Source organism: Helianthus annuus, chromosome 12 (genome assembly GCF_002127325.2).
Source record: "Helianthus annuus cultivar XRQ/B chromosome 12, HanXRQr2.0-SUNRISE, whole genome shotgun sequence".
Lineage (NCBI taxonomy): Eukaryota > Viridiplantae > Streptophyta > Magnoliopsida > Asterales > Asteraceae > Helianthus > Helianthus annuus.
In genome coordinates, this window is record NC_035444.2 from 159,958,864 (window position 1) to 160,099,497 (window position 140,634).

At 38.7% G+C, this 140,634-nt stretch overlaps 7 protein-coding genes, 3 long non-coding RNA genes and 2 pseudogenes across 15 annotated transcripts; 7 read left to right on the forward strand and 5 right to left on the reverse strand.

Annotated features, from left to right (window-relative positions):
* The first annotated feature begins 7,919 nt into the window (after positions 1-7,919).
* LOC118484694 lies at positions 7,920-10,940 on the forward strand. Of its 2 annotated transcripts, XR_004874037.1 has the most exons (4): positions 7,920-8,194; positions 8,290-8,338; positions 8,517-8,631; positions 8,755-10,940. It is a non-coding gene; the product is annotated as an uncharacterized LOC118484694 (long non-coding RNA). The 2 variants fall into 2 exon arrangements; XR_004874036.1 differs by having other exon boundaries at positions 7,921-8,194; positions 8,517-10,940.
* A 7,914-nt stretch (positions 10,941-18,854) lies between these two features.
* Positions 18,855-20,098, forward strand: LOC110897195. Of its 2 annotated transcripts, XR_002568522.2 has the most exons (3): positions 18,858-18,935; positions 19,390-19,470; positions 19,954-20,098. It is a non-coding gene; the product is annotated as an uncharacterized LOC110897195 (long non-coding RNA). The 2 variants fall into 2 exon arrangements; XR_004874038.1 differs by lacking the exon at positions 19,390-19,470 and having other exon boundaries at positions 18,855-18,939.
* A 39,486-nt stretch (positions 20,099-59,584) lies between these two features.
* Positions 59,585-67,646, forward strand: LOC110896168 (annotated as a pseudogene).
* LOC110896170 lies at positions 60,229-60,959 on the reverse strand. 2 transcript variants are annotated; one of them, XR_002567722.2, is made up of 4 exons: positions 60,838-60,931; positions 60,666-60,754; positions 60,446-60,516; positions 60,229-60,282 (listed from the first exon to the last, which is right to left on the reverse strand). It is a non-coding gene; the product is annotated as an uncharacterized LOC110896170 (long non-coding RNA). The 2 variants fall into 2 exon arrangements; XR_004874039.1 differs by having other exon boundaries at positions 60,677-60,959.
* On the reverse strand, positions 61,501-62,744 carry LOC110896166. The gene is made up of 2 exons (XM_022143624.2): positions 62,205-62,744; positions 61,501-62,090 (listed from the first exon to the last, which is right to left on the reverse strand). The coding sequence occupies exons 1-2, from the start codon at positions 62,247-62,249 to the stop codon at positions 61,518-61,520; spliced, it is 618 nt and encodes a 205-aa protein (XP_021999316.1). The 5' UTR covers positions 62,250-62,744; the 3' UTR covers positions 61,501-61,517.
* Positions 64,771-67,176, forward strand: LOC110893651 (probable glutathione S-transferase DHAR2, chloroplastic). The gene is made up of 7 exons (XM_022140733.1): positions 64,771-64,861; positions 65,268-65,358; positions 65,446-65,604; positions 65,681-65,798; positions 65,899-66,039; positions 66,235-66,302; positions 67,065-67,176. Exons 1-7 carry the CDS (start codon positions 64,771-64,773, stop codon positions 67,174-67,176), a joined length of 780 nt encoding a protein of 259 aa, XP_021996425.1.
* LOC110896169 lies at positions 67,514-69,311 on the reverse strand (annotated as a pseudogene).
* Positions 69,312-69,998: 687 nt separating this feature from the next.
* LOC110896165 (ATP-dependent DNA helicase Q-like 5) lies at positions 69,999-78,635 on the forward strand. Of its 3 annotated transcripts, none has more exons than XR_002567719.2 (21): positions 69,999-71,298; positions 71,379-71,432; positions 71,513-71,625; positions 71,714-71,926; positions 72,034-72,112; positions 72,271-72,324; positions 72,432-72,506; positions 72,599-72,652; positions 72,742-72,786; positions 74,531-74,625; positions 75,223-75,352; positions 75,445-75,543; positions 75,646-75,701; positions 76,101-76,203; positions 76,275-76,403; positions 76,516-76,685; positions 77,019-77,043; positions 77,134-77,249; positions 77,475-77,601; positions 77,948-78,028; positions 78,208-78,635. XR_002567719.2 is itself a non-coding variant. In XM_022143623.2 (20 exons), exons 1-19 carry the CDS (start codon positions 70,033-70,035, stop codon positions 77,560-77,562), a joined length of 2,964 nt encoding a protein of 987 aa, XP_021999315.1. In that variant the 5' UTR covers positions 69,999-70,032; the 3' UTR covers positions 77,563-77,601; positions 78,208-78,635. The 3 variants fall into 3 exon arrangements, 1 of the variants encoding a protein (XP_021999315.1); XR_002567720.2 differs by having other exon boundaries at positions 77,952-78,028; XM_022143623.2 differs by lacking the exon at positions 77,948-78,028.
* Positions 78,636-84,100: 5,465 nt separating this feature from the next.
* Positions 84,101-86,355, forward strand: LOC110896171 (uncharacterized membrane protein YuiD). The gene is made up of 5 exons (XM_022143625.2): positions 84,101-84,406; positions 85,221-85,377; positions 85,453-85,503; positions 85,598-85,690; positions 86,063-86,355. The coding sequence occupies exons 1-5, from the start codon at positions 84,243-84,245 to the stop codon at positions 86,138-86,140; spliced, it is 543 nt and encodes a 180-aa protein (XP_021999317.1). The 5' UTR covers positions 84,101-84,242; the 3' UTR covers positions 86,141-86,355.
* An 18,327-nt stretch (positions 86,356-104,682) lies between these two features.
* LOC110896172 (remorin 1.4) lies at positions 104,683-106,674 on the forward strand. The gene is made up of 3 exons (XM_022143627.2): positions 104,683-105,825; positions 105,946-106,027; positions 106,282-106,674. The coding sequence occupies exons 1-3, from the start codon at positions 105,200-105,202 to the stop codon at positions 106,489-106,491; spliced, it is 918 nt and encodes a 305-aa protein (XP_021999319.1). The 5' UTR covers positions 104,683-105,199; the 3' UTR covers positions 106,492-106,674.
* Positions 106,675-107,314: 640 nt separating this feature from the next.
* Positions 107,315-109,884, reverse strand: LOC110896173. The gene is made up of 4 exons (XM_022143628.2): positions 109,299-109,884; positions 108,321-108,752; positions 107,931-108,231; positions 107,315-107,798 (listed from the first exon to the last, which is right to left on the reverse strand). The coding sequence occupies exons 1-4, from the start codon at positions 109,722-109,724 to the stop codon at positions 107,653-107,655; spliced, it is 1,305 nt and encodes a 434-aa protein (XP_021999320.1). The 5' UTR covers positions 109,725-109,884; the 3' UTR covers positions 107,315-107,652.
* A 415-nt stretch (positions 109,885-110,299) lies between these two features.
* LOC110893652 (ATP-dependent DNA helicase RRM3-like) lies at positions 110,300-113,772 on the reverse strand. The gene is made up of 3 exons (XM_022140734.1): positions 113,376-113,772; positions 112,057-113,274; positions 110,300-111,960 (listed from the first exon to the last, which is right to left on the reverse strand). Exons 1-3 carry the CDS (start codon positions 113,770-113,772, stop codon positions 110,300-110,302), a joined length of 3,276 nt encoding a protein of 1,091 aa, XP_021996426.1.
* Between the last annotated feature and the right edge of the window lie 26,862 nt (positions 113,773-140,634).

Consider the following 140,634-nt stretch of genomic DNA (forward strand, 5'->3'; position numbering starts at 1 on the left):
TTTTCGAAAAAACCATTAACCGACCCACTGGTTTTTGATTTGGTTCGGTTTTTTCGGTTCGGTTTTGTCGGTTAATTCGGTTATGGTTCGGTTAATTCAGTTTTTGACACACCCCTAAATGTATTAAATTAATATGGGAAATTGTTATATTAATTTACACATTTTTTATTTACATATTGTTATAATAACATAAAATTATTATTCATGTTTAAAAAATAAAAATGATCTAACGATTAAAATAGTGTGGACAGTGAAAACTCAAATGGAAATTACCATGATGTAATGTGACAATATTTCTTTTCGTTCCACAGATGACAGATGTATAAGGTTTCCATTCACATGTGTTTCAATTACGCTGTGTTTCCAAGTTAAGTTAAGGGGAAAAAAGAAATGATTCTCTCATTTTCTTTTCTCTTCTCTCCGTTTCTTTCCAAATTGGAAAGATTAAATTTAGGCAAAAAAACTTTCATTTTCTCTTCTCTTCTCTCCTTTAATGAAACTCTGGAACATAACTAAAAATTATTTCCTTTCAAATCTTTTCTTTTCTCTCATTTAATGAAACTCGGGAATACAGTGTTAATGCCGAACGGTTTATACTTTACCTCATCTACAGGGAAGTGAAGCCCAGCGTCCAACAATACTTTTTTTGAAAGGCAAAGATTACATATGTTATTATTATTTCTAAACTACATAAATTTTTATCCTGCCACTAATTGAACATTGGTCTCTCTAGAAGAGACACAAAACCTCTATTACCCATCAAAATGGTGAACCTTATCTCTCGAACAATACTTCTTCAACTTTCAAGTAACATTTCTAATGGCAATAAATTCTAAAGAGTTAATTGCTCGGATAGTCCCTGTGGTTTATCATTTTTTCACCTTTAGTTCCAAACTTTTTAAAATTACATGTATGCTCCCTGTGGTTCAATTGTTTGTTTCTGGGATAGTCCCCGCATTGGATGACTGTTAGTTTTTCCAGTTAAGTCAATATAAAATGACAAAGTTACCCTTCCTATAAAAAAACAATAATTAAACCTCAAAATAAAGTTAGTTAATACTTAAAATTTTAGTGGGGCCCACCTTTTTAACTCCCAGCTGGCCATCCCTTCCCTCTCTATCTTCTCCGGCTACACCCAAATTCCGGTCATTTCCCACATCATAATATCTCTGGTTCCTTTCACCAAATCAACGTCTCCATGAATTAGAGCATAATTAATACAACCTCCCATATCTTTAATGTGGGTCAAAATTGAAGTTTTACTCCAGATCTCATCATCTACAAGTTCACCATGACCCATCGATTCAGTGGCTTCCTAAGCCTTTTCTCTTCCATATGCTTAACAAATCAACATTTCGAGCGAATTTTGCAAGGATAATGGCAGTCGAAGGTGACGATGACGATGAGGAAGAGGGGCAGGGGTAGCAGTCTATGTTTAAAGCCGAAAACCAAGTGCAGAGTAACAATGACCACAATGAGGAAAATGACCCTGATTTCGTTCTATATAATTGGCCGAATATGGAGAGAGTCGAGATGGGTAGTTTGGGGATTCCTGATTCTCGATTGGTGTATATAACGCATTTCGTGAATGTTGTGTATATTTGGGTGGGGCGTGAATTCGGGGATGATCAAATCGGGTGGCAATCGGTTGGCCATGATTTTCTTGTCAAGAAAGGGTTGAATACAAGCTCTAATATTCAGGTAATATGTTTAACAATGAAAACTTATAAATTAGGAAAATTGGTATTTAATAAACCAACCTTTGCCCAGTTGGTAAATAATAATCCAACCTACAGAATTGGTATATAATAATCCTACCTATCAATATGTTGGTACTCAATGAACCTCCGTTAGTTTTTTTTAACTGAAGTTAGTTTTTAAGTTTTATTTATTACACAAACAGTCCCTGTAGTTGTAATTTACTAGTTTTAACTATGAGTTAATAGCCAAAATGGTCCCTGAGGTTAATAGCCACAGCACCGCCACCGCCACCGCCACCGCCACCACCACCGCCACCACCGCCACCACCACCGCCACAGCACCGCCACCACCACCATCACCACCACCACCACAGCCACCACCACCACCGCATCGCCACCACCACCACCACCATCGCCACCACCACCACCACCATCATCGCCACAGCATCGCCACCACCGTACCGCCACCACCACCACCACCGCACCGCCACCACCACCATCTCTGTCTTTGATCATCGCCACCACCGTACCGCCACCACCACCACCGCACCGCCACCACCACCACCTCAGGGACCATTTTGGCTATTAACTCATAGTTAAAACTAGTAAATTACAACTACAGGGATTGTTTGTGTAATAAATAAAACTTAAAAACTAACTTCAGTTAAAAAAAACTAACGGAGGTTCATTGAGAACCAACATATTGATAGGTAGGATTATTATATACCAATTTTGTAGGTTGGATTATTATTTACCAACTGGGCAAAGGTTGGTTTATTAAATACCAATTTTCCTATAAATTATAACAGTGTTTTTGACTTTTTGAAATATGTTACTAAATGTGGTTTTTTATATAATTAAACAAATAGTTAGAGAAGGGGAAGAACCAGATAAACTATGGAAACATCTGTATTGTTTCTTCTTCTAGAACACAACAGAGAATCAAGACAAAGGAGGAAGATAGAGCATTTTTGTTTTTGTTATATGGGTGGGGCCCACCCACATTTTAATTAAATTTCTTTTTTATTGTTTTAATTTTTGCTTTTAATAAAAGGGCATTTTGTAATTTTACACACAATTAACTGAATAAGTTAATACCCATCCAATGCAGGGACTATCCGAGAAACAAACGATTAAACCACAGGGAGCATACATGTAATTTTAAAAAGTTAGGGACTAAAGGTGAAAAAATAGTAAACCACAGGGACTATTCGAGCAATTAACTCAATTCTAAAACGACAATTCTTTAATAACTTGTACCTTAAGTAGCAAAAGTAGGACTATAATAACTCACTCTTTTATAACAATATTGTTATTCTAACTAGTATCTCCCAAGCTCTCACAATAACTAATCAAGTGCAACAAAACTTGTCTATCCATAAAATTAGAGTAAACTGCAATTTTACTCCCTAAGGTTATATGTGATTGGCACTCTGACCCCCTCTTAGGGAAATTTCGCACTCTGACCCTCCAACTAATGAGAAACCATGCAATATTACCCCATGTTGTTAAAAACTGTTTAAAGTCAAGCTAACTTATAAATGGTCAAAGGGTATTATTGTCATTTCCACTTGGTTTTGATAGCTTACTCAATAAAACACCCTATATAATAAGTTAATTAAACATCTTACCCCCTAAGCATTCCCCCCATTCCCAAAACCTTCCACCACCACCGGCGATCAGACTATAGCTCAGCTCAGGCGACCTTCCTTCCAACCGGCGGTGATCAGACTACAGCTCAAACAAAATGCCGATCACGTCCACGATCATAGAAGTGTTGTCGCACATGTCAGGTAAAATCGAACAACTGAACAAGGGTTATTGAAAACAGGGGAAAGGTGAATCACTGTGTATGTAACGCGGGGGTTTAATCGAACAACTGAACAAGGGTTATTGAAACGGGGGTTTAATCGAACAAGGGTTTTATGTAACAGGGGGGTTTAATGGATCAGAGGGTTTTATTACAGTTGATTTTTTTTTGTAATCTGTGTTTGCAGTGGACATGAGGATGAGTGTAACACTACGAACGATTGTGTTCTCGATGGTGGTGAAAATGTGAGGCCGCCCTTTTCTGCACTTCCAGTTTCCCCCTCAGCAGGAAATGGTTGCCTAGTTATCATAACTTTATGAACTCTAATATATAATATATTTATGTAGGCTGACTGTAGGATTTTTTGGTATAATGTGTATGATAACTGTATATATGGTTGCCGTAGGTTAATGGTATAATGGTATGATAACTCTAATATTCATGTCTGTATCAATTTGCATGTTTGGTATAATGGTATAATGTGTGTTTGATAACTAATAACTGCATGTTTGGTATAATGGTAATGTGTATGATAACTGATAATACAGAACTGGTAATGTTTGCAGCCTACATAAATTGGATAATTGGATCATTTGCAGCCTACATAAATTCGATAATTGGATCATTTGCATGTTTGGTATAATGGTATAATGTGTATCAATTTGCAGCCTACGGAACTGATAACTGCATGTTTGGTATAATGGTATAATGTGTATCAATTTGCAGCCTACAATAATTGGATAATTGAATCATTTGCAACATGTTTCGATAATTGGATTATTGCATCAATTTGCAGCAGGTTAGTATAATTGGATTATTGCATCAATTTGCAGCAGGTAAGTATAATTGGATTATTACATCAATTTGCAGCAGGTTAGCTTGTATTGTAGCATGTTTGGATAATTGGATTATTGCAACAATTTGCAGTAGGTTACTTTGTATTGTAGCATTTTGCTTATTTTGCTTATTTGCATGTACCATTTTGCTTATTTCTAAGGTCAAAATGACCATTTTGGTCATTTTGCATCAAGGTGTTTAGATGATCACACTTGCTCCTTGTTCCATGTGTTTTGATATATGTGTTTTGCAGCAGGTTTTTAGGCGAAAAAGTTTTTTTTCCTGCAGGGGGTAATGTTTGCAAGAAATATTTAACACTGGGGGGGGGGTAATATTGCAGAGTACAGAAAACCGTAAGGGGTAATAAGAAAGGGTAATATAGTCATTTTGCACTGGGGTAATATTGCAAAGTAGAACAAAGCATAGGGGGTAATAAGAAAGGGTAATATAGTCATTTAACATACCATTTAACAGAACTGTTAAGTTCTTTGACGGCAGGGGGTAATATTGCATGGTTACTCATTAGTTAGGGGGTCAGAGTGCGAAATTTCCCTGGGAGAGGGTCAGAGTACCAATCACATATAACCCCAGGGGGTAAAATTGCAGTTTACTCATAAAATTAAATCTATACACCTTTGGTAATTTCTCCATGGGGCAAATCTACCGCAACAATGCTATACAAAGTTGTACATTTATGCATTCACAAATGTGTGTTGTTAAAATGTACTTTGTGAATTTGATACAATACATTAATCCAACATGCATTGGGTACCCAATTTATAAATTAGTGAATAAATTATTGTACCGGGTATATATAATAATAGGTTAGTTTCAGTGGCGGATCCAAAAATTTTTCATGTGGGTGCGGAATATTTTTAAAGATTTTAGGCCCCTAGGTATATAAATAAAAAAAATTGGTTCGTATCGGGTCGGGTCATGTAAAATAAAAGAACATCAAACTAAAATTTATATAATCATCAAAAAACGCATCAAACGTTGTTTTAAACGTATTTAAAATGTCGCCCTACAGGTTTTCATTTTTTGAAATCTATCCAAAACATCATCTATAGATACTTTCTTAAGCAAGTCTTTCTCTATATAACATATACAACTATCACTTAAATTCTCATCGCCAATCCGATTACGCAAGTCGGTCCACGTTCGTCATTGCCGGAAAACATCTTTCAACGGTTGCGGTTGCGACGGGTAATACGAGAACAACCTTCAATAAACGATATACCAATGTAAAATTTACGTGAATATTTGTTGAAACCATTAAATCAATGTAGTTTCCGAGTTGAATCGAGGATTAGGTTTTGTTTCACTTTTTAAAGGTTGACAGATAGTATAGTAGTATTCTTGTATGAGGTGTTAGTCTTATCCTTGTACATACATATAAACAAGATGCCCGTTGTTGATTGTTGAAATGCGATTTCATATTCTTTTTAATATTATTTAGCTCAAACATATAAATATTTTTATTTAAACCAATTATATCAAATAGTTATCACTTAGGATCAACTTTGTTCCAATTGCGTTATACATGTAGCGTCGATTGACCATCTTTTAGTAACATGTTTGTCGATGAGATTCATTTGGTGGACTGTTTAGTTTGGTTGAAGCTCCTGACCTCGATTTCGTTTAGTTGAGTCGTTTGTGGGATCAAAGGAATGGAAGAAAGTGGTAGGTGTGGTCTCTTTTACAACATTTTGGCAAATATAGAAATCAAGGAATGAAAACAAGTTCAATGGGAATTACATTTCGGGAACTAGAACGGTGAAAGACATAAAAGCAAACTCATTTTTATGGCTCAAAGATAGATCAAAATATCAAACCTACATTGGTTAGAAAAAGGTGGTCCGAGTTCAACAATAGAAATGTAATCATATAAAATGTAATCAATAGAAATGTTTATAATTTTTAAAGCATTTACCTGCCATTTTTTGGGTATATCTGCCATTTTTTGTGTATACCCACAACATTTACCTAAACTCATTAATGTAGGCTAAATACAAAACATGGAAAGATCTTGTACAAATAGCCTTATCATACAAAACGTACGAAAGACATAAAAAGCTAACAAAAATGTGGTGGCATTTTCGTGATTATTTTACTCGTAATTACCCTACTGGATCAAAATTACCCTACAAGATCATTTGTAGAGTAATTATGTTACTCTACAAAATTATCATACATGTTCAAAATTACCCTATAAACTCATTTGTAGACTAATTAGGATGCTCTACAAAATTACCCTACAAGACCAAAATTACCCTATAAAATCATTTGTAGACTAATTAGGATACTCTACAAAATTACCCTACAAGACCAAAATTACCCTATAAAATCATTTGTAGACTAATTAGGATACTCTACAAAATTACCCTACAAGACACCATTTGTAGAGTAATTATAATACTCTACAAAATTACCATACAATGTCATTTTACAAAATTACCCTACAAGATCAAAATTATCCTACAATTGATTTTGTAGGGTAATTGTGATAATTACTTTACGAGTAAACAATTATGAAAATACCACCGCGTTTTTTTACATTTTCATACCTTTTGTACGTTTTGTATGTCATAGGGGTGAACAGAAAACCGAAATAACCGAACCGTAATCGAAATAACCGAGGAAACCGAACCGAAAAACTGAACCGAAACAAAAACCAACAGTTCGGTTTGTGGATTTTTAATAACTGAAAATTTTGGTTCAGTTTTCTAAAAACCATTTTCAATAACCGAAAAAAAAAAATAAACCGATAAATTACAACCCATATATTTTTTTATTTTAAGTTAAAATTTTTTAAGTGTTTAATCTAATGGTATTAGAAATTATTAATTTTATTCTTGAATGTTAAATGCTTATAATAAAAAAGATTACATGTCTATTTATAATTCTAATGATTTATTTACTACCTACTAGATATAACAAAATTTAATATAAAAATTAAATGATCTTCAAATTATTATTGTAAAAAAAAATATGTTAATCTATATCTATCTATCTATAATACTATATAATAGATCTCTTATGTACAAAAAAGTAATTTTCTTTAAAATTATATATATATATATATATATATATATATATATATGGAACCCATTAAGTGTAATCGCTTTCTAAATCGATATCCACCGTTAGATCATGCTAAGATTAAATCTCAACCCTTTAAACTCCAAAAAATAACCGTTTCCATGGCAGTTTAGAGCGGTTGTTTGCGGTTCCTCAAGCAGGTGGTTACCTCCACCTTTTCCTGGCCATTATCTCCACAACTTTGGTGGTTATCTCCAAAAGTTCCCACCCATTATTATTATTATTATTATTATTATTATTATTATTATTATTATTATTATTATTATTATTATACTATTGTTCACAGCGAGTTAACTGTCTATTTTTAGGAAAATAACCGCTTTTGTAATGATCTTAGCCGTTCAAATTTGAGGTTTATTTCTGAGATTAAATCCTGACCTTATGTAGGTGGTTATTACAAAAATTTAGAGGTTATTTTTTATGCTGAGCAGTTTGCAAGTTTTGAAAGGTTATTAGAGGTTTCCAACCCACTCCCCATTCTCCTAACGGTTCTCGTCAACCTCTCTCTCCACCCATTATAAATTTCCATCTCACACGTCCGCTTTCTCCTCCCCAACCACCTAAGCCACCCATTATAAACCCTCCACCCCACCATTGCCAAGTTCGCTTTCTCCTCCGTACACAAATTCGAATTTGGATGAATCACCTCACTAGATCCAATCATCAGCTTTCATAATCGATTTGGGTTCTAAATTATGTTCTCATGAAGGAACTTCTCAGTTCTTGCTGTATTCAAGCTTTTCAGGTACCAACTCGATTCTTTTCGTGATATTAGGAGTTTCTAATCATGTTTTACTCATTCTGCTCTGATTATTTTCTGCCCTAATTCTGTTAATTTAGTCGATTTCCAGTTTCAGAATCCAATCCGTGTTGTGTCACGAGAATCATGGTAAGTTTTCTTTATACCCATTCAACACACACATACTAATTGCTCATGTTCATCTTATATTTTCTCTATCATGAAGTTAAATTCTTTCAAAGACTCCATTAACTATGTTGCAAGCTTATGGGTTTTGTATTGGTATCCATCGTTTGGAGTTTTTAGTTTTCTTTACCTTGCCCACCAGGTGTTTGATAAATTCCCTCAGTGAGAGTTCTGTTGATGTCTACCTTTTAAGTAATGGCAGGAGTTTCATGTTGTAAGATGACGAAGTATTACAATTCGAGGCTAGATGCATAGAGGTATATTCGTTATTCATTGCTCTTTATAAAGATGCCCATGTGGCTTTATTCTAAAGATCTACAATAGTATTGATCTCTAACGTGTAGCACTCATTATTAAATTTTATCTCTTATTGTTGGTAGGAACGACTAAAAGAACAAAATTTTAAGGAAATAATGATGAAGATGTATAGAAATATGGATGAGATAAGATATGAGTTAGCGGGATTGCTTGAAGAAGAATAAAAAATCGTGCATGAATAGAACAAAGAGCCTAACAAATAATAACCAAGTTGGAGTCTCACGTATTAATATAATTAGTTTAAATCCTTATTTTTAACATATTTAGCCTATAGTTGTCATTACCAAAATCAGTGATATAATTTAGGCTCATGATATTTTTTTTAACAGGTAGTTCAATTTGGATCAAACATATGAAAAAAATGGATAAATAAAAACAATAAATTTGCAGAGTGTTAATCAATTTGATTTTAAACTCAAAGCTTGGTTCCAATAGTAAGCATAATCTCTAAGCAATCAATGTATGTGTCTATGTATATGTATGTGTGTGCACACGCTTGATTTGGTTTGCTTTCAAGCTCAAAACTAAGATCCAAATTAAGATTTTTTTACTGACAGTTATTGGATTAATTTTGTTTGTGATAAAAGGAAACCTGGAGCAAAAATTACCACCAAGAAGCAGTGTTTCCGAATGGTACAACTAATGACTTTTTCAATTTTCTAAAGATTTTTGGCATATTCTAGGAGATTAAGAAGAAAGATGAATTAAATGAGTTTTTGGTGTATGGGATACCATCTGTTTAATATTTTCCGTGTACAATATTGTTTAGTTTTGGTATATATTTATAGGAAACAATTGTTCGTTATTTTTCTATTATAGGAAACTGTGTTTATGTTGGTTAAGTTATCTTATAATTATTTTTCTATTATTGTGGTCTAGATTACATGTTTGGTGAATAGGAAACTATTGTTCATTATTTGTCTTCTCATTTATTGATTATAACCATGTATTCTTGAGCAGACTATGCAGTGTGAAGCATCATAGGTATGACTTTATGTATCTCATTTATTATTCGATACAAAAAATTTAAAGTGAGATATTTTATAAGTTTGTAATGGGAGTAGTTTTTAATATGTGTGTTATTTTGGTAACTGGTCTAATGGATAAACGGGTACGGGTCATGGTGATTCATTTAAACAACATAATAACGTTTCACACGAATCGCTTTACAAGTTGTTTAAGTCTTTAAGGTGGGTTGCAAATATAACTTTATTGAAACTGACAGGAAATTGACCTACAAAAGTAGTACAGCCCGTATAACCATTATATTTCCGGTATGATATGTGGCGGTGGTGTACGAATACCAGCACCCTTTTATAGTACAACAAAGATCATGTCATGTACAATGTAATATGTTTTGACTACGTTGTTAGGTTGTCTATTTGAATCTTGTGGAAGTTTAGTTTCTTATTTCAACTAAAAAGTCATGATCTTTTGTTTTGCTCTGTTAGGTGAACAGGTTACCTTTGTAGTTTTGTTCCTCCGGCTCCATTTCATTCACACATTTATAGCAATGGTCAGATTTGTTTCTTTACTCCTTTGTTAGTTATTCAGTTTATACCTAAATTACACGTTGTTTAGTTACCTTGAAATTTTTTAACATATATTAATATTTACTATGATGTTCTGCATCGACAATTGCATTATATATACGAAGTTATTTTACTATTTATTTTTATAAATACCCGGATTCAAGATTAATCCTTTTTATATAAATTGTTGTGATTCGCTCTCAGACTCGTGTGATTCGCTCTCAGACTTGTGTTATTGTCGAGGGAAAGAACCTGGAGATTAATCCTTTTTATATAAATTTGTTGTATGTATGCATGTAATAATATTCACTCATCGCTTTGGATAAAAGTGCAGGTAAAGAAACATATAAGGCAAGGTCATGAAGTTGGGATCTTTATACTAAAGCCCCTCTTCATGTCTCAAATGTTTAAATTCTTGACCCAGTTACCGGGTATATTCGGTACCGGTACCAGTTCCCATTTTCCCCGTTTTTTGATACCGGTACGGTACCGGTATTTACGGGTAAAACACCGAGGTAAATACCGGTACCGTACGGTACCGGTATTTATGGTGTGATTGGTTTGAAATACGGCTCACCAAATTTATCACTTGGGGCCACACTTATGCCATATTCTTCATTTGTCAATTTCCCATGTCTTCAGAAGATTATCGTTTTGTGGTTGTAAAGTGTTGACGTGCGTTTTCCTTTCATAAATTAAAGAATGATGTTTTTGTTTGTCACGTATTTAATTTAATTTTGTGTACACTTTATATAGATGAGTTTTGTGTTCATAGGTTCATTCATGTTGTTACTATAATACATCAACATCACCCGTCCACCGGACGGGTATTAAACTAGTTATATATATATATATATATATATGGTTCCCATTAAGTCTAACCGCTTTGCAAATCAATATTGACCGCTAGATATGGCTGAGATTAAATCTCAGCCACTTAAACTCACAAAAGTAACCGCTGTAATGGCGGTTCATGGCGGTTATTTATGGTTTTCTCAGCTGGTGGTTTGTTCCACCTTTTTCTGCCCATCATCTCCACATCTCTGGAAGTTATTTCCTGATGATCCTAGCAAGTGTAACTTCCTTTCAAATCAAATCGATGTCATCCATTAGATCATAGTGAGATTAAATCTTGGTCGATTACACTCACCATTTCAACTGCTATTGTGTCTGTTATCGCCAGTTAATAAGGTCGCGTAATTTGCTAACCAACCTCCCTCACTCCTTGAAACTGATGTTTCTGTCTCATATTTAAGCTACGATTCAAAGCAATATTTAGGGTTTCGTTAGTTCGTTCAAAGTAGAGCCAATACATGAGGTATTGAGGTCGTTCGAACTACAAACGATACAGCCTGATCTCTGTAATCCAAGGTTCTGAAGACGGGGAGACTAAGTAAATTATACATACCTCGAATCAATTTCATTCCATAATCTTTAATCACTTTGTAGTTCTTTCTTGCAGTTCGGTCCCTCTACTTTTTGTTGAAATTTCTAATTTTCAACTTAAAAGTGCTCAACAGATTGAAGCTTTTCAGTTAATGCTTATCAACTCTTATCACAAGCCTTTTTCATCTTCATCTTTAACATCACATCTTTTTCATTGGATGAATGATTTGGGGATGAATGATTGCAAATTCTTATTACTAAATCAAATTTTATATGTGCATACCTCATGCTCGATGAAATGCCTGTTAGAGAATTTGAGGTGCTTTTGGTACTTCGTTTAGTTCTTGTATGTTTGTTTATATGTAACACCTCGAAAATTCATGTCTAATATTATATCGACACGTGTCATGGACTTTAAACGTGTAAAGGACTGAATTAGAAGGGCTAAAGTTGACAAACAAGGAAACTGCGTGAATATAAGGATCCAGAATGTCAACAATGGATAAATATATTTTAAAATATCCCTACAAGATGTTTATACCTTCAAACGAATAAGTCATGGATCATACGAAGCTAATTGTGAAAGAAAGTGAGGAATTACAAACTACATGGGCTAAATGTGTCAACATGTTTAAAGTATACCTATGAGTGATCTTTTAGCAGACCCGAAGCTTTGTAATGATAAATTATACTCACAAGAATGTGTGATAAAAATTTCACAAGGTTTCGATAAAGTATGAGAAAGTTATGACAATATTCGTATACGAGGGGTTAAAAGCGTCAACGTTGAAATTCAAGGCTTTTCGGTGAACGTTTGAATTACCGGGGACCAAACAAAGTTGGTTTATGACTTGGGGTCCTTAAAAGTCAAGTTTGGGGGTTTATAGTGCAAGAAACCATGTAAAAAACAAGTTTGGAAGGACCAGGGACTGAAATTGCAATTATTGAAACTTTGTAACCGGATCAGAGTGGCCATGCGGGGCGCGTAAGATCCTTATGGATCCTTACGCGGGCCGCCTAAGGTCCCCAGATACAGAAAATGTGCACAGCTTCCTGTTCCAGCCGGTTTAACCGACTTAGAAGCCTGGTTTTCAATACTTGGAGCTTGTTTGATGGTTTTAAGGCACCTAGGGACACTTGGAATGATCCCATAACATCCATAGACTTGTGTGGCATGATCAAATTGATCCAAGAAACCTATAAAAGGGGCATGAAGTTCATTGTTCAAGTGCTCATTCACTTACAACTTCACAACTTGGTTTCTGGAGCTACCTGGCTTTAGGAGAAGACTTGGAAGTGTAGAAAAGATAGCAAGGACCTTAAGTAAGAGTTCTAATCCTTGTTTAGTCATTTTAATTAGCTTATATTCCTAAAAGTCAAACCGTCGTAATTAAGATTTGACTTCGTCATTAATCTTAATTGCTCCAGTCAATTTCCATTATGAAAGTACCTATGAGTTGGTAATTATGTGGGCATTGAATCCTTAAAAGGGCACCCTCTGATTCCCACTCTAACTAGGTCAATTGTCGAGTCAAACTTAGTTACAAAAAGTCAACAGGAAGCTCTTTTGTAAATAAACACATAATTATTAGTGTGTAAGCTATGAAACCTGTTTTGACACTCACATAACTTGGTAATCAATATAAGATCATGTCTAAACATGTTCAACTCGACAACTTTCAGTTTAAGCTCGGTTCGGGACCGAAAGTCGCATAGTTTGACTTATGCTTTGACTTTCATTTCTGACCCGTTTTAGCATGAATTAGGAATTCCTTAGAGCTTTAATAGGACCAAGTTACCTATAAGTATAACCATCTGTGATTATACAACTTGGTTCATTGGTTATCCAATTCATATGCATGATTCCTTTAAATGCTTAAATGTTGACTATTATGCCCTTATCACCTTAAAATGTGATTTTTGAAAAAGTGAAAGGATAGAAACCTTCACTACTGATTTATAAACTTGTCCCTAGAATTTGGCATCAGTTTGAGGTCTAGATTAAGAGTTATGCTCATTAGCGTAATTAAGAAACCTTTAAGTAAATAAACCGCATAATTAGCATATAGCCTATCTAAACCCAATTTTTAATACCAAACTTATTACCCACTGATGTAATATAATATTTTGGGATTTTTGAAGATTTTTATTTATTTTTAGGCTGAGCATAACTTAGGATTCTAAGCTTGATTCGGTAATTGCCGGTTTTGCCCTTTTAGGCTATAAAATGAGTTTTACAAATCCTTTTGACCCCAAAGCTTTTTCTACTGATCTAATATGATAAATAAAGTATTTTGAGCCTTCTGGAATAATAAAATTATCAATTTTCCTTTGAAAACCCGGAAATGGCTCCAAATCGCCTTTTTAAGCGTTTTTAACGCATTGTATGTATTAAAACCATTTTATAAATATAAGATTTGATACCTACTGATGTTTTAAGTAAATTTCCATACTTTAGCAGTAAGCAAAAGTTTTAAACTCAGAATTCCAGTTTTGACCTTTTAAGCCTATGTGAAATTACCAAAATGCCCTTAAGATGCATAGTTTGGTTATAAGTGATAAATTTCACATATAAGTTATACCCTACTGATATAACTTAGTAAATTGAGTATTTTTTTACTGATTACATCAGACCCGAAACTCAGAAACGTATTTAAACCCTTTTATAAACTTTTAAATGACCAAAATACCCTTACGTGGCGTAATTTGAGTTTAAAATCATTTTGGGCATAATAGAAGACATCCTACTGATGTCACAACATATTTAAAGCATATTAACTTGTGGAACATGTTCATGACTCTTATGGTTACCCGTTACGCATGTTTCGCGTTCGGATCGGTCTATGTAACTAGTTTACATATATTAGCCGAAATGGGTTAAATCATATTGTTTTTGTCTCAAAATTCAGAATGTGTTTAAGTTACCCATATTAAGCAAGTATACAAGCTTGTCGGGTCAAAACCACATTCTAAGTCGGTCTTCGCTTTATCATGCGTTTGAACCGTGCCTTCCTTTGAAAACTAACCGGTCTAAAGCTTAGGCTAAATTAAAGACCCGTTAGGATTCTAATAGGTCATTAAAACCTTCGTTCCATATTAGGAGTCCAGTAAAAGCTACGTGCACTTGCTGTATTTGAATTATACTATTGCTCAGGTAAATACCCTTAACTTATTTTCCCTATACGGGCTTGGGATACGGTACTATAAGAGTACCGCTTGGTCGGGTGTATGTAGTCATTTAAATCGGATTGTGATTAATGTAATTACATGACCCGTTTGATATGTATTATTTGGTATATGGCCTTTGGGGGTTAAATGACCATGTCCCGGATATCCTTGGCATCATTCATGAAATGGCCACGACCTAAGCACGGGGTGTAGGCGTACACCTGACAGTTGCATTATGTAAAAACTGGTATCCCACTATAAGGAATCAACCTTGTGGGCATTATACCTATGGCGTGTCAGTTAACTTAAGTCCGGCCCTACAAACCGGCCCTAATGGACGACAAATGAGTAAAACTGTATACACTATTATTTTGAATAATTGTCCCAAGTTATAAAATATTTTTGCCGAAGTGCATTTAAATCAATTTTCAAACTCTTTTCGAAATGAGTCAGTTAAGTTGTATTTACCAGTGTAAACTGACGTATTTTCCAAAAAGGCTAAGTGCAGGTACTAATCGAAATAGGCTGGCTACTCTAGGCATCATTACTCAAGTCTCGCAAGCTTTAGATGTCAAAGTCTGTTGAACAATTTTCCTTTTTATTTGATCCGCCTGTGGATCTGTTTCGACTGTTTTGTAATACTTAAACATTACAATTTATTCAGTTGAAATGAATCTTTATCTTTTGCTTCCGCTGTGCATTTATATGTTGTGTTGTTTGACTATGATGGTATCAATTACGTCACGATACTCCCCACCGGGCCCACCGGTGACACGTGGAAAATAGGGGTGTGACAGGTTGGTATCAGAGCCAACACTGAGTGAATTAAACACTAGCCTTTTGTGTTTAATCTCAGTTACACAATTGCACATTCTTGAGTCTAGACAAGAATTTGGGATTAATCCTAATTTGTTTTGGTTTAATTTGTTTTCTTTCTTATTTTCCTGATTTGCCCTTGCATGGGTAAATCATTTCGGTTAGAAGTCCCGTTCAGGGCAACCATGTACTTGTTTAAAATTTTAAAGGAATGGTTAGATTTAAAAACTTTCCTATTGCAAGATCTACCATTGTGATAAAATGGCAAAATCTAAAAAGGACAAGACCTAGCTCGTGTGTCATTTGAAGACAGGGCCAAGATGGTAGTGCCTCAATTAGATTCAGATCATTGTTAACCTCTCAATTTAGGATTGCTCTGCGTTTAATATATAAAGAATCTTAAAGGTAAAACCTAGCCTAATTGTCACTGCAGACATGGCCAAGATGGTAAAACCTAGCCTAATTGTCACTACAGACATGGCCAAGATGGTACAACCTATCTAAAAGATTCCAATCCTTGTTAACATCTGTAAGTATGTTAACATTTGGCAAAGTGTGAACCGTTAAAGTCACATAGGCCATCTTTAAAAAGGGTTAATCTAAATTCCCTTATTTAAAATAATCATCCCTTAAGGATGAAATGCCTACGGGCCATAATTAACGTCCTCTGGGACTAAAAGACAGTGGTAGCCTACAACTCCCTGTCTAGAAAAGGGAATGAACTTTGATTCAGACCTTAAATACCTCGATTCTGTAAAATCCTGGTTATAAATAAACTTGTCTACGTGACTAGGCCTTTATGTGCCATTATTAACTTATAACTTAGGATTATGATAAAATCCTGAATAATTAAATGGGTATTATAAACCATGATTAATAAATCGTTTAAAACGATAAAACTATATAAGCTTCCGTATAAACCTTGTCCTTGTTTAATTTTATGTAGCAATTAAGGCTACATGGCTAGGTCGGAGGAAGTGAACAGTCATTCTCTGGAAAACCACGATGATAATGATAGGGTTAATATAACCAAAGGAGAGCTCGGTGCCCTGATTGATACAACTGTATCTAAAGCTGTAGCGGAGCAATTCAAGGAGTTTAGTGGAACTCATAGTAGAGCTTCTTCGGTACCCCACTCTAAGTCTGTTCCTAAGACTCATTCAGAAGCTCATAGTAAACCACCCTCTAAGAAAGATGAACCTAAGAAAGAGGATGTCGAACATTCCTCAAACCAACACAGTATTCCATCCAAGAGGATAGTGTTCAATGATGAACCGCGTACCAAGTCTTGTACCTATAAGTACTTTGTTTCCTGCAAACCCCGAGATTTCACTGGGGAGAAAGGAGCAATAGATTGTATGACTTGGTTGGATGAAATGGACACTGTTGTTGATATCAGCGGTTGTGCTGAAAGGGATATAGTGAAGTATGTATCCCAATCGTTCAAGGGAGAAGCATTAGCTTGGTGGAAGTCTCTCATTCAAGCTGCTGGGAAGATCCCACTCGACAATATGTCATGGGAGCGGTTTGTTGTTCTCATTAAGGAGAATTATTGTCCACAACATGAAGTGGAAAGGATTGAGTTAGATTTCTTGTCTCTGGTAATGAGGAACCTAGATTGCCAAGCTTATCTTACAAGCTTCAACACCATGTCTAGACTGGTTCCCTACCTTGTGACACCAGAACCCAAGAGGATTGCTCGCTTCATTGGAGGTTTAGCCCCAGAAATCAAAGCCAGTGTTAAGGCTTCAAGACCTGCTACTTTTAGATCAGCAGCTGATCTATCTCTATCCCTCACCTTAGATGCGGTCAGGTTAAGATCGCTCAAGAACTCTGAAGAGAGTAAGAGGAAGCGTGAGGAGGATACCTCACGAAGGTCTGAGAAGAAGCACAAGGGTAATACGGACCACAAGAAGGAATCTGGGTCCAACAAAGGTAACCAGCAAACTGAGGAAAAGCCAAAGTGCACAACTTGCCAAAAATGCCACTTTGGAAAGTGCAGGCTTGAGACCAAGTCTCAATCAGGACCACCTGCATATGGGTTGTGCAAGTCTAAAGAGCACAAGACTATTGACTGTAAGAAAATCAAAGATGCTACCTGTTTCAATTGCAATGAAAAAGGGCACATTAAGACTAACTGCCCTAAATACACCAAGAAGTCTGAGGAAACAAAGAAGACTAATGCCAGAGTCTTCCGGATGGATGCACGGGAAGTCGTTCAGGACGACAATGTGATCACAGGTACTTTCCTCATAAATGATGTATATGCTAGAGTACTGTTTGATTCTGGCGCTGATAAGTCATTCATAGATAATAAGTTCTGTGAATTGTTGAAGTTACCGGTTAAAACCTTAAGTGTGAAGTACCGTTTTAAAATTCGGATCCTAACCTTGAAATTCGAAAGCTTCGCAAAAATAATTAACCGTCGAAAGAATTATCCTTTAATTTAATCCATTTATCGATTGTCAATTTATTTATTTACTTCTTTAAAAATTAATTTAATTAAAATATCAAAGATAATATAGTCAGTTTGTTAGGTTTTTTTTTGTTAAAATGAGTTTTTAGACTAATTCAAGTTCTATAACCAAGTTGACTAAATATTCAAGTTGATGGACCTTATTTGAAAGTACGAAACTTCCTCTGATTAATAGCAATAATTCTACACTAAAACCTTGAGGACTGGTATGTAGTCTTTCCAAAACTTTCAAAAACTACATAGTGTTGCTCATCGATGGAATTGGTTCCTTTAAAAAAAATTAATAATATAAAATAAAAAAAAAACCTTACAAATTGCCCCAGCCATTCACAGCAACGAAACAGTTCAACTTCCCATTTTTCTTGCTCCCTGATTGTTCGAAATTAATATCATTTAGGCGTTTCTTTTTCGTTTCAATCATGAACTTAGACTTGTTCACAACCCGCATACGGGTCATGTGAAGACTATATAAATGAGACCTCCATCACGGTTTTAACCCACTCCTTCACCGGAGTTCGTAACCTGTCGGAGACTCGAGACGTCGCCGGAGAACTTGTAACGTGATCGGAGGCGCCGCTAGAGACGTCGGAGTGCTCGATGGGAATCGACACATCCGGTTATTCGGTATACCTTCGGTCCATTTATTCGCTTCTTTTTTCGAGTTATTTCAGATGTGGTTCATGTTCTTGTTCGACACCTCTAACAGTGGATGTGTTGTTTCTTTTTATGGTTCATGTTCTTGTTCGACACCTCTCACACAATCCAACCTTTTCGCTATCTTTCGTTACGAGCATCGCTGGAAAGAACCATAACTCAACGGAGAAGACGACCGAAGTCCGACGGAACTCACGACATCCTTTACTGTGTCAGTATATAATTCTTGACCCTTGTGTTTCGTTCAAGTCACCATCTATTTCCAATGTTCAAACAACCAAAATCATGCATTTCATAAAGTAACTGTTATGCATGCTCTCTTTTTTTTAGATGAAGAAGATGACACTTAGCATAAGTTTAAATGGTTTTAAAAATCAAAACCCTATCAAATGTTGTTGTTGTTGATTTAGACACAAAGGTCTAGGGTTCGACCCCACCAGACCTTGTTTCTTTTTCTTTTGTGGTTTAATCTTTTTTTTATAATAAATATACTAACAACATAAATAAGTATCGCTTTCATGATAAAGACCTGTAACTTAAATAAATTGTCATTTTTTTTACATTAAAAGTTTATAATGAGATAAATTATAAGCAAGTTGTAAATAATAAATATTAAGATTACTATTTAATCTACAACTTTTAACGAGTTCGTTATAAATCTCTAGGATAACCATTACATTCGTTCTCTTGGATTATTCTCCATTTCTTACTCGTACGTTCTTACAAGAAAGCGCAACGCAATCAATGTGAGTATACATGACCCATTTTCTATTTATCACATTTTGGGTGTTGTATGCATTTCTATATCAAACACACTATGTTAAACATTTTTGCACCCTCAATCCACCTTTCATGTGAATCTATTTGACTCATGTTAATCACGTTATGCTACTGTTAAACATTTATGACTGTGTGTTCATTAACTTTGCCAGCCTCCCCTAACAATGGCAGCGCTGTAGGTTGAGAAACGCCCCTCCCATAATATTATGGGTATTGTTAGGTTTATTCTATGTTACTCATTTACCACCCTTCTAGGGTTAGGCTATGTTAATTGCGTTAAACTTTGGTTTGAACAAATAGATTTCATCGTTACGAGTATAACTGTTAATATGAAATCATATAGTCACGTGGATTTGAGCATGTTAATCTATTTCAAACATATTATACTATTATCAAACTTGTATACTCGCCAACATGTTTTGTTGATTATATTTTAATGCATACTGCAGGATGAGGATTAAGAGTTGAAGAATTGATTAGGATGGCTTAGAAACCCACATTACAATAAACTATGTTTGATGTTTGTTATTTCCCTTTTATGACATTTTGTATGAAACTTAGCAATTTTAATAAATGAAATTAATTATATTGTCACATTTAGTGTTATGTTGTTTTGAGCAATTCGTTCGTCTCATCCCGATGTTTCCGCCATCGGTTGGGGTATGACAAGTACGAGGTGGAATTAGCTGATGGTACCTTAGAAACAGCCTCGATCATGTTAGATGGATGTGTCATATCCATTAGAAACCACTCTTTTCCTCTGTCCTTGCTTCCTTTGAAGTTAGCCGGATTTGATATAGTATTGGGCATGGATTGGTTATCGTATAACCAAGCCCAGATCATCTGCAACAAGAAGCAAGTAATGATTAAGACTCCGTCTGGTGAGTCACTCACCATTCAAGGAGATACCCAGTATGGATTGCCTGAGCAAGTGGCTATACTCAAGGCATCTAGATGTATGAAGAAGGGTTGTGTTATTTATATGGCACAAGTAATGGTCGACAAGCAGAAGCCTAAGGTCGAAGATATTCCAGTCATTTCTGAATACCCTGAAGTCTTTCCTGAAGAACTACCTGGTTTACCACCAGATAGGCAAGTGGAATTCAGGATTGACATCATCCCCGGGGTAGCACCTGTTGCTAGAGCGCCTTATAGGTTGGCACCAACAGAGATGAAGGAATTAAGGACACAGCTAGATCATTTGCTAGCCAAGGGTTTTATTAGACCTAGTTCGTCTCCTTGGGGAGCGCCAATCCTATTTGTTAAGAAGAAGGATGGTTCGATGCGTCTGTGCATCGATTACCGAGAACTTAATAAAGTCACTATCAAGAACAAGTATCCCTTGCCCAGGATCGATGATCTGTTTGATCAATTACAAGGGGCTAGCTACTTCTCTAAGATCGACTTAAGGTCAGGCTATCATCAACTGAAGGTTAAAGATGAAGATGTACATAAAACTGCATTTAGGACTCGCTATGGTCATTACGAGTTCCTAGTGATGCCTTTTGGGCTCACTAATGCACCTGCCGCATTCATGGATCTCATGAATAGCGTCTGCAAGCCTTATTTGGATAAATTTGTTATTGTCTTCATCGATGACATCCTCATCTACTCGAAGAATCAAGCTGACCATGAGAAGCATCTCTATTGCATTCTGAAATTGCTTCGTCAAGAAAAGCTTTATGCTAAATTTTCTAAGTGTGAATTTTGGCTTCGTGAAGTCCAATTTCTTGGACATGTAGTTAGTGAGCGTGGTATCCAAGTAGATCCCGCTAAGATCGAAGCTATTATGAATTGGCAAGAGCCAAAGACGCCTACGGAGATTCGCAGTTTCCTAGGACTGGCAAGATACTATAGGCAATTTATAGAAAACTTCTCAAGAATTGCAGCACCCCTGACTTTACTCACTCGCAAGAATAGCAAGTTAAACTGTGGGCCTAAGCAGCAAGAATCCTTCGATGTTTTAAAGAAGAAGTTGAGCAATGCTCCTGTGTTGACATTGCCAGATGGGATTGAGGAGTTTGTGGTATATTGTGATGCATCACACACTGGTATGGGTTGTGTGTTAATGCAGAAAGGCAAGGTTATTGCCTATGCTTCACATCAGTTAAAAGTGCATGAGAAGAATTACACCACCCATGATTTGGAGTTGGGTGCCGTTGTATTCGCACTGAAGCTATGGAGGCATTACCTGTATGGAACTAAGTTTGTGATCTATTCTGATCACAAGAGCCTTCAACATTTGTTTAATCAGAAGGACTTGAATATGAGGCAGCGACGCTGGATGGAAACTTTAAACGATTATGACTGTGAAATAAGATACCATCCAGGCAAGGCAAATGTGGTTGTTGATGCCTTAAGCCGAAAGGAAAGGGTTAAGCCCATAAGAATCAATGCCAAGAGCATTGAGATAAAGAATAATTTGAATGAAAGGTTGTTAGCTGCGCAGAAGGAAGCTGTGCTAGAAGCTAACTACCCTGAGGAAAGGCTAGGAGTGTAACGTTCCGTGCTTTCGCGCTTTCTTATTTTGGCATATCAAGTTGTACTTTCCTTATTTAGAAACTTGTACTCCCTTTGTATTTCATTTAGTTTCAATTTGTAATCCCAGACTATTGATCATAATGAAAACGAGATTTTTGTTCATACTTACGTGTTGAAATTACGCAAATACTGGTGTTGAAACATTATACAATTATGAATCTTGATTCTTTATTAAATGCACGGCCATGTGGAGGCTGCTGCTGTGATGGAGGAATTCTGCCCTCCTCATGAGCAGCAGAAGTTAGAAGAAGAGTTCTGGACTCTCAAACAAATCGGAGATGAAAACCTTGCATACACTACCCGGTTCAAGCAGTTATGTTTTATCGTGCCTCATTTGGTGTTGACCACAGATTGCACCATTCGGAAGTATATTAATGGGTTGCCTCCTACGATGCGTGATACCATCGAGGCGGCTAAGTTGGATAACATTGAGGATGTGTATCGCCTCGCGGCAAGTTTGAATAATAATCGAGTTCGTGATAAACAAATCGCAGCAACATCTAAACCTACACCCTCCTCAAAACCCGCTCATCAAATCACCCACCAACCTTACAACAACAGGGGAAAGAAGCGTGCTTACCAACCCCCAGTTTGCAACGCTGTTATACTAGTTGTAAACCCAAAACCTAACCCAGTGAACCCAGAAAAGAAGCAATACACAGGAACAAACCCTAAGTGCACAATTTGTCACTTTCATCACCCAACCACGAGCCCATGTAGACACTGTACCTCCTGCAACCGTTATGGGCATTTGGCACCATACTGTCGCAGCAACCCTATGCCAGCCCAAAACCCAAATTACGCAAATGTTGTCAGGGCATGTTTCAAATGTGGGGATCCATCTCACCTACGACCTCAGTGTCCTCAATTAAGGCAAGATTTACAGCAGCAGCCTCCACATGGCCGTGCATTCGTTATCAATACTGCGACCGTCAGGTTTGTTGCAACAGCCTGAAATTCCCACATGGAAATGGGAAATGGTGACGATGGATTTCATCACCAAGTTGCCAAAGACTAAGAAAGGAAATGATACTATTTGGGTGATAGTAGATAGACTGACTAAGTCAGCTCATTTCCTACCTATTAAGGAAACTTACAGTTCTGATATGTTAGCCCAATTGTACGTAGACAAGATTGTATCCTTGCATAGCGTACTAGTATCTATTATCTCTGACAGGGATACTAGATATACATCTCATTTTTGGAAAAGTTTCCAACAGTCTTTGGGCAAGCAATTGAACTTTAGTACGGCTTACCATCCGCAGACGGATGGGCAGAGTGAGCGTACTATCCAGACTTTGGAAGACATGCTACGTGCATGTGTAATTGATTTAGGCGGTAGCTGGGATAAGCACCTGCCATTGGTCGAGTTCTCCTACAATAATAGCTACCATACAAGCATTCAGGTTGCGCCTTTGGAGGCATTATATGGTAGGAAATGCAGAACGCCCATCTGTTGGGCAGAAGTAGGAGATACTCAATTATCAGGACCTGAAATAGTTTTCGAGACGACGGACAAAATTGTCCAGATTCGTGATCGCTTGAAAGCTTCCAGGGATAGGCAGAAAAGCTATGCTGATAAAAGGCGAAAACCCCTCAAGTTCGAGGTTGGTGATAAAGTTTTACTTAAAGTGTCGCCTTGGAAAGGGGTGATGCGATTTGGTAAGAAAGGTAAGTTAAGTCCGAGGTATATAGGACCATTCGAGATCATCAAATGTGTAGGATCAGTGGCTTACAAGTTAAACTTACCTGAAGAGCTCAGTGGTATTCACAATGTTTTCGACGTCTGCAATCTGAAGAAATGTCTAGCTGATGAATCGCTAGTCATACCACACACAGATGTGCATATAGATGAGAGCTTAAAATTTGTGGAAAACCTGTATCGATTGAGGATCGGCAGGTAAAGAAGCTTCGAAGGAAGTATGTACCTATTGTAAAGGTTAAATGGGATGCCCGTAGAGGTCCCGAATACACGTGGGAGTTAGAATCCACGATGCAAGAAAAGTACCCACATTTATTTCAGTAAATCTCGAGGGCGAGATTTCTTTTAAGGGGGTGAGGATGTAACACCTCGAAAATTCATGTCCAATATTATATCGACACGTGTCATGGACTTTAAACGTGTAAAGGACTAAATTAGAAGGGCTAAAGTTGACAAACAAGGAAACTGCGTGAATATAAGGATCCAGAATGTCAACAATGGATAAATATATTTTAAAATAGCCCTACAAGATGTTTATACCTTCAAACGAATAAGTCATGGATCATACGAAGCTAATTGTGAAAGAAAGTGAGGAATTACAAACTACAGGGGCTAAATGTGTCAACATGTTTAAAGTATACCTCTGAGTGATCTTTTAGCAGACCCGAAGCTTTGTAATGATAAATTATACTCACAAGAATGTGTGATAAAAATTTCACAAGGTTTCGATAAAGTATGAGAAAGTTATGACAATATTCGTATACGAGGGGTTAAAAGCGTCAACGTTGAAATTCAAGGCTTTTCGGTGAACCTTTGAATTATCGGGGACCAAACAAAGTTGGTTTATGACTTGGGGTCCTTAAAAGTCAAGTTTGGGGGTTTATAGTGCAAGAAACCATGTTAAAAACAAGTTTGGAAGGACCAGGGACTGAAATTGCAATTATTGAAACTTTGTAACCGGATCAAAGTGGCCATGCGGGGCGCGTAAGATCCTTATGGATCCTTACGCGGGCCGCCTAAGGTCCCCAGATACAGAAAATGTGCACAGCTGCCTGTTCCAGCCGGTTTAACCGACTTAGAAGCCTGGTTTTCAATACTTGGAGCTTGTTTGATGGTTTTAAGGCACCTCGGGACACTTGGAATGATCCCATAACATCCATAGACTTGTGTGGCATGATCAAATTGATCCAAGAAACCTATAAAAGGGGCATGAAGTTTATTGTTCAAGTGCTCATTCACTTACAACTTCACAACTTGGTTTCTGGAGCTACCTGGCTTTAGGAGAAGACTTGGAAGTGTAGAAAAGATAGCAAGGACCTTAAGTAAGAGTTCTAATCCTTGTTTAGTCATTTTAATTAGCTTATATTCCTAAAAGTCAAACCGTCGTAATTAAGATTTGAATTCGTCATTAATCTTAATTGCTCCAGTCAATTTCCATTATGAAAGTACCTATGAGTTGGTAATTATGTGGGCATTAAATCCTTAAAAGGGCACCCTCTGATTCCCACTCTAACTAGGTCAATTGTCGAGTCAAACTTAGTTACAAAAAGTCAACAGGAAGCTATTTTGTAAATAAACACATAATTATTAGTGTGTAAGCTATGAAACCTGTTTTGACACACACATAACTTGGTAATCAATATAAGAACATGTCTAAACATGTTCAACTCGACAATTTTCAGTTTAAGCTCGGTTCAGGACCGAAAGTCGCATAGTTTGACTTATGCTTTGACTTTCAGTTCTGACCTGTTTTAGCATGAATTAGGAATGCCTTAGAGCTTTAATAGGACCAAGTTACCTATAAGTATAACCCTCTGTGATTATACAACTTGGTTCATTGGTTATCCAATTCATATGCATGATTCCGTTAAATGCTTAAATGTTGACTATTATGCCCTTATCACCTTGAAATGTGATTTTTGAAAAAGTGAAAGGATAGAAACCTTCACTACTGATTTATAAACTTGTCCCTAGAATTTGGCATCAGTTTGAGGTCTAGATTAAGAGTTATGCTCATTAGCGTAATTAAGAAGCCTTTAAGTAAATAAACCGAATAATTAGCATATAGCCTATCTAAACCCAATTTTTAATACCAAACTTATTACCCACTGATGTAATATAATATTTTGGGATTTTTGAAGATTTTTATTTATTTTTAGGCTGAGCATAACTTAGGATTTTAAGCTTGATTCGGTAATTGCCGGTTTTGCCCTTTTAGGTTATAAAATGAGTTTTACAAATCCTTTTGACCACAAACCTTTTTGTACTGATCTAATATGATAAATAAAGTATTTTGAGCCTTCTGGAATAATAAAATTATCAGCTTTCCTTTGAAAACCCGGAAATGGCTCCAAATCGCCTTTTTAAGCGTTTTTAACGCATAGTATGTATTAAAACCATTTTATAAATATAAGATTTGATACCTACTGATGTTTTAAGTAAATTTCCATACTTTAGCAGTAAGCAAAAGTTTTAAACTCAGAATTCCAGTTTTGACCTTTTAAGCCTATGTGAAATTACCAAAATGCCCTTAAGATGCATAGTTTGGTTATAAGTGATAAATTTCACATATAAGTTATACCCTACTGATATAACTTAGTAAATTGAGTATTTTTTTACTGATTACATCAGACCCGAAACTCAGAAACGTATTTAAACCCTTTTATAAACTTTTAAATGACCAAAATACCCTTACAAGGCGTAATTTGAGTTTAAAATCATTTTGGGCATAATAGAAGACATCCTACTGATGTCACAACATATTTAAAGCATATTAACTTGTGGAACATGTTCATGACTCTTATGGTTACCCGTTACGCATGTTTCGCGTTCGGATCGGTCTATGTAACTAGTTTACATATATTAGCCGAAATGGGTTAAATCATATCGTTTTTCTCTCAAAATTCAGAATGTGTTTAAGTTACCCATATTAAGCAAGTATACAAGCTTGTCGGGTCAAAACCACATTCTAAGCCGGTCTTCGCTTTATCATGCGTTTGAACCGTGCCTTCCTTTGAAAACTAACCGGTCTAAAGCTTAGGCTAAATTAAAGACCCGTTAGGATTCTTATAGGTCATTAAAACCTTCGTTCCATATTAGGAGCCCAATAAAAGCTACGTGCACTTGCTGTATTTGAATTATACTATTGCTCAGGTAAATACCCTTAACTTATTTTCCCTATACGGGCTTGGGATACGGTACTATAAGAGTACCGCTTGGTCGGGTGTATGTAGTCATTTAAATCGGATTGTGATTAAGGTATTTACATGACCCGTTTGATATGTATTATTTGGTGTATGGCCTTTGGGGGTTAAATGACCATGTCCCGGATATCCTTGGCATCATTCATGAAATGGCCACGACCTAAGCACGGGGTGTAGGCGTACACCTGACAGTTGCATTATGTAAAAACTGGTATCCCACTATAAGGAATCAACCTTGTGGGCATTATACCTGTGGCGTGTCAGTTAACTTAAGTCCGGCCCTACAAACCGGCCCTAATGGACGACAAATGAGTAAAACTGTATACACTATTATTTTGAATAATTGTCCCAAGTTATAAAATATTTTTGCCGAAGTGCATTTAAATCAATTTTCAAACTCTTTTCGAAATGAGTCAGTTAAGTTGTATTTACCAGTGTAAACTGACGTATTTTCCAAAAAGGCTAAGTGCAGGTACTAATCGAAATAGGCTGGCTACTCTAGGCATCATTACTCAAGTCTCGCAAGCTTTAGATGTCAAAGTCTGTTGAACAATTTTCCTTTTTATTTGATCCGCCTGTGGATCTGTTTCGACTGTTTTGTAATACTTAAACATTACAATTTATTCAGTTGAAATGAATCTTTATCTTTTGCTTCCGCTGTGCATTTATATGTTGTGTTGTTTGACTATGATGGTATCAATTACGTCACGATACTCCCCACCGGTGACACGTGGAAAATAGGGGTGTGACATTATATCATTTGTGATTTAAGCATAATATATTTAATAAATGACCACTTTAAGTATTAAATATTTTGCTATTGTTCACCAGGTTGGTCTTAGTGGTAGTGGGAAAGGCACAATTATGAATCTTCTACTTCGTCTATATGAACCAACAAGTGGTTGGGTAAATCCTTTGACATTCAGAGCTATGTAGCTATTTTTTCTTTTTTTTTTTGGCTTCTGATAATAAAGCAAAATCCGATAATTCTATTGCTCTTTTTCTTTCTCCATGTCACAATTTTGGAAACACGTAAACTGAACTCCTTCATTCTTATCATGGAATTTACTCAAGTCAGTATTCAGTGGCAAGACACGGAACCAATGAGAGAGGAGTTAAATGATCTACAAGTGTTCATGATTACACAAAAGTCTATATAACACATATCAACCTTGATAAACTTATTAATATGTTCTTTATGAAACTGAGTGTTATATTTCTTGCAGATTTTATTGAGCACAAGATGGGCCATTTTGTTGATCTGACATATTAAATGTTTCGTGTAAGCAAATATCCTACAAAGCTAAATTATTATTAAACCTTATATGTGCCTTAATGTAACACCACGTGTTTTCGAATGTCAAAGTCAAAGTCAAAGTCCAAGTCAACTTTGACTTCTTTGACTATAATTAGTCTATTTTATGTTTTATTTGTATTATGTGGAGTAAGTGTTGTTAATCATAATAAATCGAAGTAATCGAATGTTTCATCGACGCGAACCGAATTACGACTATGAATAGTAGGAAGTAACAATGCGATAAAGTTAACTAATCAGTAATCAAACCGATCTAACCATCATCGAACTCGAATCTCAATAACGCGAACTTTGGTTGTTATACGTGTGTGTGCGCCTTATGTGTTGCCTGTGCGTGTTTACTTTATGTTTTGTGTGGTGATCAATCGAATCAATCGAAACTCGAAACTCAAATCGAATGCAATCGAAATCGAATTATGACGAATGGTAACGTAAGGATAGGGTGAAATATAGATGATTGTATGTTAGATATAGTGATTGGGACTGAAAGTAATTTGAATAGGAAACTCTATCGTACTCGTATCATCTTCAATCGAAATCGAAATATCGAAAATCGTCGCACTGAACACTCGAACTAGGCTGTTGATCGATCAGGCTGTCAGCCGATCGAACAGCCCAGCCGATCGGACGGACTGTCCGATCGAGCAGGCTGTCCGATCGGCATGCCCTTTCCTCTTTTGGAGCCTATAAATAGGGCTGTCATTGTCATTCTTTCCACTTTTGGAAACTCTCTGACCGACCAGCTCGTGCTCCTCACCTTTTCTCAGATTTCTTCCGATTTCGGTAAGTTTTCATCCTAAATCTTGTACTTTCTTGATCAATGCACACTCCTACACCTTTCTATCTTTCGAATCTTGATTTCTAACCGTGAAATCATCAAGATCTAAGCATTCTAGGATGATGTCATCATGGTGTTCTTCAAGAACATCATGTTTTGGCCTCAATCCACCATGAATAGCTCGGATCTAACCGATTTCCACATAAACAAGCTAAGATCTATCACAGATCTGAACAATTACATGGTGTGAAGGATTGAAAGAAGGATTTCCAACTTTCTTTCAACTCTTTTACATTCAATGCCGTCAAACCGATAGAAACGGAGCTTGAGCCAACTCACCAATCATTCTAGTGGCTGACTGGTTCAAGATTCGGACTCTATCTACGAGGTTCATCGAATTCGGGTTAAACATCAAACCACCGTTCCGAACAGTTCACCGGTCGGACTTGGGTGATTCCTGTCCGAGCAGGGGAAACAAGTAAGAACGAAAGTTCCATGGTTTAGCTCATGGTCAAACTACCTCGAAATAACGTCAAATAACCAAAACAGCTAAGTGTTAGACAAACAGGCCGACCAGGTCAGGATGCTGACCGAACGGTTAAGCTGTCCGAACGAACAACCCAACCGATCGAACAGGCCAGCCGATCGGCTAGCAAGTGGCCCCACACTTTGACAATTTCATGAAGTGTAGTATTGAACAAGGTGATGTCCGATCGAACGAGCTGTTTGATAACATTACTCATCGGATCATGAGATACTATGCTTCAACACTTAATCGATTTACAACTCGTAGTAGTACGGAGTGCCACCCGATCGAACAGGCTTTTCGATCGAACAGGTGACCTCCAGCTGAGGACTCACTTTTGTAGTTCCTAACCGATCGGTTAAGCCGGCCGATCGAACAGGCCGTTCGATCGATCGACCTGAAAGGTAAGGATACTTCAGTGTTCTCAAATACTACAACGAAAACTTCAAAAGGTCAAACCATGATACATAAACTCATCCTACTCAAAGGAAGAAACAATCCACTCGAACAGTCCAGCCGATCGAGCCTACCGACCGATCGAACAGACTGTCCAAACGGACTTTCCAACCGAACGAACAACCCGTCCGACCGAACCAGCTGTTCGACCCACTTACACTTGTTTCTGTTTTACATGTATTCATCGTTATGCTATCGAACTGTTCAGGCTAACCCTACTCTCAAGCGCTCCCTTCAATCCATCAATCAATCGTTGTGAGTATACTCGATCCCTTTTTGCTTTTAGCACTTTTGGGTGTTACATACGTTACTTATTTCAAAACACAATCGATCACACTACTCAATTATTTGAACGCTAACCGATTCGCATCTATTACGTGACTAAATGAATGCTTGTTGTTATGTTTACACGTGGAATGCTGTCTGCCTGCCTTAACGACGTAATACTATAGTTTGGACTCAGCACCCGTTCACACGGGGGTTGTTAAGGACAATTACTTGCGTAGATTACGGTGGTAATCATGTATTGCGAACTGTCTTTGACAGTCAACCCGCAGTCATTGGTATCGATAGATCTTTGTCGATAATTAACATGCTTCGTTTTCCTCTGTGTACGTACTGGTTATGCGTAAACTATTCGAACTCTATTATGCTATTATCAAACTTGTATGCTCACCTTTACATTATATGTATTGACTTTATTTTAACGTATGTGACAGGTGTTTAAGATGTTTGCTTGCTAGGAAAGCGAGGCTAGAATAAAGCTCTAGAGGCCCCCAACAAATAGTTGTCTGTCAGGAACAAGCGTCTAGAGCATAGTTGTCTGTAGATCTTGTCCGACCGGGTCTTTAGAGGCATTTGAACAATATTTATTCGTTTTCAATTAAATCTGAGTTGTCGGAACAGAATTACTTGACTAGTTGTTATCTGTAATAATATATTGTATTATTTGGGATACGGTATGGGACGTATCATATAACTAAATAGTATTAATAGTTGTTGTGGAAACTTCTGGAAAATCTATTTCGCTCAGTGCCATGCCCCAATGATTTCGCCATCGGTTGGGGTGTGACAAATTGGTATCAGAGCCATAACTATAGGGAATTAGGCAAGACATGACCTAGTCCGGATCGATGTCTTAGAGACCTAGACTATAGTTAGGAACCAACAGGCCAAGCTTATGTGCTATATTCTAATATTCTTCGCTATCACTGCACTCGAATTTTCGAATAGAGTCAAGCGATTTAGTCGAGATTAGGTGTGAAAGCCGCAAACTCTCGACTAAATTGTTTGGTCTATGCTGATTTTATCAATTTATCAATGATTTCCTCATTATTTTCGATAACGAACGAGGATAATTATACCAAATCAGGAGTGAAATCCATATTTTGATGAATAATCTCCTCAAATTTTACTAAAACAAGGAATAAATTGCTAAGCCAGGGGTGAAACCCGAACCTTGGCAACTTATTCCAACTTTTACTCATCTCACCAAAGCCTCGACGGACTCCAATGACCTGAACTCACAAGTATGACCTAGGGAATACGCGTTGAATGCCCAAGAATCGAGGCAGAAACGCGATCCCGAAAGCCAAAAAGTGACGACAAGTCTACTGCGAATACTCGAATCGCTTTGGGTAGTCGATGTCTAGTAGCCGCAGACAATCTATTTCCCGATTTTTATGTGTTTCGATTCTGAGCCCGCAACTGCCAACTCTGATGATTCGTCGATTTTATGTGTTTTATGTGTGTTTACTTGTTTATGTGTTTAATTTTGATGTCCACTCGATTTTTTGCTATCACTTTGATCGACACACACGATTCGCATTGCTCTTCAACCTCAAAACGCTAACAAGTCGTTACGAACTTAGACGATAATATGCTGCGATATACGCTATACTGTACTCAACATGCTATACGATTATACGATACTATTTGATATACTATACGCGATCGCTATATACAAACGACTCGCGAGCTTTGAATGATAGGTTTCTGTATTCTGACTGCCTCTGTGATTAAATGTGTATGTGCTTCTGTGCTTAGGTGTCTCTGTGCTCTACGTGCCTACGTGCTTATGTGTTCCAGTGAGTATGTGATTATGTGAATCTGTGGTTATATGTTTACGTGTTATGCAATACATGTTTCGACGTATTTCTAAGCTTTAGTAAGTAGTAGACGTGTGAGGTGAGGTGAGATTCGATTGTTGTGTCTGAGACCTACGACGATGTCTGTTGCAGACCATGTCGTCATCTGGACACCGAACCCCACTTACTCGACAAGAGAAAAGAGACAGGCGTCTCGCTGCTATCATTGCCAAGAGTGTGGCAAAAGCTTCGAGCGAGGTGTATGAAAACGCCAGCAAATCGTCTGAGGAGTCGCGAATCGATGCTCCTAAAGATGCCAACAAGACTGGTTTCAGCTTCAAACAGTTTAAAGCATGCGGACCCAAAGAATTCACCGGAGAAGATGGCCCTACCGCCATGTTTCAATGGTTCGATTCAGTTGAAGTCACTCTGCGCCAAAGCGGCTGTCCTGAAAATCTCCGCACCCTCAATGCTACAGGCGTCTTCCAGTCCCGAGCTCTAGACTGGTGGACGACCGAACGAAACAAGCGCGGAAATAATGCAGCTTATGAGCTGACTTGGGAGGAGTTGAAGGCAATCATGATGGACGAATTCTGCCCTCCCCATGAACGCCAAAAGCTGGAGGACGAGTTTTGGAAAATTAAGCAGAATGATGGAGACAACGCTGCTTTAACTGCTCGCTTCAAGCAACTTAGCATCATCTGTCCCGACCAAGTCAAGACGTCAGACATGGCCATCAAGAAGTATATTCGAGCTCTACCCGATTGTGTTGCCGATTTCGTGCATGCCGCCAAGACATCATCGATCGAAGAGACCTACCTGCTTGCCGCTGAGATCAATGACAAGCGGGTAAAGTCTGGTTTTTGGGATAAGCATACCAGGTCTCTGCATCAAGCCACCACCGCATCGACCGTCTACACCACCACTGCTCAACCCTCCAAGTCATCAAGAAGAAAGAAGAAGCACAACAACAACAGCTCCAGCAACAAGAACTGTGCTGTGACAATGACTGCTGGTCCTCTACAAGCCGTACAGGCTCAGCAGCAGTCTCACCATCGACAAGCTGCAGTGATCAATGCGCCGCCAGCAAAGCGCGTGTAACACCTCGAAAAAATTTCGTCCAATAATGTCTTGACACGTGTCATAAGGTTCCGTTATGTGAAAACATACTTTAGAGGGACTAAAAGTGACAAACAGTGAAAACTATGGAACGTAAGGGTCCAAAGCGTCAGCAATGGATAAATAGGCTCTATGATAACCCTACATAATGTTTATAACCTTAAACGGATGGTTCATGGATCATACGACGCGGGAATTGCACAAAAGTGAAGTATTGCAAACTATAGGGGCCAAAAGTGTCAACATGTTTAATTTATACCTCTGAGTGAACTTTTGGCAGACCCGAAGCTTTGTAAAGCTAAAATATACTCACTAGTATATGTGGAAAAAATTTCATGAAGTTTCGTCAACGTATGAGAAAGTTATGGCCAAAACCATACTTGAAGGACTAAAAGCGTCAACGTCGAATTTCAGGGCTTTTCGGTTGAGCGCAAAATGTTCCGAGGACATTTCCATGTTGGTAAAAGTCCTAAGGTTCTTAGAAACCAAGTTTGGGGGTTTACGGGTCGAGAAAAGTAGCCGAAACATCGCGTACAAGCTCAGGGACCATTTCTGCCAAAATTGAAACTTGTTTGGCTGAACAGGGGGTCAGGCGACCCGCCTGGACTGACCCAAGCGGGCCGCGTGGGTCTGCCAGCGACAGAATTCGTATTTGGGGCTGAATTGGGTCCGAATTTGAGTTGTAAACAGCTGGTTCTTGCCTCCTTTTGCTCCAATAAAATGCCATGCATGGCTATTACTACAGTAGGCTACTCCCAAGACTTAATTTCCAGCTTTAAATCAGATTTAGATCATTGTTCTTGGCACTTGAAGTTGTGAACAAGGAGCTCTCTACATTCAAGAACTCTCTCAAGCTTTCTGGAGTTAATCTGATCATCAAGGCCGAATCCTAGTGTTCACTAATCACCTATAGGACCTTTGTAAGCTTTCAATTCAATCTTTAATCCGTTCTTGTTGTGATTATTGCTAAAAGTCAAACTGGTTGTTCATAAGCTTTGACTTTCTGATTAAATGGATTTCTTTCAGTCATTTCTCGAATTGAAACCTGTTATATGTTGGTAATATTATGGGAAACAAACCCTCAAAAGGGTACTCTCTGATTCCCACTACATGCATGCTAAATGTCGAGTCAAACCTATTTCTAAAAAGTCAACAGAAGCAATTTTTGTGAAAAATGACATGAATAATGATATAGATGACATGCAATCTGTTTGATCTTCATAGAAAGCTTTATTATGAATATAAGAATGTATTTTACCACGATCAACTCGACAATCTTTAGTGTAAACCCGGATTGGAACCGAAAGTCTTAATAAACGACTTTTTCGTAAACTATCGGTTCGGATCCGTACATGCATGTGTGAGATCTATATTTTAGAGCATTTTTGACCATTGGCATTTTAGTTAAACTTTCCGGAAATTTTATGTCATAAGTCTATGCTTAGCCGATTCGAATGCATGTTTCCGATTTATGCATAAAGTTGACTATTTTGCCCTTTTTGATATAAAACGTGATTTTTGGAAAAGTGAAAGAGTAGAAATCTTTATTTCTAATATATAAACTTGCACCGAAAATTTCGGATCAGTTGGTGGTCCAGATTGTGAGTTATGGCCATTAGCGTAAAACTATATTATGAATTTACATAAACGGTCCTTTTCGCGTAGAACCCGTTTCTGGCCACGTTTTGGTGCAAAACTTTTTACTAACAGAAGTAATATAATATTCTGGGAATTTTGATGATTTTTAATTAATTTTTGGCTGAACGGATCCTAGATCGCCTAGTCATTTCGGCTTATGTCGGTTTTGACCGTTTTAGTCATAAAATGAGTTTTACACATTCTTTTGACCCGAAACCTTTTTCTACTGATTTTATATGATGAATAAATTATTTTAAGTATTCTGGAAATATAAAAATCTCAGATTTAATTTGAAAACTCGAAAACGCCCTTAAACCGCATATTTAGCGTTTTAAGCGCATAGTAAGCGTTATACTTGTTTTAAACATGTAAGACTTATACCTACTGATGTAATTAGCATATTTTCATATAATAATAGTAAGTATAAGTATATGATCTCAGATTTCCAGTTTTGGCAGTTTTAGCCCTTGTGAAATTACTAAATTGCCCCTACGGTGCATAGTTTGGTTTTAAATGACAAATTTGATATATGGGTCTTACCCTACTGTTATAACATGTTAAACTAAGTATATTTGCTGTATGAACCAGACCCGAAACTCAGACTTCTAATTTTACTCTTTTATTATCTTTTAATTGACCAAAATGCCCTTCTAAGGCATAAATTGAGTTTAAAATTATTCCGGGCAATATAGAACATAACTTACTGATATTATATCATATTTAAAGCATATTATATCAGGGAACTTGCATTTGAATCATTTGTCTACCCGTATCGCCCTTTTTACGTTCGGTTCGGTTTACGTAACTAGTTTGCGTAAATTGACCGAAACGGGCCAAACGATATCATTTTTATTTCAAAATCCAGAATGTATTTAGTATACCCATATTATACAAGTATTCAAACTTGTCGGGTCTAAATTACATTCTATCCGGTCTTTCGCTTAATCGTGCGTAAACCGTATCATTCTTAAAACTAACCGGTCAAAGCTTAGTGTAACACCTCGAAAAATTTCGTCCAATAATGTCTTGACACGTGTCATAAGGTTCCGGTATGTGAAAACATACTTTAGAGGGACTAAAAGTGACAAACAGTGAAAACTATGGAACGTAAGGGTCCAAAGTGTCAACAATGGATAAATAGGCTCTATGATAACCCCACATAATGTTTATAACCTTAAACGGATGGTTCATGGATCATACGACGCGGAAATTGCACAAAAGTGATGTATTGCAAACTATAGGGGCCAAAAGTGTCAACATGTTTAATTTATACCTCTGAGTGAACTTTTGGCAGACCCGAAGCTTTGAGAAGCTAAAATATACTCATTAGAATATGTGGTTAAAATTTCATGAAGTTTCGTCAACGTATGAGAAAGTTATGGCCAAAACCGTACTTAAGGGACTAAAAGCGTCAACGTCGAATTTCATGGCTTTTCGGTTGAGCGCAAAGTTATCCGAGGACATTACCATGTTGGTAAATGTCCCAAGGTTCCTAGAAACCAAGTTTGGGGGTTTACGAGTCAAGAAAAGTTGCCAAAACCTCGTAACCAAAGTGCAGGGACCAAACTGCAACATTTAACAAAGTTTTGGGGATCAGACAAAGCCAGGCGGCCCGCCTGGCACCCCCAAGCGGGCCGCGTGAGACCCCCAGTAACAAAAATTCGCGAAAATTGCAATTCTGGTCCGAATTGGAAGTGCTAAACAGCTCATGGCACCTCTTTTAGCTCCAATAAAATGGCTTGCATGCCTATGGGAACAGTGGGCTACTTACAAACATTAGAAATCAGCTTTAAATCAGAATTCTCATCCATTTCTTGGCACTTGCATTTGATCAAGAAGCTCTCTTCTTTCAAGAACTCTCTCAAGCAATTTCTGGAGCACTTCTGGACATCAAGGCTGATTCCTAGTAGTAACTAAGCATCTATAGGACCTTTGTAAGCTTCCAATTCAATCTTTAATTCGTTCTTTCAAAGATTATTAGTAAAAGTCAAACTGGTTGTTCTTACGCTTTGACTTTCTGATTAAACGAATTTCTCTCGGTCATTTCTCGAATTAAAACCACAAATATGTTGGTAATTATGTGGAGAACAAACCCTCAAAGGGGTATTATCTAATTCCCACTAAATGCATGTTAATTGTCGAGTCAAACGTGATTCTAAAAAGTCAACAGAAGTGATTTTTGCGAAAATAAGCTTGAATGTTAATATAATAAACATGCAATCTGTTTGATCATCATAAATAACTTATAATACATATAAGAATGAGTTTTATCATCATCAACTCGACAATCTACAGTATAAATACGAATCGGAACCGAAAGTCTTATAAAACGACTATTTCGTAGACTATCGATTCGGATTCGTACATGTATGTTTGAGATCTGTATTGGAGAGTATTTTTGACCATTTTTATTTTGGTAAAACTTTCTGGAATTTTTGTTGATTGAGTCTATGCTTAGCCGATTCGAATGCATGTTTCCGATTTATGCATAAAGTTGACTATTTTGCCCTTTTTGATATAAAACGTGACTTTTGGAAAAATGAAAGAGTAGAAATCTTTATTTCTAATATATAAACTTGCACCGAAAATTTCGGATCAGTTGGTGGTCCAGATTTTGAGTTATGGCCATTAGCGTAAAACTATATCTTAAAGTTACATAAACGGCCCTTTTCGCATATAACCCATTTCTGGCCACGTTTTGATATAAAACTTTTTACCCACTGATGTTATATAATATTTTGGGATTTTTGATGATTTTTATTAAATTTTTGGCTGATCGAATCTTGAATCGCTTAGTCGGTTCGGGTTATGTCGGTTTTGACCGTTTAAGCCATAAAATGAGTTTTATACATTCTTTTGACCCGAAACCTTTTCCTACTGTTTTTATTTGTTGAATAAAGTATTTTAAGTATTCTGGAAATATAAAAATCTCAGATTTATCTCGAAAACCCGAAAACGCCTCTAAATCGCATATTTAGCGTTTTAAGCGCATAGTAAGCGTTATACTCGTTTTAATCATATAAGACTTATACCTACTGATGTAATTAGTATATTTTCATATAATAACAGTAAGTATAAGCATATGAACTCAGATTTCCAGTTTTGGCATTTTTAGCCCTTGTGAAATTACTAAAATACCCCTACGGTGCATAGTTTGATTTTAAATGACAAGTTTGGTATATGGGTCATACCCTACTGTTATAACACGTTAAATTAAGTATATTTTCTGTATGAACCAGACCCGAACCTCAGATTTCTAATTTGACTCTTTCATAATCTTTTAAATGACCAAAATGCCCTTCTAAGGCATAAATTGAGTTTAAAATTATTCCGGGCAATATGGAACATAACTTACTGATATTATGTCATATTTAAAGCATATGATCATAGGAAACTTGCATTGACTCTTTTGGCTACCCGTAACGCCCTTTTTGCGTTCGGTTCGGTTTACGTAACTAGTTTGCGTAAATTGACCGAAACGGGTCAAACGTTATCATTTTTGTCTCAAAATCCAGAATGTATTTAGTATACCCATATTATACAAGTATTCAAACTTGTCGGGACTAGATCACGTTCTATCCGGTCTTTCGCTTAATCGTGCGCTTGAACCATATATTTCCTTAAAACTAACCGGTCTAAGCTTAGGCTTAATTAAAGACCCGTTAGTATCCTAATTGGTTATTTATACCATCGTTCCAGACTAGAGCTTTCCGGTAAATTGTACCTACGCTTACTTAGGAATACGGCTGAGTTATTATTCTTGCTATTTAAGACAGGAGCTAGCTCAGGTAAATACTTTTAACTTATTTTCCCTTATACGGGCTTGGGATACGGTATTATAAAAATACCGCTTGGTCGGGTGTAGAAACTATTTAATCGGAGATGATTAAATTGCATAATCCCGTTTTAATCTGTGTTGATTGATAACAAATAACATTGGGGGTTAATGACCGTGTCCTGGATATCCTTGGCTCATTTTAAAAAGTGAATGGCCACGACGTAAGCACAAGGTGTAGGCAGAACACCTCCTGTTGCATATGTATAACGTATACTCACTCGTGAGATTTTCTTCTTGTGAGATTATATTTGTGGTGTGTCGATTAATCTTGTCCGGCTTGTATTGTATAATCACCGGCCCTAAATGTTGGACAACCATGTAAATCAGATACAAGATTTTTATTAATAAAATTGTCCCAAGTATAAAGATTAATTTTGCCTCTGTGCATTTTAATCAATGTGTCAAGATATTTTGTGCCGTTTGCACTCAAATCACTTTTCAAACTCTTTTTCCAAAATGAGTCAGTTAATTGTATTTACCAGTGTAAACTGACGTATTTTCCAAAAGGTTAAGTGACAGGTACTATGCGTAATTGGCTGGGAGCTCAGGGCGTCACTAGGGAATCTTGCAAGTCCTAGATGCCTAAAGTCTATTGAACAGTTTTCTTTTATTGATCCGCCTGTGGATCCTTTACCTTCCGTTGTAATACTTTGACATTACTTATATTCGGAATGTAATATATTTATCTTTTGCTTCCGCTGTGCATTTATATATTGTGTTGTTTGTCTATGACGATGCCAACTACGTCACTATACTCCCCACCGGGCCCACCGGTGACACGTGGAAAATTGGGGTGTGACATTAGGCTTAAATAAAAGACCCGTTAGGAATCTAATAGGTTAATTATAAACCTTTGTTCCAGATTAGGAGGCCCAGTAAAAGCTACCCCACTTACCGTTTGTGTTACATACTTGCTCAGGTAAATACATTTTGACTTATTTTCCCTATACGGGCTTGGGGTACGGTATTTAAAATACCGCTTGATCGGGCGCACAAGTCCTGCGCCTTATGGGTGTACAGTCTTGAATAGCTTGTGCGACTTCGTTTAAACAGTCTTGTCTTACTTAAAGGCTTTGGGGGGTTATTGACCGTGTCCCGGATATCCTTGGCATTATCTTACGAGATGGCCACGACCAGAGCACGGGGTGTAGGCGTACACCCGACGTGTATAACTCTTTAATGTGGTGTGTCATTTAATCTCTAGCCCGGACAGCAGATCCCGGGCCACCAGAGATATAAGTGCATGTAATTCGTTCACAAGTTTATATCTTATAAATATCCCAAGTTAATAAAAATATTTATGCCTTGTGCATTTAAATCAATTTTCAATCATTTTCAAAATGAGTCAGTCGATTTGTATTTACCAGTGTAAACTGACGTATTTTTCCCAAAAGGTTAAGTGCAGGTATTATACGAAATAGGCTGGTTGTTTCCTAAGAGCGTCCACTATAGTCTCGCAAGCTCGGACGACAATATATCTGTTGAACTAGGTTTGTCATTATTTTATTTGATCCGCCTGTGGATCCGTTTCAACTACTGTGATATTTATTATTGCACTTTATTTAAAGTTGAAATGTATCTATTCTGCTTCCGCTGTGCATTATTATATTGTGTTGTTTGTCTATGACGATGCCAACTACGTCACTGTACCCCACACCGGGCCCACCGGTGACACGTAGAAATCGGGGTGTGACAGGTTGGTATCAGAGCCAACGCTGAGTGAATTAAACACTAGTCTTTTGTGTTTAATCTCAGTTACACAAATGCACATTCCTCGATTTTCGAGTCTAGACAAAGAACTTAGGAAATGTTCAACTTTTCGTTTAATCTATGTTTATTATTTTGCTTTGTCTTATATATTTGTTGTGCAACTTGTTTGACTTTTGACAGGATCATTATGCCGCCACGGATGAGAGGTCGAGGAGGATTTGCTACATCCCACGACCATGAGGCAGGGCCCTCACATAGGCGAGCTCCATCCGCCACGCACAACACAGCCGCCAACGACCTTTGGAGGTCTTTCGCCGAGCCTGCTAGACACTCGGCATCCGCCAGCACTTCACCGTCATTACCCCACTCGTTTGGGCCCCACTCGGAGAATGGGCCCCATGGTTCGCATGGATCCTACATACCTTTGCAGCAGTCACCGCACCAGTATCCAGCACCAGTCTACCAGGGTTTATATAACCCTGATGCTTTTGTGGATGAGCCAGTGGGTCATAACCCACTTGGACCGGAGGACCACTTTTCTGGTGGTCATGAGATGGACGTCGACGAGGATACGGACCCCTCGCTACCACCATCAGGTACGCCTAACCATCCGATTGAGATATCGGATGGGTCGCCATTTAGGGGATCACCCTACAATGGTGGGGACAGCTTTCAGGAGAGATTTAAGCAGCATGATTGGTATTACACCCCCAGCCACAACTCTCCGATGCTCCAGTCTCACCAGGTTTCGCCGGTGCACTCGCAGCACCACTCGCAGCAGCAGCAGCTTCAGCAGCAGCCGCCTCTACCGCAGGACCTATCTGAGGCCCTATGGCGTGACGTGATCACTCCGTCACCACCGCCGCCACCAGTTTTACCTCCTCCGCCTCAGAGGCCAAGGAGGAATGCGCGCATGTCTACGCGCGGAGGGATTCGCATAGGCACCCCTCCACATGTTGGTAGCAGCCGCTACACGTCTCTTCCCGGGGAGTCCGAGACGGGGGAGTCTCAGCATCCCGTATCGGAGGTCACTTCAGTACCGATCCCGCCTCTGCCGCCGCAGAACTATGGAGAGCCGATTCCGGCTTATGCTAGTGCAGCTCAGTTTAACCCGTTCGAGCATGTTTTCCCTCAGGGTTATGATTACACAGGAGACCCTTATTGGCAAGCTGTGAACTACAGCTCACTCCCACCTAGTGGTCCATTGGGAGACACTTGGGCTGCTGGGCAGTCTACTTTTGGTTACCCTCCGGGTTACCAGCAGCCACCGCAGCCGCAGCAGTACCAGCCGCCGCAGCCGCAGCAGTACCAGCCACCGCCGGCACCTATGATGTCGCCGCCGCAGGTTCAGGAAATCCTGCATGGGATTGATAGCATGCGACGTGAGTTTCAACACGAGATGCGAGCTGATCGCCGTCGCACCAGTGGCATGTTCAAGAAGGTGTTTGACCTGCTCAAGGGTAAGAGCAAGAGGGATCATTGAATCCTTCGATTATCATTTCATGTACTCATGTCCCTGTGTGGACATCTATTCCTGTACTCTACCCCTGCGTGGGTATATCCATCTTATTCTACCCCTGCGAGGGTATGTGGTTCTGTTAACCCCTGCGCGGGTTTGCTTTATTTTAATTACTTTTGTTGTTAGTTGTTTAGCCCCTGCGCGGGCATGTTATTCGTGTTATTTGCATTAAAGTCCCGTTTAGGGCAAATATGTACTGGTACTTTATTTGAAATTTGAAATGGTTAAATTTGAATTTCTCATTTTATTTATATGCATGAATATAATATTAAAATAATGGAAAATATCAATTTTTATTTGATTTGCCATTTATAAGAATCTTAGTAAGGTATAACCTAGCTTGAATGCCTTATTAACAGGCCTGGCCCTGATGGTAAAACCTGGTTGAAAAGATTCAACTCCCTGTTAACGTCTGAAAAACATGTTAACATTCCTGGCTAAGCGTGATCTGTAAAATCACACAAGCCACCCTTTTTAATAAATTATCTACAGATTTTATCTGTATACAAGTCTATTAATGACTTGATACCTACGGGTTATGACTATGTCATATAGTGACAGTTGTGGTTTATGACTCTCTGTCTAGTAAAGGATTATTTGTTTAATTATACAATTTATAATCCTATAAAAATCTAAATTTATAATTTAGTAATTGTCCACGTGACTAGGCCTATGGTGCCAATATATATATTTTCATTCCTTGATTGCTATTAAGAGCCTGAATGAAATTTATTAAATTAACTGCTAAGGTTCTTGATACCATGGTTAATAAATCGTTTAAGAACGATGATACTGTTAGGTTCTAAATTAGACCTTGTCCTTTATTGTAGCTTAAAGCTACAAGGGCCAAATCGGAGGAGACCAACAGTCATTCTGGGGAACACTCAGATAATGCTAAGATTCACGTTACCGGTGCAGAGTTGCAAGCACTGATAGATAACGCTGTTGCCAAAGCTATGGATAGGCAATTCAGGGAATCTAGTGGTACTCGGAGTAGGACCCGAACAGAACCGCACGCAAAGCCCAAGACTCATTCTGAGGCTCATAGTAAGCCACCCTCTAAAAAGAGTGAGCCGAAGAAAGCTGAGGATGATAATCACTCCTCCAACCACAGCAGCGTCCCAAAGCAGGAGATTAAGCTGAAGCATGACACGTACAGCAGGTCCTGTACGTACAAGTATTTTGTGTCTTGCAAGCCCAGGGATTTCACTGGGGAAAAGGGAGCCGTCGATTGTATGACGTGGATTGATGAGATGGATACTGTGGTTGATATCAGCGGGTGTGCTGATAGGGATGTTGTAAAGTACGCGTCCCAGTCGTTCAAGGGAGACGCGTTAGCATGGTGGAAGTCGCTTCTACAAGCTACTGGAAAGACCGCTCTGTATAGCATGACTTGGGATCAGTTTGTAGCACTGATCAAAGAGAACTTCTGTCCGCAGCACGAGGTCGAGCGAATTGAATCGGATTTTGTATCCTTAGTTATGAAGAACCTCGATTGTCAAGCGTATCTTACGACATTCAACACCTTATCCCGGTTAGTGCCTTATTTGGTGACCCCGGAGCCGCGAAGAATTGCTCGATTTATTGGGGGTCTGGCACCGGAGATAAAGGCAAGCGTCAAAGCTTCAAGACCTACTACATTTAGATCCGTAGCAGATCTATCCCTCTCCCTCACTCAGGATGTGGTAAGATTGAGAGCTATGAAGAGCTCTGAGGAGAACAAACGGAAACGTGAGGATGACACCTCACGAAGGTCTGAGAAACGACATAGAGGGAACAACGACCACAGGAAAGGGTCGGGGTCTAGGAAAAGTGATCATCAGTCGGGTGAGAAACCCAGATGCAAGATCTGCAGGAGGCACCACTTTGGGAGATGTCGTTTGGAGACGAAATCCCAGTCTTCAGAAAAACGATGTGGAATCTGCAAGTCCACAGATCATAAAGCTGTGGATTGCAAGAAAATGAAGGATGCAACTTGCTTCGGTTGCAACGAGAAAGGGCACATTCGGCCCAACTGCCCAAAGAATGCGAAGAAGGTTGATGATGGAAAGAAGACTAATGCGAGAGTCTTCCGAATGGACGCTAAGGAAGCAGTCCTTGACGACAACGTCATTACCGGTACGTTTCTTGTAAATGATGTTTTTGCTAGAGTCTTGTTTGATTCAGGAGCCGATAAGTCGTTTGTAGATGATAAGTTTTGTAAACTGTTGAACCTTCCTGTTAAAACCTTAAGTGTGAAATATGAGGTGGAATTAGCCGATGGAACCATAGAAACCGCCTCGACTGTTCTAGATGGATGTGTTATATCCATTAGGAATCATTCTTTCCCGCTATCCTTGCTTCCCTTTAAGCTAGCCGGATTCGACATAGTGATAGGCATGGATTGGTTGTCGAGTAACCAAGCCCAGATTGTGTGCAATAGAAAGCAAGTAATAGTTAAGACTCCGTCTGGTGAGTCACTTACTATTCAAGGAGATACCCAGCATGGATTGCCTGAGCAAGTGTCCATGCTCAAGGCATCCAGATGCATGCAGAAAGGATGTGTCATTTACATGGCACAAGTTACCATAGATGAGCCGAAGCCGAAGATTGAGGATATCCCTGTTATCTCGGAATATCCTGAAGTTTTCCCTGAAGAGCTACCTGGTTTGCCACCAGATAGGCAAGTAGAGTTTCGGATAGATATCATTCCAGGGGCAGCACCTGTAGCAAGAGCACCATACAGATTGGCACCAACGGAGATGAAGGAGTTGAGGACGCAGTTGGATGATTTGTTAGCTAAAGGTTTTATTAGACCTAGCTCATCTCCTTGGGGAGCGCCAATCTTGTTCGTTAAGAAGAAGGATGGATCGATGCGTCTGTGCATCGATTATCGTGAGCTTAACAAGGTCACTATTAAGAATAGATATCCGTTACCCAGGATCGACGATCTGTTCGATCAGTTGCAAGGAGCAAGCTATTTCTCCAAGATTGACCTAAGGTCAGGATATCATCAGTTGAAGGTCAAGGAGGAAGACGTACACAAGACAGCGTTTAGGACTCGTTATGGACATTACGAGTTCCTAGTGATGCCGTTTGGGCTCACTAACGCACCAGCCGCGTTCATGGATCTCATGAATCGCGTCTGCAAACCTTATTTAGATAAGTTCGTCATCGTCTTCATTGATGACATTCTTATCTACTCGAAGAGCCAAGCTGATCATGAGAAACACCTTCGTTGTATTCTCAAACTTCTGAATCAAGAGAAGCTTTATGCCAAATTTTCGAAGTGTGAATTTTGGCTTCGAGAAGTCCAATTCCTTGGACATGTTGTAAGCGAGCGTGGTATCCAAGTAGATCCCGCTAAAGTAGAAGCAGTCATGAACTGGCAGGAGCCGAAGACGCCTACTGAGATTCGCAGTTTCCTCGGATTGGCAGGATATTATAGGAGATTCATCGAGAACTTCTCAAGGATTGCTGCGCCCCTAACCTCATTGACCCGTAAGAAGATTAAGTTTGATTGGGGCCCTAAGCAGCAGGAATCCTTTGACATTCTGAAGCAGAAGCTGAGCAATGCGCCAGTGTTGACATTGCCTGATGGAATAGAGGAATTTGTGGTGTATTGTGACGCATCACACACGGGCATGGGTTGCGTACTCATGCAGAAAGGCAAAGTCATTGCCTACGCTTCTCGACAGCTCAAGGTGCACGAGAAGAACTACACCACCCACGATTTGGAATTGGGTGCAGTTGTATTTGCATTGAAGCTATGGAGACATTACTTGTATGGCACCAAGTGCATAATTTATTCGGATCACAAGAGTCTTCAGCATCTGTTCAATCAGAAGGAATTGAACATGCGTCAAAGGCGATGGATGGAAACTCTCAATGACTATGATTGCGAGATACGATACCATCCAGGCAAGGCAAATGTGGTTGCCGACGCCTTAAGTAGAAAGGAAAGGGTGAAGCCAATCAGAATCAATGCCAAGCGCATTGAAATAAGGAATAATTTGAATGAAAGGGTGTTAGCTGCACAGAAGGAAGCTGTGCTGGAAGCTAACTATCCTGCCGAAAAGTTGGGAGTAACTGAGGAGCAGTTATCCCACGACAAAGATGGAATGCTACGACTAAACGGACGAATATGGGTTCCAGTTTATGGAGGACTTCGGGATGTTATCCTCCAGGAAGCCCACAGCTCTAAATATTCCGTTCATCCTGGAGCTGATAAGATGTACCAGGATTTGAAAACGAACTACTGGTGGATTGGTTTGAAGAAGTCAGTAGCTGAACATGTAGCAAAATGTTTGACTTGTGCTCAAGTCAAGGCTGAGCATCAGAAGCCGTCAGGTTTGCTTCAACAACCTGAAATTCCCAAATGGAAATGGGAAATGGTGACAATGGATTTTATCACCAAGCTACCGAAGACGAAAAAGGGAAATGATACCATATGGGTCATAGTTGACAGACTGACTAAGTCAGCTCATTTTCTACCCATCAAAGAGACGTATAGCTCAGATATGTTAGCTCAATTATACGTCGATAAGATAGTAGCGCTACATGGTATACCTATATCTATTATCTCTGATAGAGATACTAGATATACGTCACATTTTTGGAAGAGTTTCCAACAATCGTTGGGCACTCGTTTGAATTTTAGTACGGCTTATCATCCTCAGACTGATGGTCAGAGCGAGCGTACTATTCAAACTTTGGAAGACATGCTTCGAGCATGTGCGATCGACTTAGGTGGTAGTTGGGATAAGAACCTACCACTGATTGAATTCTCCTACAACAATAGCTACCATTCCAGCATAAAGGCTGCGCCTTTTGAGGCCCTATACGGTAGGAAGTGTAGATCGCCCATTTGTTGGGCAGAAGTCGGAGATGTCCAGTTGTCTGGACCAGATATCGTCTTTGAGACGACAGACAAGATCGTTCAGATCCGTGATCGTTTGAAAGCTGCCAGGGATAGGCAGAAAAGTTATGCGGATCCTAAGCGCAAAGATTTTCACTTCGATGTAGGTGAAAAAGTGTTGCTTAAGGTATCACCTTGGAAAGGTGTGATGAGATTTGGAAAGAAAGGCAAGCTGAGCCCGAGATACATAGGACCTTTCGAGATTATCGAACGTGTCGGGTCAGTCGCTTACAAGTTAAACTTTCCTGAAGAGCTTAGTGCTATTCATAATGTGTTCCATATCTGTAATTTGAAGAAGTGTTTCGCTGACGATTCACTGGTTATACCGCATACAGATATACACATAGACGAAAGTCTAAAATTTGTGGAAAAACCTTTGTCGATTGAGGATCGACAGGTAAAGAAGCTTCGACGGAAGCACGTGCCTATTGTTAAGGTCAAGTGGGATGCCCGTAGAGGTCCCGAATACACGTGGGAAGTGGAATCCACGATGAAAGAAAAATATCCCCATTTGTTTGAATAAATCTCGGGGTCGAGATTTCTTTTAAGGGGGTGAGGATGTAACACCTCGAAAAAATTTCGTCCAATAATGTCTTGACACGTGTCATAAGGTTCCGTTATGTGAAAACATACTTTAGAGGGACTAAAAGTGACAAACAGTGAAAACTATGGAACGTAAGGGTCCAAAGCGTCAGCAATGGATAAATAGGCTCTATGATAACCCTACATAATGTTTATAACCTTAAACGGATAGTTCATGGATCATACGACGCGGGAATTGCACAAAAGTGAAGTATTGCAAACTATAGGGGCCAAAAGTGTCAACATGTTTAATTTATACCTCTGAGTGAACTTTTGGCAGACCCGAAGCTTTGTAAAGCTAAAATATACTCACTAGTATATGTGGTAAAAATTTCATGAAGTTTCGTCAACGTATGAGAAAGTTATGGCCAAAACCGTACTTGAAGGACTAAAAGCGTCAACGTCGAATTTCAGGGCTTTTCGGTTGAGCGCAAAATGTTCCGAGGACATTTCCATTTTGGTAAAAGTCCTAAGGTTCTTAGAAACCAAGTTTGGTGGTTTACGGGTCGAGAAAAGTAGCCGAAACATCGCGTACAAGCTCAGGGACCATTTCTGCCAAAATTGAAACTTGTTTGGCTGAATAGGGGGTCAGGCGACCCGCCTGGACTGACCCAAGCGGGCCGCGTGGGTCTGCCAGCGACATAATTCGTATTTGGGGCTGAATTGGGTCCGAATTTGAGTTGTAAACAGCTGGTTCTTGCCTCCTTTTGCTCCAATAAAATGCCATGCATGGCTATTACTACAGTAGGCTACTCCCAAGACTTAATTTCCAGCTTTAAATCAGATTTAGATCATTGTTCTTGGCACTTGAAGTTGTGAACAAGGAGCTCTCTACATTCAAAAACTCTCTCAAGCTTTCTGGAGTTAATCTGATCATCAAGGCCGAATCCTAGTGTTCACTAATCACCTATAGGACCTTTGTAAGCTTTCAATTCAATCTTTAATCCGTTCTTGTTGTGATTATTGCTAAAAGTCAAACTGGTTGTTCATAAGCTTTGACTTTCTGATTAAACGGATTTCTTTCAGTCATTTCTCGAATTGAAACCTGTTATATGTTGGTAATATTATGGGAAACAAACCCTCAAAAGGGTACTCTCTGATTCCCACTACATGCATGCTAAATGTCGAGTCAAACCTATTTCTAAAAAGTCAACAGAAGCAATTTTTGTGAAAAATGACATGAATAATGATATAGATGACATGCAATCTGTTTGATCTTCATAGAAAGCTTTATTATGAATATAAGAATGTATTTTACCACGATCAACTCGACAATCTTTAGTGTAAACCCGGATTGGAACCGAAAGTCTTAATAAACGACTTTTTCGTAAACTATCGGTTCGGATCCGTACATGCATGTGTGAGATCTGTATTTTAGAGCATTTTTGACCATTGGCATTTTAGTTAAACTTTCTGGAAATTTTATGTCATAAGTCTATGCTTAGCCGATTCGAATGCATGTTTCCGATTTATGCATAAAGTTGACTATTTTGCCCTTTTTGATATAAAACATGATTTTTGGAAAAGTGAAAGAGTAGAAATCTTTATTTCTAATATATAAACTTGCACCGAAAATTTCGGATCAGTTGGTGGTCCAGATTGTGAGTTATGGCCATTAGCGTAAAACTATATTATGAATTTACATAAACGGTCCTTTTCGCGTAGAACCCGTTTCTGGCCACGTTTTGGTGCAAAAATTTTTACCAACAGAAGTAATATAATATTCTGGGAATTTTGATGATTTTTAATTAATTTTTGGCTGAACGGATCCTAGATCGCCTAGTCATTTCGGCTTATGTCGGTTTTGACCGTTTTAGTCATAAAATGAGTTTTACACATTCTTTTGACCCGAAACCTTTTTCTACTGATTTTATATGATGAATAAATTATTTTAAGTATTCTGGAAATATAAAAATCTCAGATTTAATTTGAAAACCCGAAAACGCCCTTAAACCGCATATTTAGCGTTTTAAGCGCATAGTAAGCGTTATACTTGTTTTAAACATGTAAGACTTATACCTACTGATGTAATTAGCATATTTTCATATAATAACAGTAAGTATAAGTATATGATCTCAGATTTCCAGTTTTGGCAGTTTTAGCCCTTGTGAAATTACTAAATTGCCCCTACGGTGCATAGTTTGGTTTTAAATGACAAATTTGATATATGGGTCTTACCCTACTGTTATAACATGTTAAACTAAGTATATTTGCTGTATGAACCAGACCCGAAACTCAGACTTCTAATTTTACTCTTTTATTATCTTTTAATTGACCAAAATGCCCTTCTAAGGCATAAATTGAGTTTAAAATTATTCCGGGCAATATAGAACATAACTTACTGATATTATATCATATTTAAAGCATATTATATCAGGGAACTTGCATTTGAATCATTTGTCTACCCGTATCGCCCTTTTTACGTTCGGTTCGGTTTACGTAACTAGTTTGCGTAAATTGACCGAAACGGGCCAAACGATATCATTTTTATTTCAAAATCCAGAATGTATTTAGTATACCCATATTATACAAGTATTCAAACTTGTCGGGTCTAAATTACATTCTATCCGGTCTTTCGCTTAATCGTGCGTAAACCGTATCATTCTTAAAACTAACCTGTCAAAGCTTAGGCTTAAATAAAAGACCCGTTAGGAATCTAATAGGTTAATTATAAACCTTTGTTCCAGATTAGGAGGCCCAGTAAAAGCTACCCCACTTACCGTTTGTGTTACATACTTGCTCAGGTAAATACATTTTGACTTATTTTCCCTATACGGGCTTGGGGTACGGTATTTAAAATACCGCTTGATCGGGCGCACAAGTCCTGCGCCTTATGGGTGTACAGTCTTGAATAGCTTGTGCGACTTCGTTTAAACAGTCTTGTCTTACTTAAAGGCTCTGGGGGGTTATTGACCGTGTCCCGGATATCCTTGGCATTATCTTACGAGATGGCCACGACCAGAGCACGGGGTGTAGGCGTACACCCGACGTGTATAACTCTTTAATGTGGTGTGTCATTTAATCTCTAGCCCGGATAGCAGATCCCGGGCCACCAGAGATATAAGTGCATGTAATTCGTTCACAAGTTTATATCTTATAAATATCCCAAGTTAATAAAAATATTTATGCCTTGTGCATTTAAATCAATTTTCAATCATTTTCAAAATGAGTCAGTCGATTTGTATTTACCAGTGTAAACTGACGTATTTTTCCCAAAAGGTTAAGTGCAGGTACTATACGAAATAGGCTGGTTGTTTCCTAAGAGCGTCCACTATAGTCTCGCAAGCTCGGACGACAATATATCTGTTGAACTATGTTTGTCATTATTTTATTTGATCCGCCTGTGGATCCGTTTCAACTACTGTGATATTTATTATTGCACTTTATTTAAAGTTGAAATGTATCTATTCTGCTTCCGCTGTGCATTATTATATTGTGTTGTTTGTCTATGACGATGCCAACTACGTCACTGTACCCCACACCGGGCCCACCGGTGACACGTAGAAATCGGGGTGTGACAGCGCGCTTACACAGGTCCCCACCCGCTCTGCCCGACATGCTCATACCATCATCCGGTGGGAATCGCCTGTCGCTTCTGCTCCCACTGCAACCTCTACGGGCATTTCACTGCGAATTGTCGCTATGGTCCTCGTCAAGCCCCAGTACAAGCCGCCGCTAATCAAGCTTTACTCCCAGCCCCTCAAGGCCAACCTGCAGCTCAAGCACCCGCGGTCAATGCTCGAGTCTGCTTTGCATGTGGTGATCCTAACCACATTGCAAACATGTGCCTGAACCGGGTTGTGAAACAAGAACCCCAACAACAGCAGCAACAGCAACAGCAAGTAGCCCGTGCCAGAACCTTTAACATCAACGCCCGTCAAGCCCAGGCTGACAACAACGTGGTTAATGGTACGTTCCTTGTGAATGGTATGTATGCATCATGTTTGTTTGATACTGGAGCCGATAACTGCTTTGTGTCGTTTGAATTCGAGAAGCTCCTTAGTCGTAAGCGTTCTTATCTCCCCTCGTCATTCAAAGTCGAAGTTGCTACTGGAAGAACCGTCGTCGTTAACTTTGTTCTTCGTGATTGTACCCTCGAGCTCAACAATCACCTCTTCCCAATCGATCTTATCCCAATGCAACTCGGAAGTTTTGACGTCATAGTAGGCATGGACTTTCTTCGCGAAAACCATGCTGAAGTTGTGTGTTTCGAAAAGATGATTCGATTCTCGCTCGCAAATGGTGATCTATTATGTGTATACGGTGAAACAGCTTCGAAAGGTCTCAAGCTCATGTCATGCGTCCAAGCTAGCAAGTATCTCCGCAAGGAATACAACGCTTTCTTGGCCAACATTATAGTAGCGGAGAAGGAAAAGAAAAAGAAGGCCGAAGTCAAAGACGTCCCAGTGGTTCGTGAATTTCCTTAGGTGTTCCCTGACGATCTTCCCGGACTATCGCCAAGTCGTGATATCGACTTTCGTATCGACCTTATTCCTGGAGCTAACCCTGTTGCCAAAGCCCCTTATCGACTCGCGCCATCCGAAATGAGGGAACTTTCAAACCAACTCCAGGAGTTACTTGAAAAATGCTTTATTCGCCCGAGCACCTTTCCTTGGGGCGTACCAGTCCTTTTCGTCAAAAAGAAGGATGGGTCGTTCAGGATGTGCATCGACTATCGGGAACTGAATAAGCTGACCATCAAGAACCGTTACCCTTTGCCTCGAATCGACGATTTGTTTGATCAACTACAAGGTGCATCGTGTTTCTCGAAGATCGATTTACGCTCAGGTTATCATCAGTTACGCATACAAGAGGAGGATATACCCAAAACCGCCTTTCGCACTCGTTACGGCCACTATGAGTTCGTTGTTATGCCTTTTGGTCTAACCAACGCGCCCGCGGTTTTTATGTATCTGATGAATCGTGTGTGTAAACCTTATCTTGACCGTTTCGTCATCGTGTTCATCGACGATGTCTTGATTTATTCCAAATCGAAAGCCGAACATGTGCAACATCTACGTTTGGTTCTTGAGTTACTCCAGGGGAACCAACTCTATGCTAAGTTCTCCAAGTGCGAATTCTGGTTGGAGGAGGTTTAGTTTCTGGGTCACATCGTTAATAGTCAAGGTATTCATGTCGATCCCGCGAAGATTGAAGCAGTTAAGAGCTGGATTACGCCTAAGAACCCGTCTGAAGTCCGATCTTTCCTTGGATTAGCGGGCTATTATCGACGATTTATCGAAGGATTCTCTAAGATCGCGGTGCCGCTTACCGCTCTTACTCATAAAGATAGGTCTTTTGTTTGGGGAACTGAACAAGAATCTGCTTTTCAAACCCTTAAGCGCAAGCTCTGCAATGCTCCTGTTCTCGCGTTGCCAGACGGAAACAACGATTTCATTGTCTACTGTGATGCTTCCAACCTTGGTCTTGGCTGTGTTCTCATGCAGCGGGACAAGGTTATAGCTTACGCATCTCGTCAGCTCAAAATCCACGAGAAGAACTATACAACCCACGATCTCGAGCTAGGCGCAGTTGTTTTTGCATTGAAGATTTGGCGACACTACCTATATGGTACCAAGTGTACGATCTTCACCGACCACAGGAGTTTACAACACATCTTTAATCAGAAAAAACTAAACATGCGTCAACGCCGATGGGTAGAACTTCTTAACGATTACGACAGTGAGATTCTTTATCACCTGGGCAAGGCAAATGTTGTAGCCGACGCACTCAGCATACGGAGTTATTTGCTCAGTATTCGCAATACCCAAGCCCAGCACAACCTCGAAACTCTCATCCGCGAAGCCCAACATGCTTGCTTTAACGAACGCACCTTGAAGAAGGAGAGAATCTATCACGATGGAGCTCAGCTTGTAAGCAAGGCAGATGGGATTTTCTATTATCTGGACCGAATTTGGATCCCTAAGCGGACCGATTTGCGAAAGATTATAATGAACGAAGCCCACAAATCCCGGTATTCTATTCATCCTGGTGCCGATAAAATGTACCAGGATCTTCGTTACAAGTACTGGCGGCCAGGTATGTAACGGGATATCGCCCTCTATGTTGGAAGTTGCCTGACTTGTGCGAGAGTTAAGGCTGAACATCAACGACCTTCCGGCTTACTCGAACAACCTCCAATCCCTATATGGAAGTGGGAGAGTTTAGCTATGGAATTCATAACCAAACTTCCGCCCACGCCATCAGGTCACGATAGCATTTGGGTTATAGTTGATCGTCTAACCAAATCAGCCCATTTTTTACCAATACGGGAAGACTACAAGGTAGAACGACTAGCCCGAATCTACACCGACGAGATCATTTGTAATCATGGTACGCCTCGTGATATCATTTCAGACCGTGATGCTCGGTTTACTTTGCGATTGTGGGAAACGTTTCAAGCGGCTCTTGGTACGTCGCTTAACCTGAGTACTGCATTCCACCCTCAAACCGACGGACAGACTGAAAGAACGATCCGTACTCTTGAGGACATGCTCCGAGCGTGTGTCATAGACTTTGGTGGTAGTTGGAACAAATACCTACCGTTAGTCGAATTCTCGTACAACAACAGCTATCATGCCAGCATACAAATGGCACCATTCGAGGCTTTATATGGAAGAAGATGTCGTTCGCCTATTGTATGGCACGGGATCGGTCATTCGCAACTAACCGGTCCCGAGTTACTACAAGAAACGACTGACAAAATCCTCCAGATTCGAGACAACTTGTCGAAAGCCAGGGATAGACAGAAAAGTTACGCCGATAGAAGACGCAAACCCCTTGAATTTGACGTTGGCGACTACGTACTCCTAAAGGTATCACCTTGGAAGGGTGTGGTCAGATTCGGCAAGAAAGGGAAACTAGCGCCTCGATATGTTGGACCTTTTAAGATTCTGGAGAGAATCAGAAAAGTCGCCTACAGACTCGAACTACCGGAGGAACTTAGTAACGTCCACCCAACCTTCCATGTGTCAAACCTCCGAAAGTGTCTAGCTGATCATGATCTGATTGTACCGCTCGACGACCTTCAAGTAAACGAAACGCTACACTTCGTGGAAAAGCCTGTCGAAATCATGGATCGCCAAACCAAGCAACTCAGGCGCTCACGCATCCCTATCGTGAAAGTCCGATGGGAAGGCAAACGAGGCGCGGAGTTTACTTGGGAACTGGAAAGCGACATGAAGGCTAAGTACCCGCAGTTGTTTGAATGAAGATCTGAAGCGAGAAATTGGTAATATCATCCACGGTGCTGTGCAGCTTCGAGCCTATTTTCGGGACGAAATTCCCTAAACAAGGGGAGGCTGTAACACCCTGTGTTTTCGAATGTCAAAGTCAAAGTCAAAGTGCAAGTCAACTTTGACTTCTTTGACTATAATTAGTCTATTTTATGTTTTATTTGTATTATGTGGAGTAAGTGTTGTTAATCAGAATAAATCGAAGTAATCAAATGTTTCATCGACGCGAACCGAATTACGACTATGAATAGTAGGAAGTAACAATGCGATAAAGTTAACTAATCAGTAATCAAACCGATCTAACCATCATCGAACTCGAATCTCGAATTACGTGAACTTTGGTTGTTATACGTGTGTGTGTGCCTTATGTGTTGCCTGTGCGTGTTTACTTTATGTTTTGTGTGGTGATCAATCGAATCAATCGAAACTCGAATCGAAACTCGAAACTCAAATCGAATGCAATCGAAATCGAATTATAACGAATGGTAACGTAAGGATAGGGTGAAATATAGATGATTGTATGCTAGATATAGTGATTGGGACTGAAAGTAATTTGAATAGGAAACTCTATCGTACTCGTATCATCTTCAATCGAAATCGAAATATCGAAAATCGTCACACTGAACACTCGAACCAGACTGTTGATCGATCAGGCTGTCAGCCGATCGAACAGCCCAGCCGATCGGACGGACTGTCCGATCGGCATGCCCTTTCCTCTTTTGGAGCCTATAAATAGGGCTGTCATTGTCATTCTTTCCACTTTTGGAAACTCTCTGACCGACCAGCTCGTGCTCCTCACCTTTTCTCAGATTTCTTCCGATTTCGGTAAGTTTTCATCCTAAATCTTGTACTTTCTTGATCAATGCACACTCCTACACCTTTCTATCTTTCGAATCTTGATTTCTAACCGTGAAATAATCAAGATCTAAGCATTCTAGGATGATGTCATCATGGTGTTCTTCAAGAACATCATGTTTTGGCCTCAATCCACCATGAATAGCTCGGATCTAACCGATTTCCACATAAACAAGCTAAGATCTATCACAGATCTGAACAATTACATGGTGTGAAGGATTGAAAGAAGGATTTCCAACTTTCTTTCAACTCTTTTACATTCAATGCCGTCAAACCGATAGAAATGGAGCTTGAGTCAACTCACCAATCATTCTAGTGGCTGAGTGGTTCAAGATTCAGACTCTATCTACGAGGTTCACCGACTTCGGGTTAAACATCAAACCACCGTTTCGAACAGTTCACCGGCCGGACTTGGTTGATTCTTGTCCGAGCAGGGGAAACAAGTAAGAACGAAAGTTTCATGGTTTAGCTCGTGGTCAAACTACCTCGAAATAACGTCAAATAACCAAAACAGCCAAGTGTTAGACGAACAGGCCGACCAGGTCAGGATGCTGACCGAACGGTTAGGCTGTCCGAACGGACATCCCAACCGATCGAACATGTCAGCCGATCGACCAGGCCAGCCGATCGGCTAGCAAGTGGCCCCACACTTTGACAATTTCATGAAGTATAGTATTGAACGAGGTGATGTCCGATCGAATGAGCTGTTTGATAACATTACTCATCGGATCATGAGATACTATGCTTCAACACTTAATCGGTTTACAACTCGTAGTAGTACGGAGTGCCACCCGATCGAACAGGCTGTTCGATCGAACAGGTGACCTCCAGCTGAGGACTCACTTTTGTAGTTCCTAACCGATCGGTTAAGCCGGCCGATCGAATAGGTCGTTCGATCGATCGACCTGAAAGGTAAGGACACTTCAGTGTTCTCAAATACTACAACGAAAACTTCAAAAGGTCAAACCATCATACACAAACTCATCATACTCAAAGGAAGAAACAATCCACTCGAACAGTCCAGCCGATCGAGCCTACCGGCCAATCGAACAGACTGTCCGAACGGACTTTCCAACCGAACGAACAACCCGTCCGACCGAACCAGCTGTTCGATCGACCAGGCTGTTCGACCCACTTACACTTGTTTCCGTTTTACATGTATTCATCGTTATGCTATCAAACTGTTCAGGCTAACCCTACTCTCAAACGCTCCCTTCAATCTATCAATCAATCGCTGTGAGTATACTCGATCCCTTTTTGCTTTTAGCACTTTTGGGTGTTACATACGTTACTTATTTCAAAACACAATCGATCACACTACTCAATTATTTGAACGCTAACCGATTCGCATGTATTACATGACTAAATGAATGCTTGTTGTTATGTTTACACGTGGAATGTTGTCTACTTGCCTTAACGACGTAGTACTATAGTTTGGATTCAGCACCCGTTCACACGGGGGTTGTTAAGGACAATTACTTGCATGGATTACGGTGGTAATCATGTATTGCGAACTGTCTCGGACAGTCAACCCGCAGTCATTGGTATCGATAGATCCATGTTGATAATTAACATGCTTCGTTTTCCTCTGTGTACGTGCTGGTTATGCGTAAACTATTCGAACTCTATTATGCTTCTGTGTACGTGCTGGTTATGCGTAAACTATTCGAACTCTATTATGCTATTATCAAACTTGTATGCTCACCTTTACATTATATGTATTGACTTTATTTTAACGTATGTGACAGGTGTTTAAGATGTTTGCTTGCTAGGAAAGCGAGGCTAGAATAAAGCTCTAGAGGCCCCCAACAAATAGTTGTCTGTCAGGAACAAGCGTCTAGAGCATAGTTGTCTGTAGATCTTGTCCGACCGGGTCTTTAGAGGCATTTGAACAATATTTATTCGTTTTCAATTAAATCTGAGTTGTCGGAACAGAATTACTTGACTAGTTGTTACCTGTAATAATATATTGTATTATTTGGGATACGGTATGGGTCGTATCATTTAACTGAATAGTATTAATAGTTGTTGTGGAAACTTCTGGACAATCTGTTTCGCTCAGTGCCATGCCCTGATGATTCCGCCATCGGTTGGGGTGTGACACTTAATATTATGACGACTATGCATCACCAATTAGTTTATGTTTAGCGATACAATTTCTACTTCAGGCAAGTGACATTTTAAAATTTTGTTTTATAAAGTCAATGTACAGATCTATTTTAAATCCTCAATGATAACATCGATGTAGTTGTAAAAATATATAAATTTTAATTGTTCTTTATTTTTAAATCCTCAATGATACCATCAATGTAGTTGTAAAAATATATAAATTTAATTGTTCTTTATTATTACAGGGTGGATTTTTGTCTGGCGGATTCAGTTTTGATGCCAGATTGCGAGTTCCATAGTAATAAAGTAAATGACACTTAGAGCGAAAGTTATCAAAGCCATCCATGGTTTAGATAATGTTGGTCCAGAAGTGGTGTGCAAAAAAGGGCAGGTAGGGTGTTGGAGGGACGTTACAACAATTGACAGGGAGCTGGAGAAAATCTGGTCAGTGGGGCAGATAAAATGGGTTTGGTGGGGGTAGAGTCGGAGAATCAGGACTATTCAGTGGCTCAGTTCAGGTCTATAGTGGCAGAAAAGATGGGGCAGAAGGTTGAAGAGGGGCGTACTAGGTGGAATGGATGGGTCCCTAACAAGGTTCTTTATATTTTCTAGAAATTAAGGCTGGGGTATATTCCTTCGAGCATGGAGCTGGCTCGGAGTGTGGTAAATGTTGGTGACACGTCTTGCAAATTGTGTGGATACAGGTCAGAGACCATTGATCACTTGGTTACGAATTGTGTCACGGTGAAGGCGGTGTGGTGTCATATTTGTGTGTGGGCCAAAATCCCCATCTTCTCGCAGGAGGTTTCGACCAAAGAGGTTATGGACACGGTGCACAAGTGGAAATGATCGCCTAACTGGAAGAAGACTTTGAATTTGGTTTTTCATGCCACCTTTTGGAATGTTTGGAAGGCGAGAAACAAGGCTGTGTTTGAAGGGATCCCTTTCTTAGTTTCTAAAGTGGTTGAAGATATTAAGGAGGAAAGTTTTGCTTGGCTTAAGAAAAGAACGCTGTTTGAAAAATTATGTTGGGAGAGGTGGAGAGATTTTAGTATCGTGACGTTATTGTGTAAGTTTGTTTTGTGTTTTCAGACTCCCAGCAGGAAGCTAACCTCTTGTACTATTTTATGGTTTAAATATAATGGTTGACGTTCGAGAAGAAAAAAAATTCCGGCTCATTTAATTCTTATTATCATTCAGTTAACAAAACCAAATAAATTGACAAGTGTAAACGGAATCATATAAAATTACTATGAAGGTTGGATATGACCGACTTTTCATGTATGTGACTGACTATGCCTCATTAGATTGTAATATCTCCTGTTGTAAGACCGTTTTAAAATAGGAACATAGCATAAAAATATAAGCAAATTGTTGTCTTGCATTTAATAATTCTCACTGTATTTAGGTTGGGTGGTATGGAACATCATTGCCATCTACCTCAGCCAATTTCTTATCAATAGCACCCTCCGACCATACCATAGGCACTATTCATGGGGCACTATTGAATGCTCATGATTGCTTACCTTTTACTTTTGCATTAAACTAACACCATTTCATGTTTTACTACTTTATCAGTTTTATGTTCTTTCGTTTTGTGGTGGTATATCGTTGACGTTCGTTTTCCTTTTATAAATTAAAGAATGGTGCTTTTGTTTGTAATGTCATTTAAAATTATGTACAATAATATAGATTAACTTTGTCTGTGCGTTGTTCAACGTAACCCGTCCACCGGATGGGTATTAAACTAGTTTTAAGATGGGATATCAAAAGGAAAGTTAAAAACCATAATTTTTGACAATTTTTTCCCTTTCTGCCCTCATCTCCCTTCAACACCGCAGTCGATTACACAATCCCTCTCTTCATTAATTAGCCATTAATATCATTAATCTGCCATTTGAATGCAGACGTTCCCAATCCCCCAACCGACATCGTTCCCGTTTGCCCTTCCCATTAAAGAGAGGTAAACGGGAGAGAGAGATTTAGGTTATATGCCGCACTCGAACCGAAGCAGATTCAGCAACCAACAATGGTGATTTTTTTCAATTCTTCTTTTCATATACACAATTTGATCCGATATTAATCCATTGCTGTTTCAGGCGGATGTTGAGGTCGATGTTGCAGCAGCCGGAGCACCGAAGAAGAGGACGTTCAAGAAGTTCAGTTTCAGAGGAGTTGATCTGGATGCTCTCCTTGATATGTCTACTGATGAGCTTGTTAAAGCTCTTCACTGCTCGTGCTCGCAGAAGGTGTATACATATATATTCATATGCAATATTTTGTATGATTAAAATAGTAATTTTGATAGATCTGTCTTTTTTATATGTAACTAGAATTTTGACCCGCCGCGCGTTGCGGCGGCGTCGAAAGTTAAATTAACTCGTATTTATACTTTATATTTGATCCGGCTCTTTACTAAAAAAAATTATGTCACCGTCGAATGAAAACGTATTTATACTTTATATTTGACCGGCTCTTTAGTGAAAAAAAGTTATTGAAAACGTGTTACCTGGCTGTCGATTGCATCTCTCAAGCACCGAAAACGGCATGAATTGGTCTCGAGTGCGAGTGATGTGTAGGTTTTTGCTGCTCTACCTTCAGCAATTACTTGTAATGATGATATAATTATCTGCATTTGATGATAATATTGTTTGTATCTTCTATCAACCTGTGCACATAAAAAATTGTTTCTTGAGTTCTTGGTTTTGTATTCTTGAAAACCAACAGAATAAAGATTGAATCCGCACACGTTACATGTTTTTTGACTTTGTTAGACACATTATGTTCGTGGCGTTAACGTCATTAAACATAGAATTACCAACGAAACTTACATATAAATCCATTCGAGCACTTCCCATCCACCGATACTGCTCAGACTCGATATCTATGTCAGCTATCAGTCCTTTAGAAAAGAAAAAACATAACATAGAATAAGCATTCTTAATTTAGTACTACATGCATAACCGTGAAGTAAGTTGTAAAACACGGAAAAGCAGTTACTAATGTTGAAAAAACTACAGTTAAAAAGATGAGCATGTAAAAGTTAACTACTTTAATTGTACCCCATGCAAGCATCAGGACACTGAAAAATTTAGACTGCCCTTGCCAGATTGTGGCTACATCCAGAGAGCGTTTATGCCCTGCGAAAAATGGATTATGCAACAGAATTTCAGTTAATAAACAAAAGCAGATTTCTAAAAGAAAATATCATATAAAACTACACCTTGAATGACAGCAAGCATAGCATAAGCAGCTGTACAGGGTTGACCAGCTGAATCGAGAAGAGATTTTATCATTCCATTTCCAGTACCTTGATTAACAAAGTATTCATGTCAATACAAACATATTTCATACAATCGTACAAATATTCACAAATCACAAATGTATGTTGGTTTCTTTTTTTAACAGCTTGACTCGGTTTGACCGAGTCAAACTGAGTTGAATCAAACCTTGACTCGAACACCAAACTCGAGCCGAGCCGATCTTGTACCAAAACTGAATCCCCAATCTTAGGGTGTAAGGGGCACTCACCTAAGAGGTGAGTCCCCTCTCTTACGCCCAACCAATCGTCTTGTGCCACGTCAACTCCCCTCTTAAACTCCCCTAACACCCTAAATTGATGGCAGCACTCCCCTCATAGGTGACTTGGTTTTTTAATTTTTTTTTGTTTATTTATTTGTTGAAAATATACATGTTTATAAAAAAATATCAATAAAAATTAAATATAATTTAACAAAAGACATTTTAAAGTAGAAAATAAAAAAAAATTAAATTCAAACTAGAAAATAATAATTAAAGTCAAACTAGAAAATTAAAATAACATTCAAACTAGAAAATGAAAATTACATTAAAACTAGAAAATTAAAATAACATTCAAACTAGAAAATGAAAATTACATTAAAACTAGAAAATTAAAATTCTAGAAATCGCATGGCTACCCGTACTTGTTAACGATTTCGCGCTTTCAGGCGAGGATGAACGGCAACATACTTGGCGAGCATCGTCGTGCGGCTTGAGGAATGTTTTCATATCTGGATCGTAATTGTAGTTTTTCATCGTCTCGCGTTGTTCCGATATGAGCTCGCGAGCCTCCGACTCTCTTTTTTTCCTCAATTCGATCGCCTCCAATTCTACCGCTTGCTTCGCTTCTTCCATAGCGGTGTACTCTTTGAATTGTGCCGCCAACTCGGCCGAGCTTCCCTCGGACGATGTAGCTTGACGCTTGTCTCGGCGTTGTGGTCTTTGTGGGTCTTCGTTCATATCCGGTATCGAAGGGTCCACGTCAACGGGCTTTCTTTTATGTGCCGAACCTTCACCTTCCTCACCCAACAATGGGACTTGAGCCCATTTCTCGTGTCTTCGAACGACCTCCCACGCCTCGACATGTTGAAAACCGTTCGGAAATCTATCTTTAAATTCTGTTAACGCGACTTTCATCACGTCGAGATCCTTACATCCGCTTCCTCGTGTGCGATCCTACATATTAAAAAATAATAAAAATATACAATATAAAATAATAAGTGTTAAAAAAATATGAACTTAGTAAAGAAAATTAAAAATATACAATGTTAAAAAAAATATAATTTTTACCGCTTGTTGGTATAGGCCGTTGAAAAAGTTTATTTTCGCCATCATCGGGTTCCATTTAGACCGTACTTGATGAACGGTCCGGTTACTTCCACCGACGGTTTTGTTAAAATGATCTAAAATCTTACGTCAAAAACTATCGCGGTTTTGTTGATTGCCCTTCTTTTTGTTGGTAGAGCAATGTACCCACGCCTTTGCCAACGCCTCTTCTTCGACCTTTGTCCAATTCGTGCTCTTCGTTTTTCCCTTTTTTTCCCGAGCGTCATCTTTTTCGTTGCCCGCGTCTTCATCCACATTATATTCATCTTCCTCGTCATCGTCGCCCAAATTTTGAGTTTCGGGCACTACCTCATCGTCCTCGTCTTCGTAAATAGGTAGAGGACGTTCGACATTTCCTCGTGTAGATGGAACTTGTGGGGTACGGACAACATATGGGTCGAAGGCGGGGGATTGAGGAGGAGCGTCCATTGATAACAAATTTTGAAAATAGCCGAAATTGGGTTGTTGGGTGTTGTAAAACGAGGGGTGTGAAGGTTGTTGGAAAAAAAAAAAACGAGGGTTGTGAAGTGTATCCGAAAGGGGGTTGTGGTTGAGCACTTGCACCGCTCGAACCACCACGAGACGGTTGCGAGCCCCGTCCCTTAGTTTTTTTCTTGGCCTCGCGGGGTTGGTTCTCCATTGCTCGGTTTGAAGTGGGTGTGGTTTGAGAGTTTAAAAAATAAAGTGAAGTGAGTGTGGTTGGAGAGTATAAAAAATGTGTGAGGTTGATATGGTTTGAGTATAAAAAAATTGAGTGAATGAGATGGTTATTTATATATGTTTTAAAAAAGTGAATTTTTTTTTATTTAAAAATTGGACCGTTGCAATGTTACCGTTCCTCAATCTTCGTGCAATAACAGCGGTGACTCCACACCGATCTCACTCCCCGATTCGGGTCCCCGCGTTGATGGCGGCGGTGTTCCCGATCGGGGACAACGGTCACCGAATGGGTTCCCCGCTTACGCCCCGTACACCCTTATGTCGTGAAAGTGAATCGAACAACCGAATCCAAAATAAACCCAAAAAAAACGTCAAATTTAAGTCCAACAAAATGGATCTAACAACGCCAACTGAAAACAACATACCAGAGTCGCGTGCTGACCCGTAGTCTGCCGCTCACCGGAAAACGGCGCCCCACCGTCGCCGGCGTTAACTCCGGTTGATGCGGCTGCCGCCATTGTTTGCCGTGACACCCCATCCTTCTACGTCACCCAAACCAAAACTGAACCTGCTCAAACCCGAACCGTACCCGATTTTAACCAGATCAGAAACCGGTGTGATTGATCGTTTGTGTGATGGTTGTGATTGATGAGATGATTGTTAATTAAAAAGTAGAGATCTGAGGGGAGAAAACGGACCTGAAAAGTGACGGGAGAGGACGGTGGCGGAAGGGAGGAGAGTGAGGGGATATGGCGACGGAGTGACGATGCGATTAGGTCTGGCAATAGATCGGAGAGCTAATAGTTTGGAAGATGATCGTCTCCACATGATTATGATTTCAGGTTCTTCTTCTTCACCGAAACGAAACCCTAGGTTTTGATCTGAATCAGGAACAATTCTTTTCATATGCCTGCCGTGTTTTGTCTGTTTGTCAAAGGGTAGAATGGTCATTTGTCGGTGCCACCGACCTTTCATTTTAAGAGTATATAAATTTGTGTGTTTGTAGGTTCCAGAGAGGTTTGAAGAGGAAGCCTATGGCTTTGATTAAGAAGCTCCGTAAAGCTGTATGTTTTTTTTATAACATTTTACTGTCTTTATCTTGTTTTATAAGGAAATTTATGATGCTATGTGTTACTGTTATATGCTATTTTGTTCCATTATGGTTAGTTTTGTTGCTGAAATACTTTATTGATATTTGATTAATTTATGTAAATAGTGCTACTAAATGCATTGTTTGTTGGATCTTGGTGTGCTTGAATTTAAACATTACTCCTTTTGACATTGATGGTATCTCACAGGTTACTCTTAGGAAACAAAGATCACTTTTTATCCATTTAGTGGGGTGACTAAAGAGCTAAAAGCCTTTTTAAGTGACATCTCAGGGGCCCCTGTGCAGGTATTATCATTATCAATATAATTATATGTATACATGTATATTCATTTGCAAGTATCTATTCCAACTAGAGGTAAAAAAGACGGGCTGGCTGGATAATGGGTCAAAACAAATGTTAGTTTAAAAGAGTCATTTTAGTATGGGTCAAAAAGAGACATTTTCGAAAGCCACACAAAGTGTATTAAGAGGCATACGATTATATTAGTAATCATGTAGGTGCCGTAGTAGGACCGAGGAGCAACAACTTCTATAGGTTACTGAGCTGGCGTCAATGTTGGTGGTGGTGCCGCCGCCGCTGAAGCATCAGGTTACGCATAAACTTGCTGTGGGGCAGCCTGCGTGGGTTGTAAATTATAGATGGGTTATAAAAGATTAACATACTAACATGAGTAAAAAATATAAGTATGACAGACCATTCATTTCAGATGGATAAATTATAGATGGGTTATAAAAGATTAACATGCCGATGATAAGATTATGCTCGTTAGCGGCTTCTTTGTTGAGGACGGTCAAGTGGATGTGGGACAAGTGACACTCACAACTAGATGGTACCTGTCGGGTCGAAACGGTGAGAGACAGGTGGCGATGTTACGAGTTAGTGCGTTTCGGCGACGAACCGGGTCGATACGGTCGATACGGTCAGTACGACGAACCGGGTCTATCTAAGGATAATACTTTTTAGAGAAATGAATGAAATTTATAGCTGGAATTGGTTTGCTCAAATTCTTTCATGTACAGGAATTCAATTTTATATACAACAATTGTTAGTAGATCAGGCAAATTATCCTTTTGTGGTCATTCTATGAAAAAGGTCGGGTATTATACGCTTCATATAAATTTCAAAAATCATTGGTGTCGCTTGACCCGTTCCAATATATGTAGCTCTGCTCCTGATAATCACAATCGTATTACCAAAGGCTACAATTAGTAAAAAATTTGGGTGCACAGTTATTTTTATATATCTGTTGTTTCAGGTCCGTTTACACAGAGAGTTTTGCTGACACTGGAAGAGAAGCATCTTCCTTATGACCTAAAGTTAGTTGATCTCGGTAACAAGCCAGACTGGTAATCATACAATATTCCGCTTATAACATGTCGTGTTTTCAACCGTTCATAATATGATCTACGCATGACACTCTTGGTTTTACGTAGGTTTTTAAGTATTAGCCCAGAAGGTAAAGTCCCAGTGGCGAAGGTTGATGACAAATGGATAGCAGATTCCGATGTTATTACACAGACAGTAGAGGAAAAGTTCCCCGACCCGTCACTGGTGACCCCACCTGAGAGCTTCTGTGTACACTCATGCTCTTTGTCTCCCCTTTGTTCAGTTTACATTCATTTTTGCAAATTGATGTTGAATAATGGTATTTCTGATTCATATATCTAGCGGGTCGAAGATCTTTTCGACATATATTGGCTTCTTAAAAAGCAAAGATGTGAATGATGGAACGGAGCAAGCTTTACTGAATGAACTCTATGCTTTCAATGATTACATCAAAGAAAATGTGGGTTCTGTTCTATCTCTCCACACACGCACATATATATCAAACTGTTTGTTGAATTAGCTTACTGATTTTAAATTTTATTTTCACGTGTTTGTTGAAGGGTCCGTTTATCAACAGAAAGGATATCTCTGCTGTAGACTTATCGCTAGGTCCGAAGCTGTGCCATATGGAGATCGCTTTGGGTCATTATAAGAAGTGGTCAGTCCCAGATTCACTTCCCCATCTGAAAACATACATGAAGGTACACTTATCTTTGTTGAATTGCATAAAGTTATCTTTTTATGAGAGCAGCCTTAATTGTTATGTTCTTTGATTTTTATCTTTTTCATAATATGTTATAACTAACATGATATTATTACATGGTGACTACCCCTTGTATATCAGAAGCAAGTAGAGGAGCATTGCAAAACGTTTCACTAATGTGATTTATGTTCAGATTCAGCCAGATCGTCAAACTTTGTACTGGAGTGCTACATGGCCAAAGGAAGTTGAGCAACTTGCAAGGCAGTGTAGGATTGTTAAGTGGGCCGTGTCCGCGAGGTCGAACCCGGCTTAAACTTGAATATGACACATGAAAACTTTGCTTGACACATGAACCTGAACACGATACGAATTTCTTGGGCTGACATAAAGGCGAAACTTTTAACCTGAAATTTTGTATTATTTTATCATCTTGTTGATTTTAGCCATGTTAGAAATAATACCAAATCAATGACCACTTTATGTTAGATGTTACGCTGCCCCTGTTTATAGGGCTGAGTGAATGGACGAACCGGCAGAAGACCGAACCAACATGAGACTGGTGGTCGCTTGGTTTCTGTTTCGGTACGCCTCAGGTAAAGGACCGAGATCCAGAAAGGAGCTGCAACACGAGTAAAAAAAGGTTGCGTTGATTTTCAAGGTTCACGTTACAATTCTCAATATATTAAGGATCATGCTTATCAAGTCTGAGGATTCTTGCAGTCTGTCAGTTACAAATGCTTAAGAATTGATATTCATAGATTTGATATATAATAAATGACATATATTGAACTTCTATATATTGATAAAAAAAATAAATGCAATATAATAAGTTTGCTTTAGAATTTTAGTGACAACAAATGTTAAAGAGTCAAACATGTAAAGCCTGCAAATAAAAACAAAAAAGTTTCCAGAATAAATAAATTTAGTAGTTCTTTTATTTGGTTTAGTTTTTAGATTGCTGATATGGAAAGCCTTGTGTGGTTTTAAAAGTATACTTCCTTTTGTTTGGTTTAATAATTGTAGCTCATTCTGTATCGGAGCTTTCAAATTTATATCTGGTGCACAAATGGAAACCGCCAGCGAGGTCGCAGTGAGCCAGTGGCTCGGCTCGGACTATCTGGAAGTGTCAAACTGAACAGTTGAGAAAACCAAGTCAAGTCTGGTCAACCGGGTTCCGTACACTCACTGAGGTAAATATGTTAATTTTTTTCTTTAGTAAATATTTATACCTTTGTTTTCATTGGGACTAAATTTGGGATTTTGTGTTGTCTGAATTCATTTAGAGCTACAAGCACCGACTCTTGCTTTGATTAATCAAAATGACGCCTTAGATGATGATGAAGATGAGCCTTTGAATGAAAATGATGATGTGCACCAAGGTGAGGAACTAAATACTCGGCATTTGGTTCTCAACTGACGGACTACACAAAGTTGACCAAAACCTCAGCACTCATGTTGTTTCAGTGAGTTGAGTCACGACAGGTTCCGTATAATTATAGCTCAAAAGTGAAAATGTGTTGCATTTATTAATTCGTTTACATACAAAATATCATACAAAAGGTGATTCTGTGAGTATTGTGAATGAAATTCACTTGTTTTGGCCCATTGTTTCGAACCCTTTAGAGTAGATTCGGCAGTGAAAACCACAGTTGCTGCTAGCAATGACGGTGGGAACTTCAGCATTCGTATTCCACCAAACACATGTCAATCAAGTAGAAACACAGTAGCTCCATCTATAAAATAAACACAAAGATTATCGAAAAAGAAATATCAATTTGCTTTGAGAAACCGCTTCACAAACAGGAATGGCGTTGGAACCAAGATGTTGAATTCAAGGGTATTCATCATTTCTTTCTCCTGGAAACATCAAAACAAGAACAAATATGCCGTTATAATTATATAACAATAACAATAATATAAGGTAGATAAATAAAATTGTGTTCATTAGTTACCATATCAAGAACTTCAGATCTCATGTAAGCTTTATCAGAAATTTGACAATCGGCACCGTGACTTCTTCATATTTACAAGCGAGAAGCATTGCGGTTATTCCAACGAGTTGAAGATTCTTCCTTACAACGGGTCTGCACGACAGGAACCAGTCAATAAGATTGACAGTTAGATACAGAGTCTCTTCCATAAGTTCAAACTTGTAATGAACTTGTTCCTTTTCTCATCATAAGTTGTTATAAACATTAATTCTGCATTTGGTATGGTAACATAAGTTATTATAAACTTTAATATGTCAAAACAACAGGTATCAAGAACAATCACAATCGAATGTTGAATACCCAAACCTAATTTTATTACCCAAAAATTGATATTCTGGAACAAGATTTACAGTACAACAGACTCTAATCAACTACACTCAACTCACAGAGATTATTAAAGAGATTCTCTCGCACGAACTAACACAGATCTATACTATTAGTCTTTGATTCAACGAGAATCAAGACCTTTACAGTAGAAAACTCTAGATCGCAGTTGAGAGAGAGAAACCAGTTGAGAGTAAAAAGAAACTTATAGAAAAAACAATCTCTCTGTATTTTTTACAAAGACTGAGATGAGAAGCCTTTTAATATCGCCCCGTTGAGATATATCCGGGTTGTTATAACAACCCGGCTTCAGCCCTTCAACTCTCCTCAGCCCAATAACCAGCCACAAGCGGTCCAATAAGCCCAGTTAACATGTGACAAACAAACATGTTAGAAACGTTATTAGAACTGTTATTATAAAAGTGGTATTAGAAATAATATATGAGTGTAAGGTATTAAACTGTTAATGTTAAATCCTTTAACATTTTTAACATAATAATGTACCTCAATTAGCCAATCGATGAGAAGGCCTCTCATCCTATCGGTTATGTCACGATGTTGTGACATATAGCTCGGTCTAACACAGCTTAATATCTACAATAATATAGAAAAACTTGTTCAAATGTCAAGAAATATTTGACTTTATGTGACTTCTAACGAGTCAAACTTTACCTCTTGTTTCTTGTAGTGGGCATAAATGTCATCAATATACTCCACAACAGCAAGTTGGTCATTTTTGTCAGCATCATCAATGTCCAAAAGGGTGCTTTTGGCGAGGAAAATGTTTGCAAGAACACATTTAAAAGTACCCTTCCATAGAAAGGGCTATAGCATAATTTTTTGAGAAAAAAATATACTAAAAATGCTTCAAATGGTTTATTATAAACCTAAATATACTAACAAGATTAATAACATATAATGCTTATGGTTCCAAAAATCCAACAATCAATGCCATATTGGTCATTTCTTTGCCACAATCTAATTTCATGTGTTTTGATGTGCTTGAAACACCCTCTTATATGGATCGTACAACCATCTTAGTCCTTTCATACGTCTCATATGACCCATATTCATCTTTTTTAATAATACACATATAATGGTTAATGAAACATTCAACATTTCATTAACCGATCTATGAACAATTATAAGGCCTGCAATTTTGGCCAACCAAACATAAAATGAAATACTTGATAAACTAATGGAAAACGAGTACGTCATTATAAAATATAAATTTTCGATAAGCAGCAACGCGCGGGTTACCCACTGGTAAATTTTTTAAAGAAACATAAAAGTAGATTAGAATGTTAAGTTTATATAAACAATATTAATTAAAGAGGTTAACTATAATAACTTAAACGTAAATATATTAGAAAGATTCTTATATTTTAAATTATACCTTTTATTTTATGAATCTTACATAATTTTGTTTCAAAAACGGAAAAACTGAAAAATCGAACCGACATAAAAACCGAAACCAAACAGCTTAAAAACTGAAAACCAACATTTCAGTTTCGGTTTTACTCAAAAATCAAATCGAAACGTGCACGCCCTAACAAGTGTATTTGATCTTTTGCTAACGTTAATAATATATTCCCTCCAAGAGAATAGGCGGGAAAACACGATTATATTATTATTATTATTATGTTGGCTTTCATTTCTTCCGCCGCAGTTCGCCGATGGACAACTCCGATTCAGACTCCGACGGATCTCACATCTCCTCCACGCCTCCTCGTCAACCGCCACCACCGCAGCCACGGCCTCCGCAACCGCTGGCGGCGGCGGCGGCGGCTCGTACTCTTCTATTTTCAAATAAGCTACGAAAAAGCCCTAAATCGAAAGCCAAACCTAGTTCTTCCAGGCCGATTCTGAAGATTAAGCCGTCCACCAAGAGACCTAAACCACCGCCTGAACCTCAAATCGACCAATCTGTCCCGTGTGAAACCCCTGATGTTACTCTACCTTCTCAAATCTCCGGTTGTGATTCGTTTGATGCCACTACTACAAGTAGTTCTGATGTTAACCTACCGTTTCAGATCCGCCGCACCTCCGGTTGTAGTTCGTTTGACACTTTTTGTCCTACTGAGATTCTTCCGGCTGGTGGCTCGTGCTTATCCAGATTCTCGTCCTTTTCTAAGATCCGTATGTCTTCCTTGAACTTCAAACCGACTGAAAAGGAAATCGATGATCATGTTAATGTCAATCATTTGGAAAGAGTTACTAAGAAGCATCCGAATTTGATTGGTTCTAATTTGGAACAACAGAATATGCCTGATTCTGATAGTGTAAATGTAAATGAAACCCTAAGTTGTAGAGATTCGGGGAAAGTTGCGAAGAAACACCCGAACCTAATTGGAAGTTGTGTTTATGTTACTGAGCAGGTGAGCAAACCTAAACCGGTAAATGAAGGTAACTTTGTGAGATTGAACATCAATGGTCATGGCGGTCGCAAAAAGTACGCAAACAAAGTTAGGAAAAGGAATCCGAATGCTTATATTGGAAATCGGAAGTCGTATAAGAGGAGCAAAAGAAAATTGAAAAGTGTTGGTGAAGGTGAAGAAGATGAAGATAGGTTTTGTGATGAAGGTTTGTCTATGGAGGAAAATGAGAAAACCGACACAAGGCTTGATTCGGAGGTTATTGAAAAGGCGGTGTTTGATGTTCGGCAGGATCCGTCTGATGATAATTTAGTTAAGTTATTGAAGCTAGTTTACGGATACGATTCTTTTAGAGATGGGCAACTGGAAGCAATCAAGTTAATACTTTCCGGGAAATCAAGTATGGTGATTTTGCCTACGGGAGCTGGGAAATCGCTTTGCTATCAATTGCCTGCTATGATTTTGGAGGGAATGTCACTTGTCATAAGTCCGCTCGTGGCGCTTATGTATGATCAACTTAGACAGCTGCCACCTGTGATTCCAGGAGGTTTGTTATGTAGCAGTCAGGTATTATTGATCTATGTGTATGTTTGTACTTTGTGCTCTATCATTTGTGCTAAAATGTGTGATGCTTGCTGTTGTTTCAGACACTAGAAGAGAGTTCTGAAACAATTAGGCGGGCTCAAGAAGGGGCCTTGAAGGTGAGTTCCTTAGATGTTGAAATCGTTTATAACATATGTTTTGTTATTGTCTGGTAATAGTACATAGCATTGTGTTTCAGGTCCTTTTTGTTTCTCCAGAGAGATTACTAAATACAGAATTTACATCGATATTTTCTGCAAATTCACTCATATCACTTGTTGTGATTGATGAAGCTCACTGTATTTCTGAATGGTGAGTTGACATAGTTATGGTTTGTGAATTTTGTCAAACTATTACGATTCTGTTTATTGTATCACCATTAGTTTACATTAATTGATAGGTCTCATAATTTTCGCCCTTCATATATGAGACTTCGGGCATCCTTGCTTCGTTCTAGTCTTGGAGTAGGTTGCATTCTTGCAATGACAGCAACTGCAACAACCAAGACTATGCATGATGTGATGCGTTCTCTTGAGATTCCTCCTACTAACCTCGTTCAAGCAGCACAAGTTAGGGATAATTTGCAGTTATCTGTATCTTTGAGTGGAAATAGGCAAGTGAAGTTTTGCTTACTTTTTGCAACTGCCTTTGTTTGTTTGTTTGTTTTTTTTTTTTTTTTTTTTTTTTTTTTTTGTGATTCTAGTTTGTTAATGAATTCAGAATGAAGGATTTGATGGCATTGCTCAAAGCTTTGCCTTATACAGAGGTTAAAAGCATTATAATTTACTGCAAGTATCAGGTATGCTTGAGTGTGAGACCTTTTACCCTTTGCAACTGTATAGAATAGACACACACTTTACAATTTTTTTTCCTGATTTTAGCAACCAATTTGAGGTTTAGATGCAATACAAAAACAAACTTATACTTACTCATCTTAGCAAGCCAATTTAATTGCAGTCGGAAACAGATATGATCAGCAAGTTTCTATGTGATAGTAATATCCGAGCAAAGGTTAGCATTTCATATGCCGTATTTGTCACATGATTGACAACCATTTTGTGTTTTTGCCTGACATTATGCTTTGTTTCAATATGATGCAAACAATAAAATGCCATTAGAGTTACCATAGTGGGATCCCTGCTAAAGATCGAAGGCGTACACAAGAGTTGTTCTGTTCAAACAAGATACGAGTGGTATACAGTTATTACAAGCGTTTTAGTATAAAGGAACTGGACTATAAAAAGATACCGTATCTTTTTTTAACATCTTTCTTTTCTCTTTGAAGATTGTTGCAACTGTTGCGTTCGGTATGGGGCTTGATAAAAGCGACGTTGGAGCTGTAAGAACAACTCTTTAGTATTCAAGATCTTAGAAAAAAAAAATTCACATAAAAATGCTGATTCCTTTTTTCTTTTGCATATTTTACAGGTAATTCACTACAGTTTACCTGAAAGTTTGGAAGAGTATGTTCAGGTTTGTACAATTATTCACTACAGTCTACAGGTGGCAACTTTGACCCATTTATTTATGAATTGGTGATTTGGGTTGTCTTTTATTTCAAATGGGTCAAAAATCAAATTTAGCTAAAAAGGCAGACAACTCAAATGGGTAGGGTCACCCAAAGTCTATATGTAATGTTTAATTGCTTACAACTTCCAAAGTAATTTTTATATGAAGATGTAGACAAGGTTAAAGATCGGAAACGAGTTTCGAGGCGTTTTCCCTTCGCCTCACGAGGCGTAAGCCTCGAGGCGAAACGAGGCGTAAGGCCGAGGCGGTATTAATAAATAAATATAAAAATTATATATATATTATAAAAGTAATAATACTAACTAATTTCATCATCAGATTCATCAAAATCATCAAAAACACACTTAAAAAAGACATGAAATGCTTGAAATTGACACAAAAAGTCAAAATCATCAAAAACAACTATCAAAATTCCCTGAGGCACAGCTTTCTTAGCGCCTTAGCACCTCTGAGGCGCATATACATTAAAAACACCATGAGGCGCGCCTCAGACTCGTTTTTTGGTCGTTTCGCCTCGAGGCGCGCCTTGAGGGCGCACGCCTCAAACGTTTTTTAAAACCATGCTTCTAAGTATTAAATTCTCAAACAGCAAACTTAGAAAAGTATAAATATAAAACAGCGACCTTCAAATAACATCTTTATTCGAAACAGCGACTTTCCGAAAGTATTATAATCAAACAACGACTTTGATGGAAAATCGTTAAATGAAAAAGCGATGTTATGAAAGTATATGTATAAAATAGGACTTCAAATAACATCTTTGTTCGAATCAGCGATGTTCGGAAAGTATTAAATTGATTCAGCGACTTTGATGGAAAGTATTAATATGAAACAGCGATGTTCATGGGCAAAAGGAATGTTGGCGAGAATGCTGCCAGGTTTGCAGAAAAAGGGCTAGAAAGTCGCTGTTTCAAACAGTGACATACCCATTTGCACTCTATTCTTTGTTGCGCACCTAAAAGCGCTTATACTTTCTTCAAGTCACCTACTCTTGCAAAAGATTCTGTATTGTTCTACCTTGGTAATTAAACCACACACAATAACTTGTTTCATAACCAAATTTTAAATTAAAACAAGGTATGTGTCACCAGCAACCCACCCATGTGGAAGAGAAAAAGTTGTCCAGTTAATGAATGTAATGAGCCACGCTTTCATAACGCACGATTTTAATCATGTACACCCCTTTGCATTACACTAACATGCTTAACTTGTCGCTTTTGTTGGGTTAATCAAGTTGTTCACAGGTCATGTTGTTTTGGGTTTTATGGAGTCTGGTTAGTGGTTGAAAGGTCACGGGTTGTTATTCTTTTCTTTAGGCACATTAAGATTTGTGTAGGTAGTGGTTTGTTGGAGTTGATTTCTTATTTAATATAAGCATTTGCAATAAATGAAATAGGGGTCTTCAAACCTTTAAGCTTTTAAAAGTAGCAAAATCTCTCATTTTGAGTGTAGACATATAGATTACAATTGTAATGATAATATTCAGCTTGAACAAACTTATTAATTATCCATTTTTTAGGACAGAACAATATTTGCAGGTCAACCCAACCTGCCCAGCTCTGTTTTGAGCTGCACTAGAACTGACCCACTTCAACCTGAACTTATTTGACCCGTTATTAAACCCTTTTTGGCTCACCAATCTTGCCACATCTGTTATCACTCAATTGATAGTATGTTATATTTATAGGAAATTGGACGTGCTGGGCGTGATGGGCGAGTATCTTATTGCCATTTATTTTTTGATGAAACTACATACTTTAAGCTCAGAAGTCTTATGTACAGGTAACTAAGGCCAAACTGCAAGAAATGGGAACTAATTTTTACCCTTCTTTATTTTAGCAATCTAACTTAATTAAGGTGCAAAATAGAAGCCAACTCACAGTCTATTACTGATTTTAGCAACCGATTACATTTAATGATTTTACCCGGTGCACGAGGCTCCTACTGTCCCACATAAACGGGGTCTAGGGGTGCGTCACGCCAACTTGGGCCTAATGCAAACCGAATTTAAAAATTAAATTCTTGTACAAGTTTGAAAAAATGATATTTTTTTTGAAACTTTATATTTAAAAAATGTCACATTAGAAATGACAAATAAGTTGCCACAGCAACATATTTTGAAAAGTCAGCAAAACATTGTCTGTTGCTACTTGTTTCCAGTTGACAGGCCGTTTGTTGCTACGGTCTTAATAAAATGTAACTGGTTGCTAATTAATAATAAAATCCAATTTGGCTTCTGTTTTCACCTACTTTAAAGTTGGTTGCTAAAATCAGGAAAACCTGTCAAGTTCCTTTCTCTTTTGTGCATTTTTCCCAGGCAACGTCAACAAATTATTTCTGGTAACAAAAATGTACAACTTCATTATACGTCTTTTTCAGTGATGGGCAGGATCAATACACAGTAAATAAGTTTCTCTCTCAAGTTTTCAGTGGAGATTCACATTCACAAGGAAGGATTTGCACAATAGTCAAAGAATCTGCATCCAGGAAATTTGATATGAAAGAAGAGGTCTTTTAGAAAAAAAGTTGTTATTGTACTAAAGTTATAATACTTTTATTATGTTATGACCCGTTAAATTGGAATTTATTTAACTGTTTCAGGTTATTCTAACTATCTTAACTCGTTTGGAGTTAGCTGAAGAGCAGTACTTGCGTATACTTCCCCAAACAAGTGTAACATGTGTGTTAAATTTTCACATGGTGGGTCCCTACTTAACTACCAACTTGTACTTTCTCTTTCTTCTTTGACTTCAGTTATAGTTTGATCTGATATTTTTCTCATTATAATGTTGATGAGTGCAGACCTCCCCAGCATTACTTGCTGCTAAGGATACTGTAATTGAAACAATTTTGAAAAAGTAAGTGATTGAGTATGGCCACTACTAGAGGAGTAAATTTTGACTTATTTACTTATGAACGGATTGATTTGGGTTTTGTTTCATCTCCAACGGACTAACGGGTCAAATGAGTAAAATAAAAAAAAGTAGCTAAACAGGAAATGGGTCGAATGGGTCAAAAGTTTCCTAAATAGCGATATATAAATATCAGATTATTATTGTAATAAGGTATTTTGTTGTAATTTAGTTAAATGTATTAATTGTTTTCAAAACGCTATTTCCCATCTACCTCATTTTTACCTGGGGTAAAGTTACAAGTTTTTGCCTGATACCATTTTGACCTGTTACTCACCCACCCATTTGCCACATCAGGCTATGAAACACGCAGTCTATACATAACAACTGGAATATGGTTTTCAGGTCTGAAATAAAAGATGGACAATATGTTTTTGAAATACCAACTGTGGCTTGTAGCATTGGATTTCAAGTTTCTACTGTAACTCATCATTTGCAGAATCTGAAGGTTTGATTCTGCGTATGCATATATATTACTTTAAATTGACCTTTCTTAGTTATTGTTTATCTCTTATTTAGTTGAAGGGTGAAATTACATACGAGTTGAAGGATCCAGCTTATTGTTACATGCTTGTAAATTTCCCAAGAGATATATGTTCTTTGGCTGCTGATCTGGCTAAATGGTTATCGGATGTTGAAAGTTGCAAGGTATTTATTTAATATAAATATTCACTAATACACTAATCCATACCACCATATATTTGTTATATATTTTTAATTTTTTAGTTACTTAAATATTGGAAGTTATTTATTGACACAGGTGCGCAAAGTAGATGCGATGTTTAATGCTGCACTTTTTGCGGTGAAAACGTGTGATAGAACAAATGGCTGTACTGATTCCCAACACACACCTTGCTTGCAAAAGGAGATATTGGAATACTTTAACGCAGATAATGACAACAGTATACCAAATAAAATGGTCCAAACCAGGTTAAGAAAATTACATATTTTAGCTGACTTACGTATAATATGCAATGACGTCGAAAAGACAAAAATCCCTTTAATAACACATCATCATATGGGTGGCATATGGACTAGTTTCAGTATATGGGTGGCTTTGAGGAAAAGTATTTAGACGACCTACACATGCATTATACCTTTAGTTTCTTATTTTTACACTACCAAAAAAAGTTTTAGGGTATGCATGTTCATTGGTGGTCTTAAATGTTTTCAAAGAGAAAAATAACGAAATTATAGTGAGTTATTTTGACGCATGTTGGATGATTGTATCATATTCTGACGTCATATTTTATGCCTTTGCAGCCGGTTTTTGAGGGCAGATATCAAGGTAATGCATATCACATGTTACATAGTCTGTCTTGTTAAAATACAAAAAAGTGAACTCTTTTACTTTAATGTGTGATATTTGGTGTTATAGGTGTTTCTTCAAAGCAACTCACACGCCAAGTTTACTCCCCGGGCAATTGCTAGGATAATGCATGGTATAGCAAGTCCAGCTTTTCCTTCTTCAACTTGGTGTAAAACCCATTTCTGGTAAGTTTAATAATTAGTATGATAAACTGTATTATTATATGCTTTTTTGAACAAAACCATCTGAGGTTCTATGAATTAAAATACACTTTGGGCGACTTTCAGCCCATTTGACCACTTCCTTTATTGGATTGGTGAAAGATTTAATATAACCTGAATCAATCAGTTTATAAATGAATGGGTCAAAACTGCCACCTCTACTAACTAACTAACTGAGGATTATTGCAGGGGTAGGTATATACAAACAAACTTTGATGTTATCATGGAAGCAGCAAAGGCAGAACTGATGGCTTGTGCAGGGAAATCTGCAGTTTAACTAACTGGTTTCCTCACTGGTTTTTATTTGACAGGCAAGGTATGCGGTTTGTGTTTGCAACATGGTTTCATAGTCTATTAATGGTTTGGTACAAGCAAGACATCTTGTGACATAACCATCATAATTGGCCGCTTATGACAAACTAAGAGTCGTTTTTGTGGAAAACAAATAAAAAATATCAAAAGGAAAAGGTATATATATAAGTGTAAAGATAGATAATTGTGTAGCGTGTCTAAAACTTAAATACGGTCCTGTCCATGGCCACACTACAACATAGTTGGTGGTGGTAGGTACCAACTGCTTTCAAAACATGGCATGTTGTGATCATATGTTCTGCCTTTGTTTTTGCTTTAAAACATGACACATCGTTGTCCTTTTCTTGTAGCTAGAATTCAAGTACTAGAGTTTCTTCAGATTGTTGCTCCATGAGTCCCCTAAATCACATCTCTTATGCATGCTGCCAAATGTATAGCCTCAAAGTCCCCATAATTTCAATTTTAGCTTAATGTGCTTATATTCATGACCTGTAGTTGATAATTTTTTTGTGCAAATTAAAATAATTTTTTTTAAACTAAATATTTGTTCTGCCAGTATACTTTATTGTACAATACATAATATGATGTGTGTTATTGTGATGCATTGCAGGTCAGATGAAGATCGGACATAATGTATAACTCAATTTGTAAAGATGTGAACATTAAGTTACAAAAATGAAAAAAACTAAAACAGGAAACATGGCAGGCTTTATATCTTGCTTCAACACCATTTGAGCAATATCGGTTAGAGGAACTTTTGTAACTTATAAACAAAACTATGAGGCTAAGGGGTATGGGGGCATGGGATGGGTCATGGATTGCCATCTAGGATGGTGGGTGATGTGCTACACCACCCCCTTAGGGAACCACCATGGTTAGCATGGATTAAACCATATAGGGTGGTGGATTTGAGTGGTGGATGAGAGTGGGATGATAAGGCGTTGACGTGAAGGGTCATGTTGTTAATACTATTTGCATCTGCATTTTATTATTTACTTAGTTATGGGCTAATGTCATCGTACTTGGTTCATTTCACCATTTTAGTAATGATATCTTTCTTTCTTTTTTATATAGTTAATGCATATTGTTTCGACTATATTGGGAAGGCTTAAACCGGTTGTTTGACAGAGATTAAAAAGAAATTTGCCATTAAAAAAGATAGATTAAAAAAATGAGATGGTTTGATTAAAGGGTTGATACAGACTCTTCTTCTTCTTTTTTTTTTTTTTACTAAAAACATAATAAGCTAATTTTGGTATACTATATAGTCTTTTAACTTATATAAAATACATGTTAAAAAACACTTAAACTAGCTTTTTTATATTAAAGTCACTTGACATGTCAAACAACGCATGTATTTTTTTCTTATTATTATTATAGGGGCTTATTAACTCTAAAATTGATCATAATTAGATGATATAACTTATTTATTTCCGTAAAAATGTTGATTGCCACTTTTTTTTTTTTTTTTTTAAATTGATCAATTTAAGAGTTAACAAAGCATTATGTTAATTTTGTTTACAAGCATGTGCATATTATATAGAAGTTTAATGTATAAAACTTTGTATATTGACTTTTGGGTGTATTTTTTAAACTTGATGGACTTTAATACATCATAATTATGTTGAGTGACTTTTCATGAAAGTGAAGAACATATGTCGGTTCTTATTGCTATTGATAGGATGTATTAAGTTTATATTTCAGGCATAATTTCGACACATATTTGTTTTTAGATGTTTTGTAATCTCATGTTGTTTGTTATTCTAAACTTTTAATCACCATGCTTAGCCCGGTCCTAGCTGATAGTTTATGACCATAATGTAGATATGTATTGCGTACCTAAAGTAATAATGTTACAATGAAAAATATGTTGACAAGTCTTTTATATGTTAGAAAAAGAATAGTAACAAGTTTGTCTAATACCATTAACTTGGTTCAAATAAACAAGTAGGACCGGTTTAATTTGAAAATTGAAATTGGTTGTAGGGGTTTGGTGGTGATTTGTAGGTTGTGACCAAATTGTATAATAGACCTCTCTGTAACTTATTTTCTTATGATTACTAAATATGATTAGACTATGGTGTTTTAATTAGACGGTATTATAAAATGAAAAAATAATAATAATAGGGGAGGGGGGTGCCCTGTGATATAGTGTGGTGCGTGGGTGACCACGCGTGGAACACTGTCGCCGGTCCTTATGACCACGCGTGTTGAAAGCATGGTGTCCAAAGCTGAGTTCTTGGGTTGGGTTCTACATGCTCCATTATTTGATCTTCAAACCCGTATGAAAACCATGCAGCTGCATACACTGAGTTATGACTAGTGATGGGCATCCCCACTAAAATCCATCACTAGTGATGTAACCAAATTCGATAACGTGGCGGAACATGATTGGGTGTGGTGAGTGATAGAAAGTAGAGCACCCCCACCCCCTAAAAGGAAGAGTTAAATGCCTGGTTGGTCTCTGTGGTTTGCAAATATTGCAGACTTGGTCCTAGTGCTTCAATAATTACGAAGTTGGTCTCAGTAGTTGTAATTTTCGCACTCGGGTGATTCTTATCACTAACCCATGCTAAGTTTCTAAGCTAAAAGTGTACGAAATGACTAGATCCTTGGCTCATTACGTATGTAATGGGGGTGGAGCATCTTTATATTTTTTTTTATTGTTTAGGACAACCTAGTCATTTGTCACACTTTTAATTGAAAAAATTAACATAGATTAGTAATAAGGGTGAGAGGGGCACTCCTCTCTTAGGGGAGTCCCCTCTCTTACGCACACCCAATCAGGTTATGCCACGTCAACTCCCCTCTTAAACTCTCCTCGCACCCCAATTTGATGGCGACACTCCTCTCTTAGGAGGCTTGCTTTTTTAAATTTTTTTTGTTTTTTTATTTGTTGTAATTATGCATGTTTATAAATTAAAAAAATATTAATAAAAATTAAATAAAATTTAATAAAAGACATTTCATTAAATTAAAAATAAAAATTACATTCAAACTAGAAAAATATAAAAACAAACTACTCGTCGTCGGAACTCACTTCAAGGTGAGGTAGATCTAAACGTCCGAGATGCTTAACGAGATCGTGTTTTAGTCTCCAATGCGTTTCTTCGTCAATGAGCTCGCTATAAGCTGTATCATCGAAGACGGGTTCGACTGGAGGATCTTGAATGTGTACCGGTGCTATCGCCCTTCCGTCGTCTTTTATAATCATGTTATGTAAAATAATGCACGTATACACGATGGACCTTATCTTTTTCACCGTTTTGGAACACATTGGACGATTTAGTATTCCCCACTTCGCCTTTAACACACCAAACGCCCGTTCCACATCTTTTCTTGCGGCCTCGTGTTGCCTCTTGAACTTTTTTTCATTCGGGATGTGAGGATATGGAAAAGACTTCACAAACACGGACCAGCTAGGGTAGATCCCATCAGTAAGATAATACCCGCGTTTGTATAAGTGGTCGTTCACCTGAAATGGACAATTTGGTGTCGTTCCGTTTCGTTGAGTAAGAATTCACCGGCATACGTTGTACAGACCGTCTCGCATAAATATTCAAGGAACTCACGAGAGGTCCTTTCAGCCATATTTAAATACTCGTCGTTTTCGTCTGGTGGGTTACCGGTTGCAAGTTGTTTAATCGCAGAAGTAACCTTTTGCAACGGCGTGAAACTTTTCTTCATTCTCCCGTCCAAGCCCTCTTGAAACCACTCATTATTCGCTTCCACGTCACTAACAATTTTTAGGAACAAAGACTTGGACATACGAAACCTCTGACGAAAAATATCGGCATTAAATTTTGGATTTTCTACAAAATAATCGGCCATGAGTGTTTCATGGCCACCCACACGATCTCGACGGACAATTTTTTTTACTAGACGATGCCGTGTCTAGTAGCTCCGCTTGTTGGTTGAGATTTTGGAAGAAAATTAAATTACCATCGCTTGACGATGAATCTTCATCGTCGGGAAAGTCGGGCAGGGGAGAAAAAAACGGGAACTTGGAATCCATTTTTTTAAGATTGGTTAAAAAAATTAGATGAGTTGAATGGGTGAGAGTTGTTTTGGGTTTGAAAAATAAAAAGGTTAAAGAGGTAGTATTTATAGGGGTTAGGAAATTATTATTTTTTTTATAATGTATAACGGCTATATAGCCGTTTAAACATCCAACCCATCATCGGTGAATATGCCCCGACCCACCTCGCCGAATTCGGTCCCCGCGTTGATGCGCCGGTGTTCCCGAGCGGGGACTTGGGTCACCGCATGGGGTCACCGAGAGTGCCCCGTATACCCTAAGGATCATTTAAGTGTGAAAATTATAACCACTAGGGCCAACTTTGTAATTATTAAAGCACTAGTACCAAATCTACAATATCTACAAACTACATAAACCCACGTGGCATTATTATATATATACAATTCACGTCGTCCTTAACTACAGTACCGGTTTCTAAGTATACCTAACCTGCATCTGCCTGTTTAGGCCACGTGATCACAGAACCCCATGTTTAGCCGTGCAACACCGACCCAGTGGATTTAGTATCAACTTGATATAGTTTCTTATATGAATCGGTTTAACCGTTTAGGAGGCTATAGATAGACGATACAGAACAGAGAAAGACAGAACCAGCTATGAAATCCGGCAACCCTAGCGGAGTTCGGTAGCGCTGCGGCTGCGACGCCCCTTCCGGCGCGTCCTTCACCTCGAGGCCCTAATCCGAAGGTGAGGAACCCGTTACTTAGTGGTGACGGTTTCGACTGATAAGCGTCGGTGGTACAGATTTCAAAGGAATCTGACCAAGAGTGTGGCTAGAGTTCCGCCCAGTTCTGACGGTTTGGACTGATAAGCGTCGGTGGTACGGATTTCGATGAAAGGAGGTGAAGACGACGAAGATGATGGTGTTTCGGAGACCCAGCCGCCGTCACCAGCGAGTGTGGCTAGAGTACGTTCCGCCCAGTTCCCGCGAAGAAATCTTGAAAGTGTCGTAAAACCACCGTCACATTCTTGAAAAAAGAAAAGTGGATTTGTGTGTATAATTATATATTATAACCAGGTTGTTTTAGTAAAACCATTCAACTCAAACGGTTTTAAGAACATTAATAATTATAATATTTTTACTGTATAAAAGCAAATGAAATTTACAAGTTTTAAAGTAGCAAAGTGTAACTTAATATTCTTTTTTCATTTTCTGTGTATGTCTTTAAAAATATATAAAACATCAATCAAACTAATAATATACTAATATTAATTCAATATTTTCAATAAAACGATTATTAGCATGCATTCATTCTTTCTATGTAAATTAAATAAATAGAATCAACTATTTGTAGCTTGTGTACATTCAATATTAGCTCCATTTGCTCTAAAGGCTCATTGCAAATTTATTTCAGGGGTGTTTCCTATACGTTTATATATTGAATGTTTAAATGTAACGTATACACACAAAAAATGCATTCATACATAAAGGGTTAGCCTTGAATCCTTAAATTAGGGCTATTGGATTTTATCACTTACAACTATTGGGTATTGGCTGCTGGCATTCTCAACTATCACTTTGACTCTCATCACTCCCAACTTAACACCTGCCACCGCATTTCACACCCTCAAATTTTTGACATGAAACACTAAGGGGACCCGGGGTGGATACGTTATCACCCCCATAACGCGTGGAACTTGATTGGAACACCGCCGCCGGCCTTTGGCAACGCTGCGTGAATGTTTAACGCGTCAAAAAGACGACGCCGTGATGGATTTTGAAAATGAAACTGGTGGGGTTTGCAGGTGAGTTGATGGGGTTGGCAGGTGATTAGATCAAATCTCCACCTTTCAAACTTTCAATCTCCACCTTTCAAAAAATAAAAAATAAAAAATAAAAAAAATTAGTGAGTGATGAAATTTGTACCAGTGATGACCATTTCCAGCAAAAAAGGGTGCGAGTGATGGAAATAATGGTTGATGACATGGCATAACCTGATTGGATGTTGTGAGTGATGGAATTGGGTGTGAGTGATTCCACCCCTACCCCTCTAAGTAGGTTACATATTCATTTCTAACTTTTAGTAATTTACAACTTTCACCCTCTAAACTTTTTTACCTAATAACCTGGCACCCCATTTTGTTTAAATTACTTTTACGGCTTTACACCGCAACGTGCGACAAATTATTATACTTTTTTTTTGCTATGCTCAACGACGTTAATGCCAAAATTACTTTTACGAATTTACGCCGTAATGTCTAAGACATATTCTTTTTTTCTATGTTTAATGTCACTAATGTATCGTGTGTGACAAAGTTAAAAACGCGTCATGTCACACGCGGGCACCACACTTTAATGTCATCATCGTATCGCATGTACGAAGTCACAAACATGACGCTGCCGCAACGCGCGGCTTGAGTAAAAATCTAGTTTAACTCTAAAAAAGAAACATGGGACAAGTAGTGTTTGATGTGAAGGTATCTAAGAAAAACAAGAGAGCATATTCTATTCTATTCTATTTTTCTATTAGAAATTTGAAAACAAGAAAGAAAGAAAGAAAGGGGAAACGAGACGAGACGAGACTATTCTTCTTCTTGTTCACCCTGCGTGCACACAAACATAACCCTTAGCTTACGTTTTCCCCTCACTAAATATACGTACGAAGATGAGGAGATCAGTAATGTCTGGAAATTCAATAGTTGCAACTTCTTCTTCTTCTTCTTCTTCTTCTTCAGAAGCAGAAGGTGAAGGTGTTTATATGAACTACGTTCTGTTTTCTGCACTGGTGGCCTTTGCTCTCGCCCAATCCATTAAGGTCTTTACCACCTGGTACGTCCTTTTTCTTATTCTTCTTTTCCTGTGCTGCAATTTCCTTTAGATACTACTTCCTGGTCAATTTTTAGGTACTCTTTTCTTGCTTTGCTACAACAAACATCATCTCAGCTTTATTATGCTATGCTATGCTATGCTATGCTAGGGTTTTATCATTTGCTTTTTTTCTTAGTTGCAATTTATTAGACATAATTGCATGCATCCTCATTATTCTGTTTATCTTACATTTCCAGATCTCCATTTTTGATAATTGTAAGTTGTAACCATAAATAAATAAATATAGTAACCGAATATTGCAAAAACCTGGGTGCCTCAGTCAGTCCCCTCTATCCATCCTATTAATTAGTGGAGGCTTCAATTCAAATCCTTTTTAAGAGTAGGCTAGTTTGACGTATCACACAATAAGTTTGTCTGATAATTAGGTGACCAGTTAGTTAGGGATGGTTATGTTTTTCATGTTCAACACATTTCCTTACAAATCCTTCTGACCTTCTATAAATCTCGTTATTTTGACCCTTTAAAACCATGCTAGTCTTTGTCAAACACTCTAAAACTGTTTGTTACAAATAACACCAAACACCCCATTATAAAAATATAAAATTTGATTAATGACTTGAGAAGTTAATATGATCCGAGTGATTAACTATTTTTTTTACATCAATAAATAATAATTTACATCGAGATAGTTGGTAAACGGGCTACAAGCTGCGCCGCAACCCCATTATTCAAATAAGTATTTGAAAGTGATTGATGATTTAGTGATAGTGATACGTCCTAAGAGTCTTCTTATTATTATTTGGTAGATATGCAGGTATAGGGAACACCGTTGGGATCTTAAGCAACTTATTGGGTCTGGTGGCATGCCATCATCACATTCCGCAACAGTCACTGCTCTTGCCGTTGCTGTCGGTTTACAAGATGGCATTGGGGGCTCAACCTTTGCAACTGCCCTCATTTTAGCTACTATCGTATGATCATCATTTTCCCTTTCATCATTTGCCACTGGTTAAAGTGCAACTACCTAAAAATGATTTTTTTGGCAGGTGATGTATGATGCAACCGGTGTACGATTGCAAGCTGGGCGCCAAGCAGAGGTTCGTTTATGTTAGTGTGTAAACATGTTGATAAATGGTTATAAACATAGGTAAATATGTCATTGTCATGTCTAAAATTTGTAAAATTTTGCAGGTTCTGAATCAAATTGTGTATGGACTTCCTGCTGAACATCCCTTAGCTGAAAGCAGTCCATTACGTGAACTTCTCGGCCACACCCCTCCTCAGGTCTGTTTTCATTATTGGGTCGATTTGAGTTATTATTTATGTTAAACATCACAAATGAATCTTACAAAAGAAACCTAGCTACAAGGGGAAATGTCATATCACATATGGGTTGAAAGTGACCAAAACTCTATTTATGGTGAATACAACCTTCAAAATTGGTTTTCAAAGATTTGGATTATTATTATTGAATATAGTTAAAAAGGTACAGAGGGAATACAAGCTCTTGTTTGTTTCATTCAATGATTAAACTTTTATTGAATTAATATTTTTTTTTTCTGATTGCTCTTTGATTTACAAAGTGATTGGAGGAAGGAGTGGTTGAGCAGATTACAAAAATTCTTGAATAATGTAATGATGATTGTTTATTTGCAGGTTATTGCTGGTGGGTTATTGGGAATAATGACATCAACAATCATTTACTTAATATCTCATTCTGGTAATAACACTTGAATTATGAGGTACCATATTATATTTCTTACCTATCTATGTGTGATGCATGCATTTCTTTTTTAAAGTTTGTAGATCTGCTTTTCATGATCATTGTATATGTTAAATGGCAATTTAGTGTAGTGAAAGTACTATGTTGTCTGGATTTTAAGCAATTAGATATTTAGATGCCAATGTTTTACCTATGTTTCTATAGAAACAAATTTTATGTTGGTTGATGAATATAGTTTTTAACAAATGTTTGATGAAATCATATGTATGTATGTATTGTTTTAATTTGTTGCCATGTATACACAGCCCCCAGCTATTTAAGTAGGTCATCAAATATAGGATTAGATAGCAGTTAAAAAAAACCTAAATATAATATATGCTGTTTTGTGGGCGGAACCAGAGGGGGTTCATGAGTGTCCACGGACCCCTGATAAAGAACTTCTAGTTTGTTTAAATGTGACAAAAGTGCTTAATAAGATAAATTTCTTAAATTATTTTACCGTTTGATACTTTGTATTACTTTACATAACATCAAAGAAAAGGCCATATTTGTTTTTTTCAGAAAATTAAAGGTACATTTGTTTTTTAGCTTTTTATTACTGGATTTGATATAACAAATGTACCCAGAAAATCTCATTTACAGTTAGAAAAATCACCCACTACAAGGTAAAATCAATGGTTATTTATGTGTATACTATACCCCCACTTAGGTTGAGTCCTTGATCTTTAAAAACTACATTGGATGTATTTAGACTGATGGGTTTGTAACGAGTTACTTCATTTTGGTGGATAACCATTGCTTTTTTTGTTAACTCTGTCCTCTTCTACACAAGGACAACTTGGTTTTTTTAACCAACGAGTTAAACGTCACCTGCGCGTTGCGGCGGGACGTTAATTGTAAGAGTCATAGGTTTTAAAATTCATAGAGTTAGTAAATTATATTTTGCAAAAAAGCTAAGGTTAAATATGGTTTAAAGTTTTATATATTCTCCTTAAGATTCGAAAATGCAAAGATCTTGTTCTTGATTCATTGAAGTTGCATATACAATAAACAGTTTGTGATTAGTGAACAATATACGTATGTATGTATTATGTATCTACTCAAATTCTTTCTTTTTAACCAACATCTAGACTTAATTAAAATAAATAATAAAAACCAACAATATAAAATAAAAACTAAAATATTAAAAAGATTATATGATGATTATTTTGTGAGTCGTGAATTTTTTCACTCTTCTTCCGCATTCCCAATCGTCCATATACGGTTTCAAAATTTGTGAAATCAGCCCCTCATCATAAATGTAGTAATTCAATAATATATTGGTTGGGCCCGAGCTCGCTTAGCAGGGGCGGACCTACGCTACGAGGAACAGGGTCCCCGGACCCCAATGTTTTTTTAAAAAGTAGTAGAAACGGTATATAAAATTGTCTATGGACCCCATAAAATAATTTAGTTGGACCCCATAACAATGAAAGTGAGCCTAGTGTAGTGGTAAAACCCCTTGTTTACACACAAAAGGTCATGGGTTTGATACCTGTTTCTTTGTTTTTTGGTGTTTTTTTTTTATTTTTATTTTTTTGGACCCCATTGTCAAAAAATCATGGGTCCGCCACTGTCGCTTAGACCTTGAGTTTTACTCACTCATTTACACCTACATCATCACACTCAAAAAATCCATACTCCTCCTCTGAACACGACATCGATTCCAATTTCATAGTTCAATTAACAAATTGAATTTAATATATAGGTTGGTTGACTTTGTGTGCATATTTCACCCAACATTTAGAGATATAATAAACCACCAATATCGTGTCTTGTTCTGTTCCTATGCTAGCTAGACTCTGATATAAGGGTGTCCGGGGCGTACTCGGTAAGGGGTTTCGGTGAGGCCTTTCCCCGATCGGGAACACCGCCGCCATCACCGCGGGGTCCCGAATCGGGGTGGGTTTTGGGTGTGGGTTCACCGCTGAAGATGGCACAACTTTCGAGGGAGACCATCTTTCGAAACCATCTTTCGAAGATGGCACAACTTTCGAAACCATCTTTCGGAGATGGCACAACTTTCGAAACCAACTCCCCTAATAGGGGAGTGCCGCCATCAAAAAGGGGTATTAGGGGAGTGTTAGAGGGGAGTTGACGTGGCTTATTCTGGTTGGTTACGTGTAAGAGGGGGGACTCACCTATTAGGTGAGCACCCCTTACACCCTAAGAAAGCTAGCTTAGCTACTTGTGAATCTTGTTCCAATTCAGCGACTCTATATCTTCATGCTAGAATTTACTCTCTTGCATAACGTAGATCCCAACACTAACAATGTCGGAACTCATCTAACAAATTTGGATTTTAAAGAATGTGTGATTCAAGACCCCGTCAATACCTCATAACACTAGACGGTTTCAAACGTCATGTCAGCTGTCACATCAGATTAATTTCAAATACGCGTTTCTCCTTCAAACATCAGATTAAACAAACCACTGTTTACATGACTTAAGTTTTTGAGAAGAGTTATTTATTTTGTTTGTACAAACAAATAAAGTGAAATATTAAATAGAATGCTAAGCCTAAACAAGTAAACACCAAGTTTATTTAAGACAATTTTAACATCAAGATATATTTTTAACTTCTAACAGTTATTACTAATTAATTTTGTGAATTGACTTATAACCACCTTATGAAAAATAAAAAAAGAAAAAAAAAGAAGAAGAATTGTGAAACAAGTTATTCAGTAAGTTTCCACCTTAAAAAATTGTGAAAACAAATTAAAACACCAAAACGTGCATTAGTTTAACGTGATCTATATACAATATACGTTGTCATGATCCTAGTTTTACTGAAAAAAAAAAAAACAAAAGCAATGTGTATGTTATCTTAAGCGCATAATTGTCCATTGTGACCAAAAGTGGCATACCAAACACCTACGTAACAGTGGCGGAACCAGGAATTTTTCCATGGGGGTGCGGACAATTTTTAAAAATTTTAGGCTCCAATGTATATAAGTAAAAAATCGGTTCGTATCGGGTCGGGTCGGGTCATGTAAAACAAAAGAACATCGAACTAAATTTATATAATCATCAAAAATATGTCAAATCATGTTACAAACATAATTAAAACGTCACCCTACGGGTTTTTATTTTTTGAAATCTATCCAAAACATGACTCCATAACATATTACATAATATATCAACTATTCAAGCCCTAGAAATCATAATGTAAATAACCCTAAAAATCATCTAAACAACATATAAACCATAAAAAGAAAAAGCCAAACATTCTTCACTAACAAATATGTTCGGATTCCGGTTAGATTTGGTGTCAAACGACGGTGGTATGGTGGCTGATTATGGTGGTCGTCAGCTGTTGGACTGTTGTCGCTGGGTGATGTTGTTCGTTGGCAGTGCAGGGACGCAAGAGAGGGAGAGAGCGGGAGAGAATTTCTAAAGGTTTTGAGTTTTAATTATTTTATTATAGTTTGAAATATTGTTGGGTTTGGTTGATGGGCTAAGACTTAGTGGGCTAGCTAGTTAGGAATTATAAGTGGGTAAATGTATGGGTATTTGGGTTTAGTTAGTTAGGTATTAAAAGTTATATAATTTAGGTAGTATTTTTTTTAAATAAGAGTTTACTAAAAAAAATTAAAATATAAATTGATAACACTTTTTACCTAAGGGGTGCGGACGAAAAATTTCAAGGGTGCGGTCGAAAAATTCCAAGGGGTGCGGACGAAAAATTTCAAGGGGTGCGGACGGGATTTTTGACAGAATTTAACACTAAAATTTTTTTTCCCCGGGGGTGCGCCCGCCCACCTTGGAGTGGGCTTGGGTCCGCCCCTGCTACGTAATAAAATGATGTTTAATAATTTTACGGACTGGTTATCAGTTGTTGTAAAAATAAATAAAAAATTGTTTTAGTAAATCTATTAGAGGAGGAAAAGGACAAATAAGCACTGTTTGAAAAACGGTTTTTTCTCCCTCTTGTCACATGCATTGGTCTCCCACACCACACATGCATGTGATTGTGATACAAAAATTAGCAATAACTAATTCTTTTTCTTTTTTTGTATCTTTTCTGTAAATGCCAAGAACTAAAAGCAACTAGGCATTTTCATAATTACATACATGAAACTAAGACTTTGTTAGCAATAAGTTTTGATAATATCTATAATCAATAATGACGTATTTTGTTTTAGCTATGATACATGTATGATATGGTTAGGCAACCGGTTAAGTCACTCTTTCTTTTTTTTTTTTCTCTGATTCTCACCATATCTAACACCATATACAATTGTATTAAACGGTTATCATCGAAATTCTTTAGTTAAAATTTACTTTTTTCTAAGGGGACTCGGGGCGGTAGCGTGATGGACATGTATCACGCGTTGAACTTCAACGCTACACCGCCGCCGCCATATCTTCCACGCGTTATAAACAAAACGCGTTACACCCATCACTCGTTAAACTTTTGAAAAATCCGACCGTTGTTTGAACTTGACCGTTTTAAAACGGTAACTTTTAATAAAAAAAAATATCCATTTTATCTATATATATATATATATCCATATTTTAACCATTTTTCACACACCAAACTATATCTTTTAAACCATTTTAAACCCATTTCACACAATTTTTATATCTTTCTCAAATGGAATTCCCTACGGATTCGACGTTTCCGATGTCTAGCGATACCGATACCGAGTCGTCTTCCGACAACGACACGCTAAACTATTTTGTGTCGGTGTATAACGAGCTTGATGCCGAGTCGTCCCACCCAAAGAAGAAGATGGTCAACCGTGATCGTATAAGTGCCAACGAAGTTTTGATGAACGATTATTTTGTGGAAAACCCGTTATACAATGCCGAAACGTTTAGAGATCGGTTTCGTTTACCCAAAGAATTATTTTTAAAGATTGTTGGAGACATCGAGGCAAGCGAGGAATGGTTTCAAGAAGGTTACGATGCGAGGGGCAAACCAAATTTCACGCCGATACAAAAATGCACGTCCGCCATTCGCCAACTAGCGACAGGTAACCCACCCGATCAATATGATGAATACCTAGCTATGTCTGAAAGAACTTCACGTGAATGTTTGCAATTTTTTTGCAATGCGGTCATTAAGTTGTATGCTAACGGGTTTTTACGTAAACCGACGAGCCACGACATCTCACGTATTTACGCCGCACACGAGGCTAGATGGCATTTTCCCGGGATGCTCGGTAGCATCGATTGTACACATATCGAGTGGAAAAATTGTCCAAGAGAGTTGCGAGGGGCATATGTGAGGGGAGACATCAAAAGACCAACCATCATACTAGAAGCGGTGGCGTCGAATGATTTATGGATTTGGCATTCGTATTTCGGTGTTCCAGGTTCAAACAACGACATCAATGTGTTGCACACGTCGCCGTTGTTCCAAAGCGTAACGGATGGTACCGCACCTTCCTCTCCTTTCTATGTTAACGGTCGACATTACAGACGAGACTTTTATCTTGTGGATGGTATCTACCCGTCTTGGTCTGTTTTTGTGAAAGCTCCCTCATTTCCCGTCGAGGCTAAAGAAAAGGCGTTCAAAAAATTGCAAGAATCGGCAAGAAAAGATGTTGAGAGGGCATTTGGTGTTTTCGGGGGGAGGATGTGACACCCCACGAAAATCAGTGAACAATACAGTTTACCTAGCTTCCTCAGTGAGTGCATACCAAATTTCGGGACGAAATTTCCAATTAGTTGGGGATAATGTGACAACTCGAACTTTAGACTTGCTTTGTGTAACGATACGTGTTTATGTGAACCTTATTTGATTGAATGAATGTTACGGTTAAATGCTTAAATGTTTGCGTTATTGGACCACACAACACTACACCCGATCCATAAATCAATTGGGCTTTACTATTGTTTGCAAACCCACTCGGTCCATGTAATGGACTCGAGATCACAAGACGGCCCAAGTGAGGTTTCGGCCCACCCTCACCTCACACGTATATGCATATACACAATTAGGGTTTTAGTTTTTCTCACTTTTGGCAACCAAGAACTCATACACCAAACCCTCTTTCTTCCTCTGTCTCGGAACTGAAGGCATTCTTCCATCTCGAAGCTTTTGTCATTCACAACTTTCATCATCTCGGTTAGTGTGGTATTTGTTGATTTCATGCTTGATATGTATGGTTTTGCGATGATGTGATTATCTATCGGATTGCATGATCTAGGAATGTGTTACATAACCGATTAGGGTTCATGCTAGTAAACCAAACAGAATCTATATAATTACTTTTGGTGATATATGTTGATATGCTAGAACATAACCGGATCATATGTTGCTGATTAGTCGATGTTCTTAGTGTTAAATCGGTTGAATTGCATGTGCTTGTAACCGGCTGTGATGTTTTAGATTGCATGCTAGCCTATAAGTTAGTTGTTTACATGTTTGATTATTAGAAATCGGCTGTTCTTGATGTTGATTACACGAGTTGATCATATGAATATGTTATGAAATTGATAAATGTTGGTAATTGATTTGATAATTGCCATGATTGATCGGTTATTGAAACTGCCAAATCTGTTTGCTGGAATTACGGGATTTTTGTTAAATGAAATAAGGAAACTGTTATAAGCTGTTACACACACAAGGTTGCGACTCGGTATCACCAATCACGACTCGAGACCACAACAGCACAAGCCGAGACCATGGTTGCGAGTCCCGTTGCGACTCGTAACCGGACCATGATGAACCGAAACCACGGTTGCGAGTCCCGTTGCGACTCGTAACCGGACCTTAACAACTCGAGACCAGCTCCGATTGCGACTCGAGAACATCACCGTTTCAAGTCCCGTTGCGACTCGGGATCTCCTCGTTGTGACTCGAGACGGGCCATGCTATTGGACTTTTACTATACAGGCCCAATTGGTTTGGGCCGGGCACTTGGATATTTGTTTACTGTTTGTTTTGGGCTGCTATTGGAATACGTGTACATTGCCATGATTATATGTGTATACATACGTGTAGCTTATACGTGCAATAGTTGAGTACGAACCTAACTTGCATAAGTAACCATGATAGGACGTGGTTGATCTCTTACTGTATACTTGAGCATTTTATTGTCTGCCGAGCAAACCCAGGTGAGTTCACACTCCTACTAAGGCATGGGATTCCCGGGTCGTGGGAATGGGATAAAGGTTACAATTGACTAAGAACGTACATATGCTTTTCCTAGACTATCACCTACCATGATCCTCAGATGTCAGGACGGTTCCGTAGGTTAGAATAACACCTACGTGGTCATATGCCAATCACTGCCTCGGATGTCAGGCACGCACGTAAAACCTACGTGTACGCATTACTTACTTCTATCCTCGGTACAAAGGATACGTACGTGAAACCCACGTACACCCCCGCGTCTCCTATCCTCGGTTGTGAAGGATACGTGCGTAAAACCTACGTACACCCCATACGCGCTACTGTTCTCGGAAGAAGAACAGGGATGATACGAGTAGTTGATACGAATAGTCTAGTGGTCACATAACATGGGAAGCCCCCACCTATACAACTTACTATCGGCCCAGTAGAGCCACCCGTTACTTACTGTTACGCATTTACTTACTGTGAACTCGCTCAACTAGTTTGTTGATCATTCTGTTACATGCCTTGCAGATCGTTAGGTACATGGAGCTTGCACAAAGAGGAGCCGGTCGTTGTGGACAAGGATCGTATTACTTTGTTAGACACTTATGACATTTCAGTATTTTTAACTTGGGTTTACAACAATGCTTCCGCTACTTAAACAATGCTTGGTTTTGAAACATCAATCATGTCATGATGAACTACTCTAATGACTTTTATTATTATTAAATGCTATGTTTGATATGATTGATGGCTTGATCCTGGTCATGTCACGCTCCCAAGCGGTGGTACTCCGCGTGTGGATTTTGGGGGTGTGACAGATTGGTATCAGAGCCATTGGTTATAGAGAACTTGGTTTTAATATGGGAAAAAGTTTTTTTTATTAAAACCGGACTATAACCAGAACAATGCTCTCAACGATCCACAACGACGCTTCGCTCCACGTGCAAGACTCGACATCTTAGGTAGTAAGGTTTATGTATATTGCCTACTTGCTAGAATTACTTAGAACTTTGCTCGTGGTACGCTTAGACTACAGTGCTCACTATTTGCTATTGCTTGAGAAACCCTTACGTGCTTACACTTTTCTGTCCTCGCCCTATTCGCGAACCATTCTTACCTATGCTACTTGTTACATTGAAGATCAATGGCTGGAAGAATTAACATGACACAAGCCCAGTTAGAGGCTCTCGTTCAAGCTCAAGTTGCTGCGGCAGTTGCAGCAGCTCAAGCAGGTAGTATACCCTGCAGTATAGGCACACACTAGGATCTTTAGATCCTACCTTAACTCTTGTATTTAACTTCGTCCTATTCGTACACAATAGGTCAACACGCGCAGCAGCCTGTCTGCACTTTCAAGAACTTCATGGACTGTCGTCCAAATTCTTTCAGCGGCACTGAGGGGGCAGTGGGACTCCTCCATTGGTTTGAAAAGCTAGAATCAGTATTCGAAATGTGCGAGTGCCCTGAGGCTCGCAAGGTCAAGTTTGCCACCGGCACCTTGGAAGGAATCGCGCTAACCTGGTGGAACGCGCAGGTGCAGATTCTTGGGTTGGCAGCTGCTAACGCCACCCCATGGAACGATTTTAAGGAGCTTATCAAGCGTGAGTATTGTACGCGTGAAGATATTCACAAGCTAGAAGACGAGCTGTATAATCTGAAAATGGTTGGGTCGGAGATTGAAGCGTATACTAAGCGGTCAAACGAGCTGGCCGTGCTGTGTCCAACTATGGTAGACCCTCCATACAAGCGTATCGAGATGTATCTCAAGGGGTTGGCACCAGAAATCCAGAGCCACGTTACCTCGGCTAACCTCGACAACATCCAGGAAATCCAGCGTCTCGCTCACCGCATCACCGATCAGGCAGTGGATCAGAATAAACTGCCTAAGCGTGTCAGCACTACTGCTACAGTCACTCCTTCAGCTACTCCCGTTACCCTCAGTGACAACAAGAGGAAATGGGAGGGGGATTCAAGCAAAGCATCAGTTTCGGTTCAGTCCCAGAATCAGCAGCGAAAGACTGACAACTATCAAAGCCCTAACCAGCAGTCGTCAGGTAGCCACAGGCAGGGTGGATATCGCGGAAATCTTCCAAAGTGCAACAACTGCAACAGGCACCACAACGGCCAGTGTACCAAGGGTCGTTGTCAAAGATGCCTCAAGACGGGTCACGAGGCCAAAGACTGTAGAAGCCTTCGTCCTGCGAACCAAAATCAGCAGCAGCCTCACGCTCAGCCTAACCAACAACAGGGCAACAAGGGATGCTACAATTGTGGTGCTGAAGGCCACATCAAGAGACACTGCCCACAGCTCAACAGGAACCAGAGCAACAACAACAACAACCAGGGCAACGGCAACAACAACAACGGAGGAAATAACAACGGCAACGAAGCTCGGGGTCGTGCTTTTGTGCTAGGTCGAGGTGACGCAGTGAACGATCCCAACGTTGTTATGGGTAAGTTTCTCCTCGACAATATTTACGTTACTGTTTTGTTTGATTCGGGTGCGGACACAAGCTATATGTCTGTGAAAATGTGTCAACTGCTAAAACGTGCACCAACACTTTTACCCACCAAACATGTAGTAGAGTTAGCTAACGGTAAAAGTCTAGAAGCCACGCACGTAGTACAGGGTTGTAATCTTATCCTAGCTGGTCAAGCCTTCTCTATTGATCTCATTCCCATAGTTTTGGGAAGTTTCGACGTCGTGATTGGGATGGATTGGTTATCCCAACACCAGGCAGAAATCTTATGCAGTGAGAAGATCATTCGTATTCCACGTTCTGGTCAAGAACCTCTCGAAGTCCAAGGCGACAAGAGTGGTGCTGTGGTTGGCATCATCTCATTCTTGAAAGCTCAGAAGTGCTTACGTAAAGGTCACACAGCCATTTTGGCTCTTGTTTCAGACGCATCAGTAAAGGAAAAGAAATTGGAGGATATACCAGTCGTACGTGACTTCCCTCAGGTGTTTCCTGAAGATTTACCTGGCCTACCGCCTCATCGTCAGGTTGAATTTCAAATCGAGCTCGCTCCAGGAGCAGCACCCATAGCTCGCGCACCATATCGTCTAGCTCCATCAGAATTGGAAGAATTGTCAAAGCAGCTACAAGAGCTCTTGGAAAAGGGCTTCATTCGTCCAAGTTCTTCGCCTTGGGGAGCTCCAGTGCTTTTCGTGAAAAAGAAAGACGGTACGTTCAGGATGTGTATAGACTACAGGGAACTGAACAAGGTGACGGTGAAGAACCGTTATCCTCTTCCACGCATAGACGACTTATTCGACCAGTTGCAAGGGTCGTGTTACTATTCCAAGATCGACCTACGGTCAGGATATCATCAACTGAGAGTCCGCGAGGAGGACGTCTCTAAGACAGCATTCAGAACTCGCTATGGTCACTACGAGTTCTTGGTTATGCCGTTCGGACTTACGAACGCACCTGCAGTATTCATGGATCTTATGAATAGGGTGTGCAAACCCTATCTCGACAAGTTCGTTATTGTTTTCATCGACGACATCCTGATTTACTCCAAGAGTCAGGAGGAGCACGAGCAGCATCTTCGCCTTATTTTGGAACTCCTTCGAAAGGAACAGTTGTACGCCAAGCTTTCAAAATGCGACTTCTGGCTTCGTGAAGTCCACTTCTTAGGCCACGTGGTAAACAAGGATGGGATTCACGTCGATCCATCCAAGGTAGATTCGATCAGAAATTGGCCTGCACCGCGTACACCGACAGAAATACGCCAATTCTTGGGTTTGGCAGGCTATTACAGACGGTTTATTAAAGACTTTTCAAAGATCGCGCAACCACTTACGCTACTGACACAGAAGGGTGTCACCTACCGTTGGGGCAAAACGCAGGAAACTGCTTTTCAGTATCTAAAGGATAGGCTTTGCAGCGCACCTATTCTCTCATTGCCAGAAGGCACAGAAGACTTCGTAGTATATTGTGATGCATCCATCCAGGGTCTTGGATGTGTGTTGATGCAACGTGATAAAGTGATAGCCTACGCTTCTCGTCAACTAAAGGTTCATGAACGGAACTACACGACGCACGACTTAGAGCTGGGAGCTGTTGTTTTCGCGCTTAAGATATGGCGACACTATCTGTACGGTACCAGGTGCACGATTTACACCGATCACAGGAGTCTCGAGCATATCCTTAAGCAGAAGGATTTGAACATGCGTCAACGACGATGGGTCGAGTTACTTAACGACTACGAATGCGACATCAAGTACCATCCAGGCAAAGCCAATGTTGTGGCTGACGCTCTAAGTCGAAAGGACACCTTACCGAAGCGCGTGCGAGCGCTACAGCTTACGATTCAGTCTAACCTTCCAGCACAGATACGAAATGCTCAGGTAGAAGCATTGAAGCCCGAAAACGTCAAGGCTGAAGCCTTACGCGGCTCACGACAACAAATGGAACAAAAGGAAGACGGCGCCTACTATGTAACGGGCCGGATTTGGGTCCCTCTCTATGGCGGTTTACGCGAACTTGTAATGGATGAAGCTCACAAGTCTCGCTACTCGGTACATCCAGGGTCAGATAAAATGTACCACGACATCAGCACTACTTATTGGTGGCCTAGCATGAAGGCCCACATCGCTACGTACGTTGGAAAATGTTTGACCTGTGCGAGAGTCAAGGTTGAATATCAGAAGCCAGCTGGTCTACTTCAGCAGCCTAAGATACCTCAATGGAAATGGGAAGAAATTTCCATGGATTTTGTTACAGGCTTACCTAGATCTCAGCGTGGGAACGATACAATATGGGTCATAGTTGATCGACTCACCAAGTCTGCACACTTCCTGCCGATCAAAGAAACGGACAAGTTCTCCACTCTCGCAGACGTCTATCTTAAAGAAGTTGTTTCGAGGCACGGAGTGCCCTCCTCTATTATTTCGGATCGCGATGCACGATTCACGTCAGAACTTTGGCAAGCAATGCATAAATCTTTCGGCTCACGATTAGACATGAGCACAGCATATCATCCTCAGACGGATGGGCAGTCTGAGCGAACGATTCAAACACTTGAAGACATGCTTAGGGCATGCGTTATCGATTTCGGCAACGGCTGGGAAAAGCACCTCCCATTGGTGGAGTTTTCGTACAATAACAGTTACCATACCAGCATTCAAGCCGCTCCATTCGAGGCATTGTACGGACGTAAATGCCGGTCACCTCTCTGTTGGGCAGAGGTGGGGGATAGTCAGATCACGGGTCCAGAGATTGTAGTGGACGCCACAGAAAAGATTGCACAGATACAGCAACGCATGGCGGCAGCACGCGACCGTCAGAAAGCCTACGCGGACAAGCGTAGAAAGCCTTTGGAATTTCAGGTCGGGGACCGGGTATTATTGAAAGTCTCACCCTGGAAGGGTGTGGTACGTTTTGGCAAAAGGGGCAAACTGAATCCGCGGTACGTCGGACCATTCGAAATCTTAGAAAAGATTGGCAAGGTAGCCTACAAGTTGAACCTACCAGCTGAACTCGGAGCAGTTCACAATGTCTTTCATGTGTCGAACCTAAAGAAGTGCTTATCAGATGAAACCCTCATCATTCCTTTTAAGGAACTCACTATCGACGAGCGGTTGCAGTTCGTCGAGGAACCAGTAGAAATCACGGACCGGGATGTGAAGGTCCTCAAAAACAAGAGAATCCCTCTTGTTCGAGTTCGTTGGAACTCCAAACGTGGCCCAGAGTACACCTGGGAACGCGAAGACAGGATGACAGAAAAGTACCCCCAGTTATTCGAAACCAATACTACCACTGCTGAGGCTGAAGCTACTACTTCGGAATTTCGGGACGAAATTCCAGATCAACGGGGGGAGGATGTGACACCCCAGGAAAATCAGTGAACAATACAGTTTACCTAGCTTCCTCAGTGAGTGCATACCAAATTTCGGGACGAAATTTCCAATTAGTTGGGGATAATGTGACAACTCGAACTTTAGACTTGCTTTGTGTAACGATACGTGTTTATGTGAACCTTATTTGATTGAATGAATGTTACGGTTAAATGCTTAAATGTTTGCGTTATTGGACCACACAACACTACACCCGATCCATAAATCAATTGGGCTTTACTATTGTTTGCAAACCCACTCGGTCCATGTAATGGACTCGAGATCACAAGACGGCCCAAGTGAGGTTTCGGCCCACCCTCACCTCACACGTATATGCATATACACAATTAGGGTTTTAGTTTTTCTCACTTTTGGCAACCAAGAACTCATACACCAAACCCTCTTTCTTCCTCTGTCTCGGAACTGAAGGCATTCTTCCATCTCGAAGCTTTTTTCATTCACAACTTTCATCATCTCGGTTAGTGTGGTATTTGTTGATTTCATGCTTGATATGTATGGTTTTGCGATGATGTGATTATCTATCGGATTGCATGATCTAGGAATGTGTTACATAACCGATTAGGGTTCATGCTAGTAAACCAAACAGAATCTATATAATTACTTTTGGTGATATATGTTGATATGCTAGAACAGAACCGGATCATATGTTGCTGATTAGTCGATGTTCTTAGTGTTAAATCGGTTGAATTGCATGTGCTTGTAACCGGCTGTGATGTTTTAGATTGCATGCTAGCCTATAAGTTAGTTGTTTACATGTTTGATTATTAGAAATCGGCTGTTCTTGATGTTGATTACACGAGTTGATCATATGAATATGTTATGAAATTGATAAATGTTGGTAATTGATTTGATAATTGCCATGATTGATCGGTTATTGAAACTGCCAAATCTGTTTGCTGGAATTACGGGATTTTTGTTAAATGAAATAAGGAAACTGTTATAAGCTGTTACACACACAAGGTTGCGACTCGGTATCACCAATCACGACTCGAGACCACAACAGCACAAGCCGAGACCATGGTTGTGAGTCCCGTTGCGACTCGTAACCGGACCATGATGAACCGAAACCACGGTTGCGAGTCCCGTTGCGACTCGTAACCGGACCTTAACAACTCGAGACCAGCTCCGATTGCGACTCGAGAACATCACCGTTTCAAGTCCCGTTGCGACTCGGGATCTCCTCGTTGCGACTCGAGACGGGCCATGCTATTGGACTTTTACTATACAGGCCCAATTGGTTTGGGCCGGGCACTTGGATATTTGTTTACTGTTTGTTTTGGGCTGCTATTGGAATACGTGTACATTGCCATGATTATATGTGTATACATACGTGTAGCTTATACGTGCAATAGTTGAGTACGAACCTAACTTGCATAAGTAACCATGATAGGACGTGGTTGATCTCTTACTGTATACTTGAGCATTTTATTGTCTGCCGAGCAAACCCAGGTGAGTTCACACTCCTACTAAGGCATGGGATTCCCGGGTCGTGGGAATGGGATAAAGGTTACAATTGACTAAGAACGTACATATGCTTTTCCTAGACTATCACCTACCATGATCCTCGGATGTCAGGACGGTTCCGTAGGTTAGAATAACACCTACGTGGTCATATGCCAATCACTGCCTCAGATGTCAGGCACGCACGTAAAACCTACGTGTACGCATTACTTACTTCTATCCTCGGTACAAAGGATACGTACGTGAAACCCACGTACACCCCCGCGTCTCCTATCCTCGGTTGTGAAGGATACGTGCGTAAAACCTACGTACACCCCATACGCGCTACTGTTCTCGGAAGAAGAACAGGGATGATACGAGTAGTTGATACGAATAGTCTAGTGGTCACATAACATGGGAAGCCCCCACCTATACAACTTACTATCGGCCCAGTAGAGCCACCCGTTACTTACTGTTACGCATTTACTTACTGTGAACTCGCTCAACTAGTTTGTTGATCATTCTGTTACATGCCTTGCAGATCGTTAGGTACATGGAGCTTGCACAAAGAGGAGCCGGTCGTTGTGGACAAGGATCGTATTACTTTGTTAGACACTTATGACATTTCAGTATTTTTAACTTGGGTTTACAACAATGCTTCCGCTACTTAAACAATGCTTGGTTTTGAAACATCAATCATGTCATGATGAACTACTCTAATGACTTTTATTATTATTAAATGCTATGTTTGATATGATTGATGGCTTGATCCTGGTCATGTCACGCTCCCAAGCGGTGGTACTCCGCGTGTGGATTTTGGGGGTGTGACATAGATGGGGTATACTACACCGACCGGTTCGTTCGATGACCAAGAAAGCAATACATAGCATAGTGTATGCATCATATTGCACAATATGTTGATCAAACACGACGGACGTGCAATATCCCCGGATTGGGTGCCGGATCCTCCTACACAAGTTCAAGTTCCACAAGATATCAATTTACAATTGCGTAACGAAGAAACTCACTTTCGGTTGAGATTCGATTTAATCGAACTAGTAGGTTCTCTAGGTTTGGAGTTTCCGGATTCGGACGAGGAGTAGGTTTTTTTTTTTTTTTTTTTTTTTTAAATTGTATGTTTCTAGTATGTTAAATTGGAGTAGGGTTTTTTTTTTTAAAAAAAAAATTGTATGTTTCTAGTATGTTAAATTGAAGTAGTATGTTTTAAATTTAATGAAATTTTTAATTTTAGTGTTTTATTGTTAATTTCTAATTTAAAATAAAAAATTAAAAAAATTAGTGAAATTTATAATTTTAAAATGAAAATTAAAAAAAAAATGGGAGTGATAGAATTCCATCACTAGTGATTCCACCCCTCCTACATTTCTATCACTAGTGATGGAAATTTGGTTGATGACATGACATAATTTTATTGGACATTGAGAGTGATGGATTCTATCACTAGTGAACCACCCTAGTCCCCTAATATGTATTATTTATAAACTAGGTTATAACCCCGTGTATTACACGGGGTTGAATAAATAAATTTTATATACTAAATAATAAAACAATATATCTTTAAAATTTCATTTATTGTACGGGTTGAATAAATATAATTTTATATATTAAATAATAAAAAGTTATATCTGTAAGAACCATATTGTACGGGTTGAATAAATGTAATTTTATATACCAAATAACAAAGTTATATCTTTAAAACCACGTATATTACACGAGTTGAATAAATGTAATATTGTTTACCGAATAATAAAATAATACATATTTAAAAAACCCCATTTATTACACGGGTTGAATAAATGTAATTATATATACCAAATAATAATAAAAAAATTACATCTTTAAAAATATATGCATTACACGGTTTGAATAAATGTAATTTTCTGTACTAAATAATAAAAAATATATATTCTTGAAATAACCACGTGTATTGTACGAATTGAATAAATCTAATTTTATTTATCAAATAATAAAAAGTTATATTTTAAAAAACCTCTTGTATTACATGGGTCGAGTAAATGTAATTTTATATAATGAAAATAAAAATATTTAATATAATAATACAAAGTTTGGTTTTCGTGATAAAAATAGATTATTCTGTTATTGCAAAATTTTTTAACGAAATCTCAATAAATTTAACCATTTATTTAAAACTCCGTAAATGTATCCCTAAAATGGTTTCTTTTATTATATAGTATAGATAGATTCAGTTTTTTATATTAATATCTCATACTTTAATATATTGCTAGACATAATTAAGGTTTAAATTGTTTTAGTTCTAATTAAGTTAGACTGAATCAAAAGTGGGCTAAGCCCATTTTCATGTATTAAGATCAGTATGCGGACCCATTTGATAGTTCAATATTTTTAATAAGAAATTAACCTAATAATATTTAGTTAGAGGGTTATCTATAATACAAAATATTAAATTAAATAATATTTAGTAGAAGGGTTATCTATAATTAATTAGAAGAGATTAAACTAAAATAATAATTATCTATAAGAGATGGTGCTTGGATGCGTGACTTATGTCTCTTTTTCCATTTATAAAAAGTAAGATGAATCTACGCTCCTCGGCCTATAGTAAGTGAATGAGAGGGTATGGGGTTCCGGGTCTTTTTCCAGTCAAAATTGACTAAGAGGCAATCCCCTTTTTCCGTGATAATGTGAAAGGACTCAATTCCTTCTTTCTTCCCCAGCGAAGTGTAGCAGAAACAGCCTTCCCGCAGTCATATTAAGGAGATTTTTTCTTGAAACTCTTTACTCCTTCACCCGTAGCAAGTACTCGTTTTTATTTAGTTGATAACAAATGTCCTTAAATGGTTTCTTTTATTATATAGTATAGATTTAAGTCAAACATATAAGTGATTCAAAAAAAATATTAAAACCATTTCAGTGAATCGATTTGGGCTTTGATTATAATTGTCCACTAACGTTAGTTCTATTCCTTTCCTATACAAAGCCCAATTTCCTTTTTATTTATACGAAGTTATGCTTTAAATTTCATTCAATCCATTTTTCTTCTCAATATTTTTCTTAGAGAATGTCTTACATAAATGGATAAAGGTTTTTACATATTCATGATCCATTGTCTTCTCAGTGGGTAACTTTATTATTAGCCACCAATTCGTAATTTACTTTCATGGTTGTGTTAATAGTTCATTATTTTTAATAAGAAATTAAACTAATAATATATAGTTAGAGGGTTATCTATAATACAAAATATTAAATTAAATAATATTTAATAGAAGAGTTATTTATAATTAACTAGAAGAGATTAAACAAAAATAATAATTATCTATAAGAGATGGCCTAATATGATGACAAGTGTCCCTAAGGTGGTTTCTTTTATTATATAGTATAGATATCTACAAGAAAGTAGTGGCACCCGACAGAAACTGCTTAAATGGTGAAGAAAACATTAAATTAGAAGCCATGCCATACTCCCCATAGACCTTTGTACATTCCTCCTCAAACCCCATGTGAAACTATCGCAAGGACAGACAGCCCCACAATATGATACTCCAATTAATCTCCTCCGTACCCACTCTGCTACTCACTCTTACCGTTAAAATTTATACACCATCTCTGTACTTTTATTTCAGTTACTCTTCATATATGTATTGACTCACAAGGGGCCCTCTCTCTCTCATATAAACAACAATATGTCAACCATTTTTGACCGATCGAGATCTTGTTTTTAAGTTGTATAGTATTCATTATCGTATTAAAATGATTAGATTTCACTACTTTTCTATATAAGAATTTGCTTTGATTCCGTTTGTTTATAATTCTTTTAAATATTTTTTACTTTAGGTGTAATTAAGTGATTTAGAGTCATCAAGTGTAATTAGAATTTACTTTAACATGAGAGTGGTTTACATGATTCAAATAGTTATCTATACAACTACAAACTATAAAACTTGCATTAGGAGGTTAAACATCTAATATACTTAAGAGTCAAACGACTAATACATGTTTGGGTTTTTTGAGACATGATATTAATTTCTATTAAATATATTTTTTTTTAAAAAAAAAAAGTGGAAGTAAATTGAAGAAATAAAGAAAGAAATCTTGAAGCTTTCTTCCTATTATTTAATGAACCAGATCTTCATTTAGCAATATTAAAATAAAATGTTGCAAATCTCAAAAACTCTCAGTTTCCTACAAGAGTTAAAGCCTGCCGGTGTTATTCTCTCTACCTTTTCATCCTTGATTCGTCTTACTCACATATATATATCTCTTTCTAGTTTGTGTCACACTCAATAATCTTTTTGCCTTTAGAATCTTGGATTTAACTCACTTCAGAGTTCATTATGTCTGCTAACAATGATGCTTTGCTACACCTGATCTGCTACCACAGTTCCACTTTCTGCTAATTGTTCTTTCTTACCTTTGAATTTGCAGCTTCACAACTTCCACTTCACTGACTTACTTGTTTTGACTTTGACCTCTTTTATCTTGAATTTTCATACATGTGACTGTCAACTTCATTCACATTGATTTATTTGATTTGATGTTGTATAATAGGAGTGTCTTAGATCTGTGTGATTAATTTGGTTAATCAATCTGGCATGTGGGTGATTATTATTCATAGTAAGCCAAAGGTGTATTGTTCTTGAATCAAGGGAAGTGATTATGAGGTCCATAGAGGATAAGGGGTGCTTGAATCTTGGATCACCAGGTCCAAACTTGGAGTTTCACAAAGGAAACCGCGGTTCCCACCACCACCGCACTGCTCTAGGCAAACCCACACCATCTAAATGGGACGATGCCCAAAAATGGTTGGTTAATCTCTCTAGAGGCATAGATAAGAGCCAGTCCAACAGCGAGCCACGTGATTCCAATGCAGACGACAGGAGACTCATCGCACCGCTTCCCGTCCCAAGCAGTGAAGATGAACTAGTTATAGAAACTAAAAAGGTTGATTTCGGTGATTCAGTTTATGTAAGAGACATGGGGACCGAAATGACCCCTATGGCTAGTCAAGAGCCTTCAAGATCTGCCACACCGGTTCGAGCCACAACCCCGGCTGCACGCAGCCCTATGGCCTCTGGTTCGTCAACTCCTGCAAGACCACCAAGTCCACCACCAAGAGTTGATGCCACAAGGTTTGGGCGAGAAAATGATCAAGAAAGTAATATTGGTGAAGGTGTGGTTGAAAATCAAAATAGAAACCAGCCTCGTCAAGATCCTAAATTAAATCCTCTTGAAACCCGAGCATTGGCTTGGGATGAGGCCGAACGTGCTAAATACATGGCAAGGTAACTCAACGCCATAGAAAGGATTACTATTTTAGATTAATTAACTTGTTGAATAGTCCAAATTCGTTCGTTTTGTCACGTGTTATTAGAAGTATGCTGATGTAACATTTTAACTGATAGGTTCAAGCGCGAAGAGGTGAAGATAGAAGCTTGGGAGAATCATGAAAAGAGAAAGGCCGAGATGGAAATGAAAAGAATGGAGGTAACTTATCATACAATTCCTTTTGTTTCACGAAAAAATGAATTGGTTTAGGATAGAGGTTTTTGCCTAGTTAGCCCACTTCAGAAAAATATAATTAACCTAAGTAAGTTGTTATTCTGTTAACAGTAGCCAACTTCATAAATAGTTTTGGGTGGACCACCAGTAGGCGACCCTGGCTGGACGGGTCGGCTTTTCTATTGCAATTTTGCAAAATGAACCCATAGTTGTGTAACTGTTGTTCATATTATGGTTAGGCCAAGGCGGAAAGGATGAAATCTCGTGCGCAAGAGAAGTATCAGAATAAACTCGCTTCGACAAGGAGGATAGCAGAGGAAAAGCGAGCAAAAGCGGAGGCCGTTTTGAATGAAAAAGCTGTAAAAACTTGTGAAAGAGCAGATTATATAAGGAGGACCGGTCACTTGCCCTCTTCTTTCTCCATTAAGCTGCCCTGGTGTTGTTGGTAGCACCACTCTGCTACCTGTGGCCACCATCTCCATCTCCATCTTCATTGGTTGTTGATTCATGTTATGTCCATCATGCTTTTTCTCCTTATAATGTTTAATTCAAATTGATTTCATTTGTTCAAAATGATAGTTTCTTTTTAAAGTTTTATTGTGTTTTAATATAGAAAAATTGATTATGATAAATTTTGGATGCTAAAAATTAATTCTGATTATTTAACTATCACATTGATTTTCCGATCACTAAAATAGTATGACTGTCACAGCTTTAAACAGGAGAAATACATGCATGTTATCCAAATCGTTGTGATGTCATCGGCTATGGGTCAATCAATCTAACCTAGCCCAGCAACACATTTCAACCCGCACTCTTTTGTCAACCCAACAACACGTTCAACCAACTTATCTTGCCACCTCAACCCGAACTCACATGTTGATACGCACCCCTTCCTTACCGCTTTTTTTTTTTTTTCCAATTGAATAATACAATTTATTGATTATTGGTTTGATATTTACAATTCATTCATTTAACAAAAACCAATTTGTTGGAAAAACTTAAAATATACATAAAATGGATCAAGTAACTTTTGGTTTAGATGAAGAGTTAGCTTTGTAGTTGCCCCCAAAACGGTCAGTTAGTAACATGTCAACCTCATTGGTAAGTAACATTAAACCCCCTTGGGTTATTGGGTAATATCATAGAAGGCCCTTGCACCACAGAAACTTCCATTAACACACCTCAATTCAACAATCTATATTTAGTCTTTCAAATTCCACCATTTACAACAGCAATGAAGTGAAACAAACCCTCAAAAATACAACAAAATCTCTTAAAATATTGAATGATCATAAAGCAAAACGGTTATATGGCACAGGTTTCAAAATTTGACATCGTTTAACCTTATTTACAAACACGTGGAACTCCCAAACGAATGTGATTGGAGCACTAAACTATAAAAATGCCATGAAGCCGACTATACAAACAACAATAGATAGATTGCATATACACATATAAAGAGACAGGCACGTGTTGACTGTTGACCTCAATTGCATGCTTATTGTCAAAATTTTGTTGATGATAAATAGGAGCTGGCCTGGGTATGACATGGAGCCTTCAAGAAATCTTGATTAACTCTTGAACTTGCAGAATAAATATCAAGAAAATTAATTGGTTGTAGTGAATACGGTTGTTCTTCCAAAGACAAAGAGAACAAGTGACAACTCGATGAAGAAGATTGTGTTTATAAGACCTCGGTCAACCGTCCAACCGTACAAAGTAATGCCACCTGGATTATTCTGCAAATACATAACTGCACAGAAGTTTAAAATCCATTTATGCAAAAAGTACATATCTACATCTGATCAAATTTGTCGGCAGATCCTATCAAGAAAAACAACTTAAAATAACAAAATCAGTTTTTTTTTTTTTTTTTTGTACTTACGAAATGCTTGTCGCCTGTGGTAAGAAGCCAAATAAGATGTGAGTTGTGCGTTTGTTGGAAATGGAATATAATTCATTGCTTCCATATCACTTTCTGAAGAAACCGATCTTAATAAAGTATGTGCAGCATCAAAACTTGCATTTCTATTTGAAAATCTCATTTGAGATGCATCATCGGGCCCGCATGAAGCAAAAGCATGCCACCTACTTGCTAAAGATGCAATGCCTTGTGCCCTATGGGAAATCTTTGCTGCAGCATTCAAACATAGAATTATCCCCACAACTTGTGCAATTGAGGAAACCTGTTGAAAAAGAAGAGCAATTACAATAATAATGGGACAATGACGACACAAGTTAATTCTTTCTCCTTTAGTACTTTCTTGACACTTACCGCAAAATCACCACCATTAATGAATGTTACTTTATCCCTAAACTCTGTAATCTGGAATAAAGTAGCAAATTGGCTTGAAGTGACAAGTATGAACACAAGTAGAAGATAAATCCGAAACCTGTGACTTATTTTCGACAAATGATGGCGAAGACGGGCATGTTCTTCAATAAATACCAAGACGTCAGTTTCTCTTTCCAAAAGATTTCCGTAATCATCAAAATGTATAATTTGTAAATTGCAGACCAAATGGAAAACTAAACATGATGATAGAAATATTATGGTCACATAAGTCCATGAGAAAGTCAAAGTGACCAAAATGCCACAAGATTGCCACCATGACTCGTGTTGTATGTACATCATGCGGATAACTTCACGAACAAGTTTCAAAATAAGGCATGGAAGAAACCATAGTAATAGCGCTCGTTTGGATTCCTGAAATTATGAGTAGAATGTTGTTATTAACTGACCGCATATTCATACACCAAAAATATGCATTTTGAAATGAGATATTATTTGGCTCGTTTTTTTTCAGGTAGCCTGGATGGTAAAGCATCTAGACGTCGTCTCTTAACTTTCAAATTCTACCCTAATGATGGTCAAAAGTTAACAGACCCTAAAATGGTCATGCCATACTTGAAGTGAAAATGAATTTCAAAAGCTAGAGAAAGGGTGGTGGTGATTATTCGACTTCAAAACTGTTTAATAATAATCCTAGTAACTTTTACTCAAAACAGAATATTTGAGTTCAAATTTCAAAACACCCATCCTATTATTAAGTCTTAACAGATGAAATCCTCCATTGGACAATACTAAAGTTATGTATGTATGTATTTATTAATAAAGAATTAGGAATATATTCAAGAAGAGAAGCAAAGAATCAAACTTTATGCCTAAAGAAAGAGTCACCCAAAAACAGATTCAGTCAAGCAAGCAAAAACTATGTAATAAAACAGTATAAGATGAATTACTACTACTTACAGAAATCTTGTGAAGGTATTGGTTTGAAAATCTTTGAACATGACCGTGATACTGATCAACAAACAAAAACTTTCGAATTCCATACTTTCTGAGATTATGTGAAAGGCAGAGCAGAGCAGAAGCAGCCAAAGAAGCATGGGAAGAGACAACAACAAGCTCAAAGCCTTGAACTTGATACAGATCACATTTCAAACAGTTGGTGATCATCAAAAGTACCACCACAGGAAGCACAACCCCAATCATCAAAAACGTCACCCATGAAATCGCAAATCGAATATAAGACGATTGATTGAATCCCAACAATAACAAATACAAATCCAGTTGTTGAAGGCATCCATCAAGATCGCCTTCATCTTCTGACTTTATGAGGAGCGGTTGCTGTTCTTGTTCTTGTTCTAATTCTAATTGAAGGTGGTGATCTGACATTTGCAGCAGCAGCAACTGGTTGATGGAGATTCTAATTTGGGTGATGTGTGTGTGAAACTTAAAGGGAGGGGGAGGGAGAAGGCCTATTATTATTATTATTATTTTGGAGTTGTTTAATAATGGCCGGGGATTCTATATGGAAAGTTGCAGTTGTCTTGATCTTGAAAATGCACATTTTCTATTTGTGTTTTCATCACTTGACACTGACGCCAACCACAAGGGGTAACATGAAATCGCTACAAATTATTTTTATAAGAAAATTAATTACAAGAATATGATCTTTACGTTAGAGAAGAGAAATCACTTTCTAGCATGAGATACCTTATCGAGTCACTTTTTTTAGTTATAATAATAATAATGACTTTAGTTAATATGATATGCCATATGTATCACTAGGTTATCACCCGTGGTACCCACGGGTTGATTTATTTTTTAGGATATTATTAATTATTTTTTATTATTTGTCGGGATGGTTAAATAGATTTGAAGATTTGGAAAACATACATTGATTCAATTACATCACATGCTACCAAATGTCTACTGTATTAAATAAAAAAAATGTAATCAAAATTACATCACAAGTTACCAAAAATCTCCTTGTAAACAACGTTTGATGTCTGCTTAGAAGGTTTACCATCAACATCGTACGCTAAAATTTTGACACCTTCTCTTGTCTTCACTCTCGATAAAGCAACGTACAACTGGCCATGACTAAAAACTGGATCCTTTAAATATAGCCCAACTCTTGATAAAGATTGCCCTTGACTTTTGTTAATTGTCATAGCAAAACATACTGATAACGGAAATTGCCTTCTTTGAAACTGAAACGGTATCTTCTTGTCAGAAGGAATCATTGAAATCCTAGGAATATAAACTCTAGTACCAATATTCCCACCTGATATTACTTCAGCTTCAATAACTCGTTTACCAAGAAAGGTTATTTGAAGTCTAGTTCCATTACATAGACCACTTTGTTGATCAATGTTTCGAAGAAGCATTACCGGAACACCAACTTTAAGAACCAACTTATGATTAGGTAACCCGGCTATTTTGAGAGCATTCAAATTATCAGCCGAATACAAATCTTGTTGGAAAGAATCAAGTACTTGCTCAGTTTGACAGATACTGTCAGAGCTCAAATACTCTTTTTCTTCACCCGGAAATAACGAAAGTAAACGATCATTAATTTCATGAACTTCATTTTTTGGTGCTAAAATTGCTCTCTCAGAAAAGAATCCAGATTTTTTGTAATTTTCTAAAATTGAAGGATACACAAAGTCGATTAAACTTTGTATTGGATCGTCCAAATCAGTGATTACTAAGTCATCCGGTATCTCTATAACTGCTTCACCATCATTTTCCGAACCAACGTTTCCTTCACCAATATCAAGTAGCCATCTTGCAAATTTCTCAATAGACTCAACGTTAGATGTTTGAGCTCCAACTGTCAACCTCATGTTTTTTGTTAATTTTAACACCTTGCATTCTGACCATATATATGAAGAACTTAAAGATGCATTGACAATTTGTTGTCTAGTACCATTAGGAATGACCGGGAGGATTTGTCTAAAGTCACCACCAAAAACAATAACTTTACCGCCAAATGGTAGTTCAGACTGGTGACCCATAGAAGACGATAAAACGTCTTTCATTGTTCTATCTAGTGCCTCAAAAGCATGCTTGTGGACCATAGGGGCTTCGTCCCATATAATCAACTTTGCCTCTTTTAGTAGGTCAGCAACATCATCGTTTGGCTTAATGTGGCACATGGAGTCTTCTGTCAAGTTAATGGGGATTTTAAACCTAGAATGTGCCGTCCTTCCTTTAGATAGCAATAACGAAGCAATACCACTCGATGCAACATTCAACACAATCTGTCCTTTAGATCTAATTGCAGAAGCCAATGTCTTCCACAAAAAAGTCTTTCCAGTTCCACCATAACCATATACAAAAAACAACCCTCCATTTTGGCTATTGATTGCATGCATAATCTCATTAAAAACCTTCGACTGCTCTTCAGTTAGACATTCTTTCATACGAGAAAACTCAGTTTGCAACTGATTTGTGTCTTGGGATAATTCATCGTTGATTAGACGGTTGGTAATTTGACGTAAAGACTGATGATCAGGATAAGGCATTGTAGTAAACTTACTTAAAGATGAACCATTTGAAATTAAATAATTCTCAATTTCAAACAAAATCTGATTCTTCAGCTGATCTTCAGGAAGCGTTAAATCTAGGAAAAGCAAAAAAAAAAAAATTTGTAAAATTAGAAAAAATTATATATAATATTGTAAAACATATAGGTGACAAAATAAAATAACTCATTTACCAGGGATACGTGTCTCTTTCCGACGTCTGTACAAAATATCGTCTCCTAATAAATGCCACGTTTTATCCCAAACAAATTCAGGTCTTGTTATAGTATTTGTTAACAGCATTGTGGCAAATAATGCTCTTAAATACCGACAATGACCATCAAAACTTGCTTCTTTAATTGCTTCAACATATTCGTTGTCATCATCTAGAAGACCCATTGCATAACATGCGTCTTTAAAAGTGGGGAATAACTCTCCATTAACTGTTCGAATATCTTCAAATGATTTGGGACCCCTGACTTTGTTTAGTAGAATCCTTAAATAATAAGGTTCACCAGCAGCAATTGAAACGGAATGAATTCTACCAACAGTTTGATACCTTTTTCGTATTTGCCAGCGTCTATCTTTTACATTCCAAACATACTTCTGTGGGAACTCGACATAGGTCAATTTACATGCTTCGTCATCACGTTGATTTAATTCAAACCATTTCAAAAACATCGAAGAAGCAACAGATGGTTTGCTCAAGACATCTTCAATATCATCATCTGCACCATATACAACATTATGCTGACCAGGTAAATGAAAAGGAAGCCTCATTACAGCAGGATATCTATAATGCACTTCGTTGGAGAAAATTCTCCAAGAAGCTTCACAAGCAGATATGTATCTACAATCGTAGTACTCTTTTATTTCGTCTTTTGGTTTCTGAATGCTAGTCCCTTCAGCTTCGCAAAACACAACGGCGGTAGCCCGGTCAGGACCTTTGTTAATGTACTTGAAAAGGTACTTTATGGAGCCTGCTTGGTTACACCATTCAACGTTAATATGAGCTTGGTATCGTCTTAATAGACTTTTGTTATACGGTACAACACTTCGATTGTCAAGTTGAACACCTTTCTTTATAACAGTACGGCCACAATCTCTTCTTCGATAAACCGGAAAACCACTTGAGTCAATAATAGTTTGAGCAGAAAACTTTTTAGGAAATCGTTTAGAACATCTTTTGTCAACCATGCAAGGACAGCTCAAGTTAGCATTCCCACAAGGACCGTGGATCATATACTCAGACACAAGTGTGTATAACTGCGGATCCTCGGATTTGTCTGGAATTTCAGCTGAAATAAAAGGATCTATATGATCTACTGTGGGAAGTTTATGATCGACTTTCATGAATAAACAAATGTGTGCATGAGGTAGGCCACGTTTTTGAAATTCAACGGTATAAACAACTGCATAAGTTGAAAAGTTTATGTGTTAGCAATTAAACATATCTAATTTATATGCAATTAAAAAGATACTCTAAATAAAATATATAACATAAAATACACACCTGCGTTTATTTCACCAAAAAAATTGTTATCCTTTAGATCTTTAATCATTGAATCCAACTTCATCTTGAACAATCGACATAGTATATCTGGTCTGTCTTCTGGTTTAATTGAAGTATCTTTAAGAAATCTTGAAATTTCAGGCCATTTAGGATTGCATGTAATGGTTATGAAAAAATCTGGGTATCCAAACCATTTACATAAAGCCATAGCATCAAGGTAGTTTTGTTGCATGAACCGAGCCCCTCCAGTAAAGGAAGAAGGCAGAATTACCTTTTGACCGGTGTTCGATAAATTTTCTTTACCTTTGTGCTTATACTTCTGTAAATTTTCAAATGTCTCGGATCGTAGATTCTTCTGCTTACCACGTATGAAATTTAACCTTTCACTTTCAACCATAGTGTAAGCGTCTACCAAAAACTGTTGGAACAGTCTTCTTCCGTTTAAAACCAAAGAATAACCACTAATGCGATCCTGTATTCGATATGCAAAGAATTCCCGCATTGTGCATTTTGGTCATATTTTTTTCTTGGTTGTTACACCATCCCTATGAGGAATATCGATTCTATATCCATCATCACCAAACGGGAAAAAAATAGGATATTGGAGAGCCAGGTATGATGGGTGTAACTCACTAATACGTTTAAGCATACCAGATTGAGTTTCAACAACAATGTCACGACGATCAACAGAAGAATCTAAATCGTCGACAATCAAAGCAGCTACTTCAGTCGAGGATGGCAGATTATAAGTTCTTCCATCTTTGTCTCTGTTGTAAATAAGTCGGAGCTTAAGGTTTGCTTCAGGATTTTGTTGAAAATGGTTTCGTACCATTCTGTAAGATTTAACCAACTCATTATGGGAATCAAAAAAATCTCTAAGGTATTCAATTATTTCGACGTCCAACTCCTGTTCATGTAAAGTTACATGTTGCCTGTTACGAAAATAAAAATAATAAATTAACTATATTTATATAAATGTAATAAAGGAAAAAAAACGCAACTTACAGGATTAACTTACCCCAATACACTTTGTCTGTTATATACCTCGTTCTCAGTATCGTATATGTACAGTTGAGAAAACTTAGCTTGCTTCCCATTAGGTGGTTTTAGACTACCTAAGCTATGAAAATTTTGACCACTAATTCGATATATGAATGGAGCATTTCCCTTGTTAATTTTCGAATCAACCTTTCCACCCATTGATGTAAAAGAGAACATACTATTATATCGTCGGATATTCTTTAAGAAGGACTTGCTTCTTTGATCTGACATGTGGAACAAATTTTGATAAGACGGATTTGCCTCCTTTAAATTTGGTAACTCAACTTTCCCATATCCACAACATAAACTATAAGATAACTTGCCCAATGTCAATCGACCTTTTCCACCTTCAGAAGTCCATAACTTTGCATGACAAATATCACATATTAGAACTTGATCACCATGATCGACGTAATCTGTATAAATTTAAAAATAGATTAGCAAAATTATTAAGTATTCTTAATTTACTGTGAGTATTACATAATAACAATAATATACCACTTGAAATTCCTTTATAAGGATCTGGAACAAAAATTTCAGCATTGCTAGGATCACCCGATTCCAAGCTTTGCATCACTATTGGGGATAAATCACGTGACTTGTGCTTCAGTTTGCGCTTTCCGGCTGACAACTTACTAAGTGATGTTCTGTTTGATGTTGAGGTGGAATTGGTATATGTCAATATATTTGAGTTAATCGAATATACGCCAGGGGTACATACGGAAACATCGTTGTTTTGCGAATTATCAGTACCTGGAGAACACATTAAAAAGGATATAAAAAATTATATCCTAATTAATAACTGGCTACATTGAACAACAAAATAATTAAAACTTAAACTATACAGTGTTAGTATTACGGTTACAAACTAATATAAATTATTAAAAAGTATCATGTACATAAGTATGTATCAAGTAAAGCAGGCATACCATTCATAGTTCCATGTAACGGGATTGTCGTATTTATATTATATGTAACATTAGAGACTTGAGATACGTTTTCTTTCCCACGTATGCCGACATCCACGTTTGAAGTAGACGTTGTTTTCTTTCCCTTCTTTTTGTCAATTATTGCTTTTCGGATACTTCGTCTCTCTACACTATCAATAACTGAATAATCTCCAACAAATATATAAATAAATAAATTACTACTCATTTAAAAAAAGAAGTTAACATATAAAATGATTTTTCAATAACACACATAGAAATTCATACCAGTAGAAATGGCTGAAAGAGGAATTCTGTCAAAATCACCTATATCTATAATTGGATTATTAAAAATACCCATAGTTATGAGTGGTTTAAATATTTTATTTACACTTACTATAAGTATATGAAGATAGCGTAGCATCTACACTGCTCTGATAAGGGACTGTCATATCTATTTGATTTGTAACATTAGAGACGTGACATAAGTTTTCTTTATCACGTCCTGTCACACCAACATTTGAAGAAGAACTTTTATTCTTCGACCTCTTACTCTCAAGTATTCTTTTTCTGATTCTTCGCCTTTCACCGGTATCAATCACTTAAAATTGAACAAACCACATAAAGAAAAATATTAAACGTTTCATAATAAACAAAAATACTAACTTATATGTTATATTTAAACACCAATCTCTTACCATTTGAAATGTTTGACAGAGGAGTTCTATCCAAAACACCTATATGTATATATGATTATTAAAATTAAAATTAAAACTAAACACGTAGTATATTATTTTTTAAAATTATAAAACTTTCATAGTAGACACTTACTGTTAACATCAAACGGTTTGGATTTACCAGATGATGATGTTGATGAACGAAGATTATAGGTTCTCTTTGACATCTTGTATTAATAACAATATCTGCATCGGATTAACAAAGTAGTATACGTAAAATGGATAACAGTTATACCTTGAATCATTTGTGAAAATGGATATCATACAAAACATTACATATATCGATACATAGATAAAAAACAATTACCTTGAATTTGTCATTGAAGTCTTGTGATAGATTGGTAATATAATTGAAATTTGATCACAAGAAATTTGTATTCTACACATATATAGGGTAAAAAACATAAGTCATTATGTAAACGGTGTGTCAATATGGAATGTAATTAAGTATATTGTTAGGCATACTAAACTTACCATAATATTTTATTCTTAAAAAAATGTAAAAAAAAATAATTATTCATTTGAAAAAGTAAACATCGAATATACTAACAGTACGTTTCCAAAATATGGATACATATGTTTGGAAATTCTAAATATCATTACTACCTAAATTAGTATACAAGATATTTAAACCGAAATTGACAATTTGATTAGGTTGAGAATATTGATTTACCATTAATAAGATAACTACTTTGTGGACATTAAAGTATTTTTTTAAAATTTGTATAACAATTTTTTTAATTATTACTATTACTAATCTTTATTTAGTACTTTAATCTAATGTCTACTTATATGAATTGAAAAAAAAAAACAGCAATTTACTTTTAATTTAATCGCCAATTTATTAGTTAATCAGTGTGGACATACTTAAAGAATGAATGTTAGTTGTGTGATAATATAATAACGTTTTCATTGATTAAATTGAATAGTAGTTAAATTTGGCAGTGATTGATCCTTAACTTTACAATCTGACTTTACAAAATCATTAATATTATAAACTTCAATTTTAATCATGTGAATATGTATATAAAATTCAACTATCATTAAACATTTTCATTACTGAGAAGTATAAGAAAATGATAGAACAACATAATGAAAACACCATAAAAAAATTTCAATAATATTCCAATATTAAATAATAGTACGTCAACAAACACTCATAGTAATTATTGAAAAAAAGAAAAATGCATTAAATTTCATAAATAAAACTGATAGACATTGGACATGGTAATCTCAACCGATGGTCTTGCGCTTCGTTGAAACAGAGTGTTCAATCACATGAATGTCTTTCACATCGTTAACACATCGTTTGCCATTGACATTCTTCTGATCCTGCAAAAAATAATATAAAAAAAGTTATTAGTTATATGAAATATTCACGGAACTTCAATTTCATAAATGAATTCAAAACCTTTAGAGAAACAAATTTGTTCTTAATCTCAACAATAAGGTTTGCATCATCGCTTATATGGGTAATTCCATAAACCTCGTCATAATGAACCAAATTGTACTCCGTGACTTCTATCTTGAAAGCGAAAACTTTCCCAACAATTAACTTTATTTCTTCTGGAAGCCTCATACTATCGTCAGATTGAAAGTGCTGTCAAATTTTGGTTTCATTAATAAAAAGTATAAAATGTTATGATAAACAAACTATGGTGTTTTATATCATATAATTTTAATACCAACCTTTTTGTTCTCTTCAATCAAAAGTTTTGGCGATTTATTAAAAAGCTGAACGGCCTGGTCGTGAAACAAAATCAGCTCAACATCATCCGACTGATCAGCAACTTCAAGATTAATTTTGAACTTCGGAACTGGTTCAACTGTATTCTCAGAACATTGATAATTGAAGCAGTAATAAACATCAAATTGCTGAAAATCATCAAAACAATCAGGTGCAAAAAGTTCCTCGACCTCCAAAGTGGCTTCGTGTGAACACTTAGGGCATGTCATATGATACCAACATTTGTTAACACTAATAACAGTACCAACAATAACAACACTTTTTGGCTGAAAATATGTAACACAAGATATCAGTTGTTAACTATAAAGAAAAAATATAGTTCTTTAAGAAGATACACGTATACCTTTGATATTTCCCATACGTCCCCAACATTAGTGATGGTTGTATCTTTAAGAAATAAATCATATGAGATATCTGTGTTCGCAGACATGATAACTGCGCAGATTTGAAGACATAATTGTAAATACAAAAATATAGCTAAAAATTATTAATAAGTGCTGTATCACATATCTTCAATAATGACATAATCGAAAAAAAATGTTTAACTAAATACCTTGATGAAGAAATCTACAGGATAGCAAAGCAATTTAGAATGAGGATGAAGACAAATAAAAACCGTATTTATAGAAGAAGGTGATAACATTTTTGGTAAACAACTAAAATATAGAATACGATTTGTAAAATCTTGAAGTTTTTTAAAAAATGGTTAATGAAGGAAAGGATTTGGAAATTAATAAAGAATATTTTTATACAACCAATCTTATACTTTCTAGCAGAGAATTTCGCTTGGTGAACAACTATGTTAATCCGAATTTAAAGTTTTAAAAACGATACCTACTAAATTAAAATCAAACTATTTTTATAATCATGCCATATGAAACATATAATTTTAATACTTACCTTAAATAATTCACTTGCAATACAACCTCCAAATTAAGATGTAATCTACAATAAATTACGATTTTTTTTGTAAAGTTGATAGACAAATAATTGCAATACAACGAATTTTATTTCAAAATAGAAATAGCTTATAATAGTTGACCATCATATAACATAATGTCAGTTTAATTACGTGCTTTAAAAAAATGTAATTGCAATAAAACATACCAATAAAGCGGTTATCAAGACTAACTTATTAAATTCTTTTAGGTTTGAAATCTAAAAATTTAACATAAGATTTCTGAACATGAGAAAAAATGGACATTGTATATTTTAAGATTTGTAATCAAATTTTAATTGCTTTAAAATGAGAGTAGAATGCTTTACAAAATGATTATTTATACGTAAATACCTAAGAAAAAAATAACTGACATAAATTTTATACAGTAAGAGATATAACATTACAAAAAAAAGTTAACGTTTAGTGAAATATACAAAGAAAAAATAACGTTACAAACACAGAATTAACATCTGGTAGAATATACTTAGTATAAGAGCATTCACAATCAAATAAGTACATTATAATTGATAATGTTCTATTACGAAAATAAAAAACACATCTTTATAACACACTTAGTAATATAAATCAAAAAGGTCTGTAATACAAAATTTTAACTGGGTACAAGTATTATAAATATCAAAGTTAGTAAACAAAATAATATAAGAATACACGAAATTGATAAAACCAACACATACTAACTTCAAAATGTAATAACAACGTAATACGTAATTGATAAAACAAACACAAAATAACTTCAAAAAGTAATTGATAAAACCGACACACGTAATTGTCTCAGATTATTCAGAATAACATTAAAAAAACCCCATACTCTCATGTCCATAAACAAAACAAATTGTCTTAAGTTCAACACCATAAAAACATACATATAAAGACATCAACTACTTCTCGATTTTTGGAATCAACATGTTACCCCCTTCAGAATATGGGCATTCATCCTTCCCATCATTAACACGACGTTTTGTTGAAGAAGATCCAAGTGTATCATCAACATCATAAACATCGTGCAGATTACGTTTCACCTCACCAGAAGACGTTGTCTTTGCATCATTCTCTAAACCTTTGGACAACGGTGTTTGGTTATCACCAGTGAAAGAAACCTCATCCTGAAAAATATAAAATTATTGGTAAGACTAAAATAATTCCAAACACTACGTGCATTTAAGTATAATTATAATTATTAAATAATTTAGCTGTAAACAATAAAAACCTTTGAAACTTCACAAGCAACAGATTGAATTCCAGAAGGTTGAGCCTCGGTTGATTCAGAGTTCTCATACTGTATCAATACAAAATAAATATGAATTGCAACTTTAAAGGTTTTTCAACATTTAACGAAAACCCAACTTCTAGTAATGACACGAGGTTTTATACCTCATGTATTTTAAATTTAGAGTAGAGACCAGCAAGAATATTCGGATCAGAGGTGAGCATTGAGATTCCGTAGTTCTCAACTTGGTGTATAATGTTAAACTCTAAAACATTGATGATAAAACCAAGTTTTTTCCCAACTAAAATGTCAAACAATTCCGGATAAGGTTTGGGAACGCCTCCAGAAGCCAACTCCTATCACGTACAAAAATCAATAAGGATTTTTGTAAATAATTACGCAAAATAAATACAATATTCATAAATATTATTAATAAAAACATAATTAGTAGGCTAAAGTACCTCATTATGCACTTCAACCAACTCTTTTGCAGTTTTTTTGAAAAGCTTAAAAGCCTCAAAATCAAATAGTGTAAGAGTCACGGTGCCGTATGAGTCTTGCACGCGAATAGGAATCTTGTATCTATTTTAGTTTAATCACAACAAAATATAAATTTTCAGGATTAGTAACCTGAAAATTAAAAACATTTAAAAATTTTTTTATCAAAAAGTTTTATAAAAACATACCGAGGAAAGGACACAATATCAACTCCTTTACATTTAGCGTTTGTACACATGACAATCCTTTTCTCATCACAACAACCAGAACCATCCTCATTTTCAACAGTCACATACGTTTCTTCGACACTGGATTTGCAGTGGTTGCATGCATTATAGTACCAGATTTTATCAGTGCATATCCCGATTACTGTACCAACTAAAATGACCTTCTTGGGCTAATGAATTAAAGAAAAAATACATGTAATTTAATCAAACTGTTATTTATTATGATAAATAAAAAAATCAATAAGGTGATATAACCTTTTGAATGGTACTGAGATAAGCTGACAAAACAAAACCAGTGTTGTTCAGAAACTCATCCTCAGCAGATGATATCATATATGAGCCAGCATTGTCACTTTCAGATGGTGTAGATGCAAACTTGTCAACAAAGCTATAACATTCAACAAATGAAAAGGTATTAGGTAGCTAAGCTTGTTGTTAAGGAAATTATAAAATTAAACAAACATCTAATACTAATGTTTGATAAATACTAAATTAAAATATTCTTTCTTACCACTTCTTGAATGATGTTATCTCATCAAGATCAGAATTGATGAACATTCTACTGATATCAAAGGAAGTTGACAAACCTTTCTTATCTACAAAAAAAACAAATGAATAAATTATATAGGATGTTAATAAAGTTGATTGACAAAACCAATTTAAACAGTACAGTTTTCAATCAAAATGATGTTGATTAATACCTCTGTAAAGATTGACAACACCAAAGTGAATCAAAACAACGACATGCTTTTCTCGGTTTGGATTATTGAAGTAATCATGCATTTCTATGGCAAATGAATCCCACAAAGTAGCAATAACTTGATGACCCCTACATGTTAAATAATAAATCTATATGAAAGGTGTCACACCCCAACCGATGGCGGAATCATCGGGGCGCGGCACTGAGCGAAACAGATTGTTCAGAAGTCTCCACAACAACTATCATACAATTCAGTTATATAACACGTCCCATACCGTGTCCCAAATAATAACAAGTTATCATAGAAATCAACTAAACAATATGGGAACTGTTCCGACAACTCAAATTCTTAATTATTACAGACCGAAAGTAAATATTGTTTTAAGACTTCTAGACGGCTAACTATAGATCTTACTGACTACAGGTGCCAGTACAAGATCTACAGATAATTATGACCCTGGAGCAGGTATATGGACACTGTCCTAAGGTCACTGGCTCCTAGAAGCTTATTATTGCCTCGCTTCCCTAGCACGCTAGTAGCTTAAACACCTGTCACATACGTTAAAATAAAAGTCAATACATATAATGTAAAGGTGAGTACACAAGTTTGATATAGCATATAGAGTTCGAATAGTTTACGCATAACCAAGCACGTACACAAGGGCAAACGATGCATGTAAATTATCAACATGGGACCATCGATACCAATGACTTCAAGTTGACTGTCCGAGACAGTTCGCAATACATGATTACCACCGTAATCCATGCAAGTAATTGTCCTTAGCAACCCCCGTGTGAACGGGTGCTGAGTCCAAACTATAGTACTACGTTGCTAAAGCAGGCAGATAGCACTCCACGTGTAAACATAATAAACAGCAATCATTTAGTCAAGTAATACATGCAAGTAGGTTAGCGTTCAAATAGTTTGTGTTGTTTGTGAATTTGATAGATTACGTATGTAACACCCAAAAGTGCTGAAAGCAAAAAGGGATCGAGTATACTCACAGTGGTTGATCGTGGATTGAGAAGAGCACGGAGAATAGGTTAGCCTGAATAGTTCGATAACACAACGATGAGTAATGCGGAAAAAGTAAACAATGCACTTGGATCGAGTAGGCCATTCGATCGGACAGCAGTTCGATCGAGTGGGCTGTTCGATTGGTTTGAAAGTCCGTTCGAACATCCATTCGATCGGCCGGCTGGCTCGATCGGCTGGTTCCTTCAAGTGGATTGTTTCTTCCTTTGATGTGAAGGATGTGTTTGTGTATGATGGTTTGTACTACCTTTCAAGTTGGCCGATCGAACAGCTGTTCGATCGGTTAGCCCAACCGATCGGTTAGCATTGCATTGTTTTCAAATATGTCACTCGATCGGTTGGCATGCTCGATCGGGTGACATTCCAATGTTTCGAAAAGTCTAAGTGTTGAAGTGTAGTATCTCATGATTCGAGTAGTAATGATTACAATCGAGTGGCTCGATCGATCGAACAGTACCTCGTCAATACTACACTTTGTGAGTTGGTGGGTCTATGTGCTAGTCGATCGGTTAGCCTAGCCGATCGGCTGGCGTAGTCGTTCGGTTGGGCTGTTCGATCGAACAGCCTAGCCGTTCGGCCAGCTTCTCGATTCGGTTAACCTATCACTTAACACTTGGTTATTCCCGTTACTTGGTGATGTTTTAGAGATATTTTGACTACAAGTTGAACCACGAAGCTGAAGTCCCTACTTAGTCTACTGACTCGAGCAGGAATCACCCAAGCTCGGCCAGAGGCGGTTTGGAACTTAAGTTTAACGTTTAACCCGAAATCGGTATATCTCTCGGTAGAACCCGAATCTTGAACCATGTGTTTGTTTAGATTGATTTGTAAATCGGTTCAAGTCTCGTTTTCACCTTTTTGAGTGTAAAAGAGTTGAAAGATAGATGAAAACCCATCTTCCAATCCTTTTCCACCGTGAAATGTTAAGATCTTTGGTAGATTTTAAGTTATTGATGTGGAAATCGGTTAGATCTAGCTTATTCATGGTTGAATGAAGTCAAGAACATGAAGTTCTTGATGAACACCAAGAACACCATGATGACATCACTCAAGAACACCTAGATCTTGGTGATTTCATGGTTGAAATTCAAGTTTTGAAAGATAGAAAGGTGGAGAATCGATTAATGAACAAAAACGTACAAGGATTAGAGCGAAATACTTACCGGTTTGAGAGAAATCTGAGATTTAGTGAGAAGAAGAGGCTGGTCGGTCAGAGCTTTTCCAAAAGTGGAAAGTTTGACAAGGACAGCCCTATTTATAGGCTTCCAAAAGAGGAAAGGGTCAGCTGATCGAACAGCATCCCTGATCGAGCAGCTGCTCGATCGAACAGCATGTTCGATCGGCTAGCCTGTTCGATCAGGTTGCCCTGTTCGATCGGCTTGCCTGTTCGATCAGGTTGCCCTGTTCGATCGGCTTGCCTGGTTTAGAGTGTTTCGCGACGATTTTTGATATTTCGAGTTTGATGAACGATGATTTGAGAATGATAGAATTCCTAATCAAATTACTTTTAGTCTCAACTGCTATATCTAACATACGAGCATCCTTACAACCATTTCGGGTTCGATTTCCATTGAGTTTGATTCACCTTTGAGTCTTGGTTGATTTGATTGATTCACCACACACTTTAACATAAAAGTAAACATGCACAAGTAACACATAAGGCACACACACACGTATAAAAAGTACTAAAATCCCCACACTAGAGTTTGATGATTGATTTGATTAGCTTGATTATTGATTGACTAGCTTTATTGCATTGTTACTTCCTATCATTCACAGTCGGTCGTTGATTCACAGTTCGATTATCGGCCGATTAGTTTGATTACACAACACTTACTCCAAATAATACGAAAATCAAAATGAAACTAAAATAAAATAAATCTTCATTGATCTTTAATTCCAATAACAGTCAACCCTTGACTTTGACTTTGACTTTTGGAAAACACGGGGTGTTACAGTCTCCCCTCCTTTAGAGAATTTCGTCCCGAAATTAGGCCGAGAACCGTACATCGCCGTGTAATTTTACCAATTTGATGCTTCAGATCTATCTGAATAACTGCGGGTACTTGGCCTTCATGTCACTTTCGAGTTCCCAAGTGAACTCCGCGCCTCGTTTGCCTTCCCATCGTACTTTTACAATAGGAATGCGAGAGCGTCTGAGTTGCTTGGTCTGTCGATCCATGATCTCGACAGGCTTTTCCACGAAGTGTAGCGTCTCATTGACCTGAAGATCGTCGAGTGGTACTATTGCGTCGTGGTCGGCTACGCATTTTCGAAGGTTTGAAATATGGAAAGTCGGGTGGACATTGCTGAGTTCCTCCGGTAGTTCGAGTTTGTAGGCAACTTTACCGATCCTTTCCAGAATCTTAAAAGGTCCAACAAATCGAGGCGCAAGTTTCCCTCTTTTGCCGAATCGGACTACTCCCTTCCAAGGTGATACCTTTAGGAGCACGTAGTCGCCAACTGCAAATTCGCGGGGCCTGCGTCGTTTATCGGCGTACATCTTTTGTCTGTCCCGGGCCTTTACCAAATTTTCCCTTATCTGGTGGATCTTGTCAGTCGTTTCTTGCAGAATCTCGGGCCCAGTCAATTGTGAATGACCGACCTCGTGCCATACAATAGGCGAGCGACATCTCCTACCATACAAGGCTTCGAAAGGTGCCATTTCGATGCTGGAGTGATAGCCATTATTGTACGAAAATTCGACTAACGGTAGGTGTTTGCTCCAACTACCACCAAAATCGATAACACACGCACGTAGCATGTCTTCAATAGTACGAATCGTTCTTTCAGTCTGCCCGTCGGTTTGCGGGTGGAATGCGGTACTCAAATTCAGCGTCGTACCCAGAGCTGCTTGAAAGGTTTCCCACAATCTCGATGTAAACCGAGCATCGCGATCAGAAATGATGTCTCGAGGCGTACCATGATTCTTAATGATCTCGTCGGTGTAGATTTGGGCTAGCTTGGCCACCTTATAGTCTTCTCGTATTGGCAAAAAGTGGGCTGATTTGGTTAGACGGTCGACTATAACCCAAATACTGTCGTGACCTGATGGCGTGGTCGGAAGCTTAGTTATGAAATCCATAGCTATGCTTTCCCACTTCCATACGGGTATCGGCGGTTGTTCGAGTAAGCCTGAAGGTCTTTGGTGTTCAGCCTTGACTCTTGCACAAGTTAAACAGCTACCAACATATAGAGCAATATCCCTTTTCATCCCAGGCCACCAGTACTTGTAGCGAAGGTCCTGGTACATTTTGTCTGCACCGGGATGAATGGAATATCGGGATTTGTGGGCTTCGTTCATGATGATCTTTCGCAAATCTGTCCTCCTCGGAACCCAGATTCGGTCCAGATAATAGAATATCCCGTTGGCTTTGCTCACGAGCTGAGTTCCATCGTGATAGATTCGTTCTTTCTTCAACGTACGCTCGTTAAAGCATGCGTGTTGTGCTTCGCGGATGAGAGCTTCGAGGTTATACTGAGCCTGGATGTTTCGAACACCTATCACGTAATTCTTTCTGCTGAGGGCGTCTGCAACTACATTCGCCTTGCCTGGGTGATAACGGATCTCACAGTCGTAATCGTTGAGAAGTTCTACCCATCGGCGTTGACGCATATTGAGTTCTCTCTGGTTAAAGATATGTTGTAGGCTCTTGTGATCTGTGAAGATCGTACATTTTGTACCATACAGGTAGTGTCGCCAAATCTTTAAGGCAAAGACAACTGCGCCTAGCTCAAGGTCATGGGTTGTATAGTTCTTCTCGTGGATTTTGAGCTGTCGAGATGCGTAAGCTATAACCTTGTCTCGTTGCATGAGAACACAGCCAAGTCCAAGGTTTGAAGCATCACAATAGACAACGAAGTCATCGCTTCCGTCCGGCAGTGTAAGAACTGGTGCATGGCACAGCATGTGTTTGAGGGTTTGGAAAGCAGTCTCCTGCGCGGTTCCCCACACAAAAGGCTTGTCTTTATGAGTAAGAGAGGTAAGCGGTACAGCAATCTTTGAGAATCCTTCGATGAATCTCCGGTAGTAACCGGCTAATCCGAGAAAAGAGCGAACTTCTGACGGATTTCTTGGCGTAACCCATCCCTTGACTGCCTCAATCTTTGCAGGATCAACGTGTATACCCCGACTATTCACAATGTGACCCAGAAATTGAACCTCCTCCAACCAGAACTCACACTTGGAGAATTTGGCGTAGAGTTGGTTTCCCTGAAGCAACTCGAGAACCAATCGCAAATGCTGCGCATGTTCGGCCCTCGATCTGGAATAGATCAGGACATCGTCGATGAATACAATGACGAAACGGTCTAAGAACGGTTTACACACGCGATTCATCAGATCCATAAAGACCGCGGGTGCGTTGGTCAAACCAAAAGGCATGACAACAAATTCGTAGTGGCCGTATCGGGTTCGAAAAGCGGTTTTGGGTATGTCTTCCTCTTGAATCCGCAACTGATGGTAGCCTGAACGTAGGTCGATCTTGGAGAAACACTGAGCACCTTGTAGTTGGTCAAACAGATCATCGATTCTTGGTAAGGGGTATCGGTTCTTGATGGTCAGCTTGTTCAATTCCCGGTAATCGATGCACATCCGGAACGACCCGTCCTTCTTTTTGACGAAAAGGACTGGTGCGCCCCATGGAGAAGTGCTCGGGCGAATGAAGCCTTTTTCAAGTAACTCTTGGAGTTGGTTTGAGAGTTCTCGCATTTCAGATGGAGCGAGTCGATACGGAGCTTTGGCCACTGGGTTGGCTCCTGGAATAAGGTCGATTCGAAAGTCGATATCACGACTAGGAGGTAATCCAGGAAGATCATCAGGGAACACCTGAGGAAATTCTCGGACAACAGGAACATCTTGACTTCAACTTTCCTTTTCTTGTCCGTCTCTGCTACAACAATGTTGGCCAAGAAGGCTCGATATTCCTTGCGGAGATATTTGCGAGCTTGAAGACAGGACATGAGCTTGAGATCTTTTGCAGTAGTTTCACCATAAACACATAGAATATCACCACTAGCTAGCACAAAACGAATCATCTTATCGGAACACACAACTTCAGCACGGTTTTCACGAAGAAAGTCCATGCCTACTATGACATTGAAACTTCCGAGTTGCATTGGAATGAGATTAATCGGGAATATATGATTGTTGAGCTCGAGAGTACAATCACGGAGCACATAATTGACAGCAATGGTTCTTCCGGTAGCGACTTCTACTTCGAAGGGTGACGAAAGATAAGAGCGCTTACGTCTAAGAAGTTTCTCAAACTCAAATGACACAAAGCAGTTATCGGCTCCAGTATCAAACAAACATGATGCATATATACCATTCACAAGGAACGTACCATTGACCACGTTGTTATCAGCTTGAGCCTGGCGTGCATTGATGTTGAAAGTTCTGGCGTGAGCGGCTTGTTGTTGAGGCTGCTGTTGTTGTTGCTGGGGTTGTTGAGCTTCTTGTTTCACCACCCTGTTCGGGCACCGGTTTGCGAAGTGGTTAGGGTCACCACATGCAAAGCAGGTCCGAACATTGTTTGCCGGGGCCTGTGCAGCTTGAGGAGCTTGAGGAGCAGGTAGCAGGGCTTGGTTAACAGCGGCTTGAGCTTGCGTTTGACGGGGACCATAGCGGCAATTCGCAGTGAAATGCCCGTAAACGTTGCAGTGGGCACAGTAACGGCAAGCCACACCCACCGGGTGATGATAAGAACATGTAGCACAGAGTGGGTGGGGGCCGGTGTACGCACGCTTAGCCGGCGGCGCATTGATCACTGGCGCATTGCGCTGTGGTTGTTGCTGTTGTGGCGGTACTGACTGAAGAGGAGCAGCATTGGTTGCGGCGGCACAACCCTTGTTTTTCTTTCTTCTTCTCGAGGACTTGGAAGTTTGAGCAGTAGGGTTGTCGGTTGATGCGGTAGTAACTTGATGCAACGACTTAGATGGCTTATCCCAGACACCAGCCTTAACTCGCTTGTCGTTAATCTCGGCAGCGAGTAGGTAGGTTTCCTCGATTGATGCGGGTTTGGCGGCGAACACATAATCTGCAACACAATCCGGAAGAGCACGGATGTATTTCTTGATGGTCATCTCGGGAGTCTTGACCTGGTCTGGACAGATAATGCTCAGTTGTTTGAAACGGGCGGTGAGACCAGCGTTGTCGCCCTCCTTCTGCTTGATGGTCCAGAACTCATCCTCCAACTTTTGGCGTTCGTGGGGAGGACAGAACTCGTCCAGCATGATAGCCTTCAGTTCCTCCCACGTCAGCTCGTAGGCTGCGTCGTTCCCGCGCTTATTCCTTTCGGCTGTCCACCAGTCCAATGCCCGCGACTGGAAGACACCGGTAGCATTGAGAGTTCGAAGATGATCCGGGCATCCGCTTTGACGAAGGGTAACTTCCACAGAGTCAAACCAGTGAAATAAGCCTGTAGGGCCCTCTTCACCGGTGAACTCCTTCGGTCCACACGCCTTAAATTGCTTGAAACTGAACGAAGCTTTGCTGGGTTCAGTGAGGGTTCGGGATTCTTCCGACGACTTGCTGGTGTTTTCGTACACCTCACTGACAGCTTTTGCTACAGACCTCGAGATGAGCTTGGCGAGACGTCGGTCTCTCTTTTCCTGACGGGAAAGGTTTTGGCGAATTCTTGATGATGACGACATGGTCTGCAATAGACATCGCCATAGGGCTCAACACAACGAATTCGAATCTCGCACGTCTTAGTTTACTAAAGCTTAGAATCACGTCGCATCTCACGTCACGTAACGCATATAAACACATAAGCACATAATCATAGAGGCACATAAGCACAGAAGCAATTAGAGCACATAAGCAATTAAGCAAGTAGAGCACTTAATTTCCTAAACATGTACTAAATTTTATCACAGAGGTAGTCAGAAAACAGAAACCTATAACCACAAGTTGAGTGTCGTTCGTTTTGCGTATCGGATAGCATCTCATTGTATCGTCTAACTTAGTCGTATAGCGTAGCATAGCACACCGGTTTCGTTTAGATCACATCAACAGGGATTTGAATCGAGATAGGATAGCAACAAAAGTCACGCAGATTGATAACAAATGGAGTAACCAACGAATCTTAAAACACGTAAACAGGTAAATCATATAAAAATCAACAAAGCAACACTCAAAATCGGAAAATGGATTGTCTGCGGCTACTAGACTTTGACTAACCATGGCAATTTAACTATTCGCAGTTGACTTGTCGTCACTTTCGACTCTAGGGGACATGTTTCTGCCTCGATTCTTGGGCATTATGCATGCGCATTCTAGGCCATACTCGTGAGTTCAGGTCATTGGAGTCCGTCAATTGCCTTGGCGAGATAAAATAAAGTCGGAATAACTGCCAAGGTTAGGGTTTCACCCCTTAGCTCAGCAATTTCTTCCTTGTTTTAAGGAAAATTTAGAGGAAAATTTTCATCAAATTACGGGTTTCAGTCCTAATTTGGTATAATTCTCCCCAGTTTGTTGATAGAAATTTGCACAAAGTAATTGGCAAAAATTTGTAATTTAGGCAGGAATTTGCGGGTTTCACTCCTAATCCCGTCCAAACTACAAAATTTGGCTCGGAGTTCGGATGTAATGATAGAATAGAAGGAAACAACATAAAATAAGCACATAAACTTGGTCTCTTGGTTCCTAACTATAGTCTAGGTCTCTAGGACAGCGATCCGGACTAGATCGTGTCTAACCTAATTCCCTATAGTTATGGCTCTGATACCAATCTGTCACACCCCAACCGATGGCGGAATCATCGGAGCGCGGCACTGAGCGAAACAGATTGTTCAGAAGTCTCCACAACAACTATCATACAATTCAGTTATATAACACGTCCCATACCGTGTCCCAAATAATAACAAGTTATCATAGAAATCAACTAAACAATATGGGAACTGTTCCGACAACTCAAATTCTTAATTATTACAGACCGAAAGTAAATATTGTTTTAAGACTTCTAGACGGCTAACTATAGATCTTACTGACTACAGGTGCCAGTACAAGATCTACAGATAATTATGACCCTGGAGCAGGTATATGGACACTGTCCTAAGGTCACTGGCTCCTAGAAGCTTATTATTGCCTCACTTCCCTAGCACGCTAGTAGCTTAAACACCTGTCACATACGTTAAAATAAAAGTCAATACATATAATGTAAAGGTGAGTACACAAGTTTGATATAGCATATAGAGTTCGAATAGTTTACGCATAACCAAGCACGTACACAAGGGCAAACGATGCATGTAAATTATCAACATGGGACCATCGATACCAATGACTTCAAGTTGACTGTCCGAGACAGTTCGCAATACATGATTACCACCGTAATCCATGCAAGTAATTGTCCTTAGCAACCCCCGTGTGAACGGGTGCTGAGTCCAAACTATAGTACTACGTTGCTAAAGCAGGCAGATAGCACTCCACGTGTAAACATAATAAACAGCAATCATTTAGTCAAGTAATACATGCAAGTAGGTTAGCGTTCAAATAGTTTGTGTTGTTTGTGAATTTGATAGATTACGTATGTAACACCCAAAAGTGCTGAAAGCAAAAAGGGATCGAGTATACTCACAGTGGTTGATCGTGGATTGAGAAGAGCACGGAGAATAGGTTAGCCTGAATAGTTCGATAACACAACGATGAGTAATGCGGAAAAAGTAAACAATGCACTTGGATCGAGTAGGCCATTCGATCGGACAGCAGTTCGATCGAGTGGGCTGTTCGATTGGTTTGAAAGTCCGTTCGAACATCCATTCGATCGGCCGGCTGGCTCGATCGGCTGGTTCCTTCAAGTGGATTGTTTCTTCCTTTGATGTGAAGGATGTGTTTGTGTATGATGGTTTGTACTACCTTTCAAGTTGGCCGATCGAACAGCTGTTCGATCGGTTAGCCCAACCGATCGGTTAGCATTGCATTGTTTTCAAATATGTCACTCGATCGGTTGGCATGCTCGATCGGGTGACATTCCAATGTTTCGAAAAGTCTAAGTGTTGAAGTGTAGTATCTCATGATTCGAGTAGTAATGATTACAATCGAGTGGCTCGATCGATCGAACAGTACCTCGTCAATACTACACTTTGTGAGTTGGTGGGTCTATGTGCTAGTCGATCGGTTAGCCTAGCCGATCGGCTGGCGTAGTCGTTCGGTTGGGCTGTTCGATCGAACAGCCTAGCCGTTCGGCCAGCTTCTCGATTCGGTTAACCTATCACTTAACACTTGGTTATTCCCGTTACTTGGTGATGTTTTAGAGATATTTTGACTACAAGTTGAACCACGAAGCTGAAGTCCCTACTTAGTCTACTGACTCGAGCAGGAATCACCCAAGCTCGGCCAGAGGCGGTTTGGAACTTAAGTTTAACGTTTAACCCGAAATCGGTATATCTCTCGGTAGAACCCGAATCTTGAACCATGTGTTTGTTTAGATTGATTTGTAAATCGGTTCAAGTCTCGTTTTCACCTTTTTGAGTGTAAAAGAGTTGAAAGATAGATGAAAACCCATCTTCCAATCCTTTTCCACCGTGAAATGTTAAGATCTTTGGTAGATTTTAAGTTATTGATGTGGAAATCGGTTAGATCTAGCTTATTCATGGTTGAATGAAGTCAAGAACATGAAGTTCTTGATGAACACCAAGAACACCATGATGACATCACTCAAGAACACCTAGATCTTGGTGATTTCATGGTTGAAATTCAAGTTTTGAAAGATAGAAAGGTGGAGAATCGATTAATGAACAAAAACGTACAAGGATTAGAGCGAAATACTTACCGGTTTGAGAGAAATCTGAGATTTAGTGAGAAGAAGAGGCTGGTCGGTCAGAGCTTTTCCAAAAGTGGAAAGTTTGACAAGGACAGCCCTATTTATAGGCTTCCAAAAGAGGAAAGGGTCAGCTGATCGAACAGCATCCCTGATCGAGCAGCTGCTCGATCGAACAGCATGTTCGATCGGCTAGCCTGTTCGATCAGGTTGCCCTGTTCGATCGGCTTGCCTGTTCGATCAGGTTGCCCTGTTCGATCGGCTTGCCTGGTTTAGAGTGTTTCGCGACGATTTTTGATATTTCGAGTTTGATGAACGATGATTTGAGAATGATAGAATTCCTAATCAAATTACTTTTAGTCTCAACTGCTATATCTAACATACGAGCATCCTTACAACCATTTCGGGTTCGATTTCCATTGAGTTTGATTCACCTTTGAGTCTTGGTTGATTTGATTGATTCACCACACACTTTAACATAAAAGTAAACATGCACAAGTAACACATAAGGCACACACACACGTATAAAAAGTACTAAAATCCCCACACTAGAGTTTGATGATTGATTTGATTAGCTTGATTATTGATTGACTAGCTTTATTGCATTGTTACTTCCTATCATTCACAGTCGGTCGTTGATTCACAGTTCGATTATCGGCCGATTAGTTTGATTACACAACACTTACTCCAAATAATACGAAAATCAAAATGAAACTAAAATAAAATAAATCTTCATTGATCTTTAATTCCAATAACAGTCAACCTTGACTTTGACTTTGACTTTTGGAAAACACGGGTGTTACAGTCTCCCCTCCTTTAGAGAATTTCGTCCCGAAATTAGGCCGAGAACCGTACATCGCCGTGTAATTTTACCAATTTGATGCTTCAGATCTATCTGAATAACTGCGGGTACTTGGCCTTCATGTCACTTTCGAGTTCCCAAGTGAACTCCGCGCCTCGTTTGCCTTCCCATCGTACTTTTACAATAGGAATGCCGAGAGCGTCTGAGTTGCTTGGTCTGTCGATCCATGATCTCGACAGGCTTTTCCACGAAGTGTAGCGTCTCATTGACCTGAAGATCGTCGAGTGGTACTATTGCGTCGTGGTCGGCTACGCATTTTCGAAGGTTTGAAATATGGAAAGTCGGGTGGACATTGCTGAGTTCCTCCGGTAGTTCGAGTTTGTAGGCAACTTTACCGATCCTTTCCAGAATCTTAAAAGGTCCAACAAATCGAGGCGCAAGTTTCCCTCTTTTGCCGAATCGGACTACTCCCTTCCAAGGTGATACCTTTAGGAGCACGTAGTCGCCAACTGCAAATTCGCGGGGCCTGCGTCGTTTATCGGCGTACATCTTTTGTCTGTCCCGGGCCTTTACCAAATTTTCCCTTATCTGGTGGATCTTGTCAGTCGTTTCTTGCAGAATCTCGGGCCCAGTCAATTGTGAATGACCGACCTCGTGCCATACAATAGGCGAGCGACATCTCCTACCATACAAGGCTTCGAAAGGTGCCATTTCGATGCTGGAGTGATAGCCATTATTGTACGAAAATTCGACTAACGGTAGGTGTTTGCTCCAACTACCACCAAAATCGATAACACACGCACGTAGCATGTCTTCAATAGTACGAATCGTTCTTTCAGTCTGCCCGTCGGTTTGCGGGTGGAATGCGGTACTCAAATTCAGCGTCGTACCCAGAGCTGCTTGAAAGGTTTCCCACAATCTCGATGTAAACCGAGCATCGCGATCAGAAATGATGTCTCGAGGCGTACCATGATTCTTAATGATCTCGTCGGTGTAGATTTGGGCTAGCTTGGCCACCTTATAGTCTTCTCGTATTGGCAAAAAGTGGGCTGATTTGGTTAGACGGTCGACTATAACCCAAATACTGTCGTGACCTGATGGCGTGGTCGGAAGCTTAGTTATGAAATCCATAGCTATGCTTTCCCACTTCCATACGGGTATCGGCGGTTGTTCGAGTAAGCCTGAAGGTCTTTGGTGTTCAGCCTTGACTCTTGCACAAGTTAAACAGCTACCAACATATAGAGCAATATCCCTTTTCATCCCAGGCCACCAGTACTTGTAGCGAAGGTCCTGGTACATTTTGTCTGCACCGGGATGAATGGAATATCGGGATTTGTGGGCTTCGTTCATGATGATCTTTCGCAAATCTGTCCTCCTCGGAACCCAGATTCGGTCCAGATAATAGAATATCCCGTTGGCTTTGCTCACGAGCTGAGTTCCATCGTGATAGATTCGTTCTTTCTTCAACGTACGCTCGTTAAAGCATGCGTGTTGTGCTTCGCGGATGAGAGCTTCGAGGTTATACTGAGCCTGGATGTTTCGAACACCTATCACGTAATTCTTTCTGCTGAGGGCGTCTGCAACTACATTCGCCTTGCCTGGGTGATAACGGATCTCACAGTCGTAATCGTTGAGAAGTTCTACCCATCGGCGTTGACGCATATTGAGTTCTCTCTGGTTAAAGATATGTTGTAGGCTCTTGTGATCTGTGAAGATCGTACATTTTGTACCATACAGGTAGTGTCGCCAAATCTTTAAGGCAAAGACAACTGCGCCTAGCTCAAGGTCATGGGTTGTATAGTTCTTCTCGTGGATTTTGAGCTGTCGAGATGCGTAAGCTATAACCTTGTCTCGTTGCATGAGAACACAGCCAAGTCCAAGGTTTGAAGCATCACAATAGACAACGAAGTCATCGCTTCCGTCCGGCAGTGTAAGAACTGGTGCATGGCACAGCATGTGTTTGAGGGTTTGGAAAGCAGTCTCCTGCGCGGTTCCCCACACAAAAGGCTTGTCTTTATGAGTAAGAGAGGTAAGCGGTACAGCAATCTTTGAGAATCCTTCGATGAATCTCCGGTAGTAACCGGCTAATCCGAGAAAAGAGCGAACTTCTGACGGATTTCTTGGCGTAACCCATCCCTTGACTGCCTCAATCTTTGCAGGATCAACGTGTATACCCCGACTATTCACAATGTGACCCAGAAATTGAACCTCCTCCAACCAGAACTCACACTTGGAGAATTTGGCGTAGAGTTGGTTTCCCTGAAGCAACTCGAGAACCAATCGCAAATGCTGCGCATGTTCGGCCCTCGATCTGGAATAGATCAGGACATCGTCGATGAATACAATGACGAAACGGTCTAAGAACGGTTTACACACGCGATTCATCAGATCCATAAAGACCGCGGGTGCGTTGGTCAAACCAAAAGGCATGACAACAAATTCGTAGTGGCCGTATCGGGTTCGAAAAGCGGTTTTGGGTATGTCTTCCTCTTGAATCCGCAACTGATGGTAGCCTGAACGTAGGTCGATCTTGGAGAAACACTGAGCACCTTGTAGTTGGTCAAACAGATCATCGATTCTTGGTAAGGGGTATCGGTTCTTGATGGTCAGCTTGTTCAATTCCCGGTAATCGATGCACATCCGGAACGACCCGTCCTTCTTTTTGACGAAAAGGACTGGTGCGCCCCATGGAGAAGTGCTCGGGCGAATGAAGCCTTTTTCAAGTAACTCTTGGAGTTGGTTTGAGAGTTCTCGCATTTCAGATGGAGCGAGTCGATACGGAGCTTTGGCCACTGGGTTGGCTCCTGGAATAAGGTCGATTCGAAAGTCGATATCACGACTAGGAGGTAATCCAGGAAGATCATCAGGGAACACCTGAGGAAATTCTCGGACAACAGGAACATCTTGACTTCAACTTTCCTTTTCTTGTCCGTCTCTGCTACAACAATGTTGGCCAAGAAGGCTCGATATTCCTTGCGGAGATATTTGCGAGCTTGAAGACAGGACATGAGCTTGAGATCTTTTGCAGTAGTTTCACCATAAACACATAGAATATCACCACTAGCTAGCACAAAACGAATCATCTTATCGGAACACACAACTTCAGCACGGTTTTCACGAAGAAAGTCCATGCCTACTATGACATTGAAACTTCCGAGTTGCATTGGAATGAGATTAATCGGGAATATATGATTGTTGAGCTCGAGAGTACAATCACGGAGCACATAATTGACAGCAATGGTTCTTCCGGTAGCGACTTCTACTTCGAAGGGTGACGAAAGATAAGAGCGCTTACGTCTAAGAAGTTTCTCAAACTCAAATGACACAAAGCAGTTATCGGCTCCAGTATCAAACAAACATGATGCATATATACCATTCACAAGGAACGTACCATTGACCACGTTGTTATCAGCTTGAGCCTGGCGTGCATTGATGTTGAAAGTTCTGGCGTGAGCGGCTTGTTGTTGAGGCTGCTGTTGTTGTTGCTGGGGTTGTTGAGCTTCTTGTTTCACCACCCTGTTCGGGCACCGGTTTGCGAAGTGGTTAGGGTCACCACATGCAAAGCAGGTCCGAACATTGTTTGCCGGGGCCTGTGCAGCTTGAGGAGCTTGAGGAGCAGGTAGCAGGGCTTGGTTAACAGCGGCTTGAGCTTGCGTTTGACGGGGACCATAGCGGCAATTCGCAGTGAAATGCCCGTAAACGTTGCAGTGGGCACAGTAACGGCAAGCCACACCCACCGGGTGATGATAAGAACATGTAGCACAGAGTGGGTGGGGGCCGGTGTACGCACGCTTAGCCGGCGGCGCATTGATCACTGGCGCATTGCGCTGTGGTTGTTGCTGTTGTGGCGGTACTGACTGAAGAGGAGCAGCATTGGTTGCGGCGGCACAACCCTTGTTTTTCTTTCTTCTTCTCGAGGACTTGGAAGTTTGAGCAGTAGGGTTGTCGGTTGATGCGGTAGTAACTTGATGCAACGACTTAGATGGCTTATCCCAGACACCAGCCTTAACTCGCTTGTCGTTAATCTCGGCAGCGAGTAGGTAGGTTTCCTCGATTGATGCGGGTTTGGCGGCGAACACATAATCTGCAACACAATCCGGAAGAGCACGGATGTATTTCTTGATGGTCATCTCGGGAGTCTTGACCTGGTCTGGACAGATAATGCTCAGTTGTTTGAAACGGGCGGTGAGACCAGCGTTGTCGCCCTCCTTCTGCTTGATGGTCCAGAACTCATCCTCCAACTTTTGGCGTTCGTGGGGAGGACAGAACTCGTCCAGCATGATAGCCTTCAGTTCCTCCCACGTCAGCTCGTAGGCTGCGTCGTTCCCGCGCTTATTCCTTTCGGCTGTCCACCAGTCCAATGCCCGCGACTGGAAGACACCGGTAGCATTGAGAGTTCGAAGATGATCCGGGCATCCGCTTTGACGAAGGGTAACTTCCACAGAGTCAAACCAGTGAAATAAGCCTGTAGGGCCCTCTTCACCGGTGAACTCCTTCGGTCCACACGCCTTAAATTGCTTGAAACTGAACGAAGCTTTGCTGGGTTCAGTGAGGGTTCGGGATTCTTCCGACGACTTGCTGGTGTTTTCGTACACCTCACTGACAGCTTTTGCTACAGACCTCGAGATGAGCTTGGCGAGACGTCGGTCTCTCTTTTCCTGACGGGAAAGGTTTTGGCGAATTCTTGATGATGACGACATGGTCTGCAATAGACATCGCCATAGGGCTCAACACAACGAATTCGAATCTCGCACGTCTTAGTTTACTAAAGCTTAGAATCACGTCGCATCTCACGTCACGTAACGCATATAAACACATAAGCACATAATCATAGAGGCACATAAGCACAGAAGCAATTAGAGCACATAAGCAATTAAGCAAGTAGAGCACTTAATTTCCTAAACATGTACTAAATTTTATCACAGAGGTAGTCAGAAAACAGAAACCTATAACCACAAGTTGAGTGTCGTTCGTTTTGCGTATCGGATAGCATCTCATTGTATCGTCTAACTTAGTCGTATAGCGTAGCATAGCACACCGGTTTCGTTTAGATCACATCAACAGGGATTTGAATCGAGATAGGATAGCAACAAAAGTCACGCAGATTGATAACAAATGGAGTAACCAACGAATCTTAAAACACGTAAACAGGTAAATCATATAAAAATCAACAAAGCAACACTCAAAATCGGAAAATGGATTGTCTGCGGCTACTAGACTTTGACTAACCATGGCAATTTAACTATTCGCAGTTGACTTGTCGTCACTTTCGACTCTAGGGGACATGTTTCTGCCTCGATTCTTGGGCATTATGCATGCGCATTCTAGGCCATACTCGTGAGTTCAGGTCATTGGAGTCCGTCAATTGCCTTGGCGAGATAAAATAAAGTCGGAATAACTGCCAAGGTTAGGGTTTCACCCCTTAGCTCAGCAATTTCTTCCTTGTTTTAAGGAAAATTTAGAGGAAAATTTTCATCAAATTACGGGTTTCAGTCCTAATTTGGTATAATTCTCCCCAGTTTGTTGATAGAAATTTGCACAAAGTAATTGGCAAAAATTTGTAATTTAGGCAGGAATTTGCGGGTTTCACTCCTAATCCCGTCCAAACTACAAAATTTGGCTCGGAGTTCGGATGTAATGATAGAATAGAAGGAAACAACATAAAATAAGCACATAAACTTGGTCTCTTGGTTCCTAACTATAGTCTAGGTCTCTAGGACAGCGATCCGGACTAGATCGTGTCTAACCTAATTCCCTATAGTTATGGCTCTGATACCAATCTGTCACACCCCAACCGATGGCGGAATCATCGGAGCGCGGCACTGAGCGAAACAGATTGTTCAGAAGTCTCCACAACAACTATCATACAATTCAGTTATATAACACGTCCCATACCGTGTCCCAAATAATAACAAGTTATCATAGAAATCAACTAAACAATATGGGAACTGTTCCGACAACTCAAATTCTTAATTATTACAGACCGAAAGTAAATATTGTTTTAAGACTTCTAGACGGCTAACTATAGATCTTACTGACTACAGGTGCCAGTACAAGATCTACAGATAATTATGACCCTGGAGCAGGTATATGGACACTGTCCTAAGGTCACTGGCTCCTAGAAGCTTATTATTGCCTCACTTCCCTAGCACGCTAGTAGCTTAAACACCTGTCACATACGTTAAAATAAAAGTCAATACATATAATGTAAAGGTGAGTACACAAGTTTGATATAGCATATAGAGTTCGAATAGTTTACGCATAACCAAGCACGTACACAAGGGCAAACGATGCATGTAAATTATCAACATGGGACCATCGATACCAATGACTTCAAGTTGACTGTCCGAGACAGTTCGCAATACATGATTACCACCGTAATCCATGCAAGTAATTGTCCTTAGCAACCCCCGTGTGAACGGGTGCTGAGTCCAAACTATAGTACTACGTTGCTAAAGCAGGCAGATAGCACTCCACGTGTAAACATAATAAACAGCAATCATTTAGTCAAGTAATACATGCAAGTAGGTTAGCGTTCAAATAGTTTGTGTTGTTTGTGAATTTGATAGATTACGTATGTAACACCCAAAAGTGCTGAAAGCAAAAAGGGATCGAGTATACTCACAGTGGTTGATCGTGGATTGAGAAGAGCACGGAGAATAGGTTAGCCTGAATAGTTCGATAACACAACGATGAGTAATGCGGAAAAAGTAAACAATGCACTTGGATCGAGTAGGCCATTCGATCGGACAGCAGTTCGATCGAGTGGGCTGTTCGATTGGTTTGAAAGTCCGTTCGAACATCCATTCGATCGGCCGGCTGGCTCGATCGGCTGGTTCCTTCAAGTGGATTGTTTCTTCCTTTGATGTGAAGGATGTGTTTGTGTATGATGGTTTGTACTACCTTTCAAGTTGGCCGATCGAACAGCTGTTCGATCGGTTAGCCCAACCGATCGGTTAGCATTGCATTGTTTTCAAATATGTCACTCGATCGGTTGGCATGCTCGATCGGGTGACATTCCAATGTTTCGAAAAGTCTAAGTGTTGAAGTGTAGTATCTCATGATTCGAGTAGTAATGATTACAATCGAGTGGCTCGATCGATCGAACAGTACCTCGTCAATACTACACTTTGTGAGTTGGTGGGTCTATGTGCTAGTCGATCGGTTAGCCTAGCCGATCGGCTGGCGTAGTCGTTCGGTTGGGCTGTTCGATCGAACAGCCTAGCCGTTCGGCCAGCTTCTCGATTCGGTTAACCTATCACTTAACACTTGGTTATTCCCGTTACTTGGTGATGTTTTAGAGATATTTTGACTACAAGTTGAACCACGAAGCTGAAGTCCCTACTTAGTCTACTGACTCGAGCAGGAATCACCCAAGCTCGGCCAGAGGCGGTTTGGAACTTAAGTTTAACGTTTAACCCGAAATCGGTATATCTCTCGGTAGAACCCGAATCTTGAACCATGTGTTTGTTTAGATTGATTTGTAAATCGGTTCAAGTCTCGTTTTCACCTTTTTGAGTGTAAAAGAGTTGAAAGATAGATGAAAACCCATCTTCCAATCCTTTTCCACCGTGAAATGTTAAGATCTTTGGTAGATTTTAAGTTATTGATGTGGA

Excerpts from the sequence above, each read along its gene's own strand:
- LOC110896165 (XM_022143623.2), top strand. The coding sequence starts at position 70,033 with ATGGACAACTCCGATTCAGACTCCGACGGATCTCACATCTCCTCCACG. Across the intron at positions 71,433-71,512 it reads CTCAAGAAGGGGCCTTGAAG|GTCCTTTTTGTTTCTCCAGA; the intron begins GTGAGTTCCTTA and ends ATTGTGTTTCAG. Across the intron at positions 76,204-76,274 it reads ATCATTTGCAGAATCTGAAG|TTGAAGGGTGAAATTACATA; the intron begins GTTTGATTCTGC and ends TCTCTTATTTAG.
- LOC110896166 (XM_022143624.2), bottom strand. The coding sequence starts at position 62,249 with ATGATGGCGAAAATAAACTTTTTCAACGGCCTATACCAACAAGCG. Across the intron at positions 62,091-62,204 it reads ACGGCCTATACCAACAAGCG|GATCGCACACGAGGAAGCGG; the intron begins GTAAAAATTATA and ends TTTAATATGTAG.
- LOC110896172 (XM_022143627.2), top strand. The coding sequence starts at position 105,200 with ATGAGGTCCATAGAGGATAAGGGGTGCTTGAATCTTGGATCACCAGGT. Across the intron at positions 105,826-105,945 it reads CGTGCTAAATACATGGCAAG|GTTCAAGCGCGAAGAGGTGA; the intron begins GTAACTCAACGC and ends TTTAACTGATAG. Across the intron at positions 106,028-106,281 it reads TGGAAATGAAAAGAATGGAG|GCCAAGGCGGAAAGGATGAA; the intron begins GTAACTTATCAT and ends TATTATGGTTAG.
- LOC110896173 (XM_022143628.2), bottom strand. The coding sequence starts at position 109,724 with ATGTCAGATCACCACCTTCAATTAGAATTAGAACAAGAACAAGAACAG. Across the intron at positions 108,753-109,298 it reads AATACCTTCACAAGATTTCT|GAATCCAAACGAGCGCTATT; the intron begins GTAAGTAGTAGT and ends TCATAATTTCAG. Across the intron at positions 107,799-107,930 it reads CCACAGGCGACAAGCATTTC|TTATGTATTTGCAGAATAAT; the intron begins GTAAGTACAAAA and ends ACTTCTGTGCAG.
- LOC110893651 (XM_022140733.1), top strand. The coding sequence starts at position 64,771 with ATGCTCGTTAGCGGCTTCTTTGTTGAGGACGGTCAAGTGGATGTGGGA. Across the intron at positions 65,359-65,445 it reads CTCGGTAACAAGCCAGACTG|GTTTTTAAGTATTAGCCCAG; the intron begins GTAATCATACAA and ends GGTTTTACGTAG. Across the intron at positions 65,799-65,898 it reads ATGATTACATCAAAGAAAAT|GGTCCGTTTATCAACAGAAA; the intron begins GTGGGTTCTGTT and ends TGTTTGTTGAAG.
- LOC110893652 (XM_022140734.1), bottom strand. The coding sequence starts at position 113,772 with ATGGTTGAAAGTGAAAGGTTAAATTTCATACGTGGTAAGCAGAAGAAT. Across the intron at positions 113,275-113,375 it reads TTTTGGTGAAATAAACGCAG|TTGTTTATACCGTTGAATTT; the intron begins GTGTGTATTTTA and ends CAACTTATGCAG. Across the intron at positions 111,961-112,056 it reads GAAAGAGACACGTATCCCTG|ATTTAACGCTTCCTGAAGAT; the intron begins GTAAATGAGTTA and ends TGCTTTTCCTAG.
- LOC110896171 (XM_022143625.2), top strand. The coding sequence starts at position 84,243 with ATGAGGAGATCAGTAATGTCTGGAAATTCAATAGTTGCAACTTCTTCT. Across the intron at positions 85,378-85,452 it reads CCCTCATTTTAGCTACTATC|GTGATGTATGATGCAACCGG; the intron begins GTATGATCATCA and ends TTTTTTTGGCAG. Across the intron at positions 85,691-86,062 it reads TCGGCCACACCCCTCCTCAG|GTTATTGCTGGTGGGTTATT; the intron begins GTCTGTTTTCAT and ends GTTTATTTGCAG.